At 39.1% G+C, this 144,179-nt stretch overlaps 8 protein-coding genes, 2 long non-coding RNA genes and 1 pseudogene across 12 annotated transcripts in view; 6 read left to right on the forward strand and 5 right to left on the reverse strand.

The window, feature by feature from the left end:
- The first annotated feature begins 520 nt into the window (after positions 1–520).
- Positions 521–9,885, forward strand: LOC101480603 (uncharacterized). The gene is made up of 8 exons (XM_076889612.1): positions 521–816; positions 4,326–4,444; positions 4,984–5,058; positions 7,592–7,705; positions 8,249–8,518; positions 8,607–8,770; positions 8,898–9,010; positions 9,123–9,885. Coding segments are annotated over exons 1-8 (984 nt in total). The 5' UTR covers positions 521–814; the 3' UTR covers positions 9,250–9,885.
- An 8,596-nt stretch (positions 9,886–18,481) lies between these two features.
- LOC143420962 (uncharacterized) lies at positions 18,482–21,459 on the forward strand. Its single transcript, XM_076889613.1, has 3 exons — positions 18,482–18,686; positions 20,446–20,546; positions 20,943–21,459. The coding sequence occupies exons 1-3, from the start codon at positions 18,488–18,490 to the stop codon at positions 21,078–21,080; spliced, it is 438 nt and encodes a 145-aa protein (XP_076745728.1). The 5' UTR covers positions 18,482–18,487; the 3' UTR covers positions 21,081–21,459.
- A 1,319-nt stretch (positions 21,460–22,778) lies between these two features.
- Positions 22,779–24,412, forward strand: LOC143420903 (C-type lectin domain family 17, member A-like; annotated as a pseudogene).
- Positions 24,413–32,596: 8,184 nt separating this feature from the next.
- On the forward strand, positions 32,597–48,502 carry capn7 (calpain 7). Of its 2 annotated transcripts, XM_014409485.3 has the most exons (22): positions 32,597–32,972; positions 33,230–33,338; positions 34,443–34,600; positions 34,739–34,806; positions 34,971–35,204; positions 35,542–35,628; positions 36,065–36,191; positions 36,609–36,694; positions 36,827–36,920; positions 37,354–37,500; positions 37,890–37,996; positions 38,110–38,230; positions 39,012–39,156; positions 40,368–40,467; positions 40,644–40,779; positions 40,890–40,965; positions 41,344–41,489; positions 42,506–42,568; positions 42,768–42,898; positions 43,960–44,052; positions 44,939–45,108; positions 46,181–48,502. In XM_014409485.3, exons 1-21 carry the CDS (start codon positions 32,871–32,873, stop codon positions 45,081–45,083), a joined length of 2,475 nt encoding a protein of 824 aa, XP_014264971.2. In that variant the 5' UTR covers positions 32,597–32,870; the 3' UTR covers positions 45,084–45,108; positions 46,181–48,502. The 2 variants fall into 2 exon arrangements, with proteins under 2 accessions (XP_014264971.2, XP_014264970.2); XM_014409484.3 differs by having other exon boundaries at positions 44,939–48,502.
- Positions 48,503–51,782: 3,280 nt separating this feature from the next.
- Positions 51,783–82,449, reverse strand: sh3bp5b (SH3-domain binding protein 5b (BTK-associated)). Its single transcript, XM_004560127.4, has 9 exons — positions 82,077–82,449; positions 80,960–81,022; positions 76,275–76,403; positions 59,944–60,108; positions 59,506–59,636; positions 56,424–56,466; positions 55,629–55,848; positions 53,479–53,838; positions 51,783–52,646 (listed from the first exon to the last, which is right to left on the reverse strand). The coding sequence occupies exons 1-9, from the start codon at positions 82,152–82,154 to the stop codon at positions 52,423–52,425; spliced, it is 1,413 nt and encodes a 470-aa protein (XP_004560184.3). The 5' UTR covers positions 82,155–82,449; the 3' UTR covers positions 51,783–52,422.
- An 18,917-nt stretch (positions 82,450–101,366) lies between these two features.
- Positions 101,367–103,212, reverse strand: LOC143420963 (uncharacterized). The gene is made up of 4 exons (XR_013100704.1): positions 103,074–103,212; positions 102,621–102,775; positions 102,297–102,415; positions 101,367–102,033 (listed from the first exon to the last, which is right to left on the reverse strand). It is a non-coding gene; the product is annotated as an uncharacterized LOC143420963 (long non-coding RNA).
- A 6,327-nt stretch (positions 103,213–109,539) lies between these two features.
- Positions 109,540–113,764, reverse strand: LOC143420964 (uncharacterized). Its single transcript, XR_013100705.1, has 3 exons — positions 113,586–113,764; positions 112,149–112,496; positions 109,540–109,740 (listed from the first exon to the last, which is right to left on the reverse strand). It is a non-coding gene; the product is annotated as an uncharacterized LOC143420964 (long non-coding RNA).
- A 5,659-nt stretch (positions 113,765–119,423) lies between these two features.
- On the forward strand, positions 119,424–123,793 carry LOC143421113 (uncharacterized). Its single transcript, XM_076890181.1, has 3 exons — positions 119,424–119,666; positions 122,788–123,120; positions 123,326–123,793. The coding sequence occupies exons 1-3, from the start codon at positions 119,597–119,599 to the stop codon at positions 123,331–123,333; spliced, it is 411 nt and encodes a 136-aa protein (XP_076746296.1). The 5' UTR covers positions 119,424–119,596; the 3' UTR covers positions 123,334–123,793.
- Positions 123,794–126,202: 2,409 nt separating this feature from the next.
- On the reverse strand, positions 126,203–131,514 carry mettl6 (methyltransferase 6, methylcytidine). Its single transcript, XM_014409458.4, has 5 exons — positions 130,975–131,514; positions 128,022–128,156; positions 127,700–127,870; positions 127,283–127,424; positions 126,203–126,982 (listed from the first exon to the last, which is right to left on the reverse strand). Exons 1-5 carry the CDS (start codon positions 131,263–131,265, stop codon positions 126,840–126,842), a joined length of 882 nt encoding a protein of 293 aa, XP_014264944.3. The 5' UTR covers positions 131,266–131,514; the 3' UTR covers positions 126,203–126,839.
- Positions 131,515–131,655: 141 nt separating this feature from the next.
- On the forward strand, positions 131,656–138,881 carry eaf1 (ELL associated factor 1). The gene is made up of 6 exons (XM_004560128.6): positions 131,656–131,933; positions 132,305–132,399; positions 133,548–133,684; positions 133,802–133,974; positions 134,217–134,438; positions 134,609–138,881. Exons 1-6 carry the CDS (start codon positions 131,831–131,833, stop codon positions 134,656–134,658), a joined length of 780 nt encoding a protein of 259 aa, XP_004560185.2. The 5' UTR covers positions 131,656–131,830; the 3' UTR covers positions 134,659–138,881.
- Positions 138,882–138,941: 60 nt separating this feature from the next.
- The window catches only part of bmper (BMP binding endothelial regulator), a 33,221-nt gene continuing 27,983 nt past the window's right edge, over positions 138,942–144,179 (reverse strand). For both annotated transcript variants that reach the window (XM_004560130.3, XM_076890182.1), the window contains 6 exons: positions 143,551–143,596; positions 142,652–142,821; positions 141,743–141,944; positions 140,943–141,285; positions 140,639–140,769; positions 138,942–140,244 (listed from right to left, as the gene is read on the reverse strand). In XM_004560130.3, coding sequence (XP_004560187.2) covers positions 140,063–140,244; positions 140,639–140,769; positions 140,943–141,285; positions 141,743–141,944; positions 142,652–142,821; positions 143,551–143,596 — 1,074 coding nt within the window. In that variant the 3' untranslated portion in view covers positions 138,942–140,062. The remainder of the gene's footprint in view (positions 140,245–140,638; positions 140,770–140,942; positions 141,286–141,742; positions 141,945–142,651; positions 142,822–143,550; positions 143,597–144,179) is intronic.

The following is a 144,179-nucleotide window of genomic DNA, read 5'->3' on the forward strand; positions in this document are numbered from 1 at the left end:
TTTTATGTTGGGTGATAGTTATTGTTATGAATGTAGATTTTTAGTGTTGATCTCTAATATTTAATGGAATGTAACCTTATCGTTAACCTTTATCTTTTTGACAAAAGTTTTAATTAAGCAAACAACAACTTTATTTAAGCTGCTGTAAGAAATGTGAAGGCTGACAATCATCCATGACCTGGATGTCTGACAACCTTCATAGACAATTCTGTGAATGTTAAAATAATACTTTGTAAAGAATACCGGCAACAATAGAAATTTTACTAAAAAGGTCTGAAAATCATGTTTTTTTTTATTGATTTATTTTAGTATATTTTAGTTTAGATGTGCTTTTGCTTGATTTCCATCTAATCTGTCATGATCTGAGCGAGTGTTGGGTTTGTCTCCTCGCACACTGTTCCCCTGGGTCCACCCTGAGGTGTAGCTCAGGTAATCTCCTTCACCTGTGGTGCATCAGCTGCAATTAAGAGGTTGCATTTAAACCCAGTGTCGTCACCTCTCCTTTGCCAGTCCGACAGCTGCCAATGGTGGTAACAAGTTGCATCTCTCTGTTTCCTTTCAGGTCGATGTTTTGCCTTACCTGCTTCTCCTTGTGTTCTCAGTTTTTGACTCATCAGTTACACCGTAAGCACCCAGCTCCCAGCCAGAAATCTCACCCACCACTGAACCTTGCCATCTAAACTTGGATTCTCTTCACCTCTACCGCCTGTCCTCCTGCCCGCTGCCTCGCTGGAAACACTAAACCTCAGGTTGGACAAATACTCAGCTGCTCAGTCTACAATACCCTCCCCAAGCTGGAAATCGGCTTCACTGCATGTAAGCAGTCAAGATCTGTGTTGTAAATACTGACTATGTTGTGTCTGCATCTGGGTACTTTCCTAGTGTTGGCCTCCGGGCCGTTTGTGATGTAATCTTAAGATGTTGCCTGGGCTTCTTGTTTTCAGTCATACTCTGTAGCATTGATGACATGTGCTTGATTCCCAAACAGAGACCTGTGCCATTTTGAATGTGCAGAAGATTTTTTAACATGAGCAGAAATATTTCTGAAGCATATTTAGGCTGTTAAAAGCCACAAGGATATATATTATTTTATGAATAGGTGACTCATACATGTTTAAGCAGGTAACGTCTTCTGACAAGGAAGCCAAAGTCCCCTAACAGCGTACAAACCTTATTTATTTGTTAACGCCTGGCTATTATGTGGTAACTGTGTGATGCTATCATGTGGACCAAAATCTCAGAAAAAAATGTTTGCAGTACTTTGTTGAATCTACTCCAAAAAAGGTAAAAGGTGGTTCAACCAATGTGTATCTAATACATTTTCCAGTGAGTGTATATGTAACACAAAGTGTAGCATTAACAGACAAAAATGGGGCAGCTTCCTTTTTCAGTCAAAAGCAGAAGTTGGTACAAGAAACAGAAGTCAGTTAAGAAAGATAAGAAGCAATAACTTCTTCTATTATGATGCTCTGTGGCTTTAACACTGTGGCATCTCTGAGTAGAATTCACAAAAGGCTCAACAGAAAGACAAAATAACAATGACAGAGGATGACCCACATAGAAAACAGGTCTGGTCTGGATCTGGTGTCAAGCCGGCACTGCTGGCTGACTTCTGGCATGGTAAGTGGTATGTCAAACAGATGTGTGCCAGGTCTGGCAATGATGCCACTGTTTATTTGATGGCATGTCACATCTGGCCCGATTGTGGTTTGGTTTATGTGGCCCAGGCTCATAGAAAACAGGTCTTCCCTGGATCTGGCATCAAGCTGGCACTTCTGACTGACTGGTGTCATGGCAGGCTGTATGTCGCCCAGATGGGGGCCAGGTCTGGCAACGATGGCACTATTTATGTTCCTATTTTCCTATTTTAGTTAGAAGACCCAAATGCCATGTTTCAATACTATACTGCTATGGTAGCAAACGTTTCAAATGCAGGTTTGACAGGTTTGTGAGTGTACACTTTATCCAAAACCTAGTGACGGTTTACTCATGTTTACCACTGTGTGGCTGTATCTCAGGAGCTAGAGCAGGTCACCTACTGATTGGAAGGTCAGTGGTTTGATCCCTGGCTCTGGATCTCTGTCAAGAGTGTGAATGTGTACAAATCTAGTTAGGAAGAGAAAGTGTGTGATTGGGTGAATGTAACATGTTGTATAGAGCACTTTAAGTAATCAGGGAGAGTAGAAAAGTGTTATACTATCAGAAAAGTGTTCACTGTCTGAACAGAGTTTCGTCATGTTACTTTTGCACTATTATGTTCCGGCACATGTTGTTATTAAGGTACACATTAGGCTGACACCTGGGGCCAGAGCTGAAACTGTTCTGGGCCAGCACAGGACCACCAGTGTGTCTGCAACTGGCTTTGTGCTGGAACCATGTGTGCATTAATTCTGGCAAACCAGATCTGGGCCACCAAAGGGCCATCATTCTTTGTGGTATGTGGGCCATGTGCAAGCACATTTTGTGGGCCAAATCCGGGCCATACCAATTTTGCTATGTGGGGACATTAACTGCACTTCGTGGGTAGTTAAAACGAACAGTAAGTCCAAATCAAGAAGAATATGTATACAGGGAGACAACTTCATCAGTTTTAGAAGCCACTGAGGTCAACCTGAGACACATTCATGTGGATGCGTATTTTACACATACCACCTCAACATTGTGACCAAAAGACAGCTAGAAGATGTGACAGTGATGAAGATGCTAAGAAGAGTAGAAGAGAAGATGTCAAGTTGTCAGGATTTGCAAGATTTGAATTACATTGAATTGTTCTGAATTCCTTTATTGTCATTGTACACAGTACAAAGAGATTCAAAGGCAGTACTGACCATTTATGCTGTACTGACCAACTCAGCAACACCAAAAGAGCTGAAAGACAACAGAAGACAACTAAAGTGCATTACAGAATTGTCTATGAAGGTTCTCAGACATCCAGGTCATGTTAATCTAAGAAGCTTGGGAAGAAAAGAGACAAGACTTCTTTAAACATGTTTTCTTTCCAAGCTCTGAACAAAGCTTGAAAATGCATTACAGAATTATTTCCATGGTCAAGAAAAACAGCTTAACATCTACACATCAAGAAATTCTTGGCAAGGCAGGTGTATTACTGTCAAAGTCTACAAACAAGATGAAGAGAAAAACTGTAATGAAATATGTAATATGCAACCATATTAATTTGACACAGCGACAAAAGACAAACACAGGGGAAAGACTGGAGGAAAAGAAGGGAACACAAAAGGGAACTAGCAGACCTATCAACAAAACCAAAACAAAGACTACTGTAAAGGCATGAAATACAAAAAAAAAACCTCATAAATGGAAGGGAACATGAACTCAAACCATTAATAAAAGACTAAACCCTGATCATGATCCATTTTTTACAACAAATAATGAATACACAAAAATTAAGAAAGAGCAAACATGAAAACATAACTCACTCAGCGTGACACATGGAACACAAGGGAGGCACAGTAACAAAACTTAAGAACTAGAAAATATAACCAGTAACTAAATCAAAGAATATTAATGATCAAAAACATAAACACTGGGTCACCAGACCTAGAACCATGACACATTATATTACATTCATTGTCACATAATTAGATACAACTCTTCAACTTCTCATTCATGCAGATGTGCAGCCGACAAATCTCGAGTAACTGTGTAATGCCATCATGTCAATATGGACCAAGATATCAGAGAAATGTTTCAAGCACCTTGTTCAATCTACACCACGAGAAAGTGCTTTTGTTAACTACAAGCCTCATTCACCCAGTCGCACACAGGTTTATACAAGTGCTTTTTTTCAATATCCAAGTGTCTTGTATGATGACACTCACACACAGTCACACTCAAGCGGACGCATTGGGGGTAATTTGGAGATCAGTATCATGCCCAACATCCAGAATGGAGAAGACGGGGGGTCAATTTAACTTTCTCCAATGAGCTACCACAGCTGCCCCAGTACACCACATAGTGTATCTAGTAGAATTTCTGGTGACTCATGTGGTCTATCCTGAGATAATCCCAGTCCCTAAAGTGATAATGTCTTTATTTGAACAGTTATTATATAACATGCTATGTTTTGACTCTAACATATTTTTGATGGTGTTGTGACTCTGCTTTGCATATATTGTTATAGAAATCACTTTCCAGTATGTACACTGCCTCCAGTATATTTTCACAACTTTGAGGTTTATACTGATCATGACATGCATGCAAATTATTTTCACACCCATAAGGAGAAGTTGGCAATAGAAACAGACATGACACGTCAGAAGATTCAACCTTGTCTCTTATTTTGGTTCCCTGTGGCTCTTATAAAGGGCTATTTCTCTGTCTAGAAGTTACACGAAGCTCAACGGAAAGTCTGCAAGGATGGCAGAGGAGGAAGTTAGCTATGCCACAGTCAAATTCAAAAAAAAGAAACATTCCCAATCAGAAGGTAAGTTTTTCCAATGCACTGCATCAAAAATATATTCTAAGCTACTTATGATGAATAAAATTGCAAATTTACTCAATGTTGATTTGTTTTAAACAGTTTTCTGCAGTAACAATGACTAGAAAAAATATCAGTAGAAATCAGCAAATAAGATCTTGAGCTAAGTAGGATTTTTACACTGATATTTTAAGACCTTGGTGCCTAGTGGCTTGGGGATCTGACTTGAATGTGTCCTAGATGCCTCTTAGGTGAGGTGTTTCTGGCATGAAACTCTGTGACAGACACAGAAAACACTGGAGAGTTTACGTCTCAGCTTGCTTGGAACATCCTGTTTTTTTCCACCAAAAGGACTGGAGGAGGTGGCTGACAGAGGTCTGTGCATCTCTGCTTGGACAGCTCCCAGCACAACCCCAGTTAAGACACTGAATTGTGTCAACACTGAACAAATAGCTGTCATGAAAGCAAACATGCAATATTTCAATACAGTAAGGTTTAGAAAGCCTTGTTATATGATAACTTATGAATGCCAATCAACCTTTCAGTTAAAAAGGAGGAAACTGTTTATGATGAAGTGGAGGTGAAAAATGAAGCAAAGGAACAAACTCCAGACACAAACGGTGAGTTGAAAAAAGAAAACACAAATCCACCGTAAATAAATGTCCAATACAGTGAAAATTTCTAAAACTGTCAGTACAAGAAGGTGTGACGAGTACTGATCAGTTTGGGTGTCTTTCAAACTGGAGCATTTCCAGTCAGAGACATGAAGTATCCTGAGTTTTACAATTAGATTCAAACGGTGGACGTTCTCCTCTTACAATCATTTTTACCAAGGTTTTTGAAGGACAAGTGGTATTTAACAGTTTAATAATAAAATGCTTTTGTCATTCATGCTCAAAATAGTTAGGAGATGCTCCTTATAAGGCTTATGTTCCAAAAGATAGAGAACAGCATGAGTTACATTGTGTAAACGCGCATTTCAAAGCTATGATATGTGGCTTCAGTTGTTCCAGACACTCAAATGAAGTGCTTCCTGTTTTTTAACTAACCGCTGTGTTTAAAATACCATCATTTGAGACAGCGAGACAAAAAGGAAATGTTGGACTTATAAATAGCAACATTGAATAATCAATTAACCAATAAGCAAATAGATAAAACAATATATTTCTGTTATTTAGATTTTTATGCCAGACAAGAAGAACGTTTACTTCAGTTTCATTGCCCTACATGAATAAAATAAGTATTTCAATGTTACAATATTTGTTTTAAAGTGGACATGAGACACCCTTCTCTCTAAATTCTATGGCTTTTAGTTTTTACATTTTTACTGTTTTTAACTTGTATTGTGTCTTTTACCTGTATTGCTATGTATCACTTTTATTATTATTTTTTTATCTTTTTAGTTTTAAATAGTTGTACAGCACTTTGTTTGAAAGCGCTTTATAAATAAAGTTATTATTATTATTATTATTATTATTATTATTATTATTAATAATAAAGAAAAAAAAGCGATCATAGATTTAGCACTGTCTACAAATCTGGATTCAACAAATAAGTGTTTAAAGATTTTAGAGCATGTTTAGCGCCATCTTGTGCCAGCATAGAACATGATGTCACTGGGTTGGTTGCTGGAAAGTTGTGTCAGCAGGGTTCATAATTCACGGCTGTCACGTGGGTTATCAGGATTTATACTAGTTTCCATAAGAGCTCTGCAAGCATGTGTGAATAAAAAATGACAAAACTGCATCTTTGGTCATTAGTTTTCAAAAATACATTGAGCTACAATAGTTTATATATCATAGTGAGGTATGTGTATTTCAATCTTTGTACATTCAAAAGTCATATGTTCAAAGGTTTGTTTTAACTGCTAGCCTCTTACATACATTTTTTTTAAGTTTCCACTTTGGATTTCCACTTTAACAGAATAAATATTTTGTCATTTAAGGCACTTTTAAAGATCTCTAGAAAGGACAGAATGAGAGTGACAGGTGACTGTCAATGATGACAGAATAATGTTTCATTGCACTAGCATGAGGGTAAACGCATCTTCTTGGTAAACACATTACACATACAGTAACAATAATAATAAACTGTCTTGTTTTTGCGTAACAGTGGCAGAAATTTCTCTTTCTCACATGTTAAGAAATCTGATAAATTAGAAGAAATCCAAACATTCTCTTGTTTCGTATTATAGTACAACACGTTACTGGTTAATTTCACAGTGTCAGCTAACTAGTGGCCAATAACTCAGCAGAAAACAAGGACACTAGAACTAAATCTATTTATAATGGATGCTCCCAACCCTGTCTGCAATGAGCTTTATGTTAAAAACAAAAGAAAACAAAGCTCCATCTCTTAAGAAGTAGTTTTTAGTTGTTTGCGTGTTAGCGATTAGCACTTTATTTATGCAATAAAATGTTCTCTCTTTCCCAAAACACAGACAGTTTATGGCAGAACTGATTACCATATGCGCATCACACCATAAATGTAACTAAGTTTCTCACCGAAGTGTGATCGGGAATCCTAACATCCATCAGCATGTCCACAGGGAAAAGATTGCCTACAAGATTGATTGGCACACTTTTTGGAAACCTTAATTTCTTATTTAGATTTAGAAATCGTTAGCTCACATTATCTCACTGAGCATATTTCTTAACAATAGAAGTGAGAAAAAGCGAAGTTCGATTGTAAACACTGGTTTTTTTTTCATGCTGACATGCTGTCAGGACTTCCAATCATGTTCGACATAAAACATGCCAGGGGCTGCCACAAAGAGTTTTTTTAAGACAAATTCTTTTGTTTGTTTATTTGTTTTAGTGTCCTTGTTTTCTACTGAGATATCACTTATGTCACTAGTTAACAAAGATAAACTAATGTAAGTCTATTAACAACAGCCAAACAGCGCGGTGATGTCACGTTCTGTACTGTCACAAGATCCCGCTAAACATGTTCTTAAAATCTCTAACTTCAAACAGTTATTTCTTTGGCTTCACAGACACTGTTACATCTATTATAGTTTTTTATATATGGGCTCCCTGGGCTAATTTACATATGGGTAAATTAGCTCCAATAAATGTGTTTCATGTCCACTTTTAAACTATATGACATTTTTATCAAGTCTTCACTAACTCAAGACTATAAATATTTTGCCAGACAAGACATCAGACAGAACTATGAGCAGACATCACCACTATAAACAGTTGGCTTGTTGTTTGGGAATCATTTGTGTCATGTTGGTGTTGGGCATCATAGCAGTCACTGTCTACCGTAAGTATGAAAAAGATCATTTCATGTATAAAAGATATGTTTATTATCATTATTACTAGTAGTAGTAGTAGTATTGTTGTTGTTATACAAATTCCTTATGCTGACAACTAGAAAAAAATTCAAAACAAATATATACTTTTTATTGCCAGAGTATTTACATGAAAATACAATGTGAAATACATGAATGCATGGTTCGAAATAATGAATAATTGCATGCCAGATATCGGCAGTGATAAAAGAAAGAGTATGGGGTGTGTGGTTTACTTCTTTTTGTTCTTTATTTAAAATTAATCTGACAAATCTGAAAAGAACAAAGATAGCTATTAATGCCCAGAAATTTGAGAAACCTGAATTAGAACAGACAGAAGATGTTTTGAACAGTGATAAAATTACAGAAACAAAATGGAAAAAGAAATAAAACAACATAATGGGATTTCTTTAGGGGCTTAGAGTTTGCACATTTTTAACTGACAATTACTGAACACGCCTGAAGCGGTTAGAAGAAAACCAAACAGCTAACTGTTGCGAATCACAAACTGATAGATCTATACTGCAAACTCATCTCAGACACTGAAGACTTGAGGAGGAACCAAACCAACCTCATTCTCCAGATTCACAACCTGACACGAGACTCTACTCTCTTGGAAAAACAACTTGCAGAAAACCAGGAGCTCAAAAAGAAAAATGAGGAGCTGGAGACAGAAAAGAAAAACCTAACAGAAATAATACAACAGAAGATGAAAACATGGATTGAGCTCAATGTTAGTCGAGCTCAGTGGAGCATTGATGCCTACTGTCCCAAAGATAAAAACAGTATGTTCCAAATATATTTGTACAAAATTACCTAATTTAACATAGATATGCACTGATGTTGTTTATTAACCGTTCTCTATCCTTGCAGACAGAAAATGTAATGCTTGTGAGGCTGGCTGGGATCATGTTAAGTCCAGCTGCTATGCAGTTAATAATGCTAAACGTGCTAAATGGAAAACCTGGGAAGAAGCTCGAGAAAACTGCAGAGGAAAGAGTTCAGATTTAGCTGTTGTTATTAATGAAGAAGAAAAGGTACTGAGAAAACTGTGGGACACTTTATGACAGACTTCATGAAAATAAAAATATAATTTCTTTAGATTGAAAGCTTTCTTAGAGCAAATTGTTTAAATAACTCTGACAACTTTCTCTCTGTCCTCAGGAAACTGTCATTAAAAACAGTTGGAAAGATGATGAAAACAAAGGATACTGGATTGGTCTGAGATTTGAAGATGGGAAATGGAAGTGGCTGGATGGAAGGAATCTGACTAATAGGTAAGAGACACTTTGAATCAATAAAAATTTCAAGTATTTCCCAAATCTGTGATAAATCAATTACAGTGTACCAGTGTCCATCAGCCTTGAGCAGAATTCTTGTTTTCCTCAGCTCCTGGATCAACCAGCCTCCTTCTGATGGTCACTGTGCAATCTCTGTCCAAGACGAAGGATTTAAATCAGTGAGCTGTGATGAGAAGAACGCATGGATCTGCAAAAAGAAAGCTTTGTCTGTTTGAATACTGCAGTAAAACTTCAGAGGACTTTTGGATAGTCTCAGTCTCAAAATATAATATTAATGATGATATTATTAACTGGTCAACAGAGGGCACTGCATTACTTCAGATCAATGAGTTGTTCCCTGAAGTATCTGCACTGAGATTTTTTCATGATTGCAATGATAGTTATTGTTAAGCTATGTTATATTAATGACAAATGTTTTAGTCAAGCCAAGAACAACACTGTTCAAACTGCTGTAACATGTAGAAGAAGGACAGCTGGCCTCTACATTTGGACTTTGTTAATCAGTCACAGTGTCAACATCAGCTACAGAGCAGCAGAGAAGAACAGGAAGTTCAGCTTATAATTGAAGTCTCATGTTGTGTATTTTGCATATTGTTATCATATCAGCTTCACTTTTTTTAGTGTTGTTAGTAAAGTTTTGATTTTATTCATTTACATTGATTGAAATGAAATTATGGATCCATCCTGCTTTGTATCACCAGCTCAGCCTGGTGGTGGTGCTGTAAGGGTTTGGGGGGTATTTTCTTGGCACACTTTGGGTCATTTATGCCAACTGAGCATAAATAAAAATGGCACAGTCCACCTGTGTATTATTGTTGAACATGTCCATCTCTTCATACCCACAATTCTTTTGGCTGATTCCAGCCAGATAAAACACTATGTGAGTTCACTATAGTCAAACTGCCTCCACAGTCACCAGATTTCAGTCCAGTATCAACCTTTCAAAAAGATTTTGAAAATATGTTTTTTTATTTGGAATTTGAAAAAGCTTTTTTAAATGAGTTAAATGTTAAATGTTTTTATTCAGAGGTTAATTTTTTTAGTAAATAGTTGATTTAAGTATTTATTCATCGATGAATAATTCATTTTGAAATATTGATTTATAAATAGTGTTTTTATTCTAAATTAAATTATTAAAAAAATAACTTACTTTATTACTGTTTAAATAAATAGAAACATTTAGAACCCATTCATAAATCAATTTACAGATGCACATTATATTATAAACAATATTATTATTTAGCACAGGAGTCTTTATTTCTCTTGTGGTCCTACATAAAAATAGCACAAAGTATGTGGAAGTAGTCAAAGGCCAAAAAATGTGCGGAGCACAATTTCGTGAATGCTAGCTTGAATTTACATTTAAATGCTGTGTAACATTCACACAATAATGTTCCTGTTTCTCTTTATTATTCTAGTTGCTTCTGCATGTTTGTGTGGCTTTTAACCGCTTCCACATACTTTGTGCTAATTTCATGAAGGACCACAAGAGTCTCGCACATCGGAATAAAGAATCCTGCGCTTCACAGCATTAACACAACTAAATCTAAAGTTGACTAAGCTGACTAAAGTTATCATGTTTTTAATGGTGAGAGCTGCTCCACATGGTTTAAAAAGTGTCTTATTTGCCTTGACACATCTATTCTCTTCCCCACAAGCATCAACATTTTGTGATTTTTTTCATGAAAAACAGGGAGCATGGGAGTTGGTTTCCTTATTTTGAGGCTTAGTTTGAACTTAAGCAGGTTGTCTTGACTCTATATACATGTCTAAATGCAATGAGTTGATGCCTTGTGGTTGGCTCATTAGTTCTGTGTGGTGTGGGGAATTCACATTATGGATTTCCAGCTGGCAAATCTGCAGCAAGTGTAAGATGGTATCATAATAATAGTAATCTCAGGAATATTTCTTGGACCTTGTTGAAGAATTAATGGAGTTATAAAGGCAAAGCCAATGTCATCTCAGGACAAGCATCACGTGCCTAATAAAGTGTCCAGTGAGTGTATATGTCAAAAGCAGAGGTTAGTTAGAAGAGACAGAGTTACACTGGTGAAGCAGCAGTTTATTATGATGCTCTGTGGTATTTCTCAGTGTACAAGCCACAAGAAGTGTCTAGTGACTTGTAGATAAGAACACCCCGTCTTCAGTGTGAAGCCATAAAAGAATGTAAGATTCAACACATCTTACATTCTCACGCAAAAACAGAAGCTTATTGCTATTATGATAATTATTATGTTCTATTGTTTAAACACAGTGCTATTGCTCAGTGTACAACTCCCAAAAAACTTAGCAAAGTCTGCATCTCTATGTGATTACTGTTTCAAGTCATGTTGGTTTAGGTGATGTTTTCTTCAGTAATAGTAAACAGTAAAAAAAGACTGTAAGCAAATCCAGTGGGTCAGATACTGAGATATGTGCTGCCACATCAAAGGCAAACTTTCCCTGTACAATCTAAGGCAAAGTTCCAGAGAAAAAATACATTTCTAAAAAGAGCTATGATGTCTCCAATTAGATTTAAGATGCTGAATTCTGTCAACATTGAGCAAAAATATTTTGTTCATTCAAAATGACCCAAAGTCTACAAAAATTGTGGTTGTTTGAAAACTGTTTAACTCCAATTACCCTTTAAACTCTCAGTAAAACAGGACAAGGAAGCTGCACATGAAGAAATGAAGGTTGAAAATAAAGCAACTCAACAAACTCCTGATACAAATGGTGAGTTGTATAATAAAAAAAAAACCCAAAAAAACTACAACAACAAAAAGTGTTAACACAACTGGAAGGAGGGATGGGAATCAAGAACTGGTTCCCAGTAGTCCAATTCCCTGGGATTGTTAGTCTGCCTGCCCATCAATCACACTTATCGGTTCTTCTGCTCTCAATGCGATCAGCTGATGTTACTTTGTGCATCATATGAAAAGCATGAGATCCACTATTATTGGAGTTTATTCAGATCGTGGGCTTTGTATTTCAAATTTACACTCTTTCACATATGTAATTTCCCAAGCATGTCTATTTGATAAGCTCTTAAACCTTAATTATTTCTTGAGTTGTAATGATCTAATAAAAAACTGACAATGTGTATAACTACACTCAACAAAAATATAAACGCAACACCTTTGTTACTGCTCCCATTCCCCATGGGATGGACGTAGAGACCTAAAATTCATTCCAGATACACAATATAACCATCCCTCCCAAACAGTGGTCACAAATCAGTCCAAATGTGTGGTAGTGGGCACATCTGCTATATTGAGATAATCCATCCCACCTCACAGGTGTGCCACATCTGGATGCTGATCTGACATCATGAGTAGTGCACAGGTGTACCTCAGACTGCCCACAACAAAAGGCCACCCTGGAATGTGCAGTTTTTTGCGCTATTGGGGGTCTGGGGACCCAGAACCGGTCAGTATCTGGTGTGACCACCATTTGCCTCATGCAGTGCAACACATCGTCGCATGGAGTCTATCAGATTGTCAATTGTGGCCTGTGGAATGTTGGTCCACTCCACTTCAATGGCTGTGCGAGGTTGTTGGATATTCATGGGAACTGGTACATGCTGTCGTATACGCCGGTCAAGCACATCCCGAACATGCTCAATGGGTGACATGTCCGGTGAGTATGCTGGCCATGCAAGAACTGGGACATTCTCAGCTGCCATCTGCCCTGAACAATGTGAACCATGATTCATCCGTGAAGCGCACACCTCTCCAACGTGCCAGACGCCATCGAATGTGAGCATTTGCCCACACAAGTCTGTTACGGCGACGAGCTGGAGTCAGGTCAAGACCCCGATGAGGACGACGGGCATGCAGTTGAGCGTCCCTGAGACGGTTTCTGACAGTTTGTGCAGAAATTGTTTGGTTGTGCAAACCAATTGTTCCAGCAGCTGTCTGGGTGGCTGGTCTCAGACGATCTTGGAGGTGAACCTGCTGGATGTGGAGGTCCTGGGCTGGTGTGGTTACACGAGGTCTGCGGTTGTGAGGCCGGTTGGATGTGCTGCCATATTCTCTGAAACGCCTGTGGAGACGGCTTATGGTTGAGAAATGAACATTCAATGCACGGGCGACAGATCTGGTTGACATTCCTGCTGTCAGCATGCCAATTGCACGCTCCCTCATTGCTTGTGGCATCTGTGGCATTTTGCTGTGAGACAAAACTGCACATTCCAGGGTGGCCTTTTGTTGTGGGCAGTCTGAGGTACACCTGTGCACTACTCATGATGTCAGATCAGCATCCTGATGTGGCACACCTGTGAGGTGGGATGGATTATCTCAATATAGCAGATGTGCCCACTACCACACATTTGGACTGATTTGTGACCACTGTTTGGGAGGGATGGTTATATTGTGTATCTGGAATGAATTTTAGGTCTCTACGTCCATCCCATGGGGAATGGGAGCAGTAACAAAGGTGTTGCGTTTATATTTTTGTTGAGTGTACATAAAATTAGAGTTTAGGCCAGAAACATAGAACTAAACCAACAGGAAATGTGGTTGTAGGGAGGAGGGTGACATTCTAGTCTGTCTTTAGTAAGCCCCAGTCAACATGAGTGTAACACTTGTTACCAGAACCCTGGCATGACACACACTCAGAGACCGTTGGATGAGTTTGAGTGCACTTTTATTAACAGTGTTGAGAGCTGGAGGCTCTGTGGAATCTGTAGCTTCAGCTCAGCTCTTGTATGCTTCTGCTCCACCAGCCCTCGGCAGCTACTAGAAATATGGAAGTCTTGGTTAGCATGATGAAAATCAGCTGTGCCAGCCGGCCTTGCTTGGCACTGTCCCGTGAACCCACATCTCCACCCTCCCTGCAGGATAGCCTCAAACCACCCCCTCCTACAACAAGGCATTATTTCATACCAATACCTTTATTTTGTGAAAGACAGATACGATTTGTAAATCTAAAATTAAAGCTCTCAGTTGACCCAAGCAATTTAAACCTAAAAGAATAATGTTAAAACATTTTATTTTAATTAAGGAAACACAGTTCTTCAATACAAAACATGACAAAATTCTCTCCCCTCCCGGTTACAGAAAGAAAGAAAGAAAGAAAGAAAGAAAGAAAGAAAGAAAGAAAGAAAGAAAGAAAGAAAGAAAGAAAGAAAGAAAGAAAGAAAGAAAGAAAGAAAGATTTATTACCAATAAATAAACATTAAGACATCACAAGTTTTGTCACAGGGGAAAAAAACAAAAAAACAAAATTGTCACATGAACATAGGGCTGAATTACAAATGGCCATCTATAACAGAACACACCACATTCTTAAAACACCACTGAGAAGAAAAATATGTTAAATTATCCATCAATGAGTAAAGCTGAAACTCTGCTTTAACTCTATATTTAACCAGCAAAATGAAAATAGTTTAAACCCTCTTCTTTGAAATATTATCAATTAGAGCAGGGCGATATGGCCAAAAATATATATCACGATATATATTTGAAAATTTGCGATAACGATATAACTGACGATATAATTTCTGCGAAACAAAATACAACTCCACAACTTTACTAGCGCAGAAAACCCCCATCCATTTATTTTCACTTAAACAAGCAGCTGTTTTTATGTGCATTAAACCTATATAAAAATGTAACAGTGCAAATGCAAATTCCTTGCTGAAAGTTTAACTTCTTAAGCCCCAACGCCCCCTGATACGGGGGCAAAAGGCAGGAGATCAGGTAGGCTTGGGGCTTAAGAGGTTAACCAAAAGGCATTTCCAGTAGAAATGGGCTGACATATCCTGAGCATAACCATGTATAATATCCACTGAAGTTAAAAAGAGGTGCTTTGCAATATTACACTGCAGTGTGCCAAATAAAAAAGTCAAATGTGTATTTTTCGGACCATAAATTGCACATAAGGCACATTAAGCGAAACAAAGCAGTCAGATAAATCAAACTTTGTTCAACTCATTCTTCTTGCTTCCTCCACTTCCGTACTTTTGATTCATTAATGCTGTTTTCTATCACAGCTGCTCTATTCCCATGTTGTTGCAGTATAGTATAGTTTAATGCTCTCATATCTTCAGCATCTTAAGTAGATTATACTGCACAGTTTTCTCATCAATAAAAGAATATTTACTGCATCAGTTTGTCTTCATTTCATCTGAAACACACAAGGATCAAATCTTTGACTTTATGTTTGGGATATTTTCCTTAAATATAACTAAAGCTTTCACACAGGGTCATAAATGATATGAAATAGAAATAAATACCTTGAATTTTGACTGAAATGTCATATTTGATTCCACCACTGAGCTTTCTTTTTCCAAAAAATGGTGTGTATATAGTAAAATATCAATAATGTCACTCCTGTTACATTTGTACCATCAAACTGAAATGAGACTAGTGTCAGCAGCTACACTAGCAAACTGTTTTACAAGCTAAACTTAGCATCATTGTTGTCTAAGGGGACTCCCATCACACGGAGCTGAAACGACAGTTTTCACATAGAAAACAGTTTAACTAAGAACTGGGTACTTTTCTGTTGAATCGTTTTCATGATGTTCGTTTGTCGGCTGCGCTCAGACAGGATGGAAATAAAGGTTTAAAAAGAGCTCGAGTCCTTTTTCATGTACTCGTGGTGGCTGCAATTACTCAAACCTTCAAAACACAAAACTAAAATGTTGCCAACTGATTTGGTAAAGAGAATTATCCAAAGCAGACTTCAGGTTTACCATCATTTATGATATTCTCTTGATCTTACACATAATCAGATATGAGTCCGAGTGCTCTGTCATGTGGATAGTAAACTTTTCCAAGTCCTAACAAGAAGCAAATCTAAAAGTTTCCATCGAATGAAACTAAAAACTGAAAATAAATAGAGGAGCACTCTCTCCTTCCTATGCACCGCCGGCGTCGAGCAGAACAGACCCACGCTGACACCTGGCAAAGGTGGACTTCTAAGTCAACACGGGCAACGAGCTCGCATCCGGCTGCCGTGGCAACACCGTTCACCGTGTGATCACTGGGACAGGTATGTCTTGTATCAACATCATCACCTGCAGCACATCCAATTATAATATTTAAAAGCTTTATCTTTTCTTTTAAATTCCTTGGTATTTATTTGTGAAGCACTTTGTGATCTTCACATTGTGAGGCACTACATAAACAACATTTACTTACTTTCAGTGAAATTTAGTGGTGACTTTAAAATCATTTTATTTGTCTTGAGCCTCCATCTTTGGAAGTGGTGCTGTGTGAGACTCTGAAAGCAAGTTTTGCACTTTTAGAGGAGATGCACTAAAACTGTAATATCATTTTTTTTTAAAAACACGCTGAAGCTAAACAAACAAAGAATAAAATAAAAACTATTTGTTCTCTATGATTGGAACTGACATGTGAAATGTGTCAGGTTGCGTCTTCATCATCACTGATTTGTTTGGAGGAGTCAAGCTTGAACACTCTTTTGTTTGAATTATAATAATTACAACATTATTCAAATAACACTGAAATGGTCGGGCAGAGAATCAGTGCTGTATCCATGCAAACACATGCACAGCAAGCAAACTCACGAACCTCAGCTTTGGATTCAAATGAAGACACAAACATTTCCAAGTGCGTCCATCTTTGCTGATGATGCAGCAGACACGCTGAACTCCAGTCAGGAGGAGAAGCATGTTCTTCCACTCACAGACTGAAGCCTGAAACCAAACGGCCCGTTTCCTGTGTTTAACCTCAGTCCTAGTCTCATGATTCGACCCCTGTGACATTGTTTAGGTCCAATTCACAGCCCGTTCTGCCAGACGTTAGTCTGTTTGCATCTGTAATAACTTTGAATAAGTCATCTTCAGTTAAATGACTCTGAGCATCTTTAAACAAATGCACTTTAATGAACACTGGGCTGCTTTCTAAAACCACTTTTACAAAGTCTCTGATAGATGTGGGAGGAGGAGCGAGGATGACATATATATCAGATGAAGAGTTCTGACTGTGTCACAGCTTAACAGACGTCTCATTGTGTCAGGTATGTTATGCATATGTTTGTTTTGGTTTATTTGATAATCTCACACATTCATTATCTGGTATTCTAATAAACAAAATGATGATAATTGAATAAAGACAACACTTTTTAAAGTTGAACGTTTCAAATGTTAAATATGTTTGATAGTTTTGTTTGAATCATTAGATTAGGATAGAAATGGAGTGAATGACAGAGACATCTGCCTCTTTGTTGATGCTGGTTTAAGTGTTATGATTAATAATGATAGAGCAGCTGCAGATGAGATTCATGAGGACATTCTTCACAATTTTTCAGCTCTCAGCCATGAAGGGGTGTGGACTGATCCTCCTGCTGCTCTCAGGTCTGTAAACTCATCTCAGTCGCCTCATTTATAGTTTGAATAAAACTTCATATCAGAAAATCAATGAAAGCACAAACTGAACTGCTCCATAGTGATTATTTTAAAGGTGTCTGTAAACAAGCTTCAAGCAGTCACAGAAACACTCGTACAATCTCCAAAGATCTTTGTCATGTCAACTAAACTTCTAAAGGTTTCTTTGGGTCCAGTTAAAAGTTTGATTGACAGTCTAATGGTCGGTAGTTTGTAACAGTTTGTATGAAGTGAAGTAAAAGAGTAAAAAGAGAAAGACAGGAGGGAAGAGAGAGTGCATGAACGTGGCTCTGTTTGTGTGCACTGCTGAGAAAAACACGTTTTTATTTTGGGGTTTTTTTGCCCTGGAGCGGGAAACCAGTGTGTAGGTGTCCACAGGCATTGTAAAACACATTTTAACCAGTATACGAGTTACAGATCCTTTGAAGGACACATATATTAACAGACCGCAACACTGTTCAAATCTCTGTAAATTCTCCTGACGAGTAAAATCGAGCTGAGATGAGTCTGTGACCGCGCTGACTTACTCGTGTCCTCTCTCAGGTTACGTGATGGTCTGCCATTTTCAGTCTGATCAGTTAGTCAGACAGCTCCACCTCGTTGACCTGCAGAAGTCCTGGAACGACGCTCAGCAATACTGCAGAGATGAGTACATTGACCTCGCCATCGTTAACAGCTCAGCTCTCATCCAGGAAGCCCAGAAATGGGCGGGGAGCACAGAGGTGTGGATTGGACTCTCCAAGAGCGGCTGGAAATGGTCTCGCCTCAGTCCACTTCAGTCATCCTGGTTTCCTCCCTGGTCCCCGGGACAGCCAGGGACTGGGGAGTGTGTTACAATATCTAGTAATGGATCATGGTTCACGAGACAGTGCTCAGAACAACATAGCTTTTTCTGCTTTAATGGTGAGTGTTTTGGACTTTGGAACCAGGGTTTGACAAACTGAACATTTGAGCTGCAGGTCTGAATCCATCTGATCTTTTGTCTTTCAGGCATGAGTGACTATATCGTCCCGGTGTCGACCTTGATGACCTGGCCTGATGCTCAGTCTTACTGCAGACAGAAATACATAGACCTGAGCAGCATGGTTGATTCAGATTTCAACACCAAGGTCGCTAACATGTTGACACCTTCTAATCAGGCTTGGATTGGACTGTATAGAAATTACTGGATGTGGTCAAACTCAAGCACAGCCTCAAACCTGCCGTGGGGGCCCGGGCAGCCTGATGACACTCAAAACTGTGCCACAATAGATGTATCAACGGGCTCCTTCTACAGTTTTAATTGTAATGAACAACGCCCCTTCCTCTGCTCCAGAGGTGAGTCTGTCCTCTGTGTTTCTGCACGGTCTGGTCCTCCTGGGCTCATCTGGACACTCTTGGCACAACACTGTCGATCCTTTGAGTGGCGCTGTCATTTGATGTTCGCTCTCTCTGTGGTAGAGTATCACTTCCTGTTCCTGTTCCAACACAGGAACAGGAAGTAGTAGTTGAGTAGCTTATCTGCATACCAATTTAATTAAAAACCTTTAGATAACTTCCGTTTTCATAGTATAATCTTCATGTGCAGCATGGCCTCTTCACCTGTCCCTCGTGCACTTTCCTGCTCATTTGTCAGATGTTTAGTTACTCCTCAGCCTCCTTTAGCAGTAGTGATACTTGTAACATATGTAGCATATCTGCAGCTCTGGAGGCCAGGATTACTGAATTGGAGACTCGGCTTCGCACCCTTGAGTCACCCGTAGCTAGCCAGGCCCCTGTAGCCGGTGCAGCTGAAGATAGTGTAGGCCCTAAGCAGCTGGGGAAAGAGCGCGGCTGGGTGACAGTGAGGAGGAAGCATAGTCTTAAACAGAAGTCCCAGATACACCACCAACCTGTTCATGTGTCTAACCATTTTTCCCCACTCGGCGACACACCCGCCGGGGGTCCAACTCTGGTAATTGGTGATTCTGTTCTCAGACATGTGAAGCTAGGGACACCGGCAACCATAGTCAGTTTTCTTCCAGGGGCCAGAGCAGGTGACATTGAGAGAAATTTAAAGCTGCTGGCTAAGGGTAAACATAAATTCAGTAAAATCATAATTCACGTCGGCAGTAATGACACCCGGTTACGCCAATCGGAGGTCAGTAAAATCAATATTGAATCAGTGTGTAACTTTGCCAAAACAATGTCGGACTCTGTAGTTTTCTCTGGTCCCCTCCCCAATCAGACCAGGAGTGACATGTTTAGTCGCATGTTCTCCTTAAATTGCTGTCTGTCTGAGTGGTGTCCCAGAAACGATGTGGGCTTCATAGATAATTGGCAAACCTTCTGGAGGAAACCTGGTCTTGTTAGGAGAGACGGCATCCATCCCTCTTTGGATGGAGCAGCTCTCATTTCTAGAAATATGGACAAATTTATTAAACCCCCCAAAATATGACTATCCAGAGTTGTGACCAGGAAGCAGAGCTTACATGCCTTTCTGCAGCTCCTCTCCTCCTCCAGACAGAAATGTAAAGGAGGCACATGGTGGCAACGGAGGCAAGAAAGGGGTAAGGGTTGTGTGGGGTGTTCTGAATAACTGTTTTTGTCATGTAATTGGATTGCACTTTGTCAGACCTCTACCCTAAAACCTGACCAACTTGGGTGTCCCCCCTGAAGGCTTAGCTTCTGCAGGTCTAGCTCTTAGTGTCACTGAGGCACACAAACCCCCTGACCACATTAAGGTGGCAATCACTCAGGGGGAAAACTGAAAAACAAAATAACAAATAATAAAATAAAATATTGCTCATCAGATTCTAACAACTAAAAACATGACATTTACCTTAATTAGATGCCCTATATTAAATACATTTGAATCCAACCATAGTACTTCTCACTATTGCCAATATTAACAAAACTAAAAAGGGTAGGCCAAGTTATATAAAAAAGGCAAATCTCCAAGTCTTGAAAAATAGAAATAAAGAATACATTAAAATATCCATCCAGATCTTCGGAACCAACAACATAAAATCTATCTTAATTTGACAACGGCTGTTGTTGTGATTTGGCGCTGTATATATAAAATTGAATTGAAATTCGGCCTTTTCTTTCTCTGCAGATGTCAAATCTTCTCGAGCCTTGAGGTCAGTGAAGGTTCAGCTGAGGGCAGGATCTGCAGACCTGAACGACCCCACAGTGCAAGAATCCATCCTGCAGCAGGTCAGAGGATACACAGGCCCCGATACAAGGAACAGACTGCTATGACTACTGTGAAATGATAGAGAGCAGTTAGTCTGTGCAGTCCAGGTTCAGGGAAACGTGACAGCACACAGCTGCAGACATACGGGGCTCCTTTAATGGAATCCCATCGATTTTTGTTATTTAACCTTTTTTCATTCTTAACTTGAAGAAGTCATTTAATTTCAGATTACTGTGAGGAGACGAAGTGACCCAATGACAGGCAATGAGGCCTAATAACAAACTTCAGTTTCATCTCCAGCCAGTTCATTTAGTACATTTCCCCCAGAAACAGCACGAACAATGTTTTCTGCTCACTACGGAAACAACGGCTGATTAATGAGAAGCTTCTTTTAATGTGTGAAAACTGTGTTTCAGGTGAGGGAGAAGCTGCTGGACCAAGGGATCAGAGAAGAGGTGAAGCTGAGGTGGAAGACGCAGCCTGATGGGAAGATTTTCCACAGAGAGGAGGAGACAGCCGGTTACTGTGAGAAGGAAGAGTGTGGGTTGGTTTAGTCTGAACGTTATTGGCTGATGTTCCTCAGATGATCTGCTGTGTAATTCAACTAATTTCCATCTCTATACTCTGACTGCTGGACTATAATAGCGTAGCTTTGCATGACTGATAGTTGGAAATAATCCTTATTTATCCTAAGCTCAGATCAAAGAGTGTCTGATGAGCTGTTTAATGCCTCTTTGTTTCTTCTGATTGGTGAAGCTAAAGTTTGCAGGTGAGCAGGTCATATTTTTGTTCATCTCTGTTCCTGGACTTTGTAAAGCAATTCTTACCAAAGGCCATTTGTGGACAGAGCATTTAAAATAGAAATGTACCCAAGGAAAGTAACTAAATGTTTAAAACTGTGTAACCTTTGACTGAAAATAAATAAAAATATTATACAATGGAATACAAGTTTTTGACCATGTTTCTGAATTTTAGGGCTTTTCAAACAACATTTTTAAGATGTAATATCTCCCACAAAGATACAAAACACAGAAATGACAAAAGCTGTCACTGACCCTGAGTTTTTTGCCTGAGTTTGGAGTTTTTGTATTTACATTTTTGCCTTTTTCTGTACATATAATGTTCTGAGTTTTGGGGGACTATATTACATTTAACAAGGTTTAGCCTTAGTTTTGCCTTTAAATTTTCTGATTTAGTTTTCTTTGTGATTATTTGATTTTGATTTTGATATACCTTTATTAGTCCCACAAGGGGAAATTTCATAAGGCTGCCGACCTAATGCACGTAATGGGGGCGCCATCTTACCCTCCGACCATACATACATTACACAAAACATCACATGGGGAAGACAGGTCAGAGAGGTATAACAATGGAAAATGCACCACATGAGGAAAGATAAGGAGAAAAAAATAACTCCCCCCAGACTGAGCTCCAACAGGGAGATCAGTTTGAGAACAGAAAAAAAACCACCTCTGCACATAGCACATGAAAAAACTCTTAATACACCAAAGAAACACATGACAAGCAACAGGGGTGGGTAAAGGGTGCAGCATCGGAAGGGAATAAGCGTCAAAGGCGTTTGGAAAGGGAGGGGGGATGAGTGTGTGCATATCAGTGTATATGTATGTGTGTGCCTGTCCAGAGTTCAGCTGAGACAGTGTCCTTCGCCCTGCTAGGCTAGGTAAACAGTCTTCCAGCCAACCCAGGTGGCCTTGCATGGAATGGACTAAACAGACTAACAGACTAAACACAGTCGTTATCAGGGTGTTGTTGTTCAGCTCCAGCCTTGAGACCGCAGCTGGCGCCAAAGGGGTATCCGCATGAAGTGATGGTGGTTTTTACTTTAGTGCGAACAGCTCATATGAATTTCAAAGCAGTTCTACAGTCCAACACTGGTCTCTCAATCTCCCGTTGGAGAGCCGCGAGCTTCGCCTTCGTTCTGTGATGTTGTCATTTCTTGTGCTCAAGTAGCCGATTCTGATAACTCACGGCAGTGTGCCTCCCTGAGATGTCATCCAATTTGCACCCAGAGATGTTATTCCAAGCTAGCCCTTCCGAGATGTATCCAGTCTGCAGTCAGAGGTCTTATTCTGAGTATTCACAGCAGCCGTAGCCTTTCCAAGATCTTATCTGTGCTGCACTCAATGAGCCCATTTTGAGAAACTCACGCCTCTCCCATCGTTCCAATCCCAGCGGGCAGCCTTGTGGGGGTTTGAACAGCCGGTTCCGCTTTCTTAATTCTTTGATAAGCCATGGCCAAGCCAGCTCCGATCAGCCAGAACCCTGTTACCATGGTTCCGAATAGGTAGATATCTTCAGCACTCAGGCTCACCCAAGCCCAAACTTCTCGTTAAGAAAGGGGTGTCAATTGCATTTAGGGACCAGTTGATCCAATCCATAATTCCTCTTTTAGGTTTTAGAGAACAGACTGTGAGAGAATGTTCCAGGGAAAAGTAATACAAAAAACACGAGACTAGACAAGGATATAAGAGGCTAAGCAGGGAAGCTAAGGGAGAGGAGGAGGAGGAGAGAAGAAAAGTGCGACCGCCTTCGTCAAGAGCAAGAGCATGGAAAAAAAAAATTGTAGATCTGTTCTGAAGTTAAATCATTTTTTTCTGCCTCCAATATGTATTTTGTGCTTGTACATAACAGAAGAATGCTTAAATAATAAGGGATCTTTGACACATTTCATTTTATTCTCAAGAAAAATATGAATAATTTTAGTTGTTGAAATAACTTTTTTTTTTTTTGCTAGATAAGAAGTCGTCTTGTAATAAATCTTTTCTATCACTAGCAACATGCTGGGGAATTCTAATACTAGTTATGGTCCTTCGCATCTACTGTGAGTATAACTTTAAAACTTACACGCAAAGTAGTGTGATGTTTTATATTTGATTGTGTTTTTTTAACAGTTATTGTTGCATTAATTTACATTAATTCCTTAGGGTCCTTAGGGACTAGAAAAAGCGCTATACAAATGCAGGCCATTTACCATTTACCATTTAATTTATAAGAAATATGTAAATATATTCAAACCACTTAAAAATACTAACTGCTGTCCTTTGTAACCTTATAGTGTCCACAGTTTTAGAAAAACAGATCACAAACTTGACTGCAGAGACACAGATGCTCAAAATGAAAAATGGAGACAGAGAAGAAAAACCTAACAGAAATAATACAACATCATGGAGTGACTTCAATGTTAGTCGAGCTCAATGGAGCATTGATGCCTACTGTCCCAAAGAAAATAACAGTATGTTCCAAATATATTTGTACAAAATTACCTAAGTTAACATAGATATGCACTGAAGTTGTTTATTGACAGTTCTCTATTCTTGCAGACAGAAAATGTGAGCCTTGTCAGGCTGGCTGGGAATTGTCAGGCTGGTTGTTGTGATTAATGAAGAAGAAAAGGTACTGAGAAAATTGTGGGACACGTTATTACATGAAATAAAAATAATTTCTTTAGATTGAAAGCTTTCTTAGAGCAAATTGTTTAAATATCTCTGACAACTTTCTCTCTGTCCTCAGAAAACTGTCAATGGAAACAGTTGGAAATATGATGAAAACAAAGGATATTGGATTGGTCTGAGAGTTGAAGATGGGATATGGAAGTGGCTGGATGGAAGGGATATGACTAATAGGTAAGAGACACTTTGACTCAATATAAATTCCAAGTATTTCCCAAATCTGGAATAAATCAATTACAGTGTACCAGTGTCCATCAGCCTTGAGCAGATTTCTTGTTTTCCTCAGCTCCTGGATCGACCTGCTGTCTCCTTCTGACGGTCACTGTGCAATCTCTGTCCAAGACGAAGGATTTAAATCATTGAGCTGTAATGAGAAGAACCGATGGATCTGCAATAAGAAAGCTTTGTCTGTTTGAATACTGCAGTAAAACTTCAGAGGGCTAGTCTCAGTTTCAAATTATAATATTAATGATGATATTAATAACTGGTCAACAGAGGGCACTGCATTACTTCAAATCAAAGAGTCGTTGTGGGAAGTATTGGCATTGAGATTTTTTTAATACTATGTTTAGGACTAAAGTTTTAATCAAGCCGAGAACAACACTGTTCAAACTGCTGTAACATGTTTAATCCAGATGTGGAAGAAGGACAGCTGGCCTCTACTTTTGGACTTTGTTAATCAGTCAGTGTCAACATCAGCTACAGAGCAGGAACAACAGGACAGGGAAAGAAGGAAAAATAAGGGAACCACAGACAACTTTGATAATGCTTTGATTTATGCAGAATATATTTAGTTCAAATATTGTTTTCATCACAGTGGGATTTTCCTGGTTTCAGTGGGAAAGGTATGCAGCTCATTTAAATGCAAAGAGCTGTGAAAAGTTGTCCCATTCATAAAGTGTGTCAGTATTTTATAAGGATGTCATGTTTCTGTATCATCTCTCTCCTGTTAGAGCCTCTTACCCAAAAACCAGCCTGTTTAATGCTCTCATATCTTCAGCATCTTAAGTAAATTATACTGCACAGTTTTCTCATCGATAAAATAATATTTACTGCATCAGTTTGTCTTCATTTCATCTGAAACACACAGGGATCAAATCTTTGACTTTATGTTTGGGATATTTTACTTAAATATAACTAAAGCTTTCACACAGGGGTCATAAATACCTTGAATTTTGACTGAAATGTCATATTTGATTCCAACACTGATCTTCCTTTTTCCAAAAATGGTGTGTATATAGTAAAATATCAATAATGTCACTCCTGTTACATTTGTACCATCAAGCTGAAATGAGACTAGTGTCAGCAGCTACACTAGCAAACTGTTTCACAAGCTAAACTTAGCATCATTGTTGTCTAAGGGGACTCAGCGCATGGCTGTAATGTTCTCCCATCACACGGAGCTGAAACAACAGTTTTCACATAGAAAACAGTTTAACTAAGAACTGGGTACTTTTCTGTTGAATCGTTTTCATGATGTTTGTTTGTCGGCTGCGCTCAGACAGGATGGAAATAAAGGTTTAAAAAGAGCTCGAGTCCTTTTTCATGTACTCGTGGTGGCTGCAATTACACAAACCTTCAAAACACAAACCTAAAATGTTGCCAACTGATTTGGTAAAGAGAATTATCCAAAGCAGACTTCAGGTTTACCATCATTTATGATATTCTCTTAATCTTACACATAATCAGATATGAGTCCGAGTGCTCTGTCATGTGGATAGTAAAGTTTTCCAAGTCCTAACAAGAAGAAAATCTAAAAGTTTCCATCGAGTGAAACTAAAAACTGAAAATAAATAGAGGAGCGCTCTCTCCTTCCTATGCACCGCCGGCGTCGAGCAGAACAGACCCACGCTGACACCTGGCAAAGGTGGACTTCTAAGTCAACACGGGCAACGAGCTCGCATCCGGCTGCCGTGGCAACACCGTTCACCGTGTGATCACTGGGACAGCTTTGTCTTGTATCAACATCCAATTATAATATTTAAAAGGTTTATCTTTTCTTTTAAATTCCTTGGTATTTATTTGTGAAGCACTTTGTGATCTTCACATTGTGAGGCGCTACATAAACAACATTTACTTACTTTCAGTGAAATTTAGTGGTAACTTAAAAATCATTTTATTTGTCTTGAGCCTCCATCTTTGGAAGTGGTGCTGTGTGAGACTGAAAGTTTTAGAGGAGATGCACTAAAACTGTAATATCATTTTTTTTAAAAACACGCTGAAGCTAAACAAACAAAGAATAAAATAAAAACTATTTGTTCTCGAGCTTCCTCCGAAGGGTGGCTGGCCTCTCCCTTAGAGATAGGGTGAGAAGTTCGGCCATCCGGGAGGGGCTCAGAGTAGAGCCGCTGCTGCTCCACATCAAAAGGAGCCAGCTGAGGTGGTTCGGGCATCTGACAAGGATGCCCCCTGGGCGCCTCCTGGGTGAGGTGTTCCAGGCATGTCCCACCGGGAGGAGGCCCCGGGGCAGACCCAGGACACGCTGGAGAGATTATATCTCTCGGCTGGCCTGGGAACGCCTTGGTGTTCCCCCGGATAAGCTGGAGGAGGTGGCTGGGGAGAGGGAGGTCTGGGCCTCTTTGCTTAGGCTGCTGCCCCCGCGACCCAGCCTCGGATAAAGCGGATGAAGATGGATGGATGGATGGACTATTTGTTCTCTATGATTGGAACTGACATGTGAAATGTGTCAGGTTGCGTCTTCATCATCACTGATTTGTTTGGAGGAGTCAAGCTTGAACCCTCTTTTGTTTGAATTATAATAATTACAACATTATTCAAATAACACTGAAGTGGTCAGGCAGAGAATCAGTGCTGTATCCATGCGAACACATGCACAGCAAGCAAACTCGCAAACCTCGGCTTTGGATTCAAATGAAGACACAAACATTTCCAAGTGCGTCCATCTTTGCTGATGATGCAGCAGACACGCTGAACTCCAGTCAGGAGGAGAAGCATGTTCTTCCACTCACAGACTGAAGCCTGAAACCAAACGGCCCGTTTCCTGTGTTTAACCTCAGTCCTAGTTTCATGATTCGACCCCTGAGTTGTTTAGCTCCAATTCACAGCCCGTTCTGCCAGACGTTAGTCTGTTTGCATCTGTAATAACTTTGAATAAGTCATCTTCAGTTAAATGACTCTGAGCATCTTTAATCAAATGCACTTTAATGAACACTGGGCTGCTTTCTCTTCGTGTCAGGTATGTTATGCATATGTTTGTTTTGGTTTATTTGATAATCTCACACATTCATTATCTGGTATTCTAATAAACAAAATGATGATAATTGAATAAAGACAACACTTTTTAAAGTTGAACGTTTCAAATGTTAAATATGTTTGATAGTTTTGTTTGAATCATTAGATTAGGATAGAAATGGAGTGAATGACAGAGACATCTGCCTCTTTGTTGATGCTGGTTTAAGTGTTATGCTTAATAATGATAGAGCAGCTGCAGATGAGATACATGAGGACGTTCTTCACAATTTTTCAGCTCTCAGCCATGAAGGGGTGTGGACTGATCCTCCTGCTGCTCTCAGGTCTGTAAACTCATCTCAGTCGCCTCATTTATAGTTTGAATAAAACTTTTGATATCAGAAAATCAAAGAAAGCACAAACTGAACTGCTCCATAGTGATTATTTTAAAGGTGTCTGTAAACAAGCTTCAAGCAGTCACAGAAACACTCGTACAATCTCCAAAGATCTTTGTCATGTCAACTAAACCCAGAAATGGGCGGGGAGCACAGAGGTGTGGTTCCAAGAGCAGCTGGAAATGGTCTCGCCTCGGTCCACTTCAGTCATCCTGGTTTCATCCCTGCTCCCCGGGACAGCCAGGGACTGGGGAGTGTGTTACAATATCTAGTGATGGATCATGGTCCACAAGACAGTGCTCAGAACAACATAGCTTTTTCTGCTTTAATGGTGAGTGTTTTGGACTTTGGAACCAGGGTTTGACAAACTGAACATTTGAGCTGCAGGTCTGAATCCGTCTGATCTTTTGTCTTTCAGGCAAGAGTAGCATTATCATCCCGGTGCCGACCTTGATGACCTGGCCTGATGCTCAGTCTCACTGCAGACAGACATACATAGACCTGAGCAGCATGATTAATTCAAGTGTAAACACCAAGGTCGCTAACATGTTGACACCTGCTAATCAGGCCTGGATTGGACTGTATAGAAATTACTGGATGTGGTCAAACTCGAGCACAGCCTCAAACCTGCCGTGGGGGTCCGGGCACCCCGATGACACTCAAAACTGTGCCACAATAGATGCATCAACGGGCTCCTTCTACAGTCATAATTGTAATGAACAACGCCCCTTCCTCTGCTCCAGAGGTGAGTCTGTCCTCTGTGTTTCTGCACGGTCTGGTCCTCCTGGGCTCATCTGGACACTCTTGGCACAACACTGTCGATCCTTTGGGTGGCGCTGTCATTTGATGTTCGCTCTCTCTGTGGTAGAGTATCACTTCCTGTTCCTGTTCCAACACAGGAACAGGAAGTAGTAGTTGAGTAGCTTATCTGCATACCAATTTAATTAAAGACCTTTAGATAACATCTGTTTTCATAGTATAATCTTCATGTGCAGCATGGCCTCTTCACCTGTCCCTCGTGCACTTTCCTGCTCATTGTGTCAGATGTTTAGTTACTCCTCAGCCTCCTTTAGCAGTAGTGATACTTGTAACATATGTAGCCTATTTGCAGCTCTGGAGGCCAGGATTACTGAATTGGAGACTCGGCTTCGCACCCCTGAGTCACCCGTAGCTAGCCAGGCCCCTGTAGCCGGTGCAGCCGAAGATAGTGTAGGCCCTAAGCAGCTGGGGAAAGAGCGCGGCTGGGTGACAGTGAGGAGGAAGCATAGTCTTAAACAGAAGTCCCAGATACACCACCAACCTGTTCATGTGTCTAACCATTTTTCCCCACTCGGCGACACACCCGCCGGGGGTCCAACTCTGGTAATTGGTGATTCTGTTTTCAGATATGTGAAGCTAGGGACACCGGCAACCATAGTCAATTGTCTTCCATCGGCCAGAGCAGGCGACATTGAGGGAAATTTAAAGCTGCTGGCAAAGGGTAAACGTAAATTCAGTAAAATCATAATTCACGTCGGCAGTAATGACACCCGGTTACTGCAGAGACACAGATGCTCAAAATGAAAAATGAGGTGCTGGAGACACAGAAGAAAAACCTAACAGAAATAATACAACAGATGTCGACATCATGGAGTGACTTCAATGTTAGTCGGGCTCAATGGAGCAACATCAGCTACAGAGCAGGAACAACAGAAAGCTCAGCTTTAGAGGACTCTCATGTTGTGTATTTAGGTTTTATGCAGATCACTGTTATTTTAGTGTTGTTATCAAAGTTTTGATTTTATTCATTTACTTCTATCTTCTTGTAATTTTATTTTTCCCCACATTAGTTTAGTTAATTTTCAAAGTAAATTTATGCTTTTTGTCTCAGTAGTTATTTCAGTATAATTAACCAAATTATTAAAAACTTTTGCCTGAAAGTCTGCTGGAATATTTATATGGTAGGCTCAGAATTTGGCATAAACAGCACGAAAATATGGATCCAACCTGCCCTGTATCAGCAGTTCAGACTGGTGGTGTCAAAATAATGGTTTGAGAGGTATATTTTCATGGCACACTTGGTGTCCTTTAATGCCAAATGAGTATTGATAAAATTAGTATTGTTGCTGACCATGCCCATCTCCTCATGGCAACAGTGCACCCATTTTTCTGATGGCTGATTCCAGCAACATAGTACATCATGTGAGTTCACTGTAGTCAAATAGCCCCCATAGTCAACAGGTCTCTATTTCAATAGAGCACTTTTGATAGAGTCTTACAAATCTGCAGTAACTGTTTGAAGGCATCATGCTAATATGGACTCAGGTGTCTCTAGATATTTATATATATAAACTATTTCAAGTATCCTCCACATAGAATTAAGGGAGGTCTGACCATAAAAATGGCTCCAACCAGGTATTACTGTGGTGCACTTGATAAAGTGTTTTCTGAGTGTATATAAGAGCATACAAGGGGCAGAGTGAGAACTATGCCTCAGACATGTTCAAACAAATAAATAATTCCCATCAACAAATAGATATGTGTGAAAAAAAAGACTGACAATCTGGTCCCTATTGACATGAGATACGTTGTTACCACATGCTCACATCTAACAGACAATTGCATCATAACTGTCACGGCTGCCGAGGCGAGCCGTGTGGTATTGAAGGGGGAAAGGACCCAAAACGCAGGCAGTAGATGATAATGCTGGTGATGTTTTATTTACACAGTGGTGAGATGGCAAAACAGGCAAGAGGAAAGACAAAACTAAAGACCTAAACTGGGAAAGCTAAATGACAAACCTGAGAGGGTACCAGAATGGGGTGAGAGGCAGAGAGACACAGACGAGGGACAGGACACCGTGGACCACAGAGGGACAGGACACCGTGGACCACAGAGGGACAGGACACCGTGGACCACAGAGGGACAGGACACCGTGGACCACAGAGGGACAGGACACCGTGGACCACAGAGGGACAGGACACCGTGGACCACAGACTGACACGGCGTGACCACAGACTGACACGGCAACAGGCAGGTGAACACACAGGGCTTAAATACACACACACACACACACACACACACACACACACCAGTAATCAGGGGATGAGAGACAGGAGGGCAACACAGCTGGGAGGAATCAGAGCTGACGGGACAGGGGAAATGCAAACCGAACACACTCACATCAGACAGAGACCTTCACAATAAAACAGGAAACTCAGACACGGGGAACCAAACAAGACACAGAACTAAACAGACAGCTTCACAAACAGACGGGGTGACACCATAGACAGACAGAGACACAGACGCAGACTCAGAGGCAGACCGAATATAACACATAGAACTCAAACAATAATAATCATCATCATCATAAACTAGAAAATGATAATAAACTAAAAGCGCTGGGTCACCGACCCAGGACCATGACAATACCTTTATGTGTATGATGCACATTAAGATAGTTGTATTTATGTGAAAGGTTAAAATCAGAAGCACTGAGAATAAACAGTTTAAAAGATTTTCTTATTGAAAATGTATATCCTGTTTTAGTTTTGGATATACTAAAATCATAAAGAAGATTGTTTATTGGGAGGCAAAATAATTTTATTCTGAGTATTTTTATATGTATTGAAAACTATGAGTCACCTCAAATGGTTCCATGGCTTCATGGAGCTATTGGTATTTTATGTACAGAATATATCTGATCTGCAGCAAGCAGATAAAAACAAAATTCTAATTTCCCCATTTGCTGTTTTGAGGAGGCAGACATTCTCTCTAGATTACATTTTTATATTGAGTAATGCACAAATAATTTTTCGATTTCCAGTTCCCAAGGATAGTTTTCTTCAAGAGGTATATAAGGCATTCAGAACTATGTTTGCTGTATGCACATCCATAGATAATTCACTTACCTGACCTAAGACTCACAGTGAGGTAAGGTTGGAAAACAGCAACTAAACCATGTGCATAGGTATTCATATATACTCTGCCAGAAACTCTAAACAGTCGTACAAGACCTTAGAGCTTGCATATAGTTCTCAGATTAAGGAATTTAAACACATTTGTGTTGAGAAGTTTTTATCTTGGATTGATCTTGCTCCCATTTTGCAGTTGGGAAGGAATTTTAAAAATAACTTCAGTTCAGTTGATTGGTATTAAATCTTGCCTGTGTCACAGGCTTCATTTACTGATATTCAAGAAATTTACTGTTGCTGATCTCATAATTTGATACAAGTTATTGGAATTAAGTAAAGTTTCTGTCTTGAATAACATGTTCTAGATTTTTTACATTTGTAATTCTTTTCTCGTGCCACGAGGGAAAATGTTGTATTTTCTTTTTCTGATATCTAGACTCCAAATGGGTGTTAGTTTACAGAGGATAAGTGAAGATTTAAAACAGTTTTAAAGCAGATTTTTACTCTTTAACTGAGTGCTTGTTCTAGCCCCAACCATGAGCTCTCTAAAAATCTTTGTTTTGACCTATTTTTAAAACATACTGCAATCTATTTTTTCCATAAAGATTTTGAGATGTTTGGGTGTAGTGACTTAAACCAAGAAATAGAGGGTTTATTAGGTATCAGCAAGAAAAAAATATTTTTAAGACGGGTAAAGTTTCCCAACAGGTAAGATCATCATCTACCATTTTTAGTAAACAAATGTGATTCTGGAAAAACAATCCTCATAAAAACGATTGCTCTTCCCCCTTTTCTCTTGATTGGCAGCTCCATAATCAAAATCCTGTGTCCAATGTATCCACTATCCCTCTCATAACCATGTAAGCCTGGTCAGACATAACTTAACTCATTCTGACCCTTTGTATACTTCTGCATCATCCTCTTTCCCATATTTTCATGGTATGGCTCATAAAGAAAAAAGAAAGACTAGACTTATACTACAATATTTTACCAATTGCCAATAAATAACGTTAGCTGTGTTAAAAAAATGTTATTTTTCCCTGCTCGTGAACGCACCGTCGTACCCCCGGTATCTGCGCTCTTCAACAGCGCTAGCGTTTCTACTGCGACTGCGCGAATTGTCTCCCGGAAACAGTATGGTTGTTTTGGTGTCTGCTAATGTTGTAGTCATTTGATAAAAGGCAGAGGAAAACTTTTACCGTGGCAGTTTTGGCTGTGGGATCAACACCACGTATCAGCATTATCTTCTCTATGTTTTTTCCGAGTTGACAGAATGAACAGTGCCAACAGAGAAAAGCAGATATTTTGTTTATAGACATTTTATAGGTAGCTAACGGTTAGCTAGCCTGTTCTGGCTAACTGAGAGATTGTCACTCTGTCAACAAGTTTTGTTCGACATGGACTCCGCGGCGCTGGAACTTGATGCTGTCACTTTTGCCAAAACAGCTGTAACATATGACCAGAATGGCAAATATAACGAGGCTGTATTTTATTATAAGGTAAGTGCCAATAAGTTTTACCTGTAAACGTATGCCATTTTTCAGGGTTAGCATTTTGCTAATCTTAGAAGTTCAAACTCACTTTCATTTCTGTAATAGCAGCAGGATTAGATTTAAGAAGTCTACTACTTTACGAATTAACAGTTTACAGATATATTTGGTCAAAGTTGGGTTGCTAGTGTCCCTGGATGCCAGTACTTAGTGACCGGATGTAATACTTTTCTAACCGCTGCCTCTTTTATGTTTGTTTTCCATAGGAGGCAGCTCAGGCCCTCATTTATGCTGGCATGGCAGGGTCCAAACTGGACGGGATCCAGGAGAAAGTGAATGAATACTTGGATCGGGTTCAAGCCCTCCACAATGCAGGTAAGCTCACCTCACAATAGGCGCAAAGGGTTTTGCTTCTGATGGCTTTTCAGATGACTTACAAATGAAGGCTTAATGTGAAATATAAATCACATAAAAGCTACTCTAGTAATATTGCATGAAAATATAGACCTGGGACTGAATATACTCCCATTTTAATTAATGTATGGATAGCTGGAAACTATTATAATAAACACACTCCACATGTTGTTCATTAAACTTGTTGTCTAAAAGACACTCATTATCCTGTTTTACTGAGTTGTTGATTTATCTTGAGCAACACCTTTAAAGAGGTGAAGTGTTTAATGGGTAAGAAAATGTTTCTCTTTTTTACTGAAAAGGACAGTTTCTCAGTTTCTGTCTGACCAGTTTTTTCCATGACTCTCCTCATGCTCTTGATTTGTGTGTTCACATGGGTGTGGCCACAGAATGTACAAGAGTCCTGTTACCACTAGATGATGTGTAATGCTGGGTATTGCTGTTTAGTGATTTCGATGATATGAAATGTAGAAATTGATTGCTCTTTTTTTCTATCATCTTTCTATCATTTATCCAGAAAGCTACCAAAAAAATCACAACTAAGTAACTTAGCACCTGTCTGAGCCAGCATTAACAAAGAATAATAATTACTTTATGACATTTTTAAAGGTGGAGTTTATGTGTATGCTGTTGTATTAAGCTGCACCAGTAAACTTACTAAACTGATAGTTTAAGCACTATTTCAGCACTGTTCAAGAGATTAAAGGTGGCTCAAGAAAAGTTGTTGGAAGGTTAAATTCTGTTTTACTTACTGAATACAATGAGAGACAAATATGGGCAGACAGTACTTAAGATGAGTCTTTGGGTCAGATAGGAGAGACTAGGGAGCATTAATCTCCTTATCTAGTGTCTGGTCTTAATCTGTTTTGTAATGAAGATATTCATATTTCCAACTTTCATCTTGAGTTTTCATTTACTCAAGTATAATGTGCTAAAAACAGGTTTGGATAACTTGGTGTCCATTAAAAATCCTCTATGACAACAACATTAATACTCCATGGGAAAATGAATTAGGTCAAATTACCTGTTGTCTTAACCATTCCTTCCTTTGACCTTTGACATTAGTTCAAGCACAGAAAAGTGACCCACTGAAGTCCCGGCACCAGGTGGACCTGGAACGTGCCCACTTCCTGGTTACCCAAGCCTTTGAGGAAGATGAAAAGGGAAATGATGATGAAGCTATTGAACTGTACACTCAGGCTGTGGAGCTGTGCATTAAAACGGTTAGTCTCTCACTAGGCCCCTTTCTGTTTTTCATTATGTCACTCACTGACTGACACTTAGACTTCCCTCATATTATCCCTACTCATGCTCACATTAATTCCTCTTCCTGATTTCTTTTGTTTGTTTGTTTTCACCAGTCCAATGAAACATCTGAGCAAGTGCTGCAGAACAAACTGAAACAGCTGGCACGTCAAGCTTTAGACAGGTACATATAAAATGGTCCTGGTTTTGTGTTGTAAACTAGAATGTTCATCATTCCTTTTAATGCTCTAGAGCTTTTTGTCTTAATGTTGTTGTTGTTGTTGTTTTCACTTTTTGCATGTTAAAAAAATGAACAACAAAAAAACTTCTTCCACTATATTTTGCCAGAGCCGAAGGTCTTAAAGAATCCCAGTCCAAATCGGCTTCAGCTCAGGACAGGACAGGGGCTCCTGGAACCAAGCCCAGCACTGGTGCCAGTTCAGGAGGACCTGTCCGCCAGTTCCTCCCTCTTGGGCCAGACTTCAGCCTCAATGACCGACAGCAATCCCAACCTGTCCGGGCTGTGCAGTCCAGTGAGCCCCAAGGTCAGCGCTACACATCTGAGGAGATCGAGGTACTCAGGTGAGAAGGCTCACTGAATATGTCATAAAGGCCAATGTTTCTGGGTATCCCTTTAGTATACACTTCTAGTTGCTGAAAAATTTTAGAAAGTATAACATTTACATTTTTTTTTTTAATGTAGTTTTGTGCTAAATCACTACACCAGGTGGCAAATGACATTACTGCCTCAGCCTTTGATAAGATTATTTTGAAATCTTTGGATGCAAAAGATGCCTGGAAAACTTATATAGGGCCTTTTAATGCCCTAATGGTTTTATCCTTTTTAAATATGTAAATACTACTGCAAAATTATGTGTCAAAGCTTTTCTATTTCATTAAACTTGTGCTTTATTTTCAGGAGTACATCTACAATCAATGGCATAGCCTACGTGCCCTTCATGAGCGTGGACCTTAAAGAGCGATTTGCCTTTCCTGTACCTTTCTCGTGAGTTTGCTTTATTGTTTGCAGTCAGTTTTTATAATAGTAACATTATTTCAAAGCTAATACAAGCCTCACTTAGACATTCAGGAGAGAAAAGTTATGTGCGGATGTATGTATTTTGGAGACAGTCTTAAGATTTGTAGAAACTGCAGTATCTGTTTCTTGACACATTGAAGGGAAGGATACCTGAAACACTCAACACTAAAACACTTTTGCTTTGAGATGTGGTTGTAAGACGTTTTTCCAGGTTAAATTCGTATAACAAATGCAGGCTTATCAGTAGAAAACATTACATATATAAAGCTTTGGTCCAATGCATGTGGGAATTACTGACAGAAACTTACTGTAGTTGAAAATTGGTGACATAGAAAAATAAAATGTGTGACTGAATTGGCTAAACACAGTTTTTGTTTTTTTTTTATTTTTTTCTTCTCACCAGGGACAAATCAGGGAAACTGGCTTTGTCACCCAAACAGAAAGCCATCTTCTCCCGCTGGGTTCGGCCAGATGAGATCTGCAATAACCCCACCATGATCATGTCTGTGTCCAGCTTCAGCATCAAACAGGTTAGACTGGTTTCGTTTTATTTCCACAATCCTCAATTGATCTCTACATGTATTTTCTAAAATGCTTATATTTGAATATTAAATAAAAATCTTGTTCAAACTTTGACCTTTACCACAATTATTTTTCTAATGTTAGTTATTGAAGAATCATGCATTTAAAATTTGTTTCTTTACCATGGGTATGGTAAAGAAATGTTGTTTTTTTTGTTCACTGCTTAAATTCATCCAGTAGATGGCACAGTAACACCACAGATAAGCGTTTTTATGAGAGACTATTTAAAAAACCTTTTGATATGCAACTGAACATTCAGTGTAAAAAGTCCAAACTCAGACTTAAAGTAATGGTGATTTTATGCAATGTATGTAATTATATATTAACCCGTTCACATTGATTTCCTCATTTCATCTTCTGTCCAGACGGTGGTATCTGACTGTTCGTTTGTGGCCTCTTTAGCCATCAGTGCAGCCTACGAGAGACGCTACAACAAAAAACTCATCACCAGGTGCTGTGTAGCTTCTGTTCTTTACTGATATTGTTTTCATGGCACATCAGCATGCAGTGCATTTTAATTTAAACTGTCTTTCATACTAAAAAGCAAAATAGCCATTGAACCTTGCATGTGTGTGTATTGCAGCATAATCTACCCTCAGAACAGACGAGGAGAGCCAGAATACAACCCCTGTGGAAAGTACATGGTCAAACTCCATATCAACGGAGTTCCCAGGAAGGTAAACAACGAATTACAACAGTCAGTTACCTGTTGGTTATTTGCATTGCAAATATTTTGTCTTTACAATGTGAGTTGAAATGAGCATAAAAAAAGTACTTTGTGAAATGTTTACGCTCATGTCACCTGTTCATGATGCAAAACAAAATATCTTGTTTTGTATTTTTTGTTTTGGGTTTTGTGTTGTTGTGGGGTTTTTTTTTGTAGATTTAATAATGCATTCTGATATTAATTTAAATATAACAATAGTTATTTTTTTAAGTATACAAATTCATCCTCTTTTTTTTCTTTTTTACTTCAAAAAATGGAAAGTGGGGAAAAAGTCTTACTTCTATCTGATAACTGCTGTGCATGAGAAAAAGTTATAGTTATGTTCTTTGTTATATTACTCCTGCTTTCCTTAAACTGAGAAACTGACTCTTTGCCTGTTCCAGGTTATTATAGATGACTTCCTCCCAGTGGATCGCAATGGAGAGTTATTGTGCTCCTACTCCAGCAACAGGAACGAGCTCTGGGTGTCCCTGATTGAGAAGGCCTACATGAAGGTGATGGGCGGCTACGACTTCCCTGGTTCCAACTCGGTGAGTAAACCGGGACATTTGTTAATTAGTGATTTCTCCTGGTGTAACCTGGTAACATCTAAAAACAGCTCCCCAATAAAAAGTAATTAAGTAAAATATTTTGTGCAGGGATTTGCTGGAACTGAGGAGAAAGGGATGTACAGTTGCAATAAGTTTAAATATATTTAAAAATAAATATGCATTTTTTTTTTTAGCTTGATAAATTTGTGTCTTTGTAATTAGTTCACTTCCAGGTTTAGTAACTCCAAAAAGCTTCTTTTTTTCTAAATTTTGCAGCCATGCTGTTGAACAACTTTCTGCATATATTCTGAATTCGAAAAAAGTCTGATGTCAAAGTCAAGAAATTAGTTTTCTTAAGAACTGTTTTCATAATAGCCTAATTTTTACAGAACATTGATCTGCATGCTCTCACTGGCTGGATCCCTGAACGCATCGCTATGCACTCTGACAATCAGTCATTCAACAGGGACGACACCTTCCGCATGCTCTTCCAGAGGTAGGTGCACAGACTTGCACAGGCATAATTATTTTATAGGCCATAATAAATTCCTCAACTAAACATCTGTGCTTATTCTCACTCTGTATCTGCTTCTCTCTCTCCTGTTTAAGGTTTCACAGGGGTGACGTTCTCATCACCACAGCAACGGGTGTAATGACAGAGGAGGAAGGGGAAAGATGGGGTTTAGTGCCAACACACGCCTACGCTGTTCTTGACATCAGGGAATACAAGGTTAGCGTTGGTTGTTTACATTATACTGTCAGTTTATACACATCAAGCCATTAGTGGCCCCTCATACTCAATGGGTAGTGGACTTTCTAATTTCCAGCAGGGGGAACTGATTTTGTTGCAAAAAAAAAAAAAGTCAGATTGATGTTTGTGAGAAAATGTTTCTACTTTTCACCTGGTTTGTTTCTTTAAGCACTTATCAAGTTAAATTTGTATACAAAGATGATCATAAAGGAACGATGGGATTGTCGTACTATTGCGGTTGCACATTCAGTGTTTCCTTCAATTTTTCATCTGCCTTATATTGACTCAGAGATGGAGTATGGGGGGAAATCAGACTTATGACATTTATATTATACTGACCCTGCTGCAGCGCCGATATCTGTAACACTGGTGAACTCAATATTTCAATATGAATTGAATTCAGCCCTGCTAACCGGCTGTGCAGGTATCTCTGAAGCTTCTAAAAGGTCTCTGTGCATGGTTTTGCTAGTGATTGTCAATTATGACTTCCTTAACAAGCTGCTCATGTCAGTAGGTTCAAAAAAATGATGAAAACAAAAAAGTTTTTAAAAAAAGAAAAAAAAAACATTTTTAAACTTCCCAAAATACAAAAAATTCCTCATGACGCTAAACTGAAGAATGAGCATTTCATTCTTATAATCTTGCTTAGTAAATGTTTAGTAAACCTGCTAGTTTGTAGTATATTTAGATAATTCTGTCTTTTTTTTTTTTTTCTGGTCGTGTGATTAACCTCATACTTGCGGGTTTGTTTCTCTTGTAGAAAATGCGATTCCTGCAGCTAAAGAATCCGTGGAGTCATCTGCGGTGGAAGGGGCGCTACAGTGAGCGCGATGAGAAGAACTGGACACCTGAGCTCCTGAAATACCTCAACTTTGACCCCAAGACAGCTCAGAAGTTTGATAACGGTATCTGAGTTTATTGAGTTTTACATTCAGTACTTTGACGTTGGTCACACACATTGGTCTTTATATTCTGTCTTTAAGTAATTCCAGGGTATGGAGCATATTCAGTCGCAGTCTAGCTGTTATTGTCGGTTTGTTTTTCTGTTCCTGGTAACTAATGTACTAATTTTATTTATTTTTTTACGTTTTTTTTTTTAAGTTACACATTATATGTACACTTACTGTGTGTATTTAAGAACCTTGTGAAAATGTTAGTCACATTCTTAAATAATCAAAGGGTATTTTAAATGTTATAGAAATATGTGGCACCTTGCGTCATGCATAAAATTACTCACACAGTGTTAGATTAAATAGAGGGTATGCCTCACTCTGGTTGCCTCTGTCAGGTGGTTTTAGTGTTTACACTTTCCCATCACAGAAAGAGACAGAGGTGCTGAAATCTTCAACATTTGCCATAATATCTCAGAAGACAGTTTACCGGTGTTGCAGTTTAATAAAATATGAATTTGATAAAAAGAAGAAAATAAATGGACCCATAGATTAGCAAACTGATTCCTTCTCACTGTCACCAGATCCACCATCTTTTTGTATGTAGTTTGCATGTTCTTCCCGGTGTCCATGTACACTGGTTTTCTGCCACAGTCCAAAGACATTCAGTTAGTCAGGTTAGATTAATTAGTGATTCCAAATTGGCCATAGGTAAAAAGGTTTGGTGTGAATGGTTATCTGTCTCTCTGTGTCCACCCTGTGACTCACTGGCAACATGACCAGTGTGTACCTAAAGGCAGCTGGGATCGGCTTCCACCAACCCTAAACTGGATAAACAGAAGAAAGTGGATGGAAAGATAACTGCTGTTGTGAATGGGTGCCATATAAATAAAAAATTAATTCAAAATGAAATAGTATCCACAAAAGAGCTTAAAAAGGTAGAATAAAAATATCATGCTTTACAAATAATAAACATTGGAGAGTGTTTAAAAATTAAAATCACTTGCTAAGAAAGCAAAAGTTACAAAAGTTACTCACCATGATGTGCAGCGCTGACTTTATTCATAAGCTTATGACATAGTCGATATGTTGCTAATGAAATCCAGTATATACCCGAAGTCACTGTGAGGGTATAAATCCAAACAATTTTTATCTCTCTTGGCAAACTTAAAATGATTAAAAAATGATAAATTAGTGTTAACGATCAACTTGTGTTTGCTTTCCAGGTGTGTTCTGGATCGCATGGGAGGACCTTTGTCAATACTATGATGTCATCTACCTGAGCTGGAATCCGGCACTCTTTAAAAACTCCTCCTGTATTCACAGGTGTCTGTTAATTTATATTACTCATGTTTTATGGATGCAGAGTTTGTCACTCACATTTTAAGGACTATTCAAGGGAACAAAAAACATTACATAATATCTTACTCCAAAATATTCTGGTACATTTTGTGACATTCTACACTGACATGTCTATGTTCTGGTTTCTTTTCCATCTGCAGTACCTGGGATGGAAAGCAGGGTCCAGTGAAGGATGTGTACAGTCTTGCCAACAATCCCCAGTACAGGCTGGAGGTTCAGTGTCCAGCTGGTGGTGCTGCTGTGTGGGTGCTTCTCACCAGACACATCACTGATAAGGTAAAGGCACAGATCTGATATGTTTTTATTTCATCCAGATTTCATTTCCATTAATGTGGTGGTCTGATACTGTAATGCTACACTTTTGTGCTATGACCGTGTCTGTCCAGGATGATTTTGCACAAAACAGAGAGTTCATCACGCTGGTCGTTTACAAGACTGATGGCAAGAAGGTTTACTATCCAGGTGAGGTTTGATAGATACCTTAGAGGACATTTTCTTTCTTTCTTTCTCTGCACCACCGAGCAAGGACAGTTCCACTATAGATGAATGGTAGCAGGAGATTGATGGCAGCCTTTATTTCTGCCCTTCCGCCACATACAGCAAGGTCAGATGCCTGGAAGAAAGAGATTAGTCTATTGCAGAGCCCTGGCTTTAGTGATGCATCACCCTTTTTACAACGACACAAAGAAAAACTTCACTTCACTAACATTTACTACCCTATAAATTTGATACTGGAGGTTAAGAAAAAATTCAGTTAGAAGTTGAGTTTGAAGAAAGTTTTACGTTATCTGTAAGCTACAGTGTGGTTATTTATTTTGAACACCTCCTCTTCCTCCCCAGCGGATCCCCCTCCTTTCATAGATGGCATCCGTATCAACAGTCCTCACTATCTGACCAAGATGAAGCTGACCAGTGCAGGAACACACACCTTTACCCTGGTGGTTTCCCAGTACGAGAAACAGAACACCATCAACTACACACTGCGGGTGAGAGATGTTAACTCTGTTTATGCTCATACACAGAAGTACAATCTGAAAAGTAATTTAAAAAGTCTAGTCTTAATTCTTTTTTTTTTCTAGTGAAATCATTTCTAACTCTAACTAGAATTTGATGTGGCAGCTGGTAACAACAGTTTCAAAGCTACCTATTGGGCATTTTGTTATGCTAGAATAAGCACGATGTCTGTTTTTGTTTCTGTCAGACTTACTGTACATACTACATGCAGTTAGGAACAGTGACTGCTCTTCTCTGATCTCCTCTCCCTATAAATTAAAATTCACCTCTCACATTATTCTGCTACACCCACTTCAGCTTGTCTGAAAAAGCAGGTCCTTGAGTGTAGATTCTCAGGGATTTTTTAAGTGCACGCATGTGCTGCGTGACCCAAATATATTTTTTAGTTATTTATAATTCATGGACTCCTCTTGCAAACCGCAGTGAGGACTTGGGAAAACAGTTTATACTGAAATCCCTCATTAAAAAAACAACGTGCACTCGTGTGCACGTGTCAGCTGGAAGCTTTGTGTTTTATGTGTGTGTGAATTCTGTAACAGCAACACGACTGCTGTAAACACTGCAGGCTTTCTCTCAGTTTCTCTCTCTCCCTCTGTCTCCAGCAAGCCAGCCGTGAAGAAAAATCCCCTCCTATCAGCTCACATCAGTGTTTCTCTATGAATATCATCTTTGGAATAACTGATTGAACTCTCTCGTGTTCACTGTGTTTTCACCAGAGATCAAAGCCGGAGCAGAAAATCAGATTTCTTTCCTAATGTTTCTTTTGCCAGAATGGCACTGATATAAAAGATTTATTTTATGAGCAGATGGTTAAGAATTCACAGTTTTCTACAGTGTTTTGAGCTACAATATGCACAGTTTGACAAAGTTATAGATGATGAAGGAGTATTATTAGGTAGGGTATGAATTGAAATTTGAGTATTTTACTGAGCAGTTTGCCCACTAACAATGTGAACCCTAAAATAATGGAGGTTGTTTCTTTATGCAGGTCTACACTGGATGCAAATTCACCTTCTCCAAGATCCCAAATCCCTTCACTAACGCAAAAAGGGTATGCTATCTATAAATCAACAACTACATTCTGTGCATTATGTATTTTATCATGTAATTTAGGACTGGTACATTTTTGGGCAATTTGGTTAGCTAAATTAGACAACATTATATTAACTGTATTCTGTGAATATATTTACCTTGTCCAAACAGTTGGATATTGTGGATATTATGTTTACTGACTTGATTTCTGTCTTCAGATTAATGGTCAGTGGAAGGGGCTCAGTGCCGGTGGCTGTGGAAACTACAAAGACTCGTACAAAAACAACCCAATCTATCAGATTAACCTGGAACGGTCCGGACCGCTGCTCATCGAGCTCCGAGGATCCAGGTGAACCCCCTATACCCTAGTTGGTATACTGAGGCGTAATATACCAAATGTGGTATAGAGTAAATTGGGTCTCCATATGACAATAATATCCTAATAGGAGCACAGTTTTCAATTTTCATTGAAATCATTCATGTAGTTTTAGGTCCAATAGATTTAAAAGCTTGTTTTTCTTTTACTTCATCTGTGCTCGTAGTTGTATAATCTGCATATAGCAGAAAATGATGACATAAAACAAACACTGAAACCATCAGCATCATCAACCTCTTAGTCTGGGTATCTATGTGCTACTTAGAAAATGCCAGCAAAAAGATTCTGGGAAAATTAGATTTTATAACACAAAATTGGGTTAAATTAGTCCTCCGGGGTCGTGGTCACGGCACTAATTTTTGGCGCATTTCAGATCTCTAACCAACTGATGGAATTTAAGTCAGCATAGCCAAAACTACTTGAAAGTCTTTGTCACTCTGTGCTACATTATCATATAAAGACTTCAGAAGTGAAATGAAATTTGAATTTGTTAAATGTTCGCCTGAAACAAGATTTGCAGTCCAACAGATAAACCAAGTTATGCTTTTCTAGTTGTTCACACTGTAGGGAGGGTTAACAGTGACGCAGATGGCACAAAAACTAAGGCGTTTGTTCACCATGCCAATGACAGATGTTTTTGTAGTGGTTTTGTTTTTCTGGCATTAAATCTCCTCGTTAATGGCAATAATTTTAGGGCGTTGCCACTTATATTTTACTTCATTTCAAGCATATTTGTTTGACTAGCTTTAAGTGACTTATTAGCACAACGGCTAAATGACTTTTCTCATGTAGCATTAGCACATAAAAATCCTCTGGCTCAATCTCTTACCTTCTTTCTACCTTACATACTGAGACACACAGGCTTGTTGCACTAAAGTCCATCTCTGCACTGCAGGAAACCAAATAAAGTTAAAACAAAAAGCTCTTATTTTTCCTCAACAATGGATAACCCTATGACTTTAGCTTGAGCATCTTTGATCTGTGTAGAAGTCAGTTGCTATTCTCAGCATTTTATTTCTGTTCTGTGTCTGCAGGCAGTACAGCGTTGGGTTTGAGATGGTGACAGTGTCGACAGTGGGTGATCCAGGCTCAGCTGCCTTCCACAAGAAGACCAGTGGCGATTACAGGTACAGTAATGAGCAGGCATCATCGTGAAAGGTACACAAGCTGCAGAGCAACAAGTCCACCCTGACCATAAGCTGAGTTTGATGTCTGGTCATTTATCAACACTGCAGAAGATTTGTTTGAGTTCACTTAGAGCATCAGGAGCATTGTTACATCTGAGCAGTACATTGATCTGATGCGATATCTTTGTGACTTTCTGAGGGCAAAATTAATTTTAATTTGATTGAAAGTATTTATTTATTACTGCTGTAAGGGATCACAAAAATGTTTCTTTCTACAATTTGCATATTTCGAAATTATTGATCAATTAATTTTGTTCCTCAAAAACGTGTCTCCATCTGCGATTGTAGATCTTTACCATCATTAAATTTTTAACAGGTCAATACTAAAACGGTCAGCAGGAATATGTATTAAGCTGTGGATTTTATTGTTTACAAGCATGTGGGCATAGCTGAGTGAGTTCAGTGTTTGACATGCAGTAATTTTAGATTTTACCACCAGGGGGCAGCATTTTATCAGTCGGTGTGTTACGATGTTTTCAGATTTTTGCTGCTGTTTAAGATGTTTAAGTCTTTTTAGCAAACCCAGTTTCCTTAAGAGAATTTGAAAGTGTTCCTGATTACTTGCCAGGTTTAAAAAAATAAAATTAAAATAACATCAACAAATTATTCTGTTTATAGATTTGGTTAGGTTTGGAAGATTAAAAACTCTTTTTTTTTGATAAAAGCATTTACAGGAAGTACCGTTAAGTCAAAGTCGTTCGAATGAAGAAGAGTTAGTCTGCTTATCTTTTAAAATGAAAATGTGATGTTTAGTTTCCCACACCTCTGAAATGACATCAACCTCTGCCATAAATGAACGTCACAGCCTCTTCCTTGCTTCTTGCAGATGTGGTTTCTGCTACATGGAGGTAGATCATGTCCCAGCAGGCATCTATAACGTCACCCCCACCACTTTCCTGCCTAAACAGGAAGGACCCTTCTTTTTGGACTTCAGCAGTACTTCAACCCTGAAGGTCTCCCAGCTCCAATGAAGATGGAGCTGGGATTGGGAGGAAGGTACTTGGTGGCATTGTGGAATATATTTCTGAAACTGCATTTTGGAAGTGACAAGGCCTCCACAAAGCCCAGAATGTGACTGCTGCTAGCATTTTCTCTTCTTTCACTGAGACTTTTGCTGATGTGGACTTGAATTTCAAAACTGACTCAAGGATACCACAAAGCTGTTCTGGAGATATAATCAAAGAGGCACTTTGATATGGACTAAAACGCATCAAGGCATCTTGGGACAAAAACAAAAAAACATCTCTGCCAAATTAGAAAACAGCCCATTACAAGCCTCACAAAGTAATGGTGTTAAGAGCAGTAACTCCTTTTGCCCTAATAAGGCACACAGTTCCTCAAATAGAATAATTAGTATCAACATTTTTGTTCTTATTGTAGGCAAATCTGAGTGATTTCATGGAACAATAATGATTATACAGACACATCTGGCATTCATCGGGATGTGGAGCAGTAACGGGGTTGAAGCTGCAGAATTAGTGACATCGCTACTTAAACACAGCAGATTTTTCTACTTCTTCACAGGATCTGTTTTGCTGTGGTGAACACCTCAGCTCTAAAGAGCTACAGCCTTGTGGTTTCAAATCACAGGTTTAATTTTAAGACAAGGATGATGTATTTAAGATATGACGGTACTTTTGGATTGTAGCTGAGTGCATTCAGTCTAAAATGTGACCAGCAGCAAGCCAACCAGTGTTGAACTATACACATAAGTAAATGAAATGATGAAGCTGAAATTCAAAATGAATTAAAAGACCAGGGGAAAGAAAACACACAACTCTCATATAAATGAGAAAAGTAGTCCAAGGGTTTCATGTTTGAGGTGCTCATTACTTCAAAGCTTCAAAGACACTGACAACCACAATTAAAAAAACACAACATGCTGTTTCTGGGAAGTAATTAAATCACTTTCCGAGTATATCGAAATCATATCTGTTGTGACATTCACTTCTTCTAGCAATTAAATAAGCTGCCAAAAAAGCTGTTTTAAAAAAACAGTTAACATGTCAGGTGGAAGGGGCAGTTAGTTTCTTTGAACCACCAACAAAATATTATTTTTAATTCTCAGGAGCAGTGCAGCAGAGCAGCATCACAGGGAGTCCAGTATGGCAGCAGTCGAATGATGTCTCTACATGTTGTCTGTGGATGTGATGGCTGAGTGAGAAACAGCCTGATTTCACTGACAGGATTCACGCTGAGTTTGTTATACCTGAGCGTGCGTATGTGGGTGCGTGTAGATGTCTGATTGTTACAAACTTAAATGTCTTGCCAAGTACCCATAATATGTTTACCTTTTGTTTTGTTGATGCACTGCACTTTAAACTCTTTTTCATCATGTTTACTCTTTGGTTCATCGGTGCGAACAGCAGCTCAACCTAAGTCACCGTGTTTCCTCAGTTTATCGTGTAGAAAGTTTCTTTTGGGTGATGTCAGCTATCAGCACTCTGTCATGTACAGATGCTGCTGCTATATTCATTGCTGCTCATCTCTGCCAAGCTTTACAGTTGCATCACAAATCCCTGGGCAACAATATGTGTTGCAATCATAGAGGTACGTGATTGTATTAGATTTGGATTTGGGCTAGAGACCCTGAAATACCAATGCTGAAATTAACATGAGGAATATGTTGCATCATGTGGAAGCAGCCGGCCAATATTACGCTCATTAAATGTACTGTATGCTTAGAGACATTTGAATGGAAAACCATTGAGTCAACTCACCGAAGGACTTTTGATCTCACAAAAGAAAGGTTCAGTGCTTTTCTCATTGCATTGCAACTTGCAGACTCAAAATCTACAGGCCATTTATTTCTGGAGTTTTCAGCATCAAAGTTTATGCTTCACCTTGGGAACATTGTTTGAAAAATGATATGGTCAGCTTACTATATGGTTTTTGTTTGTTTGTTTTTTTTTTAGCTTTTAATTGCATCAGAGTTTAACTAAAAGTGAAGGAGTTCAGTCAGTTGTCACAGAGCTGATTGTAGTTGTTTGCGGACCTAAGAACCATCTCTGTGATATTCAAGCACTTACTGTAAAGAAAAGCTCAAGTAATGAAAACTTTGTTCAGTCCATCCATCCATTTTTTTATTTTTCTGTTTTGTTTTTATGCTGGAGCCTATCCCAGCTGCTACAGGGTAAAATTCAGGGTACACCACGGACAGGTCGGCAGGTTGTTGCAGGGCTAGTGCAACTAGATAGACAACCATTCATACTCAATTCACACCTGCAGCCAATTTACATTCAGTTAACCTAAACCTATTTTGCAAACTCAGAAGTTAAGTAACAGAGAGCAAACACTTGGGAAATAAATATTAAACTTAATTTAAATTTTAACTTTAATATGATTCACTTTACAAATGTGTGTTGTGGGCCATTATATTTGTCATTTTCGCCCTTGTGAATGGATATGAGGACACTGATGTCAGATCCACTGGCACAAGCCATGCTAGTGTCATTTTGCATGGTCATGCACCATCCAGTTTCTGTAACCTCACAAGTGTTTCTGTTCCCTCAAAAATGCCACAAAGCAAATATAAATGTCACCATCAGTGCACGAAGCAACCATTGCTGGGTGTATAATGGGCCCTGTAGTGCCATGGCTGCATGCTGAAGAAGTCTGTGTTCAATGGGAACAATGCACAGCTGTAAACCCCTGCGTGAGCCACCCTCAGTCTGCGCACAGCTGTTTCTTGTGTGATTAATGATTTCACCAATTTAATTTGAATTGTTCATAAAATGAAGGGGAGAAATCCAAAACATGCAGTTAACAGTGGTGTAAAACACTGAAAAAGAGTTAATCATCACTTAAATAAACATATGTAGAAGCATTTTTGCACAAATGATTAAGTGATTTTCAAAATAGTTGCTGATGGATTTTCTGTTGCTTAACACGCCACGCGATGCTGTGCACTTCTTGTTCACAACATTACAGAAGCCTCTTCGCAATAAATCAGATAAAACTGCTTATCTTATTTTTGGCTTGGCTTTTTGATCAATTTATTTTTGAATATTTTAATTTCTCATGTGAATCGTGTACATCTTGTCTGTGTACCATTATTCTTTTGCAATGGAAAAAGCACGTGTGCAGTGGAGGCGGACTGTAAATGAATTAGTAATGTTGGTGTGTAAAAAGATTGACGTAAACTGTTCAGCTTTAAATATCCATTGCGAGGGACTTCTTTTCACCTGTGATGATAATTTATTGTTGTAATGAATATCCATCTCTCACAATACTGACGTGTCTTTTTATTACTGACTAGCCGACTCATTTAAAGACGAAACAAGACAATCTTGCAGCAACCTGTTGTGTGAATGATGATATTTGCAGAACTTGCACTAAGCGTCGAGTAGACTGGCATGTTCAGAATTTGAATACAGAGAATTATACCTGTTTCTGTCTGTGCTCTTTTTCAATTATTTGTGCAGATAATCACAAGTACATCACATTATCTACCTCTGAAGCCAGTGTGCCATATTCAGATAACAGTATTTCTAGCCACAGCAATCCTGTACTGAAGCAAAACAGAAGTAATCATGTCAGCTATAGAGGTGTGCTAATGACATGTTCAGCTATCAGCCTTATGATAACCTAACCCCGACAGAGACACTTCAAGCCCTCCCACACATCTGACTGATGATTGCATGTAGCTGACATAAACACTGGATCCAGTGCTAGAGGGATAAGTCAGACATCTAGTGTTAAATTAAAAGGTAAGCCAGCCATATCCGTCTTGATCATCTGTGTGGCAATCTGACCGTAAAATCCTTTGATCCTTTTTATTTAAAAAAAAAATCCAACTGTGAAAATCATCACGAAAGGTTGTGATAACAGGATGTTTCAGGTGAGCGGTCGGATGAAGCAGAGCCAGTTCAGCTTCTGAAGAATTTGCTGACATGAAAGCTGTGAGGTGAGCCGGTTATCTTACTTTTGTCATACCAGTCGTTAGGTTTGTTTGTTCTATTTGTATTCAAATTTCATTGAAATGTGCAGTTGTTTAGACATTACTGACCCCGTGCTGTGATTGGACAAGAAAAAAGGTAAGTTCTCATAATCTTTTTTTAGTGATTTCTGTTAAAAATCTGTGTTATTAATTAATTTTTTTTAAACAAGGTATATGAAGTAGAGGAGAGATGAAAAATGATGAATTATGTTAGTGTGCAATAATCAGGCTTCGGTGTAATTTTCTTTGTGTGGCAATAATTCATTTTAGTCTTTTTCATTGACAGTTTGGTGCTCAGTTTTTGTAGTTTTGTGTTTGTTCACCACCAGTGTGTTTCAAATCACAGAATCAACATGTGAGTAAAGTGCAGACTTTAATTCAAAGTGTTTAATACAAGTATTTCATTAACTTGGAATTACAGCTGTAATCCATTTTCAGAAGCTTAAAAGTAATTGGACAGTTAATAAAATTCTAGCTTCATGCTCAGGTGAGGCCTGTTGTGCTTCTAACAGCACATCTCTCACAGTGTCTTTACACATCCTTAGAATTAGAGGATGTGATGATGGCAACACCATGACAAGACAAAAAGGTTAATGTGATGTTGTTGTGTGTGTGACTACACTAACAGGGAAAAAAAAGGCAAAAGGTCAGTGTTAAAGTGCAAACATGAAGACAGGCATGGGAAAACCCTGAAAAGAAATTAGAGGGCTGACTGGGCTGCTCAAAGCTCATGTCACATGTGACCCTGATAAATGCCAACATGTCAGCGTGGAAATTTTAAACTTCACAAGTTGCCTCCAAAGAAGTCTATCTGCACATTTAGTTACACGTGCTTTAAGATTTGGAAAATGTGTACTTTTCTTAAGATCCTTACAAAATAGTTTAAAGTCGAACGTATGTTAAAACCCTACGTGTTCTCACTTTAAACATTTAATACGGTGTTTTTGTTCTGTTAACAGGAGCTAAAATATTCTATTGTTCATCTTGCTAAACCTTCAGGCAAAGAAACAATAACCTAAACAATAAGTGGTGGTAGTGTCCTCACCAAGCTCCGTTCTTTTCTCTGAATCCTGATCACTTTACAGCTATCCCTCACTGCCTGTTCAGAAGACACCACTGGCAAGTGTAATATATCTAAGCGCACGTAATAGTCAGATCATTCCTTAAAATAACTGACACATCAGGAACAAGCCAAGGGGCATGTCATACAAACCTCCCTCTACACCAAATCAGAGCTCAACATCAGACTCAACAGGTTCATCCCCATTTCTCTGAACAGTACAAAACTGTCATTGAGGAAAAGTGGAAGAACAAACTGATTAATGTTGGGCTCTAAGTCACCTGTGTCTCTAAAGACTGTAACAGGAACTTTCTGACCCTGATCAGCTAGTGGCTCATTGGCTTCTGTTATGTAAGGACCATGTCCTCGAGAATATCCCTCTGAAGTTAAGATGGGCAGAGACTGGGACACCAAAAAAAATTAGAAGTTGAGTCTGCACTGGTGTGACGTAAAAGACTACTTTCCCACCCATGGAAACGCCTATCACCAACTAGCTCTTAGTCTTAACCCTAGGCTTCATGCGTTGTATTAGGTGCGTGTTAAACGTACTTGCCCTGGTTAAACTCCAGCCCTTGCGTCTCAGTTACACTTCCGTGTACGTAATACACAAAGGCGTAATCTTGTGATGAACAAAAAAAGACTAAAAACAATCCAGCAGCACCTGGGTGGACTGTGTCACTAATGCCTACAGGGTGGGTAATCCAAAAAAGCACCAGGTTAAATAGCTTTACAACAGCCTAACCATGTAGTGTCATCACTAAACCTTTGTCTGTCACAACAATTCCACCAAGCATGGAAATGCTGATACTCAGCGAACAGGCCCGAGGACAAGTAACAGTTATTCTTAAAAAAACAAACAAACTACCAACTGGTGTTGAGGGCCCTCCTGTAACGTAATGCTAAGAAACTAAGGAGAAGGCCTCATTTTGTTACATGTGACTCCACCTTCAACAAAAGAGTAAGAGCCTGCAAGTATAATAAGCATTAACTGTTTTATTTAGATAAGATGAACAGAAAAGTCAGTAAATCAGTGCTGCGATGGATGCATGGATGAGAAGAAAGTCAATGTCCATCAGTTCAGGAGCCTGCCTGCCACATGGAGGGGAGCAAAGAGGGAGGTCAGGTCAGTCTTTTATATCCTTGAGGCCACAATCAGCCCTTTGTGGCAACGAGCTTGGTTGTCTCAGCTCGACCCCACAAACCAAACCTGTATTAATGACGACCGATTATACACATTTCCAACACCATATTTCTATTCTTGGACTCCACTACAGTAGATTTTCTGATTCACAGTTCAAAATAATCCATATTTATCTTACACTAGACCTTTGATTCATCCACTCACCCTTCTCCCCCACATTTATGCATTCTTCTGATTGGCTGCCCCTCGTAAAGAAAAGATTTAAACTGCAAGTGGGTGGAGCCTTTGTTCACACACAGCCATCTGCCTGAGACGACCTTACAATCTTTCGATGATATCCCACTGACACAAGTAGAAAAAATTATCTGAAAGGGAGTGTTTAGAGTAGCTCAAGCCTGAGCTTTTGGTTCACAGGGAATACTTCTGCTTATGGTGAACTCAATCATCATTCACCTCATTTTCAGCTCAGGGGAAAGTATGGGGAGCGTTTCTGTGCATATAATTGAGACACTTTGGTTTCGTCACCATGCTTCGATTTCAAATTTAATTATATTTGCAGTTTATGTGGAAAATAAACAATTTTAAAACAGTCGAATCTAAACTCAGACACGTCACATACACAATCTCAAAATTACAACATAGTTCTAAACAAATACAGGAGCACATGTCAGACTATTTATTTAGCTTTAGCATTTCCACACTTGTTTTCACTGTTGCGCCACGCAGAACTTCTTCCTGCATAGTATACAGAACGTCATTAACAGTAACAAGTTCACTTTTACGAGTTGTTTAATAGAGCAGGTTTCAGATGCACGCAGTTAGTGTACGCAATTTGCTTTTGTGACAGACGCATTTTCAGCTTTTAGTGAAAAAAAGAACATAATTTTATACCTTTCACCACCCTTAACAAAAACATTGCCAACATAACAGTGCTCTTTATATGTAATACATGAGTTCAAAAGGTGCCGTGTCCTTCAGAAAGGGAAAACACAGATGTATATTTACAAAGCTAATATACACTAACTATGACATTCAAAGTCTCTCTTTGACCACAAACACTGGCAATGGAGTGCAGCAGTGGCAGCTAGCTTACAAACAGCTCACACCAATTTGGTTCAAAATGAGTCAAGGGCGAGTCAAACTCCTTTCAACACATTCTCTTTTTGTTCTTCACACTCCTTTGACCAGGACCACAGTTTGCCCGGGTTCAGGCTTCTGGGAAAGGCTGTCTGTGTTTTTGGTGTTGTCGGCTCGTGGGCGTCGCAGGTTCAGAAAGCTGAAGCGTGCTTCCAGGCTGAAGCTCTTCTTGGTGCTGGATGTCAAGCTGATGTTGTTGTTGCCATTGCTGGTTGGAGCATTGTCTAGATTTCCCTCTGAACCTTCAGCCCGGTCACCTGAGGCAAAGGAGGAGGTGGTCAGTGAACATGAAATGTTTTGTTCTTTAACATAATTTTTAAAAGAAGGCAATTTTTTTTTTAAACCAACAAAGTGCTGATTAAATGTGTCCTTTTATAGAAAATATTGCTCTCTGTTGCAAAGCGTGTTAAAGTAAGTTTGTTCATTTTAAAACCTTTTCTCTAAGACAAATAACAGGAAAAATTTGACCGAAAGCTGGACAGATACATTAACAAATCTCCAAAATTTTTATTAAGGGTCACTAAAGTTATGTGAATCATTTCCTCTCTGCAGGACGATATGCAGATGAATATTTTTTCTGCAGGTGAGGCACTCGCCTCGCTGTCACTTTGACTAATAGTCATGTTGGCTTGAGCAGGTGTGAGCCACGCAGGGAGGAGGAGACTGTGTGTTACCAACAATAGATTCTTAAATATCATCCATCACACTTCCATTTAACTTTCACTGCCTTCTGTGTGCAAATACACACAAATGGAGTCATCCATGATGAAACAAACCTTTCGTTGCCGTCTGAGTTTTTCCTTATCTGAATGATGTTTGTTTTTTTTGTTTTTTTAAATATATCTACAGTGGAGTTAGGTTATCGACACTGGGTCAAATTAGCATTTTCTCCATTAACAGGCTCAGTTATCGCATATTACCATATCAATGACCACTTTTGAATTTTAAACGGGGAAATTGAAAGCTGGAGGGACCTTCTGATATCAGCAGGAGCTGATTTATGATGGTGCATCAGTGCATTATGGGTTTGCATCTTCAGTTTCTGCAAGCTTCATGGGGTTAAACCGGATTTTCTCTCTCATCACTCACCTCTCTCTATATCACATTCAGGTGATGAAGCGCCGCTGCACTCGCTGCGAGGCCCGAGCACCGGCGAGATTAGGCCGAAGTCAGACAGCGACACGGTGCTGGGAAGGTCAAGACTGCAGGGCCTGGACAGAGGAGCCGGGGAGGACGCGGAGGAGGAGGTGGATGGAGTGGGGGACGGGGAGGCAGAGGAGGAGGACATGTAGGAGGAAGACGAGGAGGAGCTGGCGAAGGGGCAGGGTGACAGCTCCTCTTGCGGGCTGCTGGGAGACGAACCCAGGCTGCAGGTGGAATGCGTCTCAGAGTCTTCAGACATGATGCCGCCTCCTCCGCACGGGTCGTCATCAAAACACACTGATGCCACTGTAGCAGAGGGAGGGGAATAGAAGAGTGGGAGGGAGGCAGAGGCACAAGAAGGCAATTAGCAAAAAAAAAAAAAAAAAAAAGAGAAAGGAATGAAGAAGAGATGCCGGTGAAAGGACAGATGAAAGAAGGGCGAGATGAGAATAGGGAGGTTTTTATAAGATGGAAGGAAGAAAATGACAAGGGTAAAGGAGAAAGAGTTGTGGAACAGAGGGTGGAAAAATGGAAGGAGAATGATGATAAAGTCAGAAAAAGGTATGGAGGAATTATGACAAGGAAGGAAGAAGGGAAAGGTGGAGAAGTGTGTGTGTGTGTGTGTGTGTGTGTGTGTGTGTGTGTGTGAACAGATATAAATAGAAGTGAGAGGACTCATCTGTCACATCATATTCACACAAAGTGTTACATCTTCCTAACATAAATCAAATTACATGAATGCAAAATTAGTAAACTTTCATTTCAGCCACGCATCAGTGTCTCTCTGGACTGAACTGCTGTTACTATGGTAACACCATTAAAAGTACTGAAGAGTTAAAATTTATATTTCCTATGCCGCCTCCTAATATCTTGTTTTGTCCCATCATCGGTCTCAAACCCCCCCAAACTGCTTTTTGTCAAACAATTTATGTAATTTATTACTGCAGCAGAACAGAGTGTGAGTTTGGCATCAAAGCTGCGAGCTTATCACCTTCTCAAAATATGTAACACATGAAATCGATGAGTCTATACATCTCCCTAGAGCGTACGGATAAAACTAGGGTGGTGGCAGGGTTATAATACCAGGCTGCGGCACTGACATTATCACACAGAGAGACGGGTGAGATTTCACAGCTCGAATAAACCTCCACATTGAGAGGCTGTGTTTAGTATATGACTCAGTGAAGCATTAGCTGCCTGCCCAACCTAGCTCCAGGTTTTACTTAATTCAGATTATAGCTGCCTAAGATTGAACAACCTAGCAAATAATAACATGCAACAATTAATTTGCTGTTGATTGACAACCTGTGAGGCCTATTTTAAGGGTTGGAATAACTTTCCATCCTTGCTCACATATGAAATTTGCTATTGTGCATTGCTTAGAGCTAACAGTTGGTCTCTAATGGCCAGTCTCCTGGCAATAGGAGGTTTACTGACTGCATAGGTAACTACACACAACTGGTAACCTTCTAATTCAGTTGTATAGACAACCCTCTGATATATTTACCAGCCCCTAATATGGCAATCAGCATCATTCTTCCCTCTAGTAGCTCATCTAAAAATTAAAGGTTTAACTGAAGACCTACAAATCACTAAATTTATTGACCTTCTGTGGTCTCACTGCATCACTGCTGGTCTCCTCTGTGTGGATGGATCTTTAGAGTAAGAGTTAGATTTTGCTAAATAGACAGTTATTGCATCCCACAGATACCCTCTGACAGAGCATGCTTATTAACACATAAGAGGTGTGATTTCCTTGTCTGCCATGTTTTCAAAGTTTCTCAGTTGTCTTTAACACTAAGTGCTGCTAAATGGCAACAAGACTGCAACGAAATCTCATTACAGCAATCGCTGACATTTAGAGAGGCACCAAAGTGAGCAGCTGATGCTGCACGGATCGACAGAGCAAAAACATGGAAACGTTTAACCTTTACTAATTAGCCTTTGAATCATCTGAAGTGTCCAGAGAATCATTTGAGTCGTGCTGAAGTGTGCAGAGACATGCAGTTCAACATTTGCAGTGAGTCCACATAACCAGCATCTTTGACAGACTCATGAGATGAAGTGAAGGACAAGAAGACCGTTTTTGTACTCACTGGACACTCCGTCAGAGTCCATCTTAAAGTTGGAGATGTCGTCCCCAGAAATGCTGCTCCCCTCTGCGCCAACGCCGCGTCCCCGGGGGCCCATGGCAGAGGTACGCCGTCGCTCATGGATCTCATCGGAAATCATCTCCAGGTTCTTGAGAGCTGTCTTGTATTCGCCTTTTGCCTGAAACAGCTTGACCTGCCTCTCATCCACAGTCTTCTTCAGGTTCTGGGGGGAAAATAAACAGGTGATTTTGGGTCAGTCTACAGAAAGACGAAAATTTGGAGTGTTGTTTCTCTGTGCTAAGGAAGGTCTGACAATTCAGATCTTTGATGCTCAGAGGTGGAAGCTTTGTATTCTGCTGTCGACTAGAATTAGAGCTGACTACAGCTGCTGTCCCCTCCAAAGGAGAGAAACACAAACATTTTAGAACCACCTCATGAAAGTTTAATATATTTAAATGCAAAAATGTAGTTTCCTCCATGTCCTGCAGAAGACACTGCATCAGTAATGTTGATTTTTGTCTCATGCTAATTAGATGGCATAAAACAAAGCATGATGCACTTTCTCTCTAACAATGCTAACAGCTGTGGTTTCTAATCAAGTTTGGGAATAAACAGCTTTAATCTGATTAAACCCTCAAGCACGGGTTGATCTACATTCAATTAAAAAGAAGAAAAAGTCACTGCAGTTTCTGGTCAAGCTGTTTAACCCTGTATTAGGATCTGACAGTGTCTAAAGAAACAATAAAACAGAACAGAGGTGGTAAGTGGTTTGTAAAAGCACAACAGTGGGTCACATACCTCTAGCTGCAGATAGTACTTCGCCTTCATCTCAAAGTAGGGCCTGTGAAGGAGGAGGAGGAGCAGAGGTCAGGACAGACAGAACGTGGGGGGAAAAACAGACTAACCTAGAAAAGACCGGTACCCACATCATCACCATGGCAACCCAGCAAAGGAAAGGGAGATAAAGGGGGCTGTGATGTTGGATGAGCGAACGATGCAAAATGGATTAACACCCTGCTGAGGCAACACACGGCAAGGCTGCAGCTGATAATTCAGTTAGAAGATTCCAGCTTTAATAATCGGAGCTGGGACTTCACTGATCGAGCAACAACGAGTAGATCGTGTGACAAGAAAGACATTGTTTTAAACTCTACCAAAAAAGATTGCAGCAGCTCTTTTTGGTGCCGTTTAGGGTAAACATCAACAACAGAGCAAATATCAACCTTTATTTTTTATGCGTATGCTCATTTTGATAGGTACTCAGATTCTTGAAATAGTAAGTAAAATGATTACATAAAATATTGTCAGCATGTATTAGAGAAAAATAACTTATACTGAGTGAAAGTGCAAATGGTGGAGAACTAAATGCACAAGCCTGCCTTTGTGTTAGTAATGAGTTAAGTGGAGTATCTGTATTTGAGTTCCTCTGTAATTCTGCACCGTTCCTGCTGCGAGTTACAGTATGCACATTGTGATAAACGGGGAAACGTTGTAGACTATTGTCTTTAATTCTGGGAATTAGCCACTGATAAAGCCCCATGCTATCTTTTGATAAACTGTGGAATGTAAAGCACCAAACACAGATCATGGATTTCATAGCCAGTATGCCCAAGAGAAACAATTACAGCAAGCAAAGTTTCAGTGTTCACGTGGGAACCAGATAATTGTTTTGGGAAACTCGACTGAATGTAAATCTGATGGTTCTGTCTTGTAAGCAAACTCTGGATCTAAAATTCAACAAGTACTTGTGTCTGTCAAGCAAAATGGATGAGAGATGGTGAGAGTTTACTCTCTTTTCTTCCTTCTTTGGTGATTTTTGAGTAGTTGTTGCTGCCTATTCAGTCATAAATAGGGAGGGTGAATGGGACAAAAGGTTTATAACAGTTACAAAAAACCCCAATAAAACAGTTGTGAAACTTTTGGAATTACCAGAAATTCATCTAAACCTAAATTACAGACAAACAGAGACTAGAAAAAGTTAAGTGAAACTATGTGCTAGCGATTTCTCTAACAAATACTTCACTGCAATTCAAACATTGATTTGATGAGAAAGGAAGTGTGGCTTACAAAAGGTACACTTCCCCACAAAAAGTACAAAAACTGCTCTTGGTAGTAGATGGTCCTTCCTGTTCTAGATCTTTGTGCAGAAGAAGATGCCTCAAATGCAAATTCACATATTGCAGAATTGAATGAAATACAGTGAGAGAGAGAGTGGGAGTTGGAGGCTGACACAGACAAAAACAGCCTCTCTGAATGATAAGATATGAGACTTAAGGGGGAGCTTATGCAACTTTGCAATTCTTCAACTAAAGTTTTATTTGAGGTTGAAGCCTCGAAGCTCAAATGTACTTTTTCCTACGCAGCAAACTAAACTCCAAAGGTGTTTGCAGCATGTTAGTATAAGCAGCAGCTCTCATCTGTGTGGTTTTAATGGCAGAGAATTTAAGTTTGTAAGGCTCATATGTATCATTGGATGAAATTAAGTAATTTTTTGAAGGTAAATAAAAACTTGTGTTTAAAAGGTTTTTTTCATTTGCAAAAACCTGAAAAGGCCTTTTTTACAATTTTCTTGGATACCCTTAAGTTATGAGGTATATGTGTTATGAGGCAGTTCTAGTATATTAAGGGCAAATTACTTCTATCGATTGCATTTTTCAGTAATAGATATTTTGAATGTAACATTCACATTAAAATGTGTGGAGCTTAACTCTGTTGGATCATTTGTAATTTTTTTCCCCTTCATATTTTGAACTGAAGCTAAACAGCCATCTGCCAAACTGCAGCACTGGTTTAAAAAATAAATAAATAAATCTTTCCCCTTGAGAAATTATTTCGTTTTAGGGTAAAATAAGGGGGATTTCTGGCCATTCTGAGCAACATTTCAATCATTCCATATTGCCAGCTGCAACCTTTATCATGTGATACCATAGAACCCATGACTGTGCTACATTTAGCCAGACTTCCCCTTTAACACCTGACTTTTGTATTAATATTAAAAGAAACACATTCAGTGCGGCTGGAAATGAAAGTTTCTCTACGTCACAGAGTTTCTGCATGGAAAGAAGTGTAACCTGCCAGTGATGCTTTTACAGAAAACTGAAGCAAAACAAAGCAGGTTTGAACAGCTGCGTTTGGAGGAGCAGATCTGTTGTTATTACATAATTTCCATTGTTTAATTTGAGGTTCTATATGCAAGATATTTCAACTCATCAAACACTAAAATAGCAGCTACAGTCTCGTGTTGTGGTTCTGTTTTCCACATGGCATACATGACAACTGACTGCAGAAAATCTGCCCAATATCTTGAAAGTTTTAGTTCTCTAGTGTGACCATAAGTGAGACTCTATGGTCATGACTAAAAAAAAACAAAAACAGGATGCTGAACATTTGGCTCACACAGTCTGCTTTAGAATTTGTTTGTTATATGGTTTTCATATGTACTCATTTTCAGTCATATCAACTATAATAACAGGAAATTAACCAGGCATATCATTATTTTCTGCCTTATTTGTCAAGTAGCCTATATTTGACAAAGCATATTAAAACTGGAAGTATGGCCACCCCTACGAAAAAATTCTGGACGCGTCCCTGCATCTAATTTTTGCTCACGAATCTGTTAGGTTCATGCACAATGGGCAAAACGATAAAATGCGATAATTTTTCTTTCAATTGAAGTTAATTTGTTTGATTTGTAAATGTGTTAAAAAGTTTTGAGATCACTTATTTGACAAATAATTTCAGAAGCAAAAAAAAAAAAAAAAAAAAAAAAAAATGAATGTAGCAATATATTATTGCCTTTTTCACCCCAAACAGTGGCTCTAAAACTCCCCAAACAGAAGTAGATAAGTTAAGGTGCCATTAAATTCTGCTCAGCTCTTACTTTGACTTGTTGATGGTGCGTTTGAGTTTTTTCTCCAGCTGCTTCATGCGTCCAGTCGCTGCTGTGTATTTTGCTGCTGTCTCTTTATGGACCAGCTCACTTTTCGTCTTTGTGTGCTCTGCCTCCATAACCTGCAACAGCCAATCAGAATTCAGTGTCATCCAATATTTCGGTTCAGTACCTTAGAAATGGTCCACGAACCCTGTTTTTTTTCTTCCACATTTTATGAAATATTTGCATAAATGAAAAATACAAAAAAAGATTTTGCAGGTCGCAGCGCTCCATAATCAGTGGGCATCATAACTGGTGTAGATGGACCATTAACAATAAGTTAATTTAGTTTAAGTGTTATTTTTCCTGTTGACAGAAAACTAGCAAATAAACCCAAAATAATATTCAGTTTTTGAAGAAGAGATTCCCACTTTTCCCCCTCCTCACCCGCTGGGTGGCATGGTTCAGCATCTCCTGCCAGGCGGAGTCAAACTGCCGGCTGTCCTCCTCCAGGAGCCTCTGCTCGGCCAGGGAGATGGTTTCCTTTGCTGCCTGCAGAACCTCAGTGGCTCTCTGAAAGTCCTGGGTGGCCTTCTGGGCCTCCAGCTGGGCCTGGGAGATGGAAAGATTGGATACAGTTTTTAAATTCTTGTTTTTTGGTTTCAACTGACTTTAGCAGATTTTAAGGTTTTATTGACACAGTTTTCATGTTCTCTGAGCAACTCTTACAATTACCCATGTCCTATAAATGTTTTCTTGGTGCCATAATAAACTTGTGCTTGTTGCTTCCTGAGGAAAACAATCAACATACATTGCCTCTATGGCTACAGAGCTTTACAACTGCCCTGTTGCCAGTAAGAGCTAGAAGCACCCAGGCCAGTCAAGTCAGGGGTCAAACAAGTTGATCACCTGGTGGCAATATTAACTTCATTTACAAAACACACTACATTTCTATGTGTGTTTGTTAGCAGCTTTAATTTAATAATAAACATAATATTGATTTAGAAAAATTATTGAGTTACGAAACTTCAGCTGTAACACAAGCACTCGTCTGTTTCAAAAAAAGTTACCAATTTGTTTTCTTCTCTTCAGCAACAGCTGTAACTACCAGGCCCTTTAGATTTTTAAGATGTGTTTTTGTTGAGTTAAAATCAGGAGAACCTAATTTTAAAATAAAATAAACCTTTAGTTCTTCTGAATTTCTAAAGTATTGTAATTTCATATAAACACCAATCTATTTACACTGTTTAAAAAAAAAAAAAAAAAGAAATCTCAGACTTTTAAACACCAATTTTTTTTTTTTTAAGAGAAAATGTGTTTGTTATCTTTTAGTTAGTTTTGCAGGGTTTGTATAAAAGTACCTTAAGGCAACTGCTGATGTAATTTGACGCTATAGAAGTAAAATTCAATTGAATGTGAGAAGTGGCAAGATGACCACTAAGCACTAAGCCCCTCCCCAGTCCCAAAAAAAACCAACTTAAATACAGTCAAATGTGTCCAAGAAAGAAAAACAATGTAGAAAAAGAAGAACCCCAAAGAATACCTTCAGCCTACACCTAGCAGCAATTATTAAAAACAAGCTTTGAGGCATATCTGATGTTTTGTGCATTGCTTCATATTTTATGTGTAAAAAAATAATAGTAACTAACTCCAACAACAACACAGCTCTCTGTTGCGTCGGAAACACCATTTGCGTAATCCAGGCAAAGTTGTACAGCTGAGACTACAAACTGCTGTTACAAACAAGATAAGACTGTTACCATGTTCACAGTGTGCATGAGTGTGAATCCACAATCGGTGCAACATGTGCTTCTTGTGGATAAACGCTGCAGTGGTTTGACAAGGTCTGTGTGTCACATTAAATCAGTTCATGTGACTGGTGAAGGCACACAGGAGCCGAGCTGGACACTAGACAGCACATCAGTTATCACTGTCAGCAGTAAATGTTTAGTTTTATGTTAGAAACTCAGAGCAGTGAACATCTTTACCAGTGTCCTTCAATCTGTTTCGCATCCTGCTGAGAGAATTTTTGGAAATTCTTCTGAAAATTATTCCCAATAATATAAATTTATTATCATATTTTATTATTTAAAAGGATTTCTCATCTAAAATGCAGTGAAGTGAGCACATACAAATCAGTTAGCTGACCAAACAACCAACAGATATTCAGTTTATTGTTATAGAAGACTGAGCAAAAGATAGTATCGATACATTTTAAAAATTGGAAGAAAAACTGTAAAATCAGCCGGATCATAAAAATAATACTGAGTTCATGTATTCAGAAATATCAGTCTCTACCTGTGAATAAAACTGATGTATGAACAGTCTACATAATTTTCTGTGTCAATGGACAGAAGTTTGAGACATTTTGACTCTAATCTGGTGAGGCTGAAAGCCCGTCTGTGTCCTCTGCTTTCTGCCGGTCTTATCAGCTGCTGTCAGCTCTGCCTGAACACATCAGCAGCAGCAGCATTTAACTCAGTGCTATGCAGGCCAATAAAAGCTATACAGAGAGACAATAAAGGCTCAGAGCTGCTGCAGCCTTGACACTGCAACACTCCATTTCTCTCCAGCTAGTTTATCTACACAACAGCTACATGAGGGATGCCACTGTTTGAGCAAGAGATACAGAAACATGACACACACAAGATGAATCCTTTTTAAGGGAACGCCTGAAAAGTCCACATTTCATGGATGAAATGTTGAAAGCAGACTTTCAGACACTTTTGAAGGACATACTCTTTTATCCTTGAGCCATTTGGGTACATAAAAACACTAACATAAAATACAAAATGCAGACCCCTTGGCTACAAATCTGACTATGGACGATTTTTTAATGGTAACTTTACAATGGCCTCGTTACCTTTAAAGGATTTGTCTACTGCTCCGTTGTTATTAGGGAAAGTCAAGGAGACGCCTCAAAATGATCTGTAGGGTACTAAATCCACCTTAAACTAAATAATTTCAAATCAGTGTGAAATTTCACTGTCACTCAATGCTGCACTGATATTTAAGATATATTAATAAAATAGAAAAAATAAAAAAAATACTGTGTCTGCTACTTTAGAACGCTCCAAATAAATGTCCCACCCGTCTGTCCTGAAACAAAGTCTTCGAAAATGACTAGAACACCCAGATTAGTGTTACTTTGTTAGGCTCAGAGTGTTTGACTGAACGAAGTATTAATAACGTCGTATTTAAAACTCTTTGGTTGCATTAAAACCACACCAGAAAAAGGAAGTGACAAAACCAAAGAGTACAAGTTTGCCAAAGAAGATGCACACCCATCGAGTTAGAGTGTGCACTCAGCTAATCTTCTCATATGAAAGTTCAAGCTGACAGCACTCTAATCCAGAATAAGAAGTTTCTGAATAACTGTAAGAGTGCATGGTGTGCATATGAAGTACAGTATGTAATGTGAATGTTATGAGTCACCACTGATGTGCTGCAGTACTCCCTTCATCGCTCTGAGACAGAAATAAGAAGCACTGCTTACCTTGTCATTTTTTCTTAAGTTTTGAAAGAAATGCTCAGATTAATAAGAAGAGCTCAGCATGAAGACGCAAATGTAAAACGCTGCAGAACGACAGATCCCTCAGAAAGAAAACATTCAGCTGAAAACGCTTTGCTGAATATAAGATCAGCTGTTGTTTCCACTGACCCAGTTTATATCAACTTAGTTGCTGTACAAACTTTGTTGCAAGTCTATATTTCACCCATAGGCTGTATATAAAAGACAGCTGCTGTGAAGTCACACTTTATCTTCACTTTAACAGGAACCACAATGTACAACATAAACAAAATGCTGTACTCGTAATGACTGGAAACTCGCAGCTGAGCCGTTCTTCCAACACAAGACAACTGTATCCAGAGGACACGCCCACTGCAAGCAAAAAGACACTGCAGATCAGAAAGATACGACAATCTTTTAAGTGAAAGTCTTTGGTTGCACTCAAAGAGACTGCACGTAAAATAAGCTAAATGAGCCAAGTGTTGAAGTTAAAAAGCTGTGGACAGAAATTTGTGTTTCTGTGAAACACAGTAAATATAGGTCAGTCTGAAAGTCAGTAAAGCCAGTTGCGTATACCCAAGACAATCTTTTCTTAAGACAACAATGCCTTACCGTGCTGACTGTCTTTAAACACCTGATTGTTTGCCTAGGATTATTCCACAGCCACACTTATATTTAATAATATATATGAACATTTGTTTATTGTTTCCTTTAAATTGTCTTAATGATGAAGTTCACTGAAAAATTCCAGGAATCTGTTAGCTTTCAGAGTTTAACTCACAAACACAGCATCTGTCTTGCCTCAGCTTTCTCAGTCAAACTCTAGTCTGCAAACACTCTGACATCACCACATGCTCACTGTAATTTCATTATCGACGGTCATCAACATGCCACGACAGCAGAGTCCAAACAGCTTCTGCCTTGTTGCTGTCATGAGGTCAGCTTTGTGTTCGAGACTGTCTGAAGACTACAGAGAGCATGAGTTACAGTTATGTCTCTTACGTTGTCGTCTCTTGTGACATCAGTATTTAAATATTCAGATGATTTACCAGTTTGTTTTTGCTCATCCAGCAGAAAGGTCCTACTTTTGCAGCCACTCTGCTTGTCATCATAAGTTGATCCTGTTGTGTGTCTAAGGATCTTTATGAAACTCAATTTGCTAATGTATGCAAATTACATCTGCATTCAAGTCTTGCATAAGGTAAAAAGAAGCAGATATCTATAAACAGATATCTTGATGTAACAGATCTCTACAATCCAAAAGCAAACGACACTATTTTGTGGAGCTTTCTGATTTTCTTTTTTCATCAGGGACAAATGAAACCTGCAGCTTTGGCTGCTGCTGGTAACAATCCAAGTAGGGAGCAAATAATGCTTGGATTTACTTCTTTAAATTGATCTGCATTTGAACAGGAAGTCAGGAACCATACACTCTTGGTAAATTGCCAGGTAGACCAGTCGATGGGTTCCCATACTAGGAAGCATCTCAGTGGAGGATCAACTGATGACGAGAAGTTTAACACTAATAAAACACCACAAACAAACAAACAAACAAACAAACAAACAAACGTAAAAAGCCTGTATTTTTCTTGGCTGAGAATGGTTCTTTGAAGGGATTATGCAGTCTTGGTAATTATTCTAGGGAGAAGCCAAGACGTCTTTGGCTTTCCTCTTTGTAGGCAGGACAAAGGAAGATGCTCACTGTGGTAAAATGATTAAAAAAGGAAAATATTTACACAGAGACGATATTAGTATGCCAACATCAGCTGTCCGTCCATCTCTACCAAACAATCTCGATCTGTAGCTCATAGAAAAGACTGTTAGTAAAAAGCATCACTGTAAATATAGAATACGTCAACATTTGATTCCAGAAACATCACTGATGTTTTGTCCAGTTGCATCAACACATGTATTTCCACCATATGACACAATTAATGAGCAAATTTATGAAATCATACAGACTGTTTATTGGACCAGACTGCATCTTTCAAGCTGATGTTTGCATGCTCACTACTGCGAAACAGACAGCAGAACTGGGTTTCTGTAAATTTCACGGTCACAGTTTTTAGGTCTGAGTCAAACTTCACATTTGAGAAAAAGAATGCTAAAGTTGTCTCTCCATCTGTCACCTCCTCACCGATTATCACCTTTCAGCACCACTTTTTTTCTTTTCTCACGTTCCCTCACTACCACCTCCTCTGTTCTCACGTTGCCCACAAGAAACCCTTCAGGCACGTGCTCACTCCATCTCCATCTACCTCCTGCGCTCACCTCCCCATTCTGTCAGCACTACTCTCTGCTTGGTCTGCTTTAGTAAGAATTAAATCAGAAGGTCATTTTTGAAGCTGAAAAGGAACTAAAGATGCCATCTCAGTACACACCAAACTTAAAATCCAAAACTTCTCCTCATTCAGCTTCAACAGGGGATCGATAGACTCCTCTTCTCTGCAAATTGTTGTCAAAGCAAGAAATGTGTTCATGTTTTTAAATGGTTGAGTTTTCAAGAACATCTCAGACAGTCAAATCCCAACAAACAACAAAACATGTGACAACACAGAAATAAAGGCCTGTTTTTCTCCCTTTATCCAAGTTTTTCTTCCCTTTGCGGTGTCAACATGTCAACTACAAGCAAGTAAAACGCCAGTGCTGTCATCACCAAGCCAGAGTTCAAAGGCAACACTCATAAGCAACCAAGAGAGAGAAGGATGAAAGAGGGAGAGGGGAGTGCTTGGAAGAAAGGCAAAAGGTGAAGCAGAAAGCGGAGAAGAGATAAAACAAAGCAAAAACAAAACACCCTCATTAATATGCATGCTCTCACTGCTGAATGCTACAAAGCCAAAAGCATGTGTGCACCTGAACCAGCAAGTTACGCCCACATGAGTACAGTTAAACATTAAAAAAAAAAAGAACATTAGAGTGTTGCTCTCACTTCTATAAAATGCATGCATTTTATAACTGACTACTCTCTGATTACTGAGATAAGAGGTTGCCTTCAACCTTTATGCAGTCTATGACAACGCTTTGACAACTGCATGACAATAATAAATAACCTGAAGTGTCTCATTCCTCTAATTCTGGTCCGGTAGTTTTGGCGCCTTTGGCTATCCTTCCAGCATTTCTACCCATTTCTCTTTCTGCATCAGCCTCTTTCTCCCCCCCCCCATTGTTCTACCATTACTCCTTCCTGTCATTGCTATCCATTTGTCCCCTTCCATCTACATCCACTGAGCTCTCTCCCACCATCAGACCCTTTACCAAATCTTCAGCAATGGCTATCCTTCCTTTCTCTTCCAATCTGTCACTTCCTATAGTCAACTTAATCTCTCTTGCTAGCCACATTTAGGACTTTGTCTGCCTCTTTTTACGTCTTTCCCAACACACCATGCTTAATCCCCATCTCTCCTCACCCTGCACCTCTGCAAAAATCATCACTTATCTCTTCCTCTTTCTTCCAACCATTTGCTCTTCTACTTCATATTTTAATCACTCTTTAATCACTCCCTATGAAATGTTCAGAGATTCAAGCCTCCAGAGGGAATCCAACATGTAAGTAATGCAAGACTTCTGACAGATCTGTGATGTCATGTATGCCCCTCTGTTTGAGACAAGTGCAATTTGTTTTAACAGCTGCTTCAATTATCCAAGTCCCTTTTAAAATAAGAAAACTTGATTTACTTGTGATTACAAGGAAAATAATGAAAAAAAAAAGGATGAATGCAGGATCATGAGAAATGTAATCTTACCAAGACGACCCAAGTAAAATAGATGTTAAAAAAAAGAAATGGATGGAGCCCATTTGTGTGTGAGAATCTGTAAATCAGTCAAACTCCAACAGGTGAAGAACATAGAAGGATGAGAGGACATAGAGAAAGAACAAATGTGATCATCAGTCACAGTTGTCAAAGGACAAAGTTGTATAAAATGAGCCTTTATGATAAAGACTTTACACTGACCTTCACAGCAACCCACAGAAATTGAAAGTAAGACATGCCCAGATTTCACAGTCTGTTGAAATAACACATTTGCTCATGTTTAATGTGGGTGTTTGTTTCTTTACTTGAGCAGGAATATGCCTTTTAAAAACACATTCATGAGAAACATTGTAAGAGCAACACTTGTGTACCCAGACTAATGTAGGAGGAGATCCACACAAACCACAAATCAGTTTGTTTTCCATCCAAGAAAAAAGGTTTGGGAATGCACGAGACAGAATCTGTTTTCAAAGTGACCTGATTCAGCCAGCTTTCCAGGAAATCTGATTATTTTTATCTGTGCCGCTCCATCAAGCCTGGCAATTAATTTTCTCTAAAGGAGAAGCACAATCTGGGACAATGGCATCTATTAAAGATGCCGACTGAAGAGTGCAAGAATGCTGTAAACATGATATCCTTTATGTCTCTGTACGCCTGACTAACCTCAGCCATCTATCTGATGTTGCTGTTTATACCAGGAGAGGGGGAACGAACTGTGACTGGCCTAGATAAATGTGAGAGCTTTGGGGCTAAACGGATGACTTCAGCAGCAGGGAGGAAACCTAAGTCTCTGATGTCCACTTCACGGTCTGACACGTGCAATTTAACCCAGATATGAACAGGGGTAGATAGATGGCTGCTGTCGTGTGTTCAAAGGGACAAGTTTTAACCGGGGTTTGCTTTTTAGACAGATTTGTACCACCTGACAGGGCTAACAGTTAAGAGCTTCTTTTTTTTTTTAATACAGTTAAATAAATTTAATAAGTTTCTGCAACAAAGAATGATCCGCAAAAGTTGCTATGTTGATGAAAGCATCACTTCCTGCACTTCACACGGTGACAGGATGAAAGCAAGAATAGCTTAAAATCTCTCTCTATAAAAGTGTTGTTGTTTTTTTAAACAGTGGATTTCTTTGAAATTTGAACATAATTCAGAATATAATTATATATTTGGAATCTAGTATAAAACTCCACCCTGCCTGCACTCGCTTCTACTTACCTCTCTTGTGTACTCCCTTTTGCTTTGCATGGTTGACCCCAGGTATTTAAACTCACCTAATTTCACTACCTCTACTTTCATTTTTACTGGGTTACAGGCAGAGCCCATCCTGTGCAAGAAGAGAGCCTGATGGGTAATGCATTTGTGACAAGAGTCCAATGTTGTAGGGAAGAGAGGGACTGCTCCAAGTCTATTTATGTGAGCGAAGGTAATGTTAGCAGTGCATAGTGTCATCCCTCTGTGAAAGCGTGCCCACAGAAGTAACTACAGCAGCCTAAAATGTGACTAAGGGGCTCAGTCATGAGTGAACTGTACACAGTGTTTGCTGCTTCCTCAAGTAATAACATCTCGTTAGTGTGCATTTTAGATGCCTCTCTGCATCTCTTCACTCTTCCAAATTGGCTCAGATAACAAAGCTAGTTATCAGCTACAAACAAGGCTTGAATAAGGACACTTGAGGAGTCATGTGCTGATGCTGTTAAGGTATATGTAGTCATTTATGTTGGTATTGCTATTGGCATTGCTGATGCGCCAGATGCTACTTGATGGTCAAGTCATTTATGCTAAAGGGAAGGTATTTGGGGGGGGGCGGAGATATGTCAGATTTGGTATACCTACCTCTTTTACAAAAGTAGTTCATGTTCAGTTTCTCTAGTCACATTTTCCAAGTCAGTTAAAGCACTTGTAATGATTTCCTATACTTCTTCATACAATAACAGTTACAAATTACAGTCCAACGTGTACGGTAACATAAATATTAAAATAAAAGTCCGCTTCTCTTGTTTGTAATTTCTGTTCTGCATTTCTGTAGAAAGGTTAGCGAAAAGCACAGACACAAACACACCTGTTTGCTCCTATTGAGTCATTGCCAAAAGTACAAAAGGAAATCCTCCCATCTACAGAAAACTCTGTCAGAGCTGCTCAGTGACATGCTTGCAATAGTTGTTATGCAATAACATACACATGCACATACACACGCACACAGAGTCCCAGGTGGTCAAAACAAGACCAGATGGCTTTGACCTTGCAGCAGCTTCCTCTGCTGCCCCAACCCCTCTCCCAGAAAACCCAAATCCCTCTCTTTCAATCCACCCATCCATAAATTTGACTTCATCTCTCATCACCATCCCGTGTGCGCCTGCATTGCTTGCCAAAAGCAATTCACACCAGTGAGGCAGAGAGGGAGGATGATAAAAAGAGAAAAGGGAAGGAAAGAAGATAAGTTGACAAGAAATGTGGGGACATCTATGAGTCACTACCCTAAACTTTTTTTCTCTTGTTTCAAATTACATAACATTATAACCACTGCTATCAGAGATTATGTTTGTCAAGAGATTTCCATGAAGCTTCCTGAAGCCAGTTATATGGTATTACATAGTGTCATATTAAACATGACAACTTAACTACTATCCTTAAGAAAAAACTATAACAGGAGCAGCTCTCCTAATCCTAACGCCTCTAGACACAGACTCTAGCAAGTAATAATCCAAAGAAAATAAATGTCAGAAAGCTATGCAGCACGAATGAAACGACATCCTCTTAAGTTCCCATCAACACATTTCTAGTATGCCCTGTTTCACAAAGACTGCCTTGTTGTGTCCCTCTGATGTGACTTGACGTTTAATCAATGAGGTGAGGAAATAATTAGCATATCAATGCATCTGTGTACATCACACATAACATTTTAATTTCAGCAAAATACATTCTGCAGGATCCCCTACTGCCTCACCTCAACCTTGAAGCATTTGATAAGCGGCTGCAAACCCTTCAGTATCAACCCTCCACAGTCTTTCACAGAGCCCCATCCAGCTAATGGGACTGGAAGACATGTTGGACAGGTTTTGTTGCTCACCACTGAGACAGTCAAAACAAATCACATCCATTAAGCAAAGCGTGAACTTTCTTGCTGACTACCTCTCCTTCTTTGTGCTCGCCTTCCTCCAAACAATCTCAGTACTTCTCTTTCAACTGGGTTAGATTTTCCACTCCAAGTCTAGCACAGCATCCTCTCAACAGCCAGCAATGTGCTTGTTAAGTCCTGACATCTGTTCAAACCGAGACGATCTGTATGAGATTCCCACAGCACCAGTAAACACCCTAATACATTACAATATTAGAATAACGCCCAAGACAATCTAGACGATCCCCTGTGGGCAAAAACTTGACGACATGGTCGTGGTTTATATAATCATAGTAATGCATCACAACGTGTGCTTCATATTGCCCAGTTATTAGGGAATAAATCCAGACCTGTGAGATTTTGTCAGATTTTCACCTCTGGATTTGCTCCCATTATTCACCTGCCGACTGGATGCAGACTTGTTTTGAATCAGTGCATCAGTCACATCACAAGAAAGCATCCTTTTATCTGCAAATTTACTCCTCTCTTCCTTCATCCCTTATCTAAATCCTGTACATTCCCATCTTATTCTCAAACTGCCTTCCTGTCTTTCAGATTTACAGTCAAAGTACTGCTCCTTTCTCTACAACCAAGATCAGCAGACCTGCAAACACACAGTGTGGTGCAGCAGGCTGAGTGGGCTGCTGGTTTCAATCAGAATCTGCAGTTGCCACACTGATGAGGAGAAACTGAGTCATCCACTTTAATGCTCCCTCATAACACAGAGAGAGCCATTGCTGCTCTTCACCCCCATTAATAGACAAAATAACCAGCAAGGACAAGTGGTTTGGCTTCAAAATGAAATATCCACAATTGAAAAGGGGATTGTCAAAGAATAATGAAAAAAAAAAAAAAGCACTTTAAGCCTTCAAATGCCTGTGTTCAAGAAACACCAAAGACATCCCGTTCACATGTTGTATTAGCAGTATGATGTGAGATATTTGCATATGCTCACTTCAATCTCCTGCTGAGTCTTGAGAGGTGACGTGGAATATATAGCAGGCCCAATGCATATTTCATTATGTTTAAAACACACACAAGTCCAACTTCATACGTCAGCCTTACTCCATCCCACCACAGTCAGCACTTAAAAACCTGCGTCTTTGAACGGATGTGAGCTTGACCCATCACTTTGCAAACTTTTTAGCCTTGTCGCCATGACCCACTTCTCAGATTAGCATTGAAGTCACGAGTACGGACATCTACTTTTCTTCCCCCCCGCCCCTTTCTTTCTGGACCACCTGACAAACCTTTCCCAGTGAGATCAAGAGGAAAACAAGGACCTAAATGTTATTTAAGTTAACATCTGGATACACTGTTCTCTAACAGGAAGGTCAGAAGTATGATTCATACAATATTTACCTTCTCTGCCACAAGTTTTCTTGAAGGAAAGAGTTCTGCTTGATTCAAATTGGATCGATTGTAAAAGTACATATAACAGCAACATTGCAGCCTGCAATCAGAATAACTAAAGTAAAGTAATAAGATGCTGTCTTAGTGCACACGCATTCTTAACATTAAGAGTTGATCAAATTTGCTGGTGTGTGTGTGTGTGTGTGTGTGTGTGTGTGTGTGTGGGGGGGGGTGGGGGGGGGGGGGGTGGGGGGGGGGGGGAGTCTACCTCAAACCCTTCGCAAATACTTCTAAGGTTGTGTCAATATTATTTTAAAGGCTTTTAATTTATCTTTTCCAACTTAACTTTGAAGGATTGTTCAAATCTTGGGGAACGCAGTGGGGAAAGGCTTAATGTTCTCCTGCATAATTACTCATTCATGAATCATTAGCTGCCAGCATGATGCCTTACATGCAAATATAGATTGTCTAACACTTTGAGTTCTGGGTTTCTATTTTCTCTTCTATCTACAGTCAAGGTCACACCCATCAGCCAATACCGCTTCTCCCTGGGTGCTGGTGCTACTTATCTAATATGGCAAATAATTTGTTTCTTATCAAACTGAGTGTGTGTGTGTGTGTGTGTGTGTGTGTGTGTGTGTGTGTGTGTGTGTGTGTGTGTGTGTGGTTTGATGGAGAGAGAGACAAGTATTTTGTGAACAGCAAAACAAAGCAGTAAGTCAGGACAAATGTTGTGTACACACTGATGACGGAGAAAGGGCAAACCTGAAATAACATGAAGAAATCGTATAACAGAAGACAGCCGAAAGCAGAGAGAGTGTGAGATGGAAAATGAGAAGGGCCAAGGAAAACGATCAGGTGTACAAAGGAAATATTAAGTAGAAATACAACATGACAATAAAAGGAAAGGAAATGTGCCCAGAGGGGTGAAGACTAGAAAAGTTTAAAAAAAAAAAAAGAAAAAAAGAAAGAAAAAATCCCCTGAAAGGACGAATTCAAAAAAAATGCGGAAAGGACAGCAATACAGGAAGTAAAAGTGATGCATTTGTTATGCAATAAACAAGAAAAGGTGTAATGAAGGAAGAAGAAAAGGAAGAATTACAAAAGAAAGAAAGCAATGAAACAACTAAAGAAACAAGGCTGTGTATCGAAGCTCCCTCCCAAACTGATAAGCAGGATGTGCTGAAAACACCAATTACATCATTAAACCTCTGCTGAGCAGAAGCCAAACATCACACTCTGCTGTACTGAGAAGTGGGCGTAGTGTGAGCGATGGAAGGCTACGCGAGGACAGTGACAATGAGTCCCAGCATGTTTCTTTTATTTGAGATATTTTTAGTTGGCAAGTGATTAAAGTAAATGACATCAAGGGAATGGTGCAAGAGTTTTGCCCAACTGTGTCAGAACCCATTTGCATGATTCGACAGCTTCATTAGAGAGGTTAGATACCCTCAAAACAAAAAAAGAGAAAAAAAAAAAAAGTGTTCTCAGCTTCGAATAAGCAGCTGCTTTTAAAAGGCTTCAGCAGCTTTTTTCCCCTCACCATCTATTCAGAAAATAAATCTATGATCACAGTCTATACTGGAAAGTACTTATAATGTCGACATTTAGACCACAGGAAGCTGATGGATTGTACAGTCTTGTAAAGGCCTCAATGATTTCAAGGGTGAGTGGCATTTTATGAGAGACTTACTATGAACAGAAAGCCAAGATGAACAGACTTGTTGGGAAATTTAAGGGTTTTTGTTTATTACCCCCAGTCACAGTCAGCTCAACAGGATGTTCTGTTCATTAAATCAGATAAAACAACCCGCTATTTAGTGGAAGTATGAAATGCATTCACAGTCTTACCTGAATAAAATGGGCAATTGCATGTGCGCGCACACACACACACACACACACACACACACACACACACACACACACACACACACACACACACACACACACACACACACACACACACACACACACACACACACACACACACACACGTAACAATTAAAGATTTATCATAAGCCTGACAAACACCCAAAGTTATGTGCCAAAAATCTTATCCAAAGCTTTCCTTCACAGAATCACTGCAGGCAAAGCTTTACCTTTATATGCTCAGGTGCAGACAAGTGCAATTAATTATTGCAAGTAAGAAACTCTACTGCAGTCACGAGACAGAGCACAACAAACAAAGAGAAAGGCAGGGTACAAGGGTGGAACAGAATGTGACATGTGATGAAAAGGCCTAAGAGCAAAACCAGAACTGGCTTACTGAAAGAGCAAAATGTTTATCCTCTACTGTTGATACGAAACATAACAACAACTAAGCATGTCCTGGGAGGCACTTGCAGAGCAAGCACACTTTGCTACAACAGACAGAAAACGTTTATGGCAGTGGATTCAGCTACACTGGGCTTAGACAAGCTGGCTGGGATTTCAAAGTCACCGTTTTCTAACATCAGAACTACTGAGAAAACCTGGATTGTTGAGATAAATTAGCATTTCAAGCCCCCCTTGAATAACATGTTCCAAACACAAACACATTTAGAGAAGCGTGAGCACAGTGAGTAAATAAAAAATGCAAACAATCAAATAACAGCAACTTTACACTGCTTTGCTGTCACCCACGTCACATGTATGTAGGCTGCTGTGACATAGTCACACTGTTCAATTAAATTAAGTTGGCAAGCGAAAATCAGATAATTAAAGCCATTTAGAAGAAGGACATTAATGTCATGACTTAATAGAGAGAAAATTGGAAAACAGTAAAGTGCAAATTGCTTTAACCTAAGTAGGAAGCATTTATGGCCAATCTCTTTCTTCTACATGTGCATGCTACATGGGGGAAGAAACAAAACAACAAAACAAAAAACAACAACAAAAACGCACTCCAGTTATACAGCCTTGTGCCACCACTAAATAAAATTTGGGTGACCCACTACCTTAATGAGGACAGCAGTCCAGATCAGTCACTTTGAAACATGTTTTCCTCAGAACAGAAGGGAAGATGCTTCACAAAGTAAAGGCTACTTTTCTTTCTTTAAGTTAGAGGACAGTTTCTTTCACCAAGCATACCACAACTGGGTCATCTTTAGCAAGTCACGAGCCAAACTAAAAGCCCCTCACAAACTTGAACCGATTATTTTTGTCAGGCCAGTATCGAGTTATCATCGGCTGGCTGACCAAGCAGAAAGAGTGGTGTGGTCTCGCTGAGTGTATTTGTACACAACTTCTCCGATAGTCTCTCTTACAGCGTAATAAAGGAGGAAGAGTGGATAAAAATTGAAATATTTTTTTCCCTCTAGAGGAAAGCACAAACCTCGCCTCACTCATGATCTTCTGCATTTCAAATTGTCTTCCCTGTCACTTTTCATTCTTGAATAACCATCTAACCGGCCTCAGCTTTTTAAAATTCTACTCTCAACACATGACCTTTCTAGGGACACAAGAAAAGCAGTCATTGTGAATATAGCCTTTTGATAACCGTTCTTTTGCTCATGCACAGTTAAAAAGTGAAAGTAAACAAGCAGAGAAGACCAAAGTAAAACTGTGCTAGCAGGTGAGTGGACAGGTAAAAGGGAACTAGAACGATCACGTGCGGGGGAAGTCTCATCTCAGTTCCCCCAAGGACCAAAATTGGCAAGACTGCCAGAGGTGCCACTTCTGTACAAATACCTGACATATTTATTTCACACTTTACTTTTGTGTTTGTGCATTTATTCTTAATAGCAACATGCAGTTTGTTTGTTTTTTTAAAAATAGCAACATGCAGTTTTTCCTTGCAAAAAAGGTTTGAAATTAGTAACTGACAGAGGAACCTTGGTACCCTAGATTGCATTAATGTTAACAAGAAACTGCAAGCCATTTCTACGGAATATTTCACATCATTGACCTAATCCGCAGTATATTTGACTCTTTGCAGCACATCTGGATGTTACTAAATTCTAGGAATTGATATTTTTTGCTACAAACTTTTCCATATGACCTTTGTCACAATAGTAGCAGAAATGCTCTCAGAGAACCTAGTTTAAGGTCATAATGCTAAAAAATGGGAAGTCCAGCTACAGTGTCACTTTACAGAAGCTCTTTCAAAATTGCCAAAATTTCACCACACTGTGAAAAGTTAACCTTCAAACACATATCTACAGATATGTGAACAGATAAATACTGACAGCATGACAGTAAGACCTGTGTCTTAAGTAGAATCCTATAAAACTGCACAATAAAGTCTTTTGAGTCTCACTGCTGCCTAAATGTGCACTTACAGCTGTATGGGCTCTTATCAAGATGTGTAGGTGGCTTCTTCCCCTTTATTTACACATACACACATTTTACAGAGGCTCAGCTAAAAGGGGAACTGAAAATGTAGTCTGAAATTAGTCTGCATGTCACACTCGCCTCCCTTTTTATCTCTTTAAACACATTAAAACAAAGACCAGAAAGCTACACAAAGGAATGCAATTACCAGGTGTCACTTTAAGAGTACTGAAGATGAAACCATTAAAGAAGGTAGGAGAGGATAGGGGGAAAAAAAGATAAATACTGGTGCACACAATCAGGCTTGAACACCAGTAGACAATGGAACAATGTTTTTCACTCTGACTTACTCGGTGCTTATTTCAAATCCAAACTAATTAAAAACTTTCTGAGGCCTGACCAGGTCTTTCTATTTTATACATCAATGGTTGCTGATAGGAAACTTGCTGAGATTGAACCTGCTTTTCAAAGCAAATGTATAGCAAGAGACATGCCCCCCAAAAGAAAAAGCAACCAGCAGGTCATGCATAACTAAACATTCTGTATATGTGTACGTCTGTATAGACTAGCTGTGTAAAAGCCAGGAAGGGAAGAAATCACAGGATGCAATCCTGTTTTATTGGCCACTGCTAAAACCTAATAGCCTTGCAATTGGCTTTGAACCAAGTCGATACCCAAGGCTTGCTTTAACCACACCTAAGGCTTGACTTGAACTCAACTGATTAGTTTGAGTTGCCCAACTGTGCTTAAAGACAGTTTTGAATGTTTACTCCATCTTCCATTGCTCACTGACCTGTCGGGCCAGTCTACGAGCCTCCCAATAAGGTTTGGACTCCTCTATTGCCTTGCCGATCTTCTTCATCAGTTCATCCAGCTTCACTGTGGCCTCCACCAGAACTGAGCGGAACTTTTGTCTTGCATCCTGATCAAAAGAAAAAAAAAAAATCTTTAGCAATTTAAGTCAAAACAAACTAGGAACAGGAGGTTGCAAAAAAAATGACAAATACAACTCTCGTGCTTCTTTAGAAGCAAAAAATAAATAAATCAATCAATCTTGTGCTTACTCACTGTCAAAAAAGGATAAAATCGTATACCATTTGAAGACTCCCCTACTTACCTAAATATTCCTCTTGTCAAGTAAATCAGTCATCTTATTGTATTTTAAAAGGAAAAAAAAAAACGTTCAAAACGGGCCTTTGGTGAACAACCCCATGTTCTAGTGATTGATCATCCTTCAAGCAAGGCAATTAGTCTATGTTATAGATGTTTATGCATATTCCTGTTATTTCTGGCAATTTAATTTGTGGCGAATTTCCTTTGGGGAGAAAGTAGAAGCCTCAGCATTAGTAATTACACATGCTGCTATCCATCTTTATTTGTCATATCCTTCTAAAGGATGGTGTAGCTCTTAACTCCTGACCTTTATTAACCTCACAGTTTATGAAGTTGCTGTTTAAGGAAATTAAACTTGCCCTGTTGTTACCTCTCTTGTAACTCACTGCCAAGCCATTAAAGCACCTTGAAAACCCAAGAATTTCAAGAGAACAACAAACAAAAAAGGGCATTTGAAAAATGCAAAGAAAACACTGACTATCAAGCATTAAACATAATTTAATCTGGATAACGTGTTCAGACCATGTCCCAGATAGAGCTGACATATTTTTCTTGAAACTGAAAAACAAACTAAAGCCAGTCTGATGAACACAGTCCATGAAAATCTAGTCTGATATACTTTTCTAACTGAAAAGAAGTGACCTTTCTGTTTAGTGTTAGAGAGCCTTGTTTGTCCACTATACAAACAAGGGGAACTTCTCAGACATTTATCTCTATAGTTTCATCACAGTCATCTAATTTGCATGAGAGACAAACCTTCAAAGCACAACAGCAAATAAAAAAAATAAATAAAAAAAATCCATGAAGTAAAAACAAAAACATTCAGTAAACAAACTACAGCAAAGCAACTGTTCAAATCCTCATAACTTTAAATACTTCCTTGTTTTCAAACCAAACAGAATCACATCCATGATAAATTCTTTTATATGACACTTGTGTTAAATTCAGGCTCTGGTGTCATTGTGCATGGGTAATAACTGTTTATTTAAAGTAGACATACTGAAAATAAACAAGATGTTATTGTTCGCTTATATACTGTGCATAACAGAAAAGTGGTAAGTAATTTAATATATATATATATATACACACATTTAAGGTTGAAGAACAAAAAGCTAGTCAGCATTCAGAGTGCACAATGCTTGTTTAGCACTCCACACTTTTTAGAAAATTCCATGGAAATTGGATGTGGCTAAAAGACAGATGCTCTCACCAAATATCATTTTGGTGCGACAGTCCTTGTTTTGTTGTGCGCTGAACTTTTATGTGGTCAATAACAGTACATAAGATTTACTAAAAGTTATGATCAACTTTAGATTTCTTTTAACACCTACGAGTTTATATTTTCTGGTATTAGAGGTCCCTAGAAGGTAATTCTCAATATGCTTTTCAGTATTGAGGAAAGTGTATTGAGTGTACTGGTTCGACAAGGATGCAATCTCTCATGTTAGATTACTCACAAGCCAAGGTTGTGAGGGTCTATTTTGAAGCAGGCTGAGGTGTCAGATCTGCACAGGAAGCAGAAAACCAACACTAAGTGCAGTTTGCTTTCACTCATGTCCGAACCTAAAGTTGACTTTGACTGTATTCTGCTTTCCAGGCTTACTGACAGTCAGTCCTCACTTTTCCCCTGTAGTTTGAATCTTAGCCCATGGCTGTTGTGTCAAACTAGTTTTTACTCCTTGTCCAGTCTTCTCTTCCACACCGCCACTTTTAAAAATGCCCTTCTACTCCACCTGCCACTGATCTTCTAATCATTCAACACTGCCCACTTCTTCCACATCAACTGACAGCGACTGGTGCATTGATAGTGTATTGAGAAAACTCTTGTTGCTCAATCGATGGGGTCACTTTGGCTTAAACTAAAATGCCTGAACATCAATAAACTGTCAAGAAATTATTCAGACATAAGCATTCCCCAGAAGATGAATCATCGTGACTTTCATAACCCCTCTGCCCTTTCACTTAATTACTTCACAGGATTAACATTTTTAAAGATTTTCCAGAAGAGTTGAAAAAGTTTTCTCTAACCAACAACATTCAAAAACTTACTGAAAGCTTTTTAACTGAGATAGAAGAATCAGTGATTCTTTATCCTTAAAGAAATAAATTTAACTTAAGACAAATTCAGGATTATCTGAATTATTTTTAAATTCTGTTAATCAAGTTGTCAGCAATTAAACTATGCCAGAAATATTAAAGAGTGATACAGCATATGGTATATATATATATGTTTTAACTCTGACCCCCAGAACATGAGAGGATAAAGTACTGACTTTTAAGTTTGAGGTAAAAAAAAAAAAAAAAAAATCAACAGTCTCTTTTTGTCCTTGTGTCAGATTTTGTCAGATGTGGCTTACAAAACCCTCAGCAGTCATTGTTTCATTTCCAACTAATGTGTTACTTAGTCAACATGAGATAATTTCTGTGGAAACAGCTCCCAGTTTGGATTCAGAAGACAGAAACCCTTTTTACTTTTAAAGTTAGACTTTCCTTTCTAATAATGATTAGAAAGTCAGGTGACCCTGATCCAGCTGCTCAGACTGCTGGGGGATTTTCTGTGACACACTAAACTTTTCTTCTCCATTCATCTCTTTTCCCTCCTCTGATGTTCCCTGATGTTTACATGAGGCATGTCATTAAATTGTGTCTTTCTCCCATAAGCTGTGTTTTGCTGTCTCCCTATGCTCTCCGTTTTCTCTTCTTTCCCCTAACAACCAACTGGTCAGGACATATGGCTGCCCATGTCTGAGTCTTGTTCTGTTAAAGGTTTCTTCCTATTAAAGGGAGTTTTCCCTTACCACTGTCACCTAGAGCTTGCTCATAGGAGATCATCTGATGTTGGGGTTTTCTCTAATACTGTAGGGTCTTTACCTTACAGTATAAAGCACCCTGAAGTGACTATTAATGTGATTTAGAGCCATCTAAATAAAACAGAATTGTCTTGAATTCAAAATGTCCAAGAAGTACTTATTTTCAGCTTTTATTGGAAGGAACTTTTTTTTTTACTGATGCTGATGCAGACTGAGGTGCAGAGTGTCTGTCCTCTCTCTCAGGGCTCGGATGCTGACACTGTGACGCACTTCAGCTTCAATACATTCATGCTTAAGGCGGTGTGTCAGCAACTTGTGGTTATCTGCTAAATTAAATATCATTTGCGTCACTGCTGTGAAGATACATTTTCTGTTTCACAACACTGGGATCGGTACTACTCCAACCTCTTTATTTTACTCATCAGCAGCATCAACGTTTCAAATCAAAAGCCTCTTTAGGCAAAACAAAAGCAGTATGATACCACACTGCTTAGTGTAGCAATAACAGAAACCTTTATTCAAATAAGAAGACAGTGTCCCCGCTGCTGACATAAACAAAAGGATGGATTTCTTTGGGAAGTTCTGAAGCTGAGTGTGCACAGCTGGGGTGAATGGATAATTTAAGTTTTGCATTATTGTTGCTTATATTTACCAGTGGAGCATCATAGGCTGCATTGATGTGCAAAAGATGTTCTTGTCTTATTTGAGCACCTATATTCTGTGCTGCAAAATAAATAAATAAATAAATAAATAAAAATAAAAAAAATACAGACCTTGTGTTTAAAAGAAACCCTGAGAAGATGCAAAGTCACGGACTCCTGTTCAGCTTAACCTCTGAGTGCCCCGATTAACCCCATGTAGAACTGTCAACTTGTGCAGTGCAACACAGATTTGGACTTTCAGCCCCATAAAAATGCACACAATGTTGCTGAACTATATAAATGCAAGCCATCAGCTGCTTCTGTGCTTTAATGGGATCAAAGATCAGTTCACCAAGTTTAATGGTTTTTGACGGCCCAAGTGAGAGTCGTGTCTCTGCAGCACATTCTTTCTGTTTTGGTCATCACGGGCTTATAGCTCCACAACAGTCAAACTGTTTTATATAGAGGTGGTTTGCCAAGACTTTGAAGCTCACATGCTTGATCTTGGTAAATTGATTTGGATACAGCTGTCAGCAAAATGTTTTTAAGGCTTAAATGAGTTTATTGTAATATAACACACCAAGTCAGTGTCTCACACAAAAAAGTAACAAGTTAGTTTGTAGGCAGAAACCTGCTGACATGGAATAAAATCTGAACTTTATATGAAATTTGGCCTTCAAAAAGGAAAGGTCCAACTGTATCTATATTCTGAAGCCTTCAAAACAACACTTGATCTCTTTGAGCAATGACTTTAAGAGCAGATGAAGTAGATGTTAAGTATTAATTACTGACGGGGGTCATATAAGCATGATTATTTGCTTGATCAGTCAAAAGCTAACATAACTCCACTACGCTGAAAGGAAAAACACAAACACATTCAATGCACATAACACTGTGTGTACCAAATAACTGACCTCAAGCTCCGTCTCACATCTGTTGATGTCGACAGTGGACTGGTTGAGTTTCTCCAGCTCCCCCTGGAAGAGAGATGAGGACAAAGTGATGAAGCAAAAAGGAGGAGGAGATAATAATGTAACACAACACCTAAAACTATGGGAGAGAAAAACTAGCAACATCTGGAAAGAATTATGTGAACATGGGGAAGAAGGGAATGTAAACTATGGCTTTTAAAATGTTAATGTGCTTTAAAAAATAATAATAATTATAATAAATCCACTGGAACTGTGAATTGTACATTACACTAAATATATTTTCCCTCATAAAAGGTGCAGAAAAGAGTGCAGTATGTTAAACTGTCAATGGTCCACTGATATCAAATATCTTCCTCAAATTCAAATTCTGATTCCAGAAATTTGAGTATTTGGAGATACAAATTAAGAAATCTGTATTCCTCGCAGGACCCAAAGAAAAACCACTGTAAAGAAAATGCTAACTATAGCCCCTACAGGAGGCAACATGAATAACTTTTTCGTGCTGGTGTTTGCATGTTATCCTGTGAAATGATCTTCGACAAATAAACCCAAATACTACTATTCATCGATTCAAACAGGAGTGTCATGTAGTTATTACCAGACATCTCTGGGTTCTTTGGTAAATTGCATTTTTTAGAAAGCTTGGACTGACCAAGCAAACATTTATTTAATCATTATTCATTACATTTTTTTAGGTTTACTTTTTCCTAGACTAGGAAAACAACTTATTAAATGACTTTTAAAGCCTGATATTAAAATACCAAAGTACATTTTTACTCATATTACTGGCTTCTACCATTTAAATTTTGACTTGCCAGTAAATTAACTGGACTAGCTTTTTGAACATAATACTTTCATCCAGTATTAGTGGAGCTACAACAATCTGCACACAACCAACACAGAAGACAATACTAACAGTGTTACCTTGTATTTACAAAAAAAATTAAATTACTAAGAAAATCCAGGGGCTGAATCATGCTAGGACTTCGCTGTTAGCTGCTACAGCGGTTTGGAGACAGACATACTGCTGTCTGGAAAACAACGAACCCTAACCGATTAATAAAACACGCTTAATGCTTTAAAAGTAAAGGTTAATCACCTGGATTCTGGGGTCCACCTCCTCGTCTTCATAATCAGCCTCGTCGTCGGACCTGTGCTCCTTCTCTAAATGGTCCATATCGGAGCTGAAGAAGAGACACCACAGCCAAACAAAGACAGAGCTCACTACAAGCGGAGACACCGCAGACTCATCTGTCTCTCGCAGCCGGTCACCAAGAGCTGGACTCGCCGCCCTTACTTCAAACCGCTGACTTAAAAAAATCGGTTTTAAAAGCTCGGCTTTTCGAGGAGGAACATCTCGGGTGGTATCAGCCCGGCCGAGCAGTAGCGTCTTTCCCCGTTCAGCAGTGCCTGCACACGGAGACCGCTGCTGACTGACCCGAGAGCTGACACAAACGGGAACGCCCCCTCCGAGTATGGGAGGGGCCATACAGCGGTGAAACGTGATGGCTTTTAAACGCTCAGAACGCTTATGAATATATATTTATTTAAAACAAAAAGCAAATCTCAGTTAAATTAAATGCTCTTTCTATATTCCCATATACAAACATGTTAGAAAATAAGAAAATGCGAAGAAACACTTGCTATGACTTCAAAACATGTGCTGTGTTAAGGAGATAACAACTGAAGCTTAATATGGGCCTAGCCGTACGTTCATGTAACTAGTTTGTACCACCAAGTGGTTCAGTTAGTTAGTGTGGCCATTATTTATCCAGGTAAAGGTAAAATAGTAACAACAACAATAATAATAATATCTTTATTGTCATTACACATCAAAATCATCATTAAATCAAAATTGGATGCAAAGTGAAAAGGCCTGATAAAGGCTTAAATGTCTTAAACAGTGTACATGCATGTATGTATACCACACATTAGAGACATTTAACATTCTATGGGCATACTAGCACAGTTCATTCTTTTAACAAAAAAAAGCATCTTTTGGATGAAAGATATTTTTAAAACCTGAAAACCTGAAACGTGTGCCTAAGGGCAACAGTTCAAACAGAGAGTGTCCAGGGTAGGATGGATCTTTTAGAATCCATCCTACCCTGGACTTGCAAGGCTTTTTTTTAAGGCAGCAGGAAATGTAAAGATCTTCCAGGGAGAGGAGAGGCCATTCAGTTACGTTATGGACAGTGGTGATGACCCTCTGGAGAGCTTTTCTCTCTGCTATTGTGCGGCTGGCAAACCACACACGGACACAGTAGCTTAGCCCTTGCCATAGAAAAACAATGAAGTCAGAAAAACCAAAAATGCTTGGTGGTGAAAGTATACAGTGTTAAATATAATGAAAACTGTCCACTGAATCCCTCGTCCGTGCTTCTTTCTAATAGTTGTGAGCTCTGCTATCACTCCCTTTCCATCAAAGCATTCTACCTATGTGCCGGCTATGCAGTGCTGGCTTTTTGGAGGACTTTAGCCAATCATATTAGCATAGGTTGCATACCTACAATCCTTGCACTAAATTACTAAGACTGCATTCTTATTTACCATGTTTGCCTGGCAAAAGGAGAAGCCCATTAAGAAAATGGGTGTAAAAGTGTGGAACTTATAGAGTAGTACATAAAAATACAGTACCTGTATACCTTTAGGATATTGCCCTATATTTGTTGGGATTGGCTCTAGGCCTTGCAACTTTGAACTGGATAACAGTTGAGAAAATGATGTACTGTTGGACTTTGTTGGATCCTTAAAATCATCATGTTAGTGGAGGATGAATCAGTAGTTCACTTGGACCCTGACTTTTCCATAGGCAAATAAGCACATATATAAAACAGTATGCATGAATTTAAAACCACAGTCCTTGTGCGTAGGTCTGCCTTGGTTTACACATTTGTGTTGTCCTGTGGTGCCTGGTATCTCAATGTTGTGGCAGTATGGCAGGTCTTTGGCTTGTTCCAGAGGATCCCACAGATGCTTGATATCCTGCTGGAGGAGGCTGCTGCCACTGGGGAGTGCCTTTGTCATAGAGTGATGTACCTGGATTTCAGCATTGTTTAGATCAGCAGTGGATGATTAATTTTCCCAAGGAGCAGCATGAGAAACTGGAACTATTGTGGCAACAATAAGCTGTGCCCACTTGGGAAAGTTAATGGTCCACACCTGCTTTAGATGGAAAAGTCAAACCAGCATAATGCCAGGATTCAAGGTTATTCAGCAAAGCATTCCATAATCTAATGCAATGAAATAAACAGTGTCATTCATCTGAACCTGTCAGTGGTTTTAATGTTTGTTTTTTTTGCTGAGTGATTGCTATACCTGCTCCAAGTATAGCCAGCCTTTTACAGCACTAGTTAATGTTACAGCCATTAGCCAACACAATAGCTATAGCGGGAGCCACAGCTTGGATCACAGGATCAATAATGTTCTTATTAAGGTCAGTTGTGTTATTATCTATTTTTCTTACTGATATATTTTAACATTAGTTTAAGAGAACCTCATGTGGAAAAAGGATTGAAAGCTATTGCTATAAAAATGTTACTGCTTTATTCACAGAGGTCACAGAGTTTTTTCATTCAGTTATATAGTACGATATTGTTATGTGATTGTGTTTTTATCTAAATTCCAAAATGTGCTACCTTAATATATAATGCTATCTCACTGTAAAACAGCATGATCCACATTGCCTTCCCTGTGTGACAGGCGCTGCCCTTTGCACTGAAAGGGCATCTTGTGTGTCTCTTGTTTGTGTATGACACACATTTCCGGGTTATTGGCATAAAGATGAATCCCTCAATATTTTCTATTCTTGGAAATTTGTTATTATTAACCTCACTAACTGACATTTCTTCATGATACAAGCAATTCTGTTGTAACTCTCCTTAATCCACACCACTGGCCACAAAAAGTTCCATATAAAAGTCATTTCATTTAGTTAAAAAATAAAATACTAAGAAACAGCATGTAATATGATTATAGACATAGACTTAATTATAAGTCTGGGTTTAAAAACGTAAAATATAGTTCTGTGGAAAAATATCAAAGACTTTAATGTCATAACTGATATGCCAAACAGACTAAATATTGAATTGAATAATGTGTAGTGACATTGAAAAACTTTGTCCCTACTGTGTACACAAACAGCATTTTGTCCCAATTAGATTAAAAGCAGAAACTTTACTGTCCAGCTGACGCATGAAAGCTGTTTCCCAATTTGTAAACATCCCCTCTTTGGCTGTCTTGTTGAGTGGCCTTGACCTTTTCATGTAATGTCTTCATACTGTATATGCACAGAAAATTTTTCAGTTTGACAGAAACATGTCTGTTGGCTTATGGATGTGAAAGCTTACTGTCTCTCTGGCTTGTCAACCCCATGCTCAGACTTGTTCCTGTTGCACAACTGTGAGTTCATCGGTTACAGTTTTTTTTTTTTTTTTTTTTTTTTTTTCCTAAATGACATCAGAAACAGCAGTATGCGACATTACGTGATGGCAGAGCTTCAGTTCATCCTTTGTCATTTTTTTTTTTTTTTCTTTTTTCTAAATGACATCAGAAACAGCAGTATGCGACATTACGTGATGGCAGAGCTTCAGTTCATCCTTTGTCTTTTTTTTTTTTTTTTTTTTTAATAAATAGGACAGGGGGAATGAATGAGAGAAAGAGGGGGAGAGAAAGAAAGAAAACCAAAGGGGAGAAGAGACGGTGAGAAGGGGGGGGAAGAGAGAGAAAAAAAAAAAGAACTCCTGGGTCACCTGTATGGAGAAAAAAAAACAAAAAAACAAAAAAAACAAACAGAGGAGACAGCAAACAACAAAGAGCAACATAATAATAGAGAAAACAAAGCACCATCACAATAAACTAGCTAGTCATAGATATCAATATTTACTAAATAATAAACGATATTGTGCAGCACGCAAGATAGACAGCGCACAGTGTGCTTTGAGGCAGCAGCCAAGAAAGCTTTAGTCCGCGTCTGTGAATACCCATGTATGCATACCTGTGTGGATCAGCATGCTTGCATTCCAAAGGTTTCTCCATGTAATGATCTGCTAGGGAGTGTGGGGGGGCCACAGCCCCGTCCTCCAGGGTGTGAAGCGGGTATGGAGGAGATCAAAACTCCAGACATCCAGAGGCCCCCAGAACACAAGAGACCATGGAAGACCAACTCTCCTTAATCCAATTACAGTTTTTGTGAGGAAAAAAAAGCCTAATTTCCCAGTAAAATGATGTCTGAAAGAAAACTAGAGTAGGTCCAATGGACTCACACTGGCAACTACATCAATATCATCAGACTTGGCCTTCATTTAATTTGCCAATACAATAAGGTTTCATAACTATGTCTTGCACAGGTATGATGTAATCATGTTGACTAAATTGGTCTACAGACATGTAAATACCTGCCAAAGTGCCCTAGTGGTGCTCTGGAAATGCACACATTGCAAGACTCACTGTCACAGCTGATGTTAGAAATTGTAGGATTTGCTGGAGTAGGACAGGGAGACCGATCTGGGGTTAAAAAAAGGTTGCGAGCACTGGGGATAGAACAGAAGAGCAATGACAAAGAAGGCAACACTTAGGTGGCCCGGTGGATAAGGTGGAACAATTCTGACGGCCACAGAAAAGCCCAGTGAAGGTGAAATCTCTCTGGAGGCTTAGTAGGAGGATGGCTGTGAAGGCGGAGCTTCTCAAATGGCCAAGGTGCTGAGGTGGTGGCTAATGATGGAGAGGCAGAACAGGTGGCCAGCTATGGCGGTGAAATGGTGGCTGAAATTGGGGCTTGGTAGGGCTTAATGAAGGGCATGTAACCCCACTGGAGGCTTTTCCAGCACCTGGTGGTGGAAGAGCATGGCAAGTGGCCAGTTCTCTGAAGACTTAGCAGAAGCACGGTGGCAGTTGGGCTGGCATCGTCATGGACTCATTATGGGACACTGGTGTGGTGGCAGATAGGAGGCTTGGCATCTGCTGACCAAGGTGGCAAAGCTGGGTGATACATTTATAAAGAAAATTATTGTACAATAACTTTTACTCAATAGAAATTTGAGGTATGATATAAAAAAAGCCAGTAGAACTCATTCCATCCATTTTTTGACAGATAACACAAGAAGAGTGCTGCACTAAACAACTCATGTGGATGGAATAAAATCAGAGCCACATCACATTAAGTAGATGTCCACAAAGCACAGAGCATAGAATGAAAAGCGTAGCAGCAGCATATGTGCTAATGTTTGGGGTACTGCAGTCGTGCACACAAGTACTGTATTAGTATGACTGAGATAAAAAAGAAAGCGACAACAGAAAACGTTGACAAAATACTCAAGTGTCAGAATGACTGGAGTGGACACAACCCAAGGTTCAAAACACGAGGACGCTGAAAAGAAAGATCCAAGGAATTTGGTAGTGTATAAATGTATAAACTCAAATGACATAAATTAATAAATACTACTTTTTCAGCATTAAGCTAACTCCATTTAGCTGAGCATAGTGGCATAATTAAATGCTAATTTGACAGCCTTGGTGAACACTGCAAGTTAAACCTCAAACTAAAAACACCAAGAAACACGACAACCTTCTGCATACAAGTGACCACAAAAGTCATATCAAAGAATTTCAGAGCTGTAAAAGTAAACAAGGTTTGTTACAGAGACAGACATTCTTTTCATGTGCTGGCATCACACTTCACATCTTTGTTGTCATTCCTAGTATTTGACAGAGAAGAATTCACTGAAAGATTTAAAAGACAGTGGCCTGAGGTGGTATTATACAGGTTTCATTATACTCAATGTGTTTACTTGCCTCAAGGGTTAAGGCTGATGAAGAAGCTCAGAAGGACAAAATCAACTGATCAGAAAAAGGAAAGAAAGAAGAAAAAGAACTCAAATCACTTTCCCAAGAACCTTCTCATTGAGTTTATGTGATGGAGACGCATATATCGAGACTGAAATAATACATCTGTTTATCATGAAGGCTTTAATAAGCTGATGACCTTCCACTCATGATACATTTTATATCACATAACCTTCACTCATAATAAATGAGATGCATTCATGATGGTAAAAGGCACTTTAGATAAAAGCATCCCTCTGTCCTCTTGTATGTTTGAGTCATTCTGAAGGACTTTCAAAGTCAAACATGTATGTTTGTATTCAAAGGAAAGATGGCTCCAGCTTAGTATAGAAAATCAACCGATTCACTGTACAAACCAATAAAAGAACCATACTTGAAAATATGGATTTAAAAAGTGTTTTTCATTCAATATGTTTACATTTTCAACCCTTATTTTACAGTCCAACATTTAGATTTGGAACACATATACATACATAGTTAAATAGATAATGTCTGCAGTCTCAAGTGAGCCTGTGAATATGCCATTTTGACACTGGACAAACATTTCAAATATTAAAAATAAAATAATAAGGTAGGAAAGGTAGAAGTGCTTAAACATTTCTTCAAAAGTACAAGATTTTCATTCCTCAGTTATTGTAGTCAGAGTAGTTTTTGATAACAATACTCTTGTAATAACTATAGAAAATCAAAATCTAAAAATAGATTTTAAAAATCAGCACTGCTAATAATACTAGCAATCATGTATGTCCATGTTTAGTATGTATTGTCATTTTGAGCACATTAATTGACTTAAAAACACAAGTGAATGGAGCTGTCAAGTAGTTATATAACCATAACTGTACAAAAGCATACAAAGGGACAGATACACAGTTATTTGGGTATTATCACATATACATTACTGGCACACATCATTATTTTATTATTAAGCAAAAACATTTCCAGTCAAACCATTACATGGTTTTATCAATATTAAATAATGCCAACCAAGCATGTCTCAAACTCTGATATTGATAAATAAGTCAAAGCGTTAATTTTACTCTGACTATAAATTTAGAGTGAATCTAGCCAATCAAAGCTGTTGACGGTTCTGTCATAGCTCCCAAATAGTGGACCGGATGTCCTCATGTACTTTATCAGTAACACTGAAGGTCAAGGTGCAGGTTTTGTACAGTGACACACATCTTTATTCAGACGTACTCTCACCACTCCCTTCAGGACCGCAGTCCAACTTTCCTGGCTGAAAGACATCCCTTTGTCCTGTGGGCGCTGAAGGATATCCAGTCGTATCAGCATGTTTTGTCTCTCTTTGGGAGCTGGTGATTTGTCTGAATAACAGGATATGTCAAACCCTTATAAAGAGGAAGAAGCAGACTACAGTGTCCTCTCACTGTAACCTAGGTCACAACCTAGGCTTACTGACCTCCGTGTGATTGTATGGCTATTAGCTTACTGTCACTATGATATATGACTTGTGCCAGACAGAAAAATCCGCCTTCAGTAGGGAAATTTGTAAAGAAATGTGGAATTTGTATCCAGAGGCATCATTATCCATGTAAAACGTCTCTTTATCGAATTGTTGTAGAATTTGCCTATCTACCCAAAACCTTTATCAGTAAGTTACAATCTAGTTTAACATCATCCAAACAGAGACGCATGTGGGCCAAGGGCATTTGATGTTTTCCGAAGTGATATAAATGACAGAATATGTGTGGATATTCTTAAGGTGTGATTATACATTATTATATAACAATAACAACAACATTATCACTGCTTCATTCACTGGGTCATTGTGCTTGTTAATCTGGTAAGTCATATAAGAAAAGAAGAAAAAAGTAACAAGGAGCTTTCTGTTTATGGTGCTGTTGTGTAATTTTCCAGATATGTAGAATATTCCAGGCCTTATGCGGACTTGTAAAGACAGGTCGAGGTTGATCGAGAACACATAATCCTCGTCTGAGAAAACATTCTTTGCTTTGTTTACTTCTGACGTTTTATCTGGATTTCTTTCTGATTTTTACTTTCAGGTTTGTGGCTTGGAATTCTAGTAATCTAAGAAATAAAATTCCACCCAGTCCTTCCTCTCACTGCAACTAACATTGGTTAAGAGTGTCAGCTAAATGGCTTAACTGGAGGTCAAGCTAACAATGGGCTTTTTGCTGTGTCAGTGAGACAGTTGTTGCATTCACAGCAGAAGAGAAACAGATTGTATCTGTTTAACTTTATTTAAGTGGACTGTCATGAAGCGCTTGTTTAAGTAGCTCAGATTAGAGTGTCGGCTCCTGAAGAAAAATGCTGTAGAAACCTGACTTTATTTCGTTCTAAAATATCCTCCTGCTCAGTTATTTTCTTTCACTTCTTAATTATTTAAAACAAATGGTGAAGAAATGATTGTGTTGTGACAAATAGACTACTGAATATTTTCCTTACAAAACTGGTATAAAAACTATCTGACAATTTGTGAAAATAAAAAGCTGAATGACAGATGAATTCTGAAATTCACATCTGTATACCTAGCACTGGTTACTAGAGAAGAATTTTCACACTGATCAGAACCCTATGATCATCCATCCATCCATCCATCCATCCATCCATCCATCCATCCATCCATCCATCCATCCATCCATCACTTATCCAATTCAGGGCTGGGGGATGCTCAAGTCTTTCCTGGCTGTCACAGAACAATAGGCAGGGTACACTCTGCCAGCCTGCCAGCCTTACACAGTGAGACAGACAGAATGTCCATGCTCACCTTCAACACCTACTGAAAATTTATGATTGTTAATTAACCTAGCACATGCATGTCTGTGGACTCTGTAAGGAAGTCAGAGTACCTGTGCACCTGTGAACACTGTTCCATTTTACTCCCGTGACTGGTTAAACTGAACCCTCTGCTAGGCATTCTATAGAATAATTCTGTTGTATTTTTAGAAGGTTGCAGAGCAAGTCAAACAGTCAGTTAGGAAGACAGTTGCTGTACACCAACTGCTGCACCTCCACCCACCAGTCTGTCAAGCTAATCAAGTTTGCAGATGACACCACCGTTATTGGACTCATCTCGGACGGGGATGAGTCTGCCTACAGGAGGGAGGTTGAACGTCTGGTGTCCTGGTGCAGCCACAACAACCTGGTGCTGAATGCCCAGAAGACAGTGGAGATTATTGTGGACTTCAGGAAGCACACAGCTCCACTCCCCCCCATCATCCTGACTGACACCCCCATCACCTCTGTGGACTCATTCCGCTTCCTGGGTACCACCATCACCCAGGACCTGAAGTGGGAGCCCACCATCACCTCCGTCATTAAGAAAGCCCAGCAGAGGATGTACTTCCTGAGGCAGCTGAAGAAATTCAACCTGCCAACACGGACGATGATGCAGTTCTACACTGCAATCATCGAGTCCATCCTCACCTCCTCCATCACCGTGTGGTACGCTGGAGCCACTATCAGGGACAAACAGAGACTGCAGCGTGTTGTGCGCTCTGCTGAGAAGGTGATTGGCTGCAGACTCCCATCTCTGCGTGACCTGTACACTTCCAGGACACTGGGGCGTGCAGCTCGGATCTCAGCTGACCCTTCTCACCCTGGACACAGTCTGTTTGACCTGCTCCCCTCAGGCAGGAGGCTCCGGTCCATTCGCACCAGAACCTCTCGCCATAAGAACAGTTTCTTCCCCTCTTGCACACATGAACAATAAACGTATGACCCTACGCTGTGTTCACTGCATCATTCCATGTTTGGCACTGATCACCACCTGCACTCATGTATATATCATGTATATATCTATCTACTTAGCACTTTTAATTCTTATTCTTATTTTTATTTTCATGTCTATTTAAGCGTAATTTATGACAGTATGTTTGCACTGAAGCACCGCAGCAATTTCCTAATGTTGTAAACCTGCCCAACATTTGGCAATAAAACCCTTTCTGATTCTGATTCTGATTCTGATTATCAGGAATGGGCATGACTTTGTTGTTCATCTTGGTAGAGGTGCAGTTGACGTTTAGGGTGATACAGAACAAGAAGTGAATGACCTTTTATATTTCAAAACTTTCAAAGCATTTATTTATTTGCATCCATTTATTTAGCTGATAGGTTTTAAGTGGAAATCAAAAGAAAAAAAAAGACTAGCAGGTTATTTATATTACATCTTGACTATAAGTAAAAACACTGTAGTACAGTAAATGTCTATATGGAGATTCCTGCTGCCCAAACTTATAGAAAAGGTCAGGATATGCAGGCTAGTATCTGTACCTCCAACTTTACACTACTTTACTTGCACCAGATCACCTGTTATTAAAATATAATGCCCTGCTATTTTTAGAAGGTTGCAGAGCAAGTTACATTCAGTTAAGAGGTCAGTTTCTATTACCAAACTAGGTGTAGCTATTTATTTTCATAGAAATGCAGTTGAGGTTTGATGTAATAGAGGCAAAGAGATGAGAGAAGAATAAGAGAGACAAAGACACCTGTTTGTAACAACTCAATGGCACTAGAGGTCTCTGTTTGGGATTTTGTGTTGTGTTGTACTTTGTTCTGCTTGCGCTACCCTGGGGCCCAGTGAACTTTGCTATAAAAGCTTCCTCTCCTCAGTCTCCCCCCTCCATTGCTCCATGTCCTGACATTGCTACCAACTTTTTTTTTTTTTTTTTTTTTTTTTTTATTAAATGACATCAGAAACAGCAGTATGCGACATTACGTGATGGCAGAGCTTCAGTTCATCCTTTGTCATTTTTTTTTTTTTTTTTTTTTTTTTTTTTTTTTTTTTAATAAATAGGACAGGGGGAATGAATGAGAGAAAGAGGGGGAGAGAGAGAAAGAAAACCAAAGGGGAGGAGAGACGGTGAGAAGGGGGGGGAAGAGAGAGAGAAAAAAAAAAAGAACTCCTGGGTCACCTGTATGGAGAAAAAAACAAACAAACAAACAAAACAAACAGAGGAGACAGCAAACAACAAAGAGCAACATAATAATAGAGAAAACAAAGCACCATCACAATAAACTAGCTAGTCATAGATATCAATATTTACTAAATAATAAACGATATTGTGCAGCACGCAAGATAGACAGCGCACAGTGTGTTTTGAGGCAGCAGCCAAGAAAGCTTTAGTCCGCGTCTGTGAATACCCATGTGTGCATACCTGTGTGGATCAGCATGCTTGCATTCCAAAGGTTTCTCCATGTAATGATCTGCTAGGGAGTGTGGGGGGGCCACAGCCCCGTCCTCCAGGGTGTGAAGCGGGTATGGAGGAGATCAAAACTCCAGACATCCAGAGGCCCCCAGAACACAAGAGACCATGGAAGACCAACAGAGGGGCAGCCGCGCCACTGTTCCAGTAAGAGATGAGGAGAGTCCCAGATGAGGGCTCGCCCAGCAGCCGCGGAGCAGAAGTCAGGGGGAGTTGCAGTGACGCGCCCGTGAGCTCCGCCGGCCCCCAGCTGTGCCTGAGTGACCGAGCCCCAGGCCGAGAGGCCGGGGGCACCCCACCTCCAAAGGGGCCCGAGCGAGCCCCAGGCCCCGACAAGCGGCCGCCAAGGAGTGAGCCGGTGTGTACCCGGACGCCCACCCCCAGATACAAAGAACCACCAACACACCGACACCTGAGGGAGTCCGCCACCGGCAGGGGAAGTGGTGGTGGGTGGAGATAGGCCTCCAAACCTTGGAGGGCCTGAGGTGTCCCCAGAGAGGTGGCGTCTGATACCCAACCTGACATATAGACACAGACATACGGGCACACACAGACACAAACATCCATTCCCACCCTCATGCTCTCATATGCACTCACTCCACACTCAACCAACGTGGAGACAGACATAAAGAGACGCTGTACACACAATCACACTCCCCAAGCGTACTCTACAAACCGGGTCTAGGTACCCTTGCCCCTGGAGGGGGGAATTGCACCCAGACCCAGGTGGTGTTACCCTTTTCCCTGCGGTGGGGAGAGGCAGACCACCCCGACTCCGCAGCAGCAGGGAGGCCCCACACTCCAGACCGCAGTCGGACGGCCAACTCCTCCTACTAGCCCTCCCGCTCTAGCAGGCCGCAGAGAATGGGGGTGGGAGAAGACTCCAAACCTCCCTCCACCCGCTCATTGTAGTGTTGATGCATATGTGTTCTAAGGTGCAATTAAAACCCAGGAGGGCTACCAACTTTTTGACTTAGACCACCTTAGCTATGGCATGATTTCTGGAGATAGTTTTGTTTCTACAAATATATATATATATATATATATATGCTTTACTGTACACTACTGACCTGTTGACAAACAAGTTGTCTTTAATTATGGTTTGTAATTTTAAGTTGTCACCTTGTCTGATTCCTCTCTTTTGTTTCAGTCTACAAGCTGAGCTGTGACAAATGACAGATCATCCTTTGCAGCTTAGATTTCTGGCTGGTGTTATATTCTGTAATTAGCTTCATATTCATGTATCTTTGATTTGAAACAGCTAATCAATGGTGGCAGTGTCTTTGTGGTTTGGGACTCTGTTGGCCTTTTAGCTGTGCTGAAAATGGCACAGGTTATGTATTTGTCTTTTATTCCCACCTGTCAATGTGACTAATAAAGAAGGTTAGGCATTACATACTGGCACAATGAGTGTGTTTACTGCTCAGCATATTACATAACAGCATAGGGGGCATACATGGATGCTGACCTTGATAAGAGGATAACCTCTTTGGCCGCATCTATTTGACTTCCTATCAGGATGAGGAAGTGGGATGTGCTCCGCTTTTCAAGGACAGCTCACAAATTGTCACTCATGCAGTATGCTCTGAAAATTTGCATTTAGTATTTCAAGCCTTTGTTGGTTCAAAACTATAAACAGCAGTTCTTTATTCAACCAGTTTTAGACATCAGTTTCAGTTTTATCTTCATTCCACAGTCTACAACTACAGACACTAGAAAATGCCATGTATTTCTGGGACAAATAGATTCTCTCTGCCTCTGAATAAATTTCAATCATTTGCACCAGCTCATGAAAGTAAAACAGATAGCACCAAAACTACAAGACAGTAATTTTGTGTGACATAGGAGACAGCATTTTAAATAGAACAGATTCTTAGGGTGTTACAGATATTTTGGAATTATGTGTTTTATCCAAAATTACAGTACAATTTGAGGTGAAACAAACTTATTTTGCCATGTTTAGGGCATTTTAAAAGATTAAATGATTTATAGTGAATGATTTTTTGATGATTTGATGCACAGCAATAACATGTTAACAAAGTTTTAGTTCCAGCTTTGTCATCAAAATGTATTTTATTGACATGCAGCCAAAACAAGGCTTCAGTAAATATAAAAAACAAACAAACACTCTCATCTAGTGGTCACATGCAGTCAGTACAACTCTTTACTTATAAAATCCAATATTATACAAATACTTGAAAAGCACACATAAATTATTTTGTGGTTAAAGATAAGAAAAAGTGTTGATAATTACATTGCATCAATAGGAATGTTTTGCAATGTATTACACCACCTGTCATAAAAATATGACAACATATTTTAGAAATTTGTCAAAAAACTTTTTAAGCTGAAAATATATTTTAAAATAAGGAATAATTACAAATGGAATTCACATTTTCATACCCAAATTTGAGTCGTCACACTGGACTTCTCTGAGAAGTCAGAAATTACAATTTCTCCTGATTGTTTTGGCACAATTTCACATCTAAAAAGACTCACTTATAACTGGGTGTGTTTCCATACACCCATGTCCAAATCCAGAAGAAGCAAAGTTTTTTCTGACCTGTTAAGCCAATCCAAACTTTTACAGCACATCTGACTTCACTCACCAGTTTCTGTTTTGGAACAACTGTAGTTAGGATGCTTCATTCACTTAGATTTGAGAACAGCCATAAAACATCAGATGGAGTGTTGGACAGCTGATTTAAGACATTTCAGGAGATAACAGTGAATAGCACACCAGAGACTACATAAGAATAAAGTTACGTTGAAACCAAGCACACCATTGTTTTTCTTGTGACATTACCTATAAGTTTGATGTGTCACATGGCCCTCTTCCTATTGAAAAAACAAAAGTTGTATCCAAGATGGCCGACTTCTAAATGGCCACCATGGTCACCACCCTTTCTGAAACCTTCTACACTCAACTCTTTCTATCCCTCTTGGGGTTAATACTTATATCCTTTTAAAAGGAGTTTAACAAAATTTATTATGAGCATACATTGCAATTAATTTTAAAAAATAACATAATATAATATTAACTTAAATGGGAGATTCTCCTGAACTTGTTGCAACATAAGCAGCATTCTAGAGAAGACTTGGTCAAAACTTGTTATGTAATTTATTTCTTCCCTCACAAGCTATCTTTGGCTTAGCTCAGTCATAGTTTCCTTCCTGTGGTAACTTGGTAACAAAAACAAAAACAAAAAAAAAGTATTAAGAAAGCAAATTTCCCTAAATCGGCGTATTCTGAACCTTTGGCTGAGTATTATCTGTTTGTGTCACTCCTGCCACTGATGCATCAAAGTCACTCTGTAATCAAAAAATATTTGACAACCTGGTAAAAGAAGATGCAGCAAAATGTGCTGAAGAACAGCATAGCAACTATTTTTGGATGTTTTCTACAACTTGCTTCAAGCTCCAGAATATCGTTAAAAGAAAGAGGGGGGGAAATATAATTAAATACATGTTTAGTTCTCAGAATTGAGTGTGACATCCTTGGCAGCTAATTGATTTTCTTGATCCCAAAGCTCTTGTAGTGTTATATATGATGTTATAAGATGACCTAGAAGGTCATCTTATAAAACAGTTAATGATAGCTAACTGGGTTTTGAGAGAAAAGATTAAATATAAAAATAGACAAAAACAGATTTCAAACATAGGCAGCCTACATACAAATTTGACATGAGGTCTGAAAGTGTAAATGTCCTGTTTTAGGTTCATACATTTAATTGTTTAAAAAAAAAGACTTTAAAACAAAGAGTTTAGACCCGCCTACTCTCCCTGCAGATTCCCCAGGGATCTTCCAGAAGTGATGACATTATTTTTTGGAGAATTGATTTCAGGAGATAACAGTGAATAGCACACCAGAGACTACATAAGAATAAAGTTACGTTGAAACCAAGCACACCATTGTTTTTCTTGTGACATTACCTATAAGTTTGATGTGTCACATGGCCCTCTTCCTATTGAAAAAACAAAAGTTGTATCCAAGATGGCCGACTTCTAAATGGCCACCATGGTCACCACCCATCTTGAGGAGTTTGCCCCCTCACATATACTAATGTGCCACAAACAGGACTTTAATATCACCAACCATTCCCATGTTATTACGGTGTATCCATATAAATGGCCCACCCTGTATTTTGCTTTTCTCCCTTTCAGAGATTTTTGTCTAATAAATCCTTCACATTTCATTTTCGTGCCTCATCACTTCCCCCCTCTACATTAGGTCTACATTTTTGCTGTACTCTTTCCAAAGTCCATAAGATTTTGATAAAAGTAAAAAAATTTAATTTATGTCTAAAGAGCACTAAACACTGAAGGCACTGCATAAAACTGACACGATGTTCAGAATTTTATGCATCTGAAATCACCGTGTAACGTACATACGCGCTCCGTTTTTGTGGAAAACTTGACCTCAAAAACGGATTGTGAAAAAAATGAAGTTGACATGAGGAGATGATGAGCTAGTCCTGATGTTACTAAATAAGAAAAGAATGAAACTGAGATTCTATGTTCATCTAATTCTCACGAGAAGACAGCACCAGGGTTTGATCTGGAGTTTCAGACATATTTCAGGATGTCAGTGGGGCAGTTTGAACATGTTAGCAGAGATGGAAGCTCATCCAAATAGGCAGAGAAATCATTTCATAGCTGTGTGCCTGAGGTAAAACAGTTTACTGTTTACTATTTTCCAAATCATAGTATAATCAGTACAGGTGTGCAATTTGAGCTACAAGCACGCATGTGAATGTGCGAATGTGTGATTGTTGTCTAGGTGTGGGCTAAAACTTGTAGACACAAAATAAATAAATAATAATAATTGAGAAAGGATTGTATGATGCTTGCCAATCAAATTATAGACTAGAACAGTGGTTCTCAAACTTTTTTTACAATGAGTACCACCTCATAAAATATATGTCTATTAAAGTATCACCCTTATGACTGACATTAAAGTAAAGTAGTATAGGCCTATTTAACACAATATATGCGAGACAATTTGATTTCTTATATGAATGTTATTTATTTTAACTGTCATAAACAGGATGTGATGTGATGTGAATAATTCTGGTCAAATGTACAGTGAACAAACAAGCTGATGAGTAAGATAACCAAAAAAATGTTGCACTGTGTTATAGTCTGACAGCTGCTGGTAAGATTGACTTGCGGTAGCGCTCCTTCCTACACTGTGGGTGTAAAAGTCCACTGCTGAACGAGCTGCTCAGAGCTCTTACTGTCTCATGCAGGGGGTGGGAGGTGTTGTCCATGATGGATGTTAGCTTAGACAACATCTTCTCCACCCCAACCTGCTCTATGGACTTCAGCGGACAGTCCAGGACAGAGCAACTTAGACCCTTTTTTGTAGACTGCATTTGTCTTTGTGGACCAGTCCAGTTTATTATTGAGGTGAACACCCAGGTATTTGTACTCCTTCACTGTATACTTACAGTTTCCACGAGCTGTATACTCCTCCTTGCATACTTTGTAAAGCAGTTTGAACTTCCTTTAAGGTTAGAGGCTCCCCCAGCTCCTTGTCTTTCTTGATTTCCCTCTCCATGAGCTACAAGCATCTTCAAAAAAAGAAAAAAAAGAACCCTTTCTCATCCTGTATGTAAAGCATACACATCCACAAATACATTTTTAAACACACCATACTTTGCCTTCACCACCATTATTCTGCCCTTTCCACCTCCTGAAATTCACAGGACTCTGGTAGGAAGTTTTTTGAAAAAAGGAGCGCCACTCCACCACTGGCTGTGTTTAAATGACTCAAAATCCTTTCTCCCTCCCATTCCCTCCAGTCTGTCTCAATTAAACAGTCTGTGTTTTTCTTGGACCATTAGCACATTTATACTCTTCAGTTTGATGAATTCATACACACTGACTCGCTTCCTCATATCTCTGGCTTCATTCAGATTTAAAGGAGAAACTCTGAAGTTACTCATTACAAAGATGCAAGGATAAATAATGACATAAAATAAAATAAATAATGACATAAAACACAAAGCCTCATCTGTCATGTTTAATTAAGAACAGGACACTAACATAGGCCTTTCATGGTTAGCAACAGTGAATTTATTTACAGTGCAAAGCAAAAAGTGTTCCAAACTGTGCAGTTTCCTTTAAGGCAAAACTCCCGACTCCCATAAGGTGTTCTCTTGATCCATGGTGCAAGAATAATCCAAAACGTGTTATTTACAGATGTGCTCATGCCCTTCAGTACTCCTCCCGTGGTTACCTGTGTGGAGTTCTTTTTTACTGAGAGAATTTCAGGAGACAATCTATCTGTTAGTTATATTTTATTGTTGGGCAGTTAAAGATTCGACTTGCGTAGCAGTGGACTTCTCTGCAGAAGTCAGGCAGTCTGCACATGCAGAAGCAAAGTACAATTCATAATTCATTAAAGTATATATTAGACACATGAAAACAGGAAAATAATTGTGATTGGCTATTGATGGGGAAATACTGTGGTTTAGCCTCAGCGCTCCCTGATTTATCTGGTCTTTGACCACCAGTCTGGGATCTTGCCCTGTGTCAGAAAGCTCCTCCTACCTTACAGTTGTTACCAGGAATGTTTTATTTTCATGCTGATTTCAGTTTTAACTGACACAATGACGTCTCTACTTCTTGTTGATTAGAACATCCTGTTATTATACACCCAAGGCCAAGCAGCCTGTGCTGTCTGAAACTGCGTCTTTCTGAAACCTTCTACACTCAACTCTTTCTATCCCTCTTGGGGTTAATACTTATATCCTTTTAAAAGGAGTTTAACAAAATTTATTATGAGCATACATTGCAATTAATTTTAAAAAATAACATAATATAATATTAACTTAAATGGGAGATTCTCCTGAACTTGTTGCAACATAAGCAGCATTCTAGAGAAGACTTGGTCAAAACTTGTTATGTAATTTATTTCTTCCCTCACAAGCTATCTTTGGCTTAGCTCAGTCATAGTTTCCTTCCTGTGGTAACTTGGTAACAAAAACAAAAACAAAAAAAAAGTATTAAGAAAGCAAATTTCCCTAAATCGGCGTATTCTGAACCTTTGGCTGAGTATTATCTGTTTGTGTCACTCCTGCCACTGATGCATCAAAGTCACTCTGTAATCAAAAAATATTTGACAACCTGGTAAAAGAAGATGCAGCAAAATGTGCTGAAGAACAGCATAGCAACTATTTTTGGATGTTTTCTACAACTTGCTTCAAGCTCCAGAATATCGTTAAAAGAAAGAGGGGGGGAAATATAATTAAATACATGTTTAGTTCTCAGAATTGAGTGTGACATCCTTGGCAGCTAATTGATTTTCTTGATCCCAAAGCTCTTGTAGTGTTATATATGATGTTATAAGATGACCTAGAAGGTCATCTTATAAAACAGTTAATGATAGCTAACTGGGTTTTGAGAGAAAAGATTAAATATAAAAATAGAGAAAAACAGATTTCAAACATAGGCAGCCTACATACAAATTTGACATGAGGTCTGAAAGTGTAAATGTCCTGTTTTAGGTTCATACATTTAATTGTTTAAAAAAAAAGACTTTAAAACAAAGAGTTTAGACCCGCCTACTCTCCCTGCAGATTCCCCAGGGATCTTCCAGAAGTGATGACATTATTTTTTGGAGAATTGATTTGTTAATAGGCATACCTGCTCCATATGTTACCATGGCAATTTAGCCCAGTAAGAAGTGAACCACCTTCTTTGTACAAAAAAACCAACAATAACCCTGCAGTTATCCAGATAAACCAAAATCCTTCTTCACAGTCCAGGACTTTGGTAGCAGTTTTACTTTAAAGGGTGCTGATAGCGTAGGTGTGGCCACAGCTGTAACAAAACCAGGAAGGAAAAAAAAATCCAGAGAATTGTTCCTCTTTCTGGATTAAAACGTACTTTTCTTAGAAGTAAGAACCAATATATTCTTTGAATCATCCACTCTTTACTTTCCTGGGGATTCATAATGTTGTGAGTTTGCTTTTTAATAACATTTTGCTGTCAGAGACAGAGAAAATAGAGAAAAAGAAAAAAACAGCAAAAACAAAAGAAAAAAGGGAGAGATCTGTCTCATAAAGACTAAACAACTGAAATATCAGAATTACCTTTGAGAATTATTGCATATGATGTTTTATCATGCAATCTACAAACCAAAGTACAGCACAGAAAAGCAAGGAATAAACTGCATTTAATATCCAATGTATTGTTATTTGTTTATTTTTGAGCACTGAAAGAAAAAGTATAATCTTTACTTAAAAAATTAAAGGGTTTTGGTTTCTTTTTCTATCATGAAGCATATAGAAAATGGGACAGGCTACAGGTTCACCCTTATTAGATCTTAAAAACACAGAAATAAAACCTTGTCAAGTGGCCACATATGGTCAGTACAACTATTATACAAAGTCCTTTATTATCACTTTATTTAAAATGCAGTCTAATATAAAAGAAAATGGCAACAACGAGCAGTGTCAGATGTACATAAGAAATAAAGCAGCTTTGTCATATTACACAGAAAATTAAAATAAACTGCACAGACACATTTTACATGTATCTACTAACATGCTGCATGTACAAGTGATTTATGGGTTAAATGATAATTAAATATTCTGGGAGTGTTTTGATCTTTAATACTGCAATTACTAACGTATACAGTGTCCTTCATCAGATCCGACTCAGTGACACACGCTTTTGTCATGTGGGCAAGGTTAGAACTCTGAATTCAGGTATCAAGTATTTACATGTGAATCTGGTATGTGTATGGTTTAATCACAGATAAATTCTACTCTCTTATTTCAGGGCACTACAATATTTGGGCGATTCAGAATAGTGTGTATGCGTGTGTGTGTGTGGGAATAATCAGTTTTGCTGTTTGATGCTTTTTTCTATTTACTAAAGTCAAGCTAGAAGTTTAACTCCTTCTCACACATCCAGTAGTAATTTTTGTTACATTCAGCAGTATCCCAAATGGACCAAGTTGCACTTTGGTACGCACAAGTCCAGAGTGTAGAGGATGAGGATGTTTGTCCGAAGTTGCTAGAAGAAAAAACAAATATGTTTTCAGTGCATGAGGCTTTGGAGTGTTGAGGTTGAAATGCGCCTAACAAATAGCAGAACAGCAGTGGCTCTACTAAGGCTAAATGGTTAATAATTGTTGCTTCTCTGCTGCTCTTAACCAGCTAACTACAATCAAAAAAGGAGTCCTTTGGTGTGTAGCTCTTGCCTCAGTGGGCAATCAGACATTTTATAGTGTAAGATAACAGGATCGATGTGGTGATTTAAGATTCAAAGGGCCTCACTTATAACACAGTTGGCTTCCATCCACCCATTTCAATGTCCACATACTGCTCATGTAGTTCCACTCATATTTGAAGCCGATCCAAAAATGTACAGCCTGTCCATAAGACCTGACAAAATCCTGTTTTGAGGGAAAGTGGTTTTAATCTTTTATTCACTTTGGTTGGAGGATGACAATAAAAGAATTCAGACATTTCGGAACATGGGAGTGCAGAACACACCAGAGACTAAATCAAATAATAACTATTGTTGTTGCAATACAAACGAGAGTGGCTTTATTCTGCTAAACGTTTTAAGTTTATAGGGGAAAAAGTTTATCTAAATACCTTTTCTGCATCATCACTGATAATCACCAAATGAGCTCCAAGCCTCTCGCAGTTTTGTTTGGCATCCTCCCAGGTGGATTTAAAAGAGGAAAGGCGGTAGCAGCTTGACCTTAATCTTTTCCATCCCGGGGAACATCTTGGAAGGTTTGGTAGCGCTAAATAAACACGACAAGACTGAATCTTTATGAAACGATTTCCATCCCATTTATCACCAAATAAAACATTTATAGCTCAGTTGGTGCAGAATTTTCAATCACATTCATCCATCGCCATAGGTACTGGAATAGATAAGTAATGTTTGAATTTTCTGACTTATTTCTTTTACTTACTAATTCTAACTTTAGCTTAGTTTAGCTAATTTTCACTGAAGTGTTGTTTGATGACATTACACATGTACGTGTCTTTCCAATTTCTAATGCAAGTGGCTTGACTCTTGAATCAGTTTTGTTTTACCTTGATTCAGTCTGCTGTTTTCTTCAAGCAGCTTGTCTTTCTCTTGAATGAGCTGATCTTTATGTTGATTCAATTGACTGTTCTCTTGATTCAGTTGACTGTTCTCTTCAAGCAGTTTGTCTTTAGTCTGCAGCAGCTGATCTATAAATTGATTCAGCTGCTCTTTCTCTCGAAGAAGTTGGTCTCTCTCTAAAAGCACTCCTCTGATGTCATCAGCTGACACTGAGGTAAAATTGCAAGTTGAACTGTTTTTTGATTTGTTGGAATTCTCATCTACAAAGTGAATCAGATATGGGTTTGTTCGTTTGTTTGTTTTTGTTTAGTTTTTACTGTGACTTGTAAAATGTGGGCTGATACATACCGACTTGTAGCCACATATAGACATTGAGTGATGATTGTATGACACATAGCAGGCCGAAACTGATTCCAGCCAACTTGTAAATCGTTGATCCTCCTACAACACACACATCTTACATCAAAAATGTATCATCAGCATAAAGAAAGTTACATTTTTTGTTTTCTCTGTGTTTTCATGATGTTTAAATCTAATTATAGAATCCAGCTGTCTTGCATGTACATTTTGTTAACATTGCTGCATTGCATATTTTTCATCATCTTAGCTATGGGCCTGGAGCCCTACATTCTTCCATTACATTTATACAACTTTGTACACTAAATTACTTTTATTGTCATTTCTTAATGTAATTATGCTAGTATGTAGCTTCATTTTTTTAAACACCATATAACAACATTTTTATGTGGATGTCCGTCACACTGAAAATCTTTTTGCCTTTGAATGCAGATGACATATCTGGACCCAGGTTTCTCTGCAGTGGTTATTGTTCACAAAAGTAGATTAATTAAGAATAAAAGCTAAAACTATAATCCTTGATTAATTTGCCTTTTGTCAAAACTTTTGTGAACTATCAATTTAGAGAGAAATGTAAATTATAATGATCATACCAGAGATGAAAAGAGTAAAATAATTTAAGAGATACCTGGCTTGTGATTTGCTCTTGTTGTTTCTCTGCTATCAAGAGCTGAAGTGACAGAATATTGAGTTTCCATTCTTCTTACACTGACGATCTGAGAAAGCACTGTTTCATCATGTAAGCTGAATCTCTTATTGTGGCTGTTGCCTTTAGTTTCCTTTAGCCTTTTGTTTCCTTGTGGTAAATTAATCATCTCCTTTTTATATTCACTGATCTTTAGATAGTATAGTTATAGTGGTTGTGTCATGAACCACAAAAAAAAGTGTAAACAAAGGAAATTATGATAAATCTCCCCATTTTTTTAAAATATAGAGCAAAGGCCTATCGGTGCTTGCATAATTATTTTCTTATGTTGCCTTGTCTTTATGTTACCACAAATAACCTATTATGTTTTTCTTAATGAATAAATAACTAACATTTACAAATTTAAAAAGTATCTATACACACCCTATACCACACAGTCATGCAGTTTTACTTCCTATGAGTTCATATCCTGTCTTGAAGTTATTTGACATGTTTAACATTATTGCACTGCTATAACTGTACACTTCTTATTTTGCAGTGTTTGGGTTGTACATATACATTTAACTTAAACAATTTTCTACCAGATTTTTGTGTTTGTTGCTTTTTGTTGACCATGATGTAGTATAAAATAAACCCCAGTTCCAGACTTATGTTTGCAGGCAGGAACTATGTTAATTATTTTAAAATGCGTTATATATCTTGTGGTATGCATAACCTTTAAATCAGTAGAATACAGCTTAGATTATGTCCAACAGCAGAAAATTACATAATAAAATCTACAATAAAAGAGGTGCATTAGGTGGTATAGGCATAGGAATATTGAACTTAATTATATAATACTTTGTACTAATATCATCTATGTTATGTTTACAGTACGTTTTATGTTCATCTGAACTTGTTATTCAACGCACACTTAAACCTTACTTTAAGTCTTAAACTTAGCAAAAATCCTCACAGGAAAAACTTACTGCTAAAGATTCAATAGATTTTAAACTCAAACTAGAGTCCTGAGTGCTTGATAAACTGGACTTCTTCTGGGTCTGTGAAGACGTTTCGAGGTTATTTCAGTTCTAAAACAACTGATGGAGAGTTATTATAACTCATAGTGAGGTTGTAGACATGTTCCTGAGGTCATTACCCACTATTACTCATGACAGCCATCACATCAGTCAAGGCATAAAACGGAACTTGGATAATTGCAGTCCTCACTCACCAGCCATGAGCCATATTTTTCATAACATACGTCTGTGTTATGAAAAATAAGTTTTGAGAACTGCATGATGAGTAATGAGAATGACTTTTCTGTTGTGAGAATTGATTGAGGAAAAACTGCAATGAGGAAGTTCTTCAAACCTGCATTCTTGAGGGGGCGACTTCACCCCAATGAAGTCAATCCCATGGTGGTACTTTCTGGTTTTTAGACAACATCTGCATGCTTTTTCACAATTTAACTTTAAGATTCCATAGTCTGCCTTGTGTAATGTAATTGCTATCACTGAACGGCTGTACTTCTCATTTTTGAGCGGCGTTCAGTTTGTGAATATTTACCTGAGAGTGGATCCCAGCTCTTTTATCCTTCCTGAGGAAAAAAAAAGTCTTTGCTGGACTTTCTTTACCAGGTGAAATGCATTCAAAGCCAAGGTCAGATCAGCTGTGATGTCAATGCCCAGGAACTTATTGGCAACCTGTTCTGCATGGAATTCAAGCAATCCTGTAGTCTGCAATGACCTCCTTGGTCTTGCTGGTGTTAAGGACCAGGTTGTTTGATGAACACCATTCGGTCAGGCGCTGAACCTCCTCTCTGTTGCGAGTCTCATCAACAAAGACAATGGAAAATCAAACTTGTGGAGTTATTCAGTAATGTCTTTTATAGGCCAAACATTTATAAAACTTAACATTAAAGTATATACTTAAATGTTAGTAAATTCTCCCGAATTTGTTGCAACATAATCAGCTTCCTAGAGAAGGATCAATATTTAAAATTGCCTATACTGTATATTCTATATGTTCCCTCACAGCTATCTTTGGCTCTGCTCATACACTTATTGACAGAGTGACAGCCATCTTGCTGTCATAGATCCCAGTTCTATGACTATGGTAATATAGATAGTGTAATAGCTTTCTTAGTAAGGTAAATAGGTTCAAGGGTGCATTGTGTTCCCAAATAAATTTTTGCAAATCTGAGTTATGTTGAAGTATTAACTTGGTAAATTACTCTTACTACAATCATGATCCAAATTTGCCTCGAACAGCAGGTCTATTTAAGAGCTTTGGCTCCTATTTATGGAACATGAATGTTCTACACATTTTTCCTGATGATAATTTCACATAATCCAATAATACTGATCCACACTGTATATAATAAAGAGTCTAAGCTTCTGTGTGGTTGACACAGAGCTAACTGGCTTGTAGCTAACTGGCAAACATTTAGCAAGTTGCAGACAAGGGGAGCTATTTGTATTCTTCATTTCTGACGGGTTTTTTTTCTATGAGTCAACACCATGAGATAAAGCTGTATTTTTCCTGCATGCGAGCCACATAGAACTAAAATTCCCATGATGGTTCTTTTTTTCCCCTGAAACCAACATCCAGATATGTATACACACTCTATACCACAATGTCATGCAATCTTACTTCCCTTATGATGTCATTTCCTGCATTGAGGGTATTTTAAAAAATATCTACTATCATTGCAGTGCATTAATATGGTTGCCCATCTTCAACAGGTTTCTTTCAGTGGAAGCAATTGACTGTGTGGCATGTTAATGGCGTAAGGAAACAAATGCAGACATGTGGAGACAAGTGGAGATTAACTGAAAGTATGCTGTTTATTTGGCTGAAGGCAGATAATACACAAGCAAAAAGGAACTGAAGGCTATAAGTTAATGAATTCCCCAAAAACTGGGAAACATGCTAGAGCTGGAAACATTGAGGCTGGGAACCACTGGGAGACTGTGGAGATCGAGAGGGGTGGACCCAGGCGCTGACAATGAATCGGAATAAGAAACAAAAACAGTCCACAGAAAACAGTGGAGCTCACGAAAACAGTTTATATATAGATCAGAGGACCGGCCCGGAAATTGACAAAGCAGGGGTCCATTACGGAGCAGGTCCGGAGGCCAAAGGCCTGTTTTACTTTTAAGGTCCATGTGTGGTATTCTGTTTTGCTTCCTCCCTGTGATCATTTTAATTATTTACAAAGGCGTGATGTTATGTGGTAAAGATATATATATATATATATATATATATATATATATATATATATATATTGGGGTGCAACGATACACAAAATTCACGGTTCGGTTCGGTTCGATACTTTGGTGTCACGGTTCGATATTTTTTCGATACAAAAAAATGTTCATGCATTTTTAATTTGTCATTTATTAAAATTATAAATATATATTTTAACTCAAAAGTACAGTTTTTGAATTTAACCCTAACCCTTGTGCGTGTTTTTTATTTTGACAGCGAATGCGCACCTGCGGACCACTTATGTGCAGCCCTGGTTATTTAGCTCATCATATTGCAGCCACAGAAATTCTTTTGTCCATGAAACCATAAAGCTGCACTTTCTTTTTGCCTTATAGTCTGATTTGTCATAACTTCTCCGTTTTGTGGTAAGCTTTTCTTTGGCTGTCACTTCTTCACCCTGACCTGTCTTATTTGGCTCAGCAGAACTGAAATGCTTTTACACACGCACTCACATAAGCTCAGCGATTCTCTGCGCGACCAACCTCTCACATGTTTAAGCTGCGGGAGATTTCACTTGTCATGTTTGCATAGTAAGCTAACGATTGATAAGACGATGTCAGAGGAATTGGTGCACAAATTATCATCACTCACAGATCAGTGCTGTCACTCTCTATACACAGTTCGCAGGATTGCAAAGTGAAAGCAAAAAAACAAGCGCAAATTCAAACGCGACTTCAATATGTCACATATTGACAGTGGCTCACCGATGCCAATGACATAATTACCCAGCTACATTTCTGAAAGAATGCAAAAGCATTGACATATATTTTTCGTACAATAGCCCGACGGGCAGGGAAGAGAGAGATTTTGGTAGCCCGACTGAAAAAATCGCTAGCTCCGGGACGTTGGGCTAGCGATATTGCAAGCCCTGTATCTGATTGAGGAATCACTCATCTTTGGAAAAGAGAGTTTATTACAGAGAAATGTCTCTTTCCAAAATAAAAGCTATACTATCCGCTTCTTCTGGGCTATATTCTCAGCAGCATAAGGAGAATCATGTGCTAACAGCTGTCTAAATGACTCGGCTAAAGTTAGTAGCATGCTTGTTGTTTTTGTCTTTGCACTAGGATGATGTCGGCGTAAACGTGCAGTCATATTCGTTGTGTTCCCACTAGTGCTTTCAGGTTAATCTCGTTGAAATGACCTTAACGCCACAACACGGCAAATCTCCGTTAACGAGCTACCGCCGATCGCTCCGTGCATGGGGCTAGACGGCCAACACGTTAACGAGCTAACTGCGCTAACACACTAGTTCACACCATGGCACATCCAACATACTGTTTTACTTTAGTCCATGACTCGCTTACCTTCAGGGTCATACTTCACATGAAAACCAAAATAATTCCAAACGCCAGATCTGAATGAGGTTCAATTTGCTTGTTGCAAGCAGAGCTTAACTTCTGTCTCGCTAGCTTGCCCTGCGCTCTTCCTTCTGACGATGCTGTCTGTGTTGAGCGCTCAGTGGATCTGCGCTGGACAGTGCAGCCTAGGCGGAGTAGTCGAACACAGATTCACTGAGCGCTCAACACAGACAGCATCGTCAGAAGGAAAATTGATAAAATAAATTACAAATGTTGTATTGTTCGATACATATGCGTACCGAACCGAAAGCACTGTATCGAACGGTTCAATATCGATACGAATATCGTTGCACCCCTAATACACATATATATATATATATATATATATATATATATATATATATACATATATATATATATATGCTAATTGAAATGCATTGTATTAGTAGTTTTAAATGCAGAAACTTTATTGTCATGAATGAAATGTCATAATAGGGCATAACAGAAAGAAAGATTAATTTCCTTTTGATCTAACTTAATGGTTAATGGTTCTATTATGCTCTCTGCGTGATAGATGATAGATCAGGTGAGACATCAGTGGCACAGGCAGCATTCGGGGGGCACAGGCAGCATTCGGGGGGAAAGGCATCATTACATTACATCATTACACATTCACACAGTGTGTGAATGTGTGTGTGAATGGGTGGATGACTGGATATGTAAAGTGCTTTGGGGTCCTTAGGGACTAGTAAAGCGCTATATAAATACAGGCCATTTAGTGGCACAGGCAGCATTCGGGGGGCACAGGCATCATTGGTGGGACAGGCGGCATTGGGGGGAAAGGCATCATTGGTGGGACAGGCTGCATTGGGGGGAAAGGCATCATTGGTGGGACAGGCGGCATTGGGGGGAAAGGCATCATTGGTGGGACAGGCTGCATTGGGGGGAAAGGCATCATTGGTGGGACAGGCTGCATTGGGGGGAAAGGCATCATTGGTGGCACAGGCGGCATTGGGGGGACAGGAGGCATTGGGGGGACAGGCATCATTGATGGCACAGGCAGAGGGTTGCACTGCAGTGGGCGGCACAATTCTTTCACTGAAAAACACCATAGAACACAATGCATTTTGTCATCAATATCATGTCACATTTAATGTTCATGTTCAGCTAAAATTGTTATGCATAGGACACTCACAAAGCAGAAACTCCAGCAACACTTGAGGGAAGATGACCAACTTTAATAATTGACCTACGCGTTTCGGCTTGTGGCCTTCATCAGGGTCAAGCCGAAACGCGTTGGTCAATTATTAAAGTTGTTCATCTTCCCTCAAGTGTTGCTGGAGTTCCTGCTTTGTGAATTATTTCATCTTCTCCATGCACCTTGGAAGCAGGTGAAGTTGTGCCAGAAAGGTTTTTTTGCTGCGATGCATAGGACACTGCAACTTAAAATTTGATAATTTTGCCTTTGTGTGACTCAAAGCCTTGCAGTAAAGGTCTGATCACTGAACCTTTTCTTCAGTGTAACACCATATTAACATCAAACTGCAATGTGCTACTCATGGATGATAAATGAGCCAGAAAAACACTTTGAATGTCTGATTACTTTTTAAAATGCAAATTTACACTCTTACTTTCTGAATTTGAACCTTTCCACCAGTTTTCAAAGACTGGTGGAAAGAGACATTTCAATTTATCCCCTGTGGATCTGAATTAATTCAGTTCATTTCAATTCATTTTTATTTATACAGCATCAAATCACAACAACAGTCGTCTCAAGGTGCTTTATATTGTAAGGTAGACCCTACATTTACATAAATCCCTACCTTATTGTGGTGGAGAGGAGTATGCGCCCTATTGATCCAAGAAGCTATGTTTTTGAGGTCAATTTGCCCTTGTAGTGTCCCAAGAAAAATTTGTTCTAGATGAAGTGTACTAAGTGGAATTCTCAAGACCCTTATTGAAGGTAAACCAATGTACCATAACATCTTGCCTGGATAGGGGTTACCAGGGCCTTAATACTGGAACTAGGCCTGGGCAAGAGGCTCATTGGTGAGCATTGGGTAGTTGGCCCCTAGGCCATGGAGCCTGGCAAGGCTCAGCCTGAATGAGCCACATGGGCCAATCCTTCCTGTGAACACACTACCAACAGGGCAGAGATGATGATGATACTACTACTACTACTACTACTAATAATAATAATAATAATAATAATAATAATAACAATAATAATAATAATAATAATAATAATAATAATACATTTTATTTAAAAGCACCTTTCAAAACACCCAAGGACACTGTGCAGAGTAAATAAGACAAGCATAAAAACAGGAAATAAACACAATAAAAGGCAGAATTCTTGGTGGTCTGATGCCAAATTGCTGAAACTGGCTTTAGGTACATGGAATGTAAGTTCTCTGAACTAGTGTTTGAGACCAAGTGATAGCAGTTGGATATAGTATAGCACACCATAAAACACACTGGGGGATCTAGAACCAGTCTCTGGAGAGGGGTTGAACTCTGTTCCACTCTGGAGCTGCCCTTGGTGAAAGGCAACAAGTAGGGGTGGGTATACTTGTTCAGCATCTATGTGCTGGAGTTTCCCAAGTGGATAAGAGGGTTGGCCTGCTCAACCTGAATCCGAACGGTGTTTTGTTGCCGGACTTCTTTGACAACCATGCTTTGTCAAAAACAAATACTATATATATATTTACACAAGTGCATGTGGCACCAGGGCACCATAAAAGCGAAGGTCGTTTTTGTAATCGTATTACCAAATCTTCGTCCACATGTTCTGGACACAAGGGTGAAGAGCAGAGCTGGAGTTGGATCAAGTGGGCATCTTTAGGGGGATTTCACTTCTCAGCTACTTTTACACTACCTTTTGCTGGAGCTTGGTCCGCACTTCCATCAATAATTCAATCATTCAATCATTCTCGATGGATCTTGGATTCTGCTAGTGCTGCTCATTCAGTTTTTAATTTTTATGGACAGAATCGGTCACAGAATGTCATCTTTGATTTTTGCAGATGATGTTGTTCTGTTCAGTACTTTGGGGTACGTTCACCAGGTGGGGAGAGTTGAATGGGAAATTGACAGATGTATTAGACCCTTGTCTGCAGTAATACAGATACTGTATCGGTCTGTAGTAGTGAAGACAGAGCTTAGTATAAAGACAAAGCTTTTGATTTACTGGTCCATTTATGTCCCAGCCTTCACTTATGGTTATGACCTTTGGGTAATGACTGAAAGAATGAGATCAAAGATACAATACAACACAGTGGAAATTAGCTTTCCCGAAGGGCGACTGGGCTCAGCCTTAGAGCAGCTTGGCTAATTGGGCAAACCTCAGAGTAGAGCAGCTGGAGAGATTATATCAGATTATGTCTGGCTTGGGAATGCCATAGTGTGACCAAAGAAGAGCTGGAGGAGATGGAGGCCAGGGCATCGCTGAATCATGTTACTAGCATAGATTGCAAAATTTAACTTTGTTTATTTAATTCACTTACCCCTGTCTAGTTCGGACTGAAGATCCCTTATCTGAACTTGTTGACTGATGATATTGTCATTACACATCCTCTTCTGTTCAGTTAGGTGTCTATTGGTGGCCTTTAGCTCATTGTTCTTCTTCTCCAGTTGTTTTTTCTCTTGAATGAGTTGTGTTTCATGTCGATACAGCTGGCTGTTTTCTTCAAGCAGTCTTTCGTTATATTGATTCAGCCGATCATTCGCTTCAGTAAGTTGTTTTTTCTCCTGAAGCAACTGGTCTCTCTCTAAGAGTACAGCTGAGATGTCATCAGGTGACAATAGGGTGATATTGCACGTTGAATTGTTTTTTGAGCCACCTGAAGTCCCATCTAGAAGAGGAATTCAATTAAATGTTTGTAATTAATTACATGTTATACATTGACTTGCTACTCAGTGTTATGGGAAACGCATTTGCATTCAGGTCGGGGCTAATTTAACACTGTTCTTTCTGAAACGTCATCCAGGACTCATAGTCTTCGAAACTAATTAAAGGGTGTTAGCTGATTGAATTTAACGAAGTCAATAAGGAAAAATAATGTAGTTAACTTGAAGATAGCATCAGATTGTGTAGCCCACTACAATCAGTCAGTAGAACTCCAGTCAATGTTTGCTGTGTTTTTATATTTAATGTGATCTAAGGGGTATGCTACAAGTGTAGCTCAACACAACCAGACTTTTTTGTGTTTCTTGTGTTTGCTGCCTTGACAAAACCTAAAGCTCCAGCCAAAGATAACGGCTATTTCTATGATGTTTATCGACTTTCTCTGTTTCTGCCGTATATTCTGTGTGCGCTCAAATAAGAACAGGTGTTTTGTAAGTGATTTGATTCTTCTTCTGCACAAAATGATTCCTTTGCTACTTCTCCAATCAGACATTAGAACGTGATAATGATGATGGGATTTAGTGCAGAGTGGTAAGATAAAAACTTTAACTGAAGTTAATTATTTTATTGCTCAGTGCTGCTGTTTATTTCTAAGGTGATGGCTGCAGATTAGTGCTCTAAAACCTAACACTGGATACATTTAGACATTTTAATGTCTAAAGAATAACATTTCTAACATTTATAAATATAAATAACATTTATACATGTTATTCTTCCATAGCTTAATAAAGGAGACTTTTTTTTAGCTGACAAACTAAGATGGGAATCACTTTTCAGCAGATTGAACTGAAATCAATTTTATTAACTTGGCATGTGCTCGTAGTGGCTTCCAGCTAATTTTAGACTCAGACATGGAACATAACCTACTCCCAGTCAGGTTATGTGTTTTAAGCAGGTTTCCACAGTAATTTAGTCAAGTAAAAAGAAAGTGACCCTAATGATACAGAAAACTCCTACTTTAAACACAACATCGCTCATTAAGCCATCAATCTGGGTTTGTAGTACATTTCTGTGGAAGGTGTGGGCTGATACGCACCAGCTTGGAGCCAGATATAAACATTAACAGCAGACTGGATGATGCACAGCAGACCAAAGCTGATTCCAACCAACTTTAAGATTATTGCTCCTCCTACGGGTAGGCAAAAACACACATATACAATTCAAAAAGATTCTGTTATTAGCATTATAAAAAAAAGAGTAAATGTTACTTTTCAATATTTTTTTTGAAGTTATTAAATCAAATTATGCAATCCATGTCTTGCCTGCACAATTTATTCATTCATTTAAAAAAAAAAACTGTGTGCCTTTGAAGTCCTGTGGTGATTCTTTACTTGTTAAGGCCTGGACAACATTTAGCTATTTAGCATTATGTTTGATTATAATTTTATGGTCTACTGTCTTCCTTTTTTTGTTCATCTTTTTCTTCTTGGGTTTTCACTTCCAGGAGGACATCACCCTTTCATTTTTGTTAAATAGATTTATAGTTGTTTATTGTCTTCCTTCCCTCAACCAGTCACAACAGATGGCCGCCACTCCCTGAGCCTGGTTCCTTCCTGTTAAAAAAAGAGTTTTTTCTTCCCACTGTCGCCAAAGCGCTTGCTCATAAGGGGTCATATGCAGAGGTCTCGCACTCCAGGCCTCAAGGGCCAGTGTCCTGCAGGTTTTAGATATCACCCTGGGTTGACACTCCTGAATCAAATGATTAGTTCATGCCTCTGGAGAAATTCAAGACGTGTGGAGGTAATTTAGCCATTTAAATCAGCTATGTTAGATCAAGGACATATTTAAAACCTGCTGGACACCAGCCCTTGAGGCCTGGAGTTCCCCCACCCCTGATCTAAATGTTTTATGACTGTACTCACCAAAAAAGAAAAAGGTAAAATGAAGTTTTTCCAAAAGAAATTACATTCTCAAAGACTCAGAGAAAGTCAAAGACTTCTACTTCCTCAAAACATTATTATTATTATTATTATTACTACCCTTAATTCATTTTTCTGCATTACAAATTTAACTTAAAAAAAAAACACGCTGCACAAAATATGCTGGTGAAATAAATATTTCACTGGCTGGGTTTGGAAAAACACAAACCAGAACTTTTTAGTGGCATTTGGAATTTAAGGAATCCTAAATGTATTACAAGCATATAGAAAATCTATGCACTTCAAATAAGCACAGACACACATTTAGTACATTTAGTAAACTACATAGTTATTTTTGTCTTTTAGAGATGGAGCAAGACAAAAGAAACTTGTAAAGAATGATTATAAACTGCTTATTTGAAGTAAAATGTAACTTCTATAAATTACAGCAATGACAGAAATGGTTGACATAAACAAAACAAAGTTTAATTATTAAAGATTTAGACCTGACTGATTGTCTCTGGTCCTCGCTCTCCTACCAACAGATGAATTGACATAGTGTCGTAGTTCCATTCTTCTTTATTTACAGTCTTGAACCGATGTTCAGCGAATGTGTTCTGGCTTGTAAATTGTGACTGTAATAGTTTCTAAAGTAGTTAGTTCCTTGATTTGTTCAAAGGGGAGGGTAAATTCATCATTTCCTTTCGTGGCCAAGTGATTTGAGACTAAAATTAACAATGAGGAGTAAATGTGACATCATCACTTGCTTTTCATTTTGCTTTGACTTTTTCAGAGGGGCAACTTATTGTTTTAGCTTGTTTTGTATTGCTTAAAAAAATGTTAAAATTTACCAAAGTGAAAGCTTTGAAAACAATGTTCCGTCATAACATTTACTCTACCATCATCGGTAGCACGTGAAAGAACCTTACACAACCACAACAACCTGGCACCTCCTCCTTATGCTGGTCACCAGTTTGGTCCCATGCTGCTGTTAGATGAAATCCAATTCTTCAACCAGCATTAAGCACAAGTCTGCGAGTATAGCTGTGTTGGTCGCTCTTGCACAAAAGTCAAGCACAAGCTGATCCCACAAGTTAGCACGGGACTAAATGCAGTATTTATTTTACTCTCAAATTCTGGAGGTAGTCAGTGGTAAATCCTGCTTTGTTGGGGCAATGTTGCCATTTTGGAGGATAGAGTTTCTCTGGTTGAGGAAATGCCATATCCCATCTCAGTATTTCTGTGGATTGAGATCCAGTGATGACAAGCCTTGTTTTTGGTGGAGATGAGAAAAGCTGTTACCCTATCGGTATAGCAGTCAGCATGGCGCTCTCCGTGTCTTTTCCACGTTTTAAACCTGCGATCCAACTGCCATAGGCCGTATCTGGACTCATTGCTCAACACAACATTGATCAACATGTTCAGGTTTCAGTGCACATGTTGCCGACACCAGGGCAAATGAGCGTGATGGTGTAGGGCAGTCATTGCAGGCCTCCTGGCAGCCATGTGAGACCAGAGACTGGCTGTGTGCACTCTGTTCTGGATTGTCTGGGTAGAAAGCTCAAAAATCCTCCCAATTTTCATCTGATAGTAAGTTGTTTTTGACAGCATTGTAGATATTTATTTAGCTATACAAATAATGATATTTTCTAATTCTTCGGCCATGAATAAATGAAGAAAAAGGGAAGACGTCATTTAGATTGCAGTAAGCTGCAGGAGGCTGTCAGCATAAACAAAACACAAGGCAGTATGTTTTCATGTAGTAAAAGTAGTGGAAGCAGATTTCTGTGTCAATGCGCGCGCGCGCGCGCGTGTGTGTGTGTGTGTGTGTGTGTCCTTTCCTTTCTGCAAAAGTCATTGCATGCCATTACTCTGTATCACACTGTCATGCGATTTTACTTCCCTATGAGTTCATGAACTACACTGTTGGTATTTAAAGCCCTTAATGTTGTCCTGCTATATATACATCTATATATAATGTTAATATATAGATGTAATTTATGCACGTTTTTACCAAGCCTAGTGTTTATTTGCTTTTTGTTAAATAGATTTATAGTTGTTTATTGTCTTCCTTCCCTCAACCAGTCACAACAGATGGCCACCACTCCCTGAGCCTGGTTCCGCCAGAGGTTTCTTCCTGTTAGAAAAAAAAAGAGTTTTTTCTTCCCACTGTCGCCAAAGCGCTTGCTCATAAGGGGTCATATGCAGAGGTCTCGCACTCCAGGCCTCTTGGGCTGGTGTCCTGCAGGTTTTAGATATCACCCTGGGTTGACACACCTGAATCAAATGAATAGTTCATTGCCTCTGGAGAAATTCAAGACATGTGGAGGTAATTTAGCCATTTAAATCAGCTGTGTTAGATCAAGGACATATCAGGAAGAAAATATAGAAAGAACAGATGCTCCTTTTGGATTAAAACTGTTTCTGAAAACATGAAAAACACATTTTACTAAACTGTTCATATAATTTTCTTAACATCCAACCTTTTGCTGTGTGATGTGGAACATGAGGGTAAATACTCACTTCCTCTAATACAGTTTAGGCCCTTTTTAAATCTGTCTCTCACATCTGACCAAAAATATTGGAAGTAAAAGAGTAATAATAGAAAGTAGCAAAATTATCATTAATTGTGACATGTAAGACAACATGGATAACATGTAAGGTATTTTACAGCATAATTTCAACATAGAACAGAATATTTACTTTTTCAAATCAGTGTTTGTTTATTCATCACTCAAATTATGATGTAAAATGAGTAACAGAAGCAAGACTATAATATGCATATATTTCAAACCCCAAACCAAAGTTGTTACAGTTATGACGCTATATGTCATCTGAAGTAACCTAATCCATACTTAGTATTTTAAAACTGCAAAACTAGTATTTACTAACATGAACTGAGGTGAATTGCCACAGTGGTTTTCCGACTGTTGCCTAAAAATATTTAAATGCAAACAGCCCCATCTAGGGAGCACATGTGCTCAGTACAACTATTAACTTGCACAAAGCCATACAAATAGGTTTGTTTCTTTAAAATGTATAATACCTTCCTATTGGTGAGCAATTCATTTTTCCAAGAAGTCTTGTGGAGGACTGATTGAGATTAATTGTGTCTTTATTTTTTATAGATTATTAGGTAATAGTTTTTTTGTTGTTGTTTGGCCCAACCCTGCTTGAGTTTAGATTGGGAGACATGTGGCCATAAAATAAAATAAATCTTAACAGGCCTTCATTTCAAAAAGTAAACATTTTTTACTGATTGAATAATTACTTAGAAACCTGCAGACATATGAGTATAAAACAATGTGCGGGGGCAGTTGTATACACGATAATTGGTGCCTGATATCAGTCACCTCTTAGTTCAGTGCCTCCCACTCCCCACCAGTTTTAACCAGTTAAATAGATACACAGTCTCATATAAAACCATGTGAACTGTTAGTAGATGTTAGTCTCTTCTGGGAAGTTGGCTGCTAACAATACATAGTGATTTCATTTCAGGCTAACATATTATTTGGGATACAATGATATGCCTAGAGTTATATTACTGGAGCTTGCTGGAGGCAACTCTGTACAGTCCACAGCCACCATGGTGATTCACAGATAATGTGGGAAGGTTTGGATCTTGGGCTTTTACTTCATGCTTCCACATTGTCATCACTAAGCTCATTAGTTACTTATTGCCTAAATAAGATAAGCCAGGTTTTATTCTTGCTGTCACACTAATATCAGAGCCATGACTATGGTGGTTTAAATAATGTGATTCAAATGGTTTTATAATGATGCCATGTTATATTCAAACAGTAACTGAGAACCAACTTTTCTGAGTTGTTTTAGGCAATTTTCACTTTAAAATATGTGTAACTGCCTGATGAAACTAATAGGAAATAAAAAGTGTCTGAATCATTATGAGCTAGCCCACATATTGGTAAAAGTACATGGATGCTGATTTTCTGGTAGCAGCAGAATCCTTTATCTTACCCTCTGTGGATACAGGACTGTTGTATGCAGTGGATCTGGAAAAGGTATAGAGAATAGAATAGCTCTTTATTTTCACTGTTACAAGAACAATGAAAGGCAGTTTGGCATCTCTCCATGTGTGTGAAATACACAATAGCGTAAGTATTTAAACAATAACACAAACAAATGTACATTTACACAAGAAAGATATGTGCAAGTTATACACACATACACACACGCGTACATATGGATATACCCAGTATTCTTCTATACAGTATTCTTCACTAAGATTTATGTACATCTACTTCTACTAAAAATGAGATCTACTAGCTTGAATATTCTGACTGGCTTGGCCATCAAAGAATATCTCATTTCTTTGCTTTGAGAAACACTTGGGCTTGTTACGACCCAGCTCAAAGCCGCAACATAAAAAAGGAGACGAATACCAGAGTATGGGTGAGAAGAGGGTTTTATCTTAAAATGGAAAACCAGGTTGGCTAAAATGGCTGATGCCACCAAGGCAAAGACAAGTGAGCTCCCTGGGAAGCTTGCCTCAGGTATGCTTTTATCCACACCTGACTAGGTGTGGCCAATTAGGACCAGCTGAACACACTGAGCAGATTAGAGGCTGCAGAGGGACGTAACAGGCTGCTTTAGTAGTATGGATTGGGTCATATCCATTTACAATGTGAAGTGCTGTCTGATTGTACACTACTTCTATCAACAATTTGCTTGAAATCATGAGTTGTTCTATTTCTTCCCCACACTTTTCTCTTCCATCAGTCTGGTGCAAGTTATTCTTGGTTTCAACTGACTTATAGTTCAGTCTTTGCAGTGCGATCCCCAGTGAAAAAATAAAAACAAAATAATTAGTCACAATTAAGATGGTGCAGGGAGTTGCCCCTGACAACACAGACAGGGGCAAGACAGTCTGAATTTTAACTGTAGTGCTCAGTAAAAGTGAAAGCTGCATTCAAGGCAACAAAAAAGTGTTTTTTCAACAGAGTGCAAAGAGAGGCAGTAGGTTTGTGGTGGTCAGAACGAATGCAGATAGTCACACATAGCTGAGCACAGAGTTGCATATCCTCCACCCACGCATCTGCAAACACACTCACACATTGCAGCCAGTGGTGTTCATGCATCTTATGTGAAACCTATAACCTAGTCTGCCATTTGTGCTGTGGTCCTCGTGTTCATCTTTGGTGATTCCTGCTGTTGTATCTTATCTACAATGTCATGGTTTACTGGCTTTGCAGTGGTGCTGTTCATGACTTTTCCGCTGTTGTTTGCTCAGGAGACAGGTTAGTAAACAATTTTTAATTTTTTTTCTCTAAATTTTATTTTCTTGATAACGGATGGTGTCATCGCCAGAAAATCTATCTCAATAAAACCATACATACGTCATTTCTAATTATACTCCTACATTAAGCCAAGAAAATCATCTAAATATAAGAATATGTATGTAGACATATCCGTGGCAGTATAACCTTGTTACAATCAAATGTGTGTTAATAACAGCTTGTAGTCTGACCATTAACCGTATTTGAAAGTGAGGCTTAAAGGTTTTGGGAATAATAGAAAATGTTACAGTATGTGAAATATTTATTCTAATCTTTTCACTGACTTAATACCAAAGAAGCATCACTCATAAACATAAAGCCTGAGTGTATCACTGCTTACAACATAATATTGACCTTCAGTATTTGACATCATCGATACATTTATACTAACCTTTTGTTTTTACATTGGATTTAAAAAGTGACCAGAACAAAGTGAGGAGTAACACCCCCCAAAAAACTCAGTGTCAATATGATATAATAGGCATTAAGGGGTTACAGAATGCAATGCACAGGTCAAATCTCCCTTTTTCACGTAATTAAAAGCAGTATCTTATCCATCAACCTCTTTTGACCAAGTTGACTTTAGTTTACACAACTTAGCAGTGTCTCCAGCCCAGTAAACCGAGACTCCGGCGTATAGCGGCTGACTGAATTTGGTTTGGACTTTGTGAAGGAGAATCATTTCTTCAGAAATGCCGTAGAATGACAGCGTACCGGCCCTGTGATCCAGGAACACCCCAATTTTGGGCATCTGAGAGCCTGAGAGTAAAGTTTTCATATTGTTATGTCTGAAATAGTAATTAAAGTCAAAACATCCTAATGCCCAAGACTTGTCGTTGTTTCCGAATCCACTCTCATCCCCAGTTCTGCTAATGTCTTTGTATGCAACAGCTACTAAAATTCCCCCACCGCTTCTCTCAACCTCCCAGTAACAACGCCCAGTCAGACTCTCTTTGCTGAGGCCTTGAAGCCAGTGAGTGAATCTGTCTGGGTGACAGTCATATATTTGCTTTTCTCTCATCACTGTTGCTTTTGTGTTGCCTTCAGATAATGATATCCACGGGTTGACAGTCTGGGGCTCCAACGTGATTTTACGAGAATATTGTAGGAATTCTTCTCTTGTCTCTGGCTCTGGGATTGGCAGTAAAACATCCACTTCAGTCACTTTTAGTGAGATTTTTGGCCATTCCTCATTTAGAACATTTTCCAGCTTACCTCTGATCTCTGACAAAGCCTCTGTCACATGCTCAAAGTACAGGGGAGGATGGACATCTGAGCTGGGCAAGTCTGTGGACTCACTTAAATGTGACAGTGAAGGGTAATTAAGTAGAAACTGGATGTGGTCATCAGTATTTGAGAGCAGCTCTAGTTCCGCATCCTTCACCCACAACTCAGCAATTTCCTGCTCCAGTTTCTCCTTTAACTCTGTAACTCGATTAACTTCAGCTTTCTGCCGGAATCTGATTTGTTCATTTAAAGCAGAGCTCATTTTCTCAACAAGACAAACTAGTTCTGTGAAGATCTTTTTGCTGTCGTTCACTATTTTATCTGCAGAGAAATTGATGGCCTCAATCTCCTCCTGAAGAACTTTCAGATCTTTTTCTCTGTTCTGAATTCTCATCTGGATTTTTTCCCGACTCACCCCAAGCTTCATCTGCTTATGGTTTCTTTCTGCTTTAGCTGAGACTGTGTCGTGATTTTTGTGTTCATCAACAGAGCACAAAAAGCAGATGGCCTGCTGGTCAGTGCGACAAAAGATCTTCATCACCTCATCATGATGAGAGCAAAATTTCTCCTGTAGATTTTTTAGCGGTTCAACCAATTTGTGCTTTTCAAAGGCAGAGGATTCGTAGTGAGGCTGAAGGTGGAGCTCACAGTAGGAGATCTGGCACACCAAACATGACTTGAGGGCTTTCAGCTTTTTGTCAGTGCAGAAATCACAGGCTACATCTCCAGGCTTGGCATAGCAGTGATCAGCTGGAGCAAACTGAAGTCTTGTTTTCTTCAGGGCTTCAACCAAATCAGCAAACATGGCACTTTTCACCAAGTCTGGCTTTGGTGCAAAGGTCTGTTTGCAGTGAGGGCAGCTGTAGCTTTTATTATGTTCCTCTTCAGTCCAGCGGCTTTCAATACAATTCATGCAGTAGCTGTGCCCACAGGGAATGGTCACTGGCTCCTTAAGTAAATCCAAACATATGGAACAGCAGAGCTTTTCTTGGTCTAGCTCCATCGCCATTTCACTTGATAATACATTTGAATATAACTCCGATAGGGAAAAGGGTGTGGTAGTCAGCTTACACAACATTCCAGTAAGAGGAGTGGTTTATTAGAAGAGGAACGGTGCTTTGAGTCCCTATTTTCTCAGTGAAAGTTGCATGACCTCATAAGTCTTTTTAGCGGTAGCAGAAAAAAAAAAAGTCTAGATATCAGGTATTTCAAAGATACAGTTTCACTTTTCTTGATTTATTTCTGTTAGAAAAAGTAAGCAATTCAAGGAAGAATGAAATATAACCACAATTTATCTGACAATTGCTGATCTGTTATTTTGTTATGAAGAAAACCTAGACATCTAGTTTTTACTCTTGCTGTAAAAACATAAGCAATAATATTTTCATTAGTAATCCTTAAAACTGCAGATAGCAGTAGAAAAAATAAATGCACTGTTTGATCGACAAAGCACAGCAGTGAGTAAACTTCCAGGCAGCTGTCAGGAAATTCAACCTGCCACAACATGGGTGGTGTCGTTTTTGAGAGTGTCCTGACCTATAATGTCCTGATAATGAGAAGCAGTAGCTCTGGGGCTCACAAAAAGGCCCTTCATAGAGTTAATATAACTGTAGAGAAAACAACACACATACCTGCTCCGAACAATATCAGAACATCCTGCTGTCTCTGGAAAACAACAAACATCATAAAAGACCCATCACACCCAGTTTACCATCTCTTTGAACAGCTCCCATTGGGCAGATGATATTTTAACACACACCAGTAGCACTGACTTTAAGTGACTCAAAAATGATTTGGGAATTCAATTTATTTTCATGAAGCGAGATATTAACACTGGGTTTTTTTTATGTTCTAGATAATTTAGAAGTCCGCTACCTACAGAAGACATTCACTCCGTCTATAGGCTCATCAGTCACACTAACTTGTGAGGCACATTACGACTTCGAATCGTGTGGTGTGGTGCATGTTGTGTGGCATGATGTCACCAGTGGAAGTGTTGAGCTAATTAACCCCAAAAAGTACTTCACAACAGTGAGTGAGACAATCTCTGAAGGGAAAAGACGCAGACTGGTTGTGACAGAGATCCTCAACGTGACACCAAAGGATGCTGGTACCTTTCAGTGCAAGGCTGTGTGTACAGCAAGTGGAGAGACAGCCATGGGCCATTTTATCACTGTTGTTGTCAAAGGTATTTTCATGATCAGAGTCACTAAATATGTCATTATTATTTTTGAACTTTGATTATAACAATCTACTCCTCAGTACGGCTTTGTATTTGAGGAGTTGAAATATTTGTAATTTTTTAACTTTGTGGGAAGGCGGGGAGATAAACTCAGTTTCTACCACATATGGATTTGATGTCTCATTCTGCTGTTCTGTCTGTTCTTTTACAGATCAGTGACTGAGGCAGCTGTTTTTTTTTGGATGGATACTTTGATGAATATTGTTCAAAAAGCATTTCAAGAACACCTCTTTGCTCTGATTTGGCTGAATGAAGTAAATGGATCAAACATATTTTTCACCATTTTTCTTATATCACAGCAACAAATGATTTTTTTTTTTTTTTTACAAATTTAATGTTTCATCATAGAGTATAACTGCTTCAGTTGCATATTAAAGATTTATCGTATCACTACGACTCCTCTGTCTGTAATCTCTTTAATATACAGTAGTAGTAGTCCCAAAGCAGCTACTTTTTATTTCTGTGTCATTTAGAATAGGGGAGGCTAATATTATAATACAAATCAATTTTACTTTGTATATATTAGGTTGTATTTTACTAGTGCTGTGAATTTTGGACTAATCTAAGGGAACATTAAAAATACATTGAGAAAGAATAAAGAAATATGTTGCTAAACTGACCTAAGTAAATGCAGTTCTTTCTGGATATCAGATTCTGTCATCATTGCCAGAATAATTTGGTGTGGAAACTGAAATTAAACAAAACGCAGTTTGGACGAACAAATTAATAACAATCAAGCGTTAAAATTGCACCTGGAAGCCATGCTGTGCACACATGTTGAGAGTGAAAGCAGAGAAGGAAAGAAACCCAGGCTGCTGCAATGTGGAGAGATTCAGTGGAACAAACAGACCTTTAAGTACGTGCTGGTTTGACTGTGTCGGTGCAGTAGCTGGTTGCAAAAAAGGTGTGAAAAGCCACAGCAACCATCACCAGGTTAAAAAAATATATCAAGGTTGGAACTTGCCTCTATCTCTCAGACCACAATGTCATCATCCAAATTTATACTCACCTATTTATTTATTTTTTAAAACCACACACTAGAGAGCACGTAGCCACGGCAGAAATAATTAACCTGAATTGGGATATATGATGATTAATAAATCATAAAGAAAGAAAATGTAATAAAAAAATAAAACTCAACAATACAAATAATCCCCACAAAATATAGCAGAAATACTAATAAAACATTAATTTCTCCAACAGAATTAGTTAGTTGTATTTATTTTACTGATCAAAATCATTCATCATATTTTATTTAATGATTGTAAAAAAAAACCATAACCTAGAATGAACTGGTACGAGCATCTTTAACTGTCTTGGCACTTTCATTTCTCGCTTTACTAGTAGAAAGCTCGAAGAAGCCAAACCACGGGACAGGAAACTGTATCAACTGCATTGTACTGCTTTGAAGTCAGTCTTAAAGCAGCGTGCATGGTCAGATTAAATAGGGCACCTCGCTTAACATATCACCGGATCTCACTAATCACAATTTTCAACATTTTTAAGGGTGTCTTAATTCATGAAAAAATTTGTTACGTAGAACTGAAGCAAATGGCAATTTCTCAGGAATGAGACTAATTTCGTTACATTTTTGGTAACCACAACTTTTCTTCCAGAACCACAGAAAACGTTTTCAGAATCAGAATATTACATTGTGTTAATTAATGACACAATCTTCATGATTGTAATCTAGTACTAGTCCAGCTTTACTAGTTAGCAAATTATGAAATTACTGTCATGAAAATGCATATTTGTTCATGTTTAAAAACATACGTGAAATGTTTAAACAATATAGCCCACTTTACTAGCTCAATATATTACAAGATTGAATTATATTTTAATATAAATATTTATTAGTTTAATCTTTACCCACATCCCATTCACTCAAATAATTGTCATTTTGGATTATTTTATTTGACTACATTAAATTTTAGAGGGATTTATGCAATTTTGATACTCACTGTGATTTCTAAAGCCGCCCAAAATCTTTTACTTTCACCACTGGGTAACATATAAAATCTGAAAATGGTAATTTCATATCTGTGACATGAAACACTGTGATGCCAATAAATCGCACTGTGTCAAACACCAAATTACATTTCTGTTTTGAGAGGCACAACAAATCTTTAATGTGTTCTAAACTGGGAAAGTCAGTGGGCGACACAGCTGCTGAACAGGAAGCCACATTTAGTGCATGTTGCAAGTAGCTTGACAGGCCCTAAACCGATTCACCACAGTGGTCTTTTTTAGCAGAATGTACAGTACGATGAAGGCAAACATACATGAATGCAAAACTTAACTAAACTGCATTCACGTATAAAAGCTCTTATATTTGTTGTTAAATCGAAACAACGGCAAACATGTTGATCTTGGGAGCAGCTTATGGTACTGTAGTAAGGGCAGTTCTCTTTTAGGCCTTTGTGTGTCACAGTTGAGAACTTTGATAGCTTTGTGCTCATACTGCTTACAGGTGTTTATGCTTCAAAAGACCTTTTCCAGTGTGATCAATGTAAATTTTTTATCAACTAAATTGTTTAATATGGAGTCCTCGAAATGGGTACAAGGAAGAAAAAATAAAATAATTTTCCTGTCATTAATTTTTTGTTATTGTGTTTTCTCCATTAAATAGATTTTTAATTTATGCATTTTTAGTAGCCCGTGTTACTGTTAGTCTTTGAATTGATTGCTACTCAGAAATCAAAGGAAATAAAACGTCTTCACAATAAATATTTAGATTCGAAGGTTGTTCACACACTTGCTCATCTAGTTTTTCATATAGACTGAAATGTCTTAATCTACAAGTTGAAAAACATTACAGAATAATAATTTATAACTCATAGATAATTGAATTATCTATTTTGTATTTATGCTTTGGGCAATGTGGATGTCTTAGATTTTGGCATCCTAGCAGCCTTAAAGGTTTCTTCTCTGTTTCTATACAATGAACATTCAGTGACATCTGCCAGGGAAGACGTTTTCATTGAATCGTCTGAAGGAGAGATAGTTAAGATAGTTTAGAAAAAAAGGCGCAAATTTAGCATGTTTATTCTTAAACGTGGAAATATCCATACATCCACCACAGGGATTCATGGCCCATAAAATGTGAACCTCAAACAGAATGAGAGGCTTTGCTTTTTCATCCTCAACAATTTTTTAAAATTTCACATCAAAAAGTGGGAAATTATAAAACACAGATTACCATGTCCTCTCACAGTATATGTGGGAAAATAATAAAATACATTTATTTAAAAAAATACATTTTTAAATGATGACTTGAACTCAATATTAGGGGAATGAAGGGCAAGAAAGTCATAATTCTATTAGCAATCATATTACTGGTTTATATTTAAAGTGTTTCTCAGAACGGTATCACAAACTGTGAACGTTTAAACAACCATGTTTAATGCCTTTTCTTTCCCCTGAAAAAAATCCAATCAAATCCCTTTAGATGTTGGGAGCAGAGCTTTTCTGGGAGCCTTCCTCAGGTGGTTTGGTCAGCAGATAGCAGGAGTACATACTGCTAAGTTACCTTGATGGCCCAATTTCCATTCTGGTAAAGTTTTGGCACACATTTCCCTCACCTTTTACTGTCCAGTTTTTATCTAACATTTCAGTGCTATGTTTTGCAAAACCTCTGTAGATCTGTGAGACGACAAACGCAAAGTTCAGCTCTCTGGTTTCATAAATTTGCTCTGCAGGAACACTCTGGGTACACAAAGTCCCTCCTTCTTGTTGACAGTCTCTCTAAGAACATAGTCATTAGAAACGCACTTGAAGCCCGTCTTCTCAAACAGCTCAGCCAGGAACTCTGAGGGCAGTTATAAAAAAGAAAGAAAAAGGTTTAGAGATTTTCTGATGTGTCATAAAAAGATGAAATGCATAAATTGAGCCTTCTCTACTTGAAAAGGTTATCTCAACAATGAGTGACCAAGGAAGGAAAGGTCAATGTTCTTGCATATGAATGTGCTGATATTCTGAAATAAAATAAAAGGTGTGAAGCCTCAATTCACACATTTCTAAACCGGTAATATATATATCTATCTCTAATTATAGAGATAAGCTAAGTTAGTATCAACAAAAAATAACTTCCTTAGAATAAACTACTGACCTTTAGAGAAAAAGTAGGACCTAGTTCCATCTTGCCGTACATAGAAGTTCTCTCCCAGCTTATTTCCGGGTTTAAATCGGAGCATGGCATGGTCATAAAGTCCGTAGTCCCTGAAGAGGATAAATCCCCCAGGCTTCAAAACCTTAAGATCACATGCAAATCACATTAAACTATTTCAATCTGACTAATGTGGCACATTAAAAGCATATCTAGAAATTAACCACCAAATACATCATCAGATTAAAGGCTTCTTTCAATCAAACATTTCGTTTTATCCACATTATGAGTACAGAAAGCAAGTCCTTGTGTAGTTCCAGTAGGAGAGAACTCTCCCACCTATCATTTCATTTAAACTATACAAGCTGTTGGGAGTACAGACTTATACTAAATCTATCCACACGCCATCTCTGCTCTCACCCTGCTAATGTTCTCCAAAACCAGCTTCATTTTGTCAGGATGGACAGCTGACAGGACGAAGATGAGTGTGATGACATCCACACTGCTTTCTGGCACATTTTCCATCAGGTCATCTTTAGTTAAATCACACTGGAAGGCACAACAGCGGTCGGGGCAGTACAGAGGGTTTTGCTGTTAACACAAAGAAAACAAAGGAAAGAATGTTTTTTTTTTACAAAATTCAGTGGGGTTTTTTCTTTTTGTTGATTCCAAGATTCTCAGGTTAAAATGTCTGAATCCATTGAATGTAAAGTAGTATTACAGCTTCACTAATAGAGCTTACTCTGACAAATTCAACAGCTCGTGGTGAGAAGTCACAGGCATAAACAAAGATGTTGAGGTCATCCTCGAGCAGAGGGAAGATGCAGTTTCCAACACCACAGCCTGCCTCCAGCAGCACCAACTTCTGGGACTCAAACTGCAAGCCAGATGGGACAAAGATAAATTAAAAATAGCCACAAACAAATGTAGTATCTAAGGTAAAAACAGACTTTGTACAATCAAACAAGCTTGAAAAAAATCAGCATTTGGTATGACCACTGTTATTCCTCAACACAGCCGGAACTCTCTTAAGTAAGCTTTCTTGTAATTTCTTCAAGTGGCCTCCAGGAATAGTTCTCCATGCTTCCTTGGGTGTTTATTGTCTTATGTAGTCTGGAAGATGAGTGGATGGTGGGGTGGGTGCAGTTTTCTCTGTGGTGGGGTTGGGTGGAATGTCCCGGGCTATGTGGGGCCGGGAGGCGCTGCTGCACTGGGCCCCGGTCTGGATGGGCCTGGGCCCCCTTTCCCTGGCGGGTCGCGGAGTATGGGGGTGCCTACTGGGGTCAGCGGGGGAGCTGGCCCCAGGGAGGGGTCACTTGCCCCTCCCTTCCTTCCCTCCCCATCTCCAGCTGCCTCCCTCTTCCCGCTCCACCACAACCACCCACACATGCAGGACCTTGGAGTAGGGGTATGTCACCAGGGTGCAGAGGAGGCTACCCCCCCTGTCCCCTTCTGGCTGCCTCTGCCTCAATTTTATCCCACAACTTAGACATTCACATTACTCACACTCTCGTTACACATACATATAGGATCTTGGGGGTGGGCACGATACACGGAATCCAAAGTACCATCAGGGTGTACACCTCACCCCTGGCGTCGTCGCCCACCTCTCAATTTTAAATACACGTAGACATTGAGGGCTAGCAGGAGGGACCATGCGCTTACCTGCTGCTCTCTGGCAGGTAGCTCCATGCCCTCCTGGGTTTTAAATGCACCTTAGAACACACATGCATCAACATTACAATGAGTGGGTGGAGGGAGGTTTGGAGTCTTCTCTCACCCCCATTCTCTGCGGCCTGCTGGAGCGGGGGGGCTAGGAGGAGGAGTTGGCCGTCCAACTGCGGTCTGGAGTGTGGGGCCTCCCTGCTGCTGCGGAGTCGGGGCGGTCTGCCTCTCCCCACCGCAGGTAAAAGGGTAACACCACCTGGGTCTGGGTGCAGTTCCCCCCTCCAGGGGCAAGGGTACCTAGACCCGGTTTGTAGAGTACGCTTGGGGAGTGTGATCGTGTGTACAGCGTCTCTTTATGTCTGTCTCCACGCTGGTTGAGTGTGGAGTAAGTGCATATGAGAGCATGAGGGTGGGAACGGATGTTTGTATCTGTGTGTGCCTGTATGTCTGTGTCTATATGTCAGGTTGGGTGTCAGGCGCCACCTCTCTGGGGACATCTCAGGCCCTCCAAGGTTTGGAGGCCTATCTCCCCCTACCACCACTTCCCCTGCCAGTGGCGGACTCCCTCAGACATCGGTGCGTTGGTGGTTCTTTGTGTCCGGGGATGGGCGTCCAGGTACACACCGGCTCACTCCTTGGCGGCCGCTTATCGGGGCCTGGAGCCTGGGGCTCGCTCGGGCCACTTCGGAGGTGGGGTGCCCCCGGCCTCTCGGCCTGGGGCTCGGTCACTCAGGCACGGCTGGCTGCCAGCGGAGCTCACGGGCGCGTCACTGCAACTCCCCCTGGCTTCTGCTCCGCGGCTGCTGAGTGAGCCCTCATCTGGGACTCTCCTCAGCTCTTTCTGGGACTCTCCTCAGCTCTTTCTGGGACAGTGGCGCGGCTGCCCCTCTGTTGGTCTTCCTTGGTCTCTTGTGTTCTGGGGGCCTCTGGATGTCTGGAGTTTTGATCTCCTCCATACCTGCTTCATGCCCTGGAGGACGGGGCTGTGGCCCCCCCACACCCTCTAGCAGATCATTACATGAAGGAACCTTTAAAAAAAAAACAAAAAAACAAGCGTGTCCATGCTCACAGGTGTACACACGGGTGATCACACCCACAAACTACACCCTTTTTGGCTCCTACCTCAAAGCACACTGTGTGCTGTTGATCTTATGTGCTGCACAATAATGTTTAATATTTAGTATTTACTGTCATATTCCCATATATCATTGTGATGTTGTTTATTCTATTACTCTTGTTCTCTTCTGCTTGCTTTCTTTTTTCTTTCTCAGCAGGTGATCCAGGTGATTGATATATGCATTTTTTTTTCTGCCCGTTCTGTTGGTTTTTGTCTTTTGCCCTTCTCCCCCGTCCCTCTTCTCAGCTGTTTCTCTTTCCCTCTTTCTTTCTCCCCTTCTTTCCCCCAGTCAAGTCTGTCCCGTATTCAGTAAGTGAAAATAAAATAAACAATAAAAGGTGAATCAAATGGACCATTAAGGCAAGGCTGGGATGGTCAATTTGGTAAAGTAAATCCGTTGGGCATCTTTCTTTGCCTTTAGACAACAATTCTGATGGCAAAAGAGCCAAACGGGACAGGCAAAAAAAAGAAAAAAAAAATAGCCACAAACACAAGGTATTAGTCTACTCATGTCTCTCAACTCAGCTTAATGATTTTTAATAGTGAAACTCCAAAAACTCACTTAAAAACTTTTACAATATCCTTTATGCTAAATTACTGTTGAAAGTTGCAAGCTTTTAACTGACCTCTAAATATCAGCTCTAGAGAAAAGCATTTACTTTATTAGGTGGTAATTAAGTAAAATCAGAAACTACACAGCTGATAATGTCAAGTCATGGCCTGTGAAGCCTCAATTTTCCTTTAGGGTGTCCATTGTATACATTAAAATCAGTACATTTTTTATCTATTTCACACAATACCACATGCATGGCAGTCATACAACTCAAATATTTCAAAACATACAGATGTTATGTTTAATATCCTGTAAATGAACCTCCTCTGGTGTGGTCTGTTGTAAATATTTCCTCACCTCTCGGCATGCCTTGAGCTCTTCAAATTCCCTGGTGGTCCAGTGTCTATCCTTGAAGAAATTTGTTGTGTTTCTTTTGTAAAACAAGTCCCAGTTTTTCTGCGCTTCTTTCTCCAGCTTCATCTGTTTGAAGTCAGACACCAGAGCCCGCTCACCGTTCAGTCTTTCCTGCTCCCCCAGAGTTAAAATCCTGGCAGTGGGGGTGTTCGCTTGGTCTTTCGGCTCCTCTTCTTTTCCAGGATGTGTACAGTTAATATCACCACTCAAAACCCCACTTTCTGACAATGCCATGATAAACTGCCACAAAGTGTCTCCACGTTCTGTTTATACTCGCTTATGAAAAATAGACTTTTCAAACATGCTAACCCCCAATTAACTGATTTAGAGTTTTATTTTAAAACAAATTTGAGGGTAGCCGTACTTTTTCCACATTTAATGCATCCATGTTGTCCGTTAACTAAATGATGTCGTGTGGTCTTTACTACTTAATTCCGTTTCTCATCGAGTGGCGCGTTTTCTATAATTACTCGTTACTGACTAAATTAAAGCACTGAAAATATTTTCATAGGTTATTATGTAGTGAAATGCGTTGTTTGTTTTTTTTGAAAAATCTTTTGCTTTAATGAAAACAGGTGACGTTGCTAACACAGCCCACTTTCGGCGATATTTGAGAGCCGGACCAAAAGCGGAAAAGGCGTGGCCACGTGATGTTTTGCTAACTGTTAGCCACAGCAAGCTAACTTTGTGTTGTAGTTGGTATCTTATTTTGATCCTGCTCAACTTGCCAGATTGCTCTCGGGTCTTCGTGGGATTTGACCTAAATGCGAGTTTTAGTAACCATTAAACCAACGGAGCCATGAACGGGAGCACGAATCCGCTGCTGGACAAAGAGGAGCATGTTTTGAAGCTCGGAGAAAGCTTTGAGAAGAGGCCAAAGTCTTCCTTTCACACCATCAGATGTAAGTGTGACAGACTGCGCGATGTGTTAAATAAAACTTTGGCACCATACAAAGCGCACTGTTAGATTACTGTTGTGTCAGACTCTCTTTCTCACATGGACGGAGAGGCTGTGTTTTACACAGTCTGTGTATGGGTAATTATATGGAGAAAACAATATAAGTAAGTATTTGTTGCAAATGGTGTGGCAGCATTATACACTGAATTTTATCGTTTTACTCCCCATTCTCAGGTTTTAAATCTGGGTTCGTCGGCTCATAATTTTTCAATATTTGTTTAAGAGACTTAATAAAATGTCCATGTATTTGGAATTACCTACATACAATGTCTCCTAAAGCACCTGGTTAAATTATCTGTTGCATCTCCTTTTCAGATGACTTCAAACCAGCATCGATTGACACAAGCTGTGAGGGAGAGCTTCAAGTTGGGAAAGGAGATGAAGTTACCATAACACTACCTCATATTCCAGTAAGACTGCATGATGTGCACTTCTTTCTGTAAATTAAGCAAATAATAAAACAATTTCCATTCTTCTAGCATCAAATTCATCGCCCTTAAATACTGACTGAATTGGTACTTCCAGGAAGTGTGGCACTTGCATGTTAGATGAATATCTGTTCACATTCTGTACTGTGCAAAAGTTTATAAATGCCTTTTCATTTTCTTTTGCTTCCAAGCTATGAGACTTTCTTGTAGTTTTTTTTTTAAGTTGGTTTGAGCAATACTTTTCCAGGCTTCGTCAAGGTCTTTTTGATTGTTCTTTTGCTTGTTTTTTGTTTTTTTCAAACACTGGCTGCATTTTTTGCTCCTTTCAGTCCAGTCCTTGTATCTGACCATTTCCAGAGGCAATTTGTTTCTAGCATTGCTAGTATTTTATGCCAGTCAATTTATAACAGATTGCCTGGCATAAAATACCATAACATTTGCACCAACCAGGTGATTCCCAAATGGCTATTAGGTGTATACTTGGCATATCTCAGCATGGTTTGCAGGGAGTCCTTAGACAAATTGGTTGAAAAGTGAACATTTAGAAGATAAAAGAATAAGTGGTAGGCCTAATAAAACCCCAAAAAACTACAATCTCCATCAGATGAACAAAATCTGAAAGTCGTGTCCTTAAGAACAAGTTGTGGAATGACCTGGACCTCAACGTTATTGAAGCAGTGTGAGATTATTTTGACAGAACAAAACAAAAGGCAGCCAACATCCAAAAACAGCTTTGAAAGTCCTTCAGGAAGCATGGAGAACTATTCCTGGAGGCCACTTGAAGAAATTACAAGAAAGCTTACTTAAGAGAGTTCCGGCTGTGTTGAGGAATAACAGTGGTCATACCAAATACTGATTTTTTTTTCAAGCTTGTTTGATTGTACAAAGTCTGTTTTTACCTTAGATACTACATTTGTATTTATGTTTGCACATTTAGAAATCCAGTATCGAGGGTAAAAACAGACTTTGTACAATCAAAGCAATTCAAACTGAAGTCAGCGAGTCAGTCACACCAGGAATAAGCACTGTATAATGATACCTTCTTCCACTGTTTTAATGTAATAGGGTCTGGCAAAATTAGCCAAGACTGTCCATATTTAGTTCTTACATTTTCTTTTTTTTTCTTTCAGGGCTCTACCCCTCCCATGACAGTATTCAAAGGAAACAAGCGGCCATACCAGAAGGACTGTGTGCTCATCATTAACCACGACACTGGGGAGTTTGTACTGGAGAAACTGAGCAGCAGCATCCAGGTCAAGAAAACTAGGTGAGATATCAGTGATTACAAAATTAAGGTTATTGAAGTGGGAAGTTCAGGCTGGCTTCTATGTTACTCTTAAATAAATCCAGGTGAAATCACATCTGTTGTGTGTGTGTTTTACAGGGCAGAAGGCAGCAGTAAGATCCAGGCCCGGATTGAGCAGCAGTCGCTTCGGTCCAGCCAGCCCACCTCTCAGTTTAGGGCCCCCACTAAACCCGGGGCTGGGATCAAAACCTCTCCTTCCCCATCTAAGGACAACCCCTCCCCAGAGCCTCAGCTCGATGACATCAAGAGAGGTAAGGGAAGGTGATACACGGCCATAGCTCATAATAGAAGAGATGGTTTTCCTGACATAACTATAGTTTATGATTAACATCACAAATAACATATTCTATATTAAACATATGCTACGTGACACACTTAAGTATCACATAGTTCTAAATAAATGTAAGGACATTACAGTTTGTTATAAACAATCTTTCAGTAAATGCTGAATGTCTTTGTGTTAACTGTAGCGATTCTCTGCTGTTCTTAACAGAGCTGCGAGCAGAGGTGGAGGTGATAGAGCAGATGAGCAGCAGCGGCAGCAGCAGCTCCTCCGACTCGGGCAGCGCCTCAGGGAGCGGCGATGACAGCAGCAGCAGCGACGGAGAGCTCGAGACCCCCCGACCCCTCAGCCAGACGTCACCCAGCCGCCACCCCATGGCCAACGGAGGACCTGACCGGCAGCAGGGGAACAACCAGCTCATGAACACACTCCGTGAGTACCTTTGGGTTATACTTAGACTTGGTCAGGTCAAGAGATGGAATTTATACATGCGTGCATTCGTTTTCTGTGCTGCTGCTAATCTTGCTCATTCACTGCCAGTGACTCTGTGCTACCACACTGCATTTTTGGTATTATGGTCATTTATCTTCTGCTCACCACAGGAAATGACCTTCAGCTCAGCGAGTCAGGCAGTGACAGCGATGACGACTGAGCTCTGCTGGTCAGTCTCTCTGTCCACACTCCTCCTCCTTTCTGCCTGGTTGACTTGTTTCTTTGCTGTGATAGCTGACCCCAGCTGTGTAGGTTGGTTTGACTACATATATTTTTTTTAATTTGCTTTAGTATATCCTGAAAGCTGGCCAGCCTGGAACTTAAGAGTGTATTTTTTATTAGATGTATATCTTGTTTTGTATAGCAAAACTGGAGACAAAGAGAAAAATTCTTCAGAGGTTTGGAAGATTATATATTAGAGTGCACATACATATTTTCTGTACTTAGAGCAGCTAGTTTTATTTACTTGTATCATTAATATTTTTTTTTTCAGTTTTGTGTATGGTTTGGCAAGCAAGATTTTCTGTAGCTGTGCGATCATCGCTGTAACATTTGTTTTTTGTTTTCATTTTGCTAAGAATACAAAAATAGCAGAATTGCACAGATGATCTGCAAATAGCAACAAAGCAAAGAAAACAAATGCCGCAGGTATTTTGTCATCCACTAAGTTTTTGAGGTCATTGTGGAACATGATGCAGAATCGGTATCAGTTGCTGATGCTAACTTTAGTTTGCTGTTTGCTGGTCATTTTTTTTTTAAGTAGCAACACTACACTCACTAGATGTCACCTTTTAGCAGGTTGAGATTGTGGTTTGCTTATCTACGCTCATGGAAAATTAACAGGGCAACATGCTGCATGTTGTTTTAAAGCTCCAATTAGTTTGTTTTATGTCCACAAGGGGGCAGAAAAGAGTCAACAACGAGCAGAAACTCAGATTGCTGGTATGAATAACATGTAAGTAAGCTATAGAATGTAAGTCTAGTGTTGTAGCTCTCTTTTGAATTCAACTGCCACCCCCCCAAAAATGTCTAACTAATTAGCTGCTCAACTTTCCTCACCAGCTGCGTTTTACTTCCACTGTCTACTCTGTGGTGCCAGACACACAAGCTTTTATTTTTCTAAGCTTATTTATATGAAACAGTAGTTACAAACGCACGTGTTTGCTTTTTTTCCTGATGGTCAGAGGAAAATGCAGACTTTAATCCTCCAGTCGGTCTGTGAGGCCATAACTGACAAGTTAATCATATTTGAAAGGAGACAGGTGCATCGGGGTTGGCTTCTACAAAATTTCTGTCAAGATTAAAATACTTAAATAAAATCAAAGAACCAAATTAAAGGGGGAAACTAATTTGCCCCAGAAGCATGCAATGTGTTAATCATCACTTTCAAGTTTGTTGTATCAGCTATGTATCATTTGCAAACAGAGAACATTATTTTTTGCTCCAGTATTTTCATATAAAACCTATACCATTGTACCATTCCACGCCTTAAAGCATGCTAGCTTGGAAAAAATAAGTGAATGTGTCTTTTTCTGAAAATGCCAAAGAGTTGAAATGCCCCTCGTCATGTGCAAGATGTACAGGAATGTTCACAGTGTAACGCCTTTTCCATGCATTTACTGCAGCTCTGAAATGTTTCCAGGCATCGCCTGCAGTGGTTGTATGTGACAATGAAAATCTCTCAGTCGGTCAAACCACAAGTTAAACAGACTTTAACTGGTCAGATCCCTGTTGCACTGTGGTTGTGTGTGCATAGAGCTGGTAATATTAATTTTCTATCATGCTTCCTGCACCCTCTGAACAGGTGCCACCCATTGTATAAACTAAACATAGTGTTTCCAGTAGTTAGAACACAAACAGATCTCTTACTGTGTCCTAAATGTGTGAAAATCACTTAACGACACCAGTGTGTAATTGTACTTTTCATTTTTTTCTGTAGTTTATGTGTAATTGTGATTTGTATCAGTGATTTTCTTCCAATTTCTGCTAGAGACAGTGAAGATCCTGTTTGTGATTATGAATGCAGTATAACAAGCCACAGTGTAGAGAAAACCGAGGAGTTTTATTACAGAATGATTAGACTTAAAGGTCACAGTATTTGTTGTTAAAGAAATTTTGACGAATGCAAAATTTTAGGATGAAACGCCAGATGATTGTCATTTTTGAAACTGGTAACAAGTTTTGGGTCATATTTAAAGGAAATTTCCATCAAAATAATTAAATAGTTACTCTACTCTAAGATTAACATTAGATGTACTTTATTATAATTAGTGTTAAATTTGAGATTGTAAGGGTCTATTTTAATCAATACAGCTGTCTGCAGAGACCCGCTTTATGTGACCCAAAGCGTCTTTTTAGGTCTATTTTCTTCTGTTTAATGCTTGCAACTAGGGCTGCCACGATTAGTCGACTAGTCACGATTACGTCGACTATCAAAATCGTCGACGACTGATTTAATAGTCGACGCGTCATTTGAAGCTTTGTAAGATCCCAAAAGCAGGAATAAGTAGCAGGATTTAAGAGTGTAATAACGGACTGAAACATAAGATGGCAGCACTGCATGTACAAGGATGCCAGCTGCCGTTAAACCCCGAAGAAGAAGAAACTGTGTCCCAGAATTCATAGCGCGGCCCAGCGCAGTTGTCAACAATGGCGGCAGCTAATTAGTTTTAATATTACTCTTATTATTCTTTCTGGGTCACAAAATAAACGTTTAACATATTTTCAGGCGAGAATGTAGCTGTGTAAACCTCAAATATCTGCTCAGTTTACCACATATTTTCAAAAGCGCTCCGACGTTTTCGGAGGCGTCTGTTACCCACTAGCTCGATAGCTAGCCGGGGGCCATGAGAGCACCGGACTCCCGGCAGATCGTTTTCAAACCCACCGCCCTACTCAGGTTAAACATATACAAGTCACTTAGATAACTTAAAAATGTTATTGTTTGGCTTTTTTCAGTATTTTATTTGTTCCTGAGTAAATCGGCTGAGTTTATTAAACTCCACCGAAACAATCTGCACATTTAATTAGAATTCAATTAACTATCATCTTGTCTTTATTTTTAGTTAGCACAGACCTTAAACACTTAAAGCTGTAAGCTAATGATAGTTATATAAGAGCAGATGCTGCTGGTGCAATAAGCTGTACTTTTACGTTCAATGGATGATGATCTGATTAGTCGACTAATCGCAAAAATAATCGGTGACTAGTCGACTATCAAAATAATCGTTTGTGGCAGCCCTACTTGCAACCACAGTAATGTGTGTGGCCCATATACCATACTGTGGTTCAGGACCGAGGCTTTGACATGCTACTTTTTCAAAACCTTTTTGTGTGACTGCATTCATTTGCAGAGGAAGAAACAAGTGTATTCAAATAATCCAGCTGCCCCTTACGTACGCATCACTCTGTACAGACGGCTTAAAACTGAACTTTCATTTACTTAAAAACCACATTTAATATAAGGAACAATTACAGGGATTTTCTGAATCCCATGTACACGCATACAGATGCTGTTAAGCCTCTTCTCAGGACTGTGTGGGAGTGGATGGACCATGCTCCATCGACTCCAGCCACCACACTCACATTTTGCACCTTTTAATGTTGAACAAACTTTGAAACAGCTGACCTCATGTAATTCCCAGCATAGCACTATCCCATATACAACCTCAGCAGTACAAGGCTTGCAAACTGAAAACATCAACAAGGAGTAGAAAACGCGTGTAACTGGCATCCCAGTACGTGCATCATTTATTCAAAAAGATGTGTCAGCTACCAAAAGAGAGTAAATTTGCTCTAGTTTTCTGCTATCCTGTACTCCTGAAATGAGAGATTTTACGAGTGGATGTGCAGCATCAACATTTTGATGTTTGACATTGACTCATAGCTACGTTCATTTTATGGGCAGTGTTCTAAACTGAAGCTAGTCTTTTCTTTTTAACTCACATAACAAAGCAGACATGATTGTGAGTTATAAGACTGTCATACTGTGCAGTACTAGAAAGAGTTACAGTAGCAGGTGAAATGTAAGTATTTCTTCTTGAACAGGGGGGAAAATTCACTATCTTCCATGTGTCAGTGTTTTGTTTCTCCACCTGGGCCAGACTGCAGTCATTTTTTTTTCTGCTTTTGAACATTGCTTGAAGTGAAAGAGGGTGGCGAATTGTCAAAGCGAGTGAAACCACTGAAACAGGTGGACACACGTCTAATCCCCTAAAACCTGTACAACCCTGGAGACTCAGTTTGCTGTTGAATGAACTCTAATGTATTTGGTGCTTTTAGTCCTTATGTTTTATTTTAGAGATGTGTTCATGTGAAATATGTTTGTATAAATTTGAAGTGTATTAAAGCTGTGCAAATGTATTTAAAATAGTTTTACATCTTTTTTTCTTTCAAGATTTGTGTCTTTTATCTTTAGTGGAGATAAATCTAAGGAGCCACAGATAAACATGAAATCAGCTTTACTTCATTTTTTTTTTTAAACACTGGCTTCTTTTGGGAATTGAACTAGCAGCCGTAATCTCGATTTTTCTCCAGCACTACATAGAGGAAGGACGACAGTCAAAAATGAACTTCGAGAAAAGATTATATTGCTGGTCTTAAATAATTATCGTCAAGTGAAACATATGCTTTCACGAACACCTTCAGTTTACTAACCACTACAACCTGTACACTGAGCATAATACAATACAGTACTTAATCCCTGCGATGGTGCAACAGCTGAGTCACATTTGGGCATTTCTCTTCAAACAGTAACAAAAAATACACAACAAATATATAAATAGCTTTTGTTTCCCTTTAAATCATTTATAACACAATTATATTCATGATTCTGGCTCTTGCTACAACATTTCATTTGACTGATATATAAATTAACATCAACAACAAATAATAGCAATAATATTAATAATTAGAACAATAATTATATAAAAGCTTGTCTGTCTTTCATATAAATCTGGCTAGCTTACAGTATGAAATGATGGAATAGAGATGATAAGTTCAGTTTTGATATGATGAATCCGAGTTTCTCTTTGACTTTGAATCTCACTATTCCAAATGCAGATGCTCTGTTGGTCACTTTAATGTGTTTGCGAGAGAAACTCAGTCGCCATGTTGGCTCTAAGAGGAGTCCGCTGGCCCCAGACTGTTCCCTGAGGGTCCATGGCAACATGCCGTAGTTCCTGTAATTCGTGAGTTGTAAAATCTCCAAATGCCACTTAAGTTGTCGCTTGAGATTTTAGTTTTTATTCTCCAAAACTGTAATTGGTGGCGACTGGTGTAGTAACAGTGTGACAAAGAGGCGAGAGGAAGTCAGAAATCGAACGCTCCGTGATCAGATGATCATCTGAGTTTCCCTTCAGTCCGTCACCATTGTTTGGATCGCTGGCATCTAAGTCACGACAGCGTACTTCCTTGTGAAGTTATGGACCCTGAGTACCTTGTTGCATCTTATCTGTCAACTTGAGACCCTTTAGTGTCTTCCCAAACTCTGCTTTGCTAGTTTGGACCCTTAGTTTTAGTTCAGATGACCCTCCCTTCAGTCCCCTTCCCCCAGCTCATAGGGGTCACCGTCCAGGGCATGCTGTGGGTTTGATGCACCGTCCCTGGAACATCACCAGGTTGGCGGGGCAGTGGCAGCCGGCCACGCACGGCTTACGACACGGTCCGATCTCATTCCAGTTGTCACAGGTTTTGGTGCAGCCTGGACCACAGGTGTCGTACACTGCATCGTGTTTACACTGGGTGGCTGATGAGAGGAAGAAAAGGTAGAAAGAGGGGAAAAAGTTAGGACTTGATTATGTCAATGTGAGCAGATTCTCAGCAGCTTCTCATTGGAATTAGCTGTTTCTCATGCACTCATACCAAACCCAATGCATACTGTTCATTTTATCAAGGTTGAATGATAATATCATGCAAAAGAGGGAATTTAAGCATACATAAGGTAAATCCTTTTCTACTTCTCTAAAAGGGAGTACTATGAACTGGAATGGCAGCTGCAGTAAGTGTCAGGTTTGCTCAGAAGTGAGCAGAATTTTCTTTAAACAAAAAACAAAAAGCCAAATCTGGTGTCATTAAGACTGGCTCTAATAGTCAAGAGCACCTCTCAGAATGCTCTGCGATTTATGAGTGTTGTCACTCACCCATACAAGCAGCTTCGGGTTTCCAAAGTACGGGCACACCTTCCCTCTCACAGGCTCTGCTGTAGGCGATGAAGGTCTCGCAGTAACAGTTTTTATGGACTGGACACTCACACATGTCCGTCACACACGACCTAAAGAGGGCAGAATTTGGTTTTGTTTAAGATTAAGTTCCCGTAATGAAAAAAGATTTTACCGAAAGCCTCATACAAGTATGGTTATGGTAGGACAGAGAAATGGATACGTGTGACAAGCTACAGTGTTTGGCACTTTAACAATTAAGTTGTCACTTGAGATTTCTCCTCACCTGTAAAAAGACCCGAAGTCCACCACACTGTGGCACTTACTAAAAAGCCACGATTTTATCTTCTGGCACTCCCGGTGAGCCCTGAACTTGACTTTAACGCTGCCGGGGCACAGGAATGAAGTCGGCCTGCGAGGCGGGTGATGTTTGGTGCAAACCTCATTTCCCTCGACCCTCCATGACTCTGCGAACTCGTCCACGTCAAACTTGAACTGCCCGTCACCGCCTATGGTATCGTCACGCTTGTGGCCATTGTAGTTGCCGCAAAGGCCGCAGAGGCGCCCACGCAGATGAGGAGCAGCTACAACCTCCACAAAACTGTCACCATCCCATGTGATCTCCAGACCTGCAGAAAAAGGTGGAGGTTAGAAACAAAATCTTTATTATTTGTAACCATCTCTTGTAAAAGAATGATTTCAAATTATCAACTAATTTTTCAGATATGTGGTTTTCATCTGCAAAGTTTGTGCTGTTATTCTTAAAGCTGCTTTAATTTTGGACAAAAAATTCATAATAACCTTTCTGCATATTTTATTTGGGTGGCATGAGAGGGCAGAAGACTCCTGCGCTTCTGCTGATGCTTAACAGAAGGCCACACACAGGTACAGTCAGACCAAATCAGGTGAAAGGTCCACACAGAATGTTAAATAGACGATCATACATGGAAAACCAGGCTCCACTCACTGAGCCATGCCATATTTTATCAAGAACTCTCCAATGATTAATTCACCTTCAGCTGAGACCACAAATAGAGGTCAATATTTGCTGATTTAAAAACTTGGATCAGAAAGACGTATACTGACCTGCAATGGTGGTGAGTTTGAGCAGGTATCCATCCAGGTCTACATGCACCCCAGGACCATGGTAGGGCAGGGCGATGCGAGTACCATTCTTCCGTACCGTTAAGTGCTGGTGCAGGCTGAGGATCAAACTACCCAGCTTCACCTCGACAGACTGAGTCCAGGAGAAGGAGCGAGTCCTCCGGGCGTGATTCTTCACCAACACCTGAAATCAAAGTAATGAGATTAAAAGCCAATAAAACAGGACAACTCAGGATCTATTGAGGTCTCAGAGGTCCTGATGTCTTTATAAAATTTCAGCTGCTTTTGGTTTCTAATGTGTGAAAAAAGTCAGCAGAGAGGTCAGCAGAGATGAGCAGTTTCCCAATTTTTTCATCCCATTCTGAGTACACATTTTATCAAATCCTAGTGTATTCTAAATTCCATCAATAACATACTATAATACAGCTTAACCCGGCCTAACTTTCAGGTATTTCACTCCTTTTGAAAATTATATTTGACCAGTGATGGTGAAAGAAAACCATCAAGTTCCATCATTGTACTGTAACATTTTGACTGTATTTATTTTTTTTGTTGTAAGTTGGTAAGATAAATGAATAATTGAATAATAGGACATCCAGCATGCACATCAATATAACAAATATAAAATAAAGATTAATACGCTCTGTAATAAGGCCTGCGGCCTGAAAAGTACAGCATGCTTATGATATAAGATGGGGAAATATGGTTTGTTTTCCTCCAGCATTACCATGAAATTGCACACTACTTAAAATTACCAACCCAATATCTAAATTTACTTACAATATAATTATTTATTTGTTTCCTGTATATACACTCAAATTCCATTTAATTACAGAGGAAGTATGCCCTCAGTTGTGGGCTATATTATGAAGTGATACCCTTCCATTTTACCGTGAAGCTCGAGTCTGGGCTGTTGAGGTTGATGTTATTCCCAGGCCCTCCAGAGGGAATGCTACCACAATCACGAGTCAGAACATACTGACAAGTTCCCTGAAAGTTAAAGGTCCTGCCGTCAAAGGTGTTGTAGTGAGGGTCGCCAAAGACTGTACACACGCCTGGCTCTGAAGTAGGACAAAGAAAAAGAAAGCTCTTGATATGTTTAACCAAAAATATAGAAAGAAGTCAAAGAAAGCAAATGCCTTTTTTAACCTCAGTGACCTAAAACATGAACTTTGGAACAGCAGTAGGTCCCTGGACAGCAAGAGGCAACCCAAAGTTAAGCACTTTATAAAAAAGGATACATGTTGAAATCTGACAGCTAACAGCGGAAAAATTATTTACGATAAATGCTGAAATATGTGGCACTAATGTGACTCACTGTGGTAATACATCTGCCTGACCAGCTAAATCTAAACTCTATATTATACACAAGTGGGGTTTATGGAGTATTTGTAGTCCTGAAATAGAACATTTTGGGGGATTTTTTTGCTGCAGTTTGAAGCCAAAAGCTAAAGTAAAACGACCCAAAGGGTAAACCACAGTCTGGACTGAAGTTCACGGAGAATACTCAAGTGAACTGCAGAGGCCAGGATGAGATTTTATTTTTTATTGCTCATAAAAAGAACAATTCATAGGTTCTGAAGTATAATTAGCTTTCTAAACATTCAGTATCAATAACTCTGATTCTTGTGCAGCCACAAACAAAATATATATATATATAAATATATTTGAGATATTTTAAGACTTTGATGGGCTCAAATTAAAGGGCTTCCCTAGATATATAGATTAGAAGACACTGCAGTGAGAATCCCACAAATCACTGTGTGGAGGGTGGAGAAGGACTTACTCACTTTCAGTGCAAACTGGGCAGCAGCCAGTTCTGTTCAGGATTTTATTCTGCAAGAGAACAGACACAGAAACACTGGATTAGATAACTGACAGAGGAATTAAGGGAAGATGACAAGAAGCCTGAATGTGGCAAGGAAACTTGTTTTGACAGAATGTGGAGCAGTGTCACGAGCAAAGCATAGACACATGGAATAAAAACCTAAAAGAAAATTACAATAAGAAAAAACTGTTATGCTTCTGACTAGCTTTGCAATTTACAAATTTCAACCGAACTGTACACGAATCAGAATGTCCAGGAAAAAAGTTTCTCTTTTGATAAATATTTCTAAAAACCATTAACTTTTTTGCCCTTGTTAAACTTTCTTCTACTGATCACAGATCACTAAGTCAGATTATTCCTAGTTTTCTGTATTTGGGAGAAAAAGAAGATCAGAGTTTTGTAAATGCAAGAAAACTAACAAAGTAGGCCTAAAGTAAAAATAAATAAAAACAGTAAAATAAAACAGAATCTGAATCAGAATACTTTATTAATCCCGAAGGAAATTGTAGGTTACAGCAGGCAGGATGCTAATGGCGCACGCGCAAAGGAACCTTCTGACCAAACTTTACATAAACATCACATTGGGAAGAA

This window comes from Maylandia zebra, linkage group LG11 (genome assembly GCF_041146795.1).
Source record: "Maylandia zebra isolate NMK-2024a linkage group LG11, Mzebra_GT3a, whole genome shotgun sequence".
Classification (NCBI taxonomy): Eukaryota; Metazoa; Chordata; class Actinopteri; order Cichliformes; family Cichlidae; genus Maylandia; species Maylandia zebra.

Coding starts and splice junctions, on each gene's coding strand:
- LOC143420962 (XM_076889613.1), top strand. CDS start 18,488: ATGTTGACACCTTCTAATCAGGCTTGGATTGGACTGTATAGAAATTAC. Junction 18,687..20,445: donor CCCCTTCCTCTGCTCCAGAG/GTGAGTCTGTCC, acceptor CTTTCTCTGCAG/ATGTCAAATCTTCTCGAGCC. Junction 20,547..20,942: donor AAGAATCCATCCTGCAGCAG/GTCAGAGGATAC, acceptor ACTGTGTTTCAG/GTGAGGGAGAAGCTGCTGGA.
- sh3bp5b (XM_004560127.4), bottom strand. CDS start 82,154: ATGGACCATTTAGAGAAGGAGCACAGGTCCGACGACGAGGCTGATTAT. Junction 59,637..59,943: donor TGAACCATGCCACCCAGCGG/GTGAGGAGGGGG, acceptor TGGCTGTTGCAG/GTTATGGAGGCAGAGCACAC. Junction 55,849..56,423: donor AGTACTATCTGCAGCTAGAG/GTATGTGACCCA, acceptor TTTTCCCCCCAG/AACCTGAAGAAGACTGTGGA.
- LOC101480603 (XM_076889612.1), top strand. Junction 4,445..4,983: donor GAAACATTCCCAATCAGAAG/GTAAGTTTTTCC, acceptor TCAACCTTTCAG/TTAAAAAGGAGGAAACTGTT. Junction 5,059..7,591: donor ACAAACTCCAGACACAAACG/GTGAGTTGAAAA, acceptor ATATTTTGCCAG/ACAAGACATCAGACAGAACT.
- capn7 (XM_014409484.3), top strand. CDS start 32,871: ATGGACTCCGCGGCGCTGGAACTTGATGCTGTCACTTTTGCCAAAACA. Junction 37,501..37,889: donor ACTTCCCTGGTTCCAACTCG/GTGAGTAAACCG, acceptor TAATTTTTACAG/AACATTGATCTGCATGCTCT. Junction 40,468..40,643: donor AACTCCTCCTGTATTCACAG/GTGTCTGTTAAT, acceptor TTCCATCTGCAG/TACCTGGGATGGAAAGCAGG.
- mettl6 (XM_014409458.4), bottom strand. CDS start 131,265: ATGGCATTGTCAGAAAGTGGGGTTTTGAGTGGTGATATTAACTGTACA. Junction 127,425..127,699: donor TTTTGGAGAACATTAGCAGG/GTGAGAGCAGAG, acceptor TGTGATCTTAAG/GTTTTGAAGCCTGGGGGATT. Junction 126,983..127,282: donor GTCCTACTTTTTCTCTAAAG/GTCAGTAGTTTA, acceptor AACTGCCCTCAG/AGTTCCTGGCTGAGCTGTTT.
- eaf1 (XM_004560128.6), top strand. CDS start 131,831: ATGAACGGGAGCACGAATCCGCTGCTGGACAAAGAGGAGCATGTTTTG. Junction 133,685..133,801: donor ATCCAGGTCAAGAAAACTAG/GTGAGATATCAG, acceptor TGTGTTTTACAG/GGCAGAAGGCAGCAGTAAGA. Junction 134,439..134,608: donor CCAGCTCATGAACACACTCC/GTGAGTACCTTT, acceptor TGCTCACCACAG/GAAATGACCTTCAGCTCAGC.
- LOC143421113 (XM_076890181.1), top strand. CDS start 119,597: ATGTCATGGTTTACTGGCTTTGCAGTGGTGCTGTTCATGACTTTTCCG. Junction 119,667..122,787: donor GTTGTTTGCTCAGGAGACAG/GTTAGTAAACAA, acceptor TTTATGTTCTAG/ATAATTTAGAAGTCCGCTAC.